General features: G+C 46.6%; 1 protein-coding gene and 2 long non-coding RNA genes across 3 annotated transcripts; 1 reads left to right on the top strand and 2 right to left on the bottom strand.

The window, feature by feature from the left end:
- Window positions 1-28,267: 28,267 nt before the first annotated feature.
- LOC146179797 (uncharacterized) lies at window positions 28,268-28,909 on the bottom strand. The gene is made up of 3 exons (XR_014700945.1): window positions 28,805-28,909; window positions 28,552-28,737; window positions 28,268-28,318 (listed from the first exon to the last, which is right to left on the bottom strand). It is a non-coding gene; the product is annotated as an uncharacterized LOC146179797 (long non-coding RNA).
- Window positions 28,910-31,933: 3,024 nt separating this feature from the next.
- LOC146179796 (uncharacterized) lies at window positions 31,934-36,316 on the top strand. Its single transcript, XR_014700775.1, has 2 exons — window positions 31,934-32,264; window positions 36,023-36,316. It is a non-coding gene; the product is annotated as an uncharacterized LOC146179796 (long non-coding RNA).
- Window positions 36,317-42,730: 6,414 nt separating this feature from the next.
- On the bottom strand, window positions 42,731-91,805 carry LOC146179795 (nischarin-like). Its single transcript, XM_084579355.1, has 12 exons — window positions 91,510-91,805; window positions 82,717-82,800; window positions 78,009-78,191; window positions 75,262-75,406; window positions 74,031-74,194; window positions 69,196-69,405; window positions 66,017-66,212; window positions 64,132-64,319; window positions 62,306-62,416; window positions 54,439-54,475; window positions 49,688-49,824; window positions 42,731-44,156 (listed from the first exon to the last, which is right to left on the bottom strand). Exons 1-12 carry the CDS (start codon window positions 91,594-91,596, stop codon window positions 43,278-43,280), a joined length of 2,421 nt encoding a protein of 806 aa, XP_084435481.1. The 5' UTR covers window positions 91,597-91,805; the 3' UTR covers window positions 42,731-43,277.
- Window positions 91,806-134,415: the final 42,610 nt, after the last annotated feature.

Genomic DNA, 134,415 nt, shown 5'->3' with positions numbered 1-134,415 from the left:
GTATACGTAAATCAGAGTATTTATTTCGATTGTTTCTTCACTCGTGTTAGTGCCATTTAGAATGTTAACTGCTGTCTTCTAAATGTTTTATGTATTCCTCGTTCTGAGTCTATAAACGTCTTCTTATTGTTGTTTCAAACCGACAAGTCTTCGTCTCATTCTCCACGTTTGCTTACCAGCTACGCCGGGCATCGAACGACCAGCCCCCCTTTTTGTTATGGAGCGAGCGCTTGCTAGACAGGCAGCGGAGGAAGAGCCTTCGGCAAAGGAAGCTGACAAACGTCAGATTGAGATTATGCACTTGGCTTGGGAAGCTAGGCTTGTGTGTGTGGCCGTTTTAGGGGTTTGGTATGCACTACAGTGTTGACAATACAGTGGTCATTCCCTAATGCGTCATTCATGTTGGTCCATTTAGCGTGCTGTATATGTTTAGTCATGGTCAAGTCGTTTCCCTTGTGACTGAGTTTCTGATGTGGGTGGGGTATTCCAGGTCTGTATGTAAGATAATGCCTAGGGATGACATAAGTTCTGCTAACTTGCGTCCCCTGGCCTCCTATCTCTTGTATCCCCATAACCTGCGTGGGCATTGAAGTCGGGGACGATCGCAAGCGGACTATGTCCGGCCATTTTCAATGCCCTACTGAAGATGTCCCCGAAAGTAAAATTGCGTGTTTGTTTTTTTGTTTTGTTTTCTTTTTCGGGGGGGGGGAGTAAATGTTAAGCACGTATACCAATGGGTCTGTCCTGCGTATAAGGAGTATGGAAGTGTATAATAATAATAATAATGGTTTTATTTGCGCCAAATGAATACATGGCGCGGGAGACCCGCAGTAAAAGCTGTCACAAGCGACAGCTTGACAAAGCCGGAGGCCCCCCTATACACTTGACAGCATCAAAGGCGCAATGAAACGGCAGGTCTCATCCAAAAAGAAAATAGAAACAAAACATGAAAACATCTGCAATTACAATCACTCATAAAAACTACATAAAATTATACAGAAAATGTGTTAGAATGAAGCTAGAAAGCACTTACAAAAGCAATGGAACATTCATGTGCGATGGCAATGAGTTTAGCGAAAGTAACAGATAAATTAAGCACATTTTTGCTTCAAATAAAATTCAAATCAAAGTGAATAAAGACAAGCGGTACAGTCAGAGTAAACAACAATGTGACAGAGTAAACAGGAATGGCAAGCGAAGTGTCCTAGTACATGTTGAAATACCGGCGGAGTGTTTTGAACGTCACCTTTTCAAGTTGGATATGTTTATGATTTAAATCATTTAGTAGTAGCTATGTTCAGGTCAAGGTCAACCTCCTACGCCATGTACAATTTGTACCAACAGACAGGTGGGTCTCGTTGAAAAGTGTTATAGCCCGTAATTTTGGCTTGGGCGCCGGATTCCTTCAACACAACCACAGCGACAAGGCATTCTAGATTTTCAAGGTAGAGGCACAAGTGGGCTCGATTGTGCCTGTCCCTAAAGCCTCTACAATTCCACTGTATTATAGAGATTGTTTCGGTCTTTTTAGACTTTCTTTGCCCGTCTCTAGCAATTAATAATATGTTTTTGAGCTGTGTGCTTGCTTCAGGAGGACTCACTAAGGGAACCGTGCTGGCACTCTGCAGGGTATCAAAAGAGTCTGCAAACTCTTATAAGATCTCACGGGGGAGTTGGACAGTGACAAGTGCAAGACCATACAAAACAACCTACAAAGCAAGGACTACAGTGATCGGAGGCAGATATATATTAAAGACATCCTGGCCGAACGCAAAGTATGTTCGCTATCCTTTGTTGTGCAGGAGAATTCCATAGGATGCCCAATTTCGTGCATGGGTCCGGAGCGGCGACAGAGGTGCGGGTTAGTCTGTATCCATGCCTTAATATTCTGGGTTACCTGGTGGGTAGCCGTGGCAATGATATGCTGTATTTGCAGTTGCAAAGCACTGTACCGCCTGGTTGATAAAGTTTGGTAACTGCGTCAACTACTCGGCAAATGTCGACAGCGGTTGCTCCAAATTTGAGCGTCGAGCTTCTACGTTACTTTGAAACAAGAGGCGGGATGACGTTAGCGTGCTGCCCGATCACAGGGATGCCTAATCCTCACCATGATCCATGGGTCCGCCTAGTACAGGCGTATCTGCCCTAGTTTTTCGAGTGTGCTAATTTTGAGTGCAAGCTGTCTGTTTTCGTTCCTGAGTTTTATTGCGAAAGCAATACTACTACCATTTTCAGCCCTTCGCGTTGCCACGGTCGGTAGGCACGTTTGACCTTTAATGACCCCAGATGGCTGTGACGTCATACCAGCTGCGAGAGATGGGCTACCAAGTCGAGTCGTCGGGTGGCAGCGGTCGGTAGGCACGGCGCGCTGCAGCTGGAGCCGCGCTGCTACCGAGTGGAGGTGCAGCTGTCACCTCTTTCGCAGTTGAGAGGAAGAGGAGGAAAATTATGGGTAAATAAATACTAGCGCTGGCTCAGTTTTAGGCACTCGCTATGCATCCTAATAAACAGAAAGAAACGTTACGCCGTCTCGATGAAGCCAGGAAACGACAGCGGGCTACAGAGACAGATGAAGAACGGGTACAGCATATCGCTCGATGGCGCGCTCAAGATGTAGCTAGACGAGCGCGTCGCGCTTCTCTTGAATCGTCCTCAATCGGTGACGACTCCAAATGGAATGTAATGGACGCTTTGAACAGTGAAGATTCTTTGTCGACGTGTTCACTCAGCAGTCAAGAACGTAGGAATGCAACTAGGTGGCAACGACGCGTTCAGAAAACAGAAGAACGGCGACTGCTTTGTGACATGTCATTTCCATTACTGTTAAGGGTAACAGACAACCCATATCAGAAGTCCAGACACTGAGGGTGTTGGGTCTCTTCATCCAGAGTAATGACAAGAATGCAGAGACAATTAACAGACTTTCGGCCACTACCCATCAGACAATCTGTCTGATTAAATGAATTGCCAACAGGAGAAGGGGCATGAGAGAGAAAGGCCTGTGCACATTAGTCAGCCATGGGCAGTATCAGATACATGCATCTTCGATACTATATATAGATACATTTTGTGTATCGGTATTGGGTATCGTGTGCGGAAAATTAAAGTATCGGAGTATCGGTATCGAAAATACATTTTTAAAGTATTGTGTATTTTGAAGATACTCGATACTAAAGAAAACTTCAAACAATGAAACTGCTGTGAGACATTGGGTTGACGGTAGTACAGACGGTAGTACAGGACCGGAGACAGTTCGGCTTGTAATCTGCCTGAGTTCCGTACAAATGCTCCGGCCTCTCAGCGTCAACCATATTTCCAGATTCCCTCTCTTTAAAACTGAAGGAGGCAATGGTAAGTAGGTACTCACGAGGTTGTAACGCGAAGCTGCTAAGCCTGTTATAGACACACAGAGAGATATGAACAAAGAGGAAAGGCAAGGCAAACACGCAGTAGGGATCACGCACACTCTGTAACCGCTCCTCTCATTATCCCCCCCCCCCCCCCGCCTCTCGTCTCTTACGTAAGCCGACCGTTTTATGTCGTGACCGATCACCACGCTTTGTGCTGGCTGGCCTCTCCGAAAACCCCTCCGGCCGCCTTGCTCGTTGTGCTCTCCGTCTCCAAGAGTATGACATTCATGTCATTTATCGATCAGGCCTGAAGCATACGGACGCAGACGCTCTTTCCCGTTCGCCATTGTCTATAGTGGTTCCTCGTCTGACCACGTCTATGCTTACGATTTCTCAACCCTTGCCACTGTTGACATGGCCACTAAGCAGCGGAATCACCCGTGGATCAGTGCACTTTTAGACTTTCTTTCGGTTTGGTTTGGTTTGTGGGGCTTAACGTCCCAAAGCGACTCAGGCTATGAGAGACGCCGTAGTGGAGGACTCCGGAAATTTCGACCACCTGTGGTTCTTTAACGTGCACTGACATCGCACAGCACACGGGCGCCTGGCTTTTCGCCTCCATCGAAAAGCGGCCGCCGAGGCCGGGATTCGATCCCGCGTCCTTGGGAACAGTAGTCGAGCGCCCTAACCACTGCGCCACCCCGGCGGGGCAGACTTTCTTTCAAATCCTACTCCCGGTCATTCATCCAGAGCACTCATCCGGCAAGCCCACCACATTTCCATTCGCGATGGTCTGCTCTATCGCCGTAATCATTTGCTTGACGGACGGAAATGGCTTCTAGTCATCCCACGTCATCTCCGTGACGACATTTACTCTGCGTTCCATTGTGATCCACAATGTGCCCACGGTGGCGTATTGAAAACCTACACGCGCCTCCGCCTGCGATTTTACTGGCGTGGAATGTACCGCTTTGTACGGCACTTAGTGCGTGCTTGCGAGTCTTGTCAACGCCGAAAAACTCCTCAGAAGTGCGCTGTTTCGTTGCAATCGTTACCCTGTCCAGCTCATCCGTTTGACCGCGTCGGTATAGATCTCTATGGCCCTCTTCCTATTACTCCCGCTGGGAACCGGTGGATTATCGTGGCAGTAGACTATTTTACTCGCTACGCTGAAACATAACCGTTACCCTCTGCCTCCGCAAGAGACGTCGCTATGTTTCTTCTCAAGAACATAATTCTTCGCCATGGAACTACCAAGGAACTACTCAGCGACAGTGGACGCGTTTTCTTGCCCGACGCTCTTTAGGCCCTCCTGAAAGAATGCCGCATCATTCACCGCACCACTACTTCTTACCACCCTCAGACAAATGGCCTGACAGAACGCTTCAACCGTACTCTGAGTGACATGCTGGCCATGTACGTGAACGGCGCTCATTCCAACTGGGACCAGTTTCTTCCCTTCGCAACCTACGCGTACAACACTGCGACACAGACCACCACTGGATTCTCTCCCTTCTTTCTTCTTTACGGGCGCGAGCCAACCTGCACAATGGACACGCTTCCCCTACCGCCCTGATGTTTCTGAATCGACGCCACTCTCAGACGCTACCCAGTACGCAGAAGAATGCCGTGAGCTCGCTCGTGCATTTACAAAGGAAAAGCAGTGGCAACAAAAACACCACCGGGACACCGGCGAGGCTCCTTCATATGCACCCAACTCCCTGGTGTGGCTCTGGGTCCCTGCCACAACCACCGGCCTTTCAAAGAAACTTTTTGCTCGGTGTCATGGTCCACACCGGGTCTTTCAAGAAACATCTCCTGTCAACTACGTAGTTGAGCCCTTTACGCCCTCTGCGGACTTGCATCGCCATGGCCGCTAAACAGTACATGTGGACCGAATCAAGCCCTACTACGATCCGTCTGTCCTTTCGGCTCCATGAGTCGCCAGGATGGCTCCTTTTCTGTCCGGGGGAAACTGTAGTGTGGTAATCTTCATCGTTATAGCCACTTACATGTGTTGCGTGCTGGCATGCTCAAAAACGAAGAAGTTGGTCATTGTCTTTGTGATTCGCTACGCCTGACGCCCCGCTGCGAGTTCATCCCGAGCAGCTGGATCCATCTGCGTCGACTGAATAAACACACCCCCTACAATAGAAACTATGAAAAGGGGGAAATCAGCTGGAGAGTATCAGATAACTATAGATTTGTTGAAGGATGGGGGGTGAAAGGGGGGGGGGGACATCTTGCTAGAAAAACTAGCCACCCTGTACACGCAGTGCCTGGTGTCATCGACGCTACCAGAACGATGGAAGAACCCAAACATTATCCTCATTCATAAGAAAGGAGACTAAAGACCTTAAAAATTGCAGACCAATAAGCTTACTGTCTCTTACGTATAAGATATTTACTAAGGTAATCGCTTATAGAATCAGCGCAACCTTAGACTGCAATCGAGCAAAGGATCAAGCAGATTTTCGGAAACGGTACTCTACTATCGATCATATCCATATCATCCACCAGGTGATAGAAAAATGCTCGGAGTATAACCAGCCCTTATGCATAGCATTCATTGATTCCGAAAAAGCATTTGACTCAGTTGAAACCTCGGCGGTGATGCAGGCATATATATATATATATATATATATATATATATATATATATATATATATATATATATATATATATATAGCAACCATTGTTCTGCATAAAGAAAGTAACAAAATTCCCATTAAGCAAGGTGTTAGGCGATGAGACACAATCTTCCCAGTGCTATTCACCGCTTGCTTAGAGGAAGTATTCAGAGATTTGGAATGGGAGCAATTAGGGATAAGGGTAGCTGGAGAATACCTCAGTAATCTTCGATTTGAAGAAGTATTCAGAGACTTGGAATGGGAGAAATTAGGGATAAGGGTAGCTGGAGAATACCTCAGTAACCTTCGATTTGCTGATGACACTGCCTTGCTAAGTAACTCGGAGGATGAACTGCAAATAATGATTGATGACCTAGACAGGAAAAGTAGAAAGGTAGGCTTGAAAATCAATAAATAGAAGACTAAGGTAATGTTCAACAGCCCCTGGAAAGAACAGCAGTTTAGTTTAGGTAGCGAAGCACTGGATGTAGTAGACGAATATGTCTACTTAGGACAGGTAGTAACGCAGATCCGGACCATGAAAAGGAAATAACAAGAAGGATAAGACTGGTATGGAGCGCATTTGGCAAGCACTCGCCGATTATGACTAGCAGCTTACCGGTATCACTCAAGAGAAAAGTATACAACAGTTTCATCTTGCCTGTACTCACCTATAGGGCTGAGACGTGGAGGCTAATTAAGAGGGTTCTACTTAAGCCGAGGACAACACAGAGGGTTATGGAACAAAAATGGTAGAGGTAACATTAAAAGATAGGAAGCGTGCAGAGTGGGTTAGAGAAATAACTCGTTACTGACATTCTAGTGGAAATCAAGAAGAGGAAATGGACATGGGTAGGACATGTATTGCGAAGAGATAATAACCGATGGTCGCTTAGGGTAACAAACTTTATTCTAAGGGAAGGAAAGCGAAGCAGGGGGTGGCAGGAAGTTAGGTTGGCGGATGCGCATGAGGTTAAGAAGTTCTCAGGGGTCAAGTTGATGAACTACCACAGAACCGGGTTAATTGGAGAAATATGGCAGAGGCCTTCGCTCTGCAGTGGGTATAGTCAGGCTGATGATGATGAGGAGGAATAAAACTTGTAATGCTTTATCTAGCTTAAAAAAGAACAAAAACATATTTTTAATTATGCGAATTATATACCATATTACCCCACTTTCTGTTACAAAAAGATACTTCTATCTTTTATCTACAGCCAGCCGTAGTTCTCTAGCGAAGCTAGTGAACCTCAAGTTTCCTAACTATACCTCCAGGATGCGTGAGTCAACGCGGCTATGGTTCACACTTACACGCTGATGAAAGGTACCTTCATCTAATACAACACTGCAGCGTGCTCGTGTGCGTATGTAGAGAGGCTTTTCTCGTTTGCGTCGCTTTTAGCACGCCCACGTCGCTTTCTTTCCGGACTAACTAACATTCAGTCATTTTAGATGCCTAGTTTTCCATCTAGCATTTAACAATATGCAGAGCTTCAACAGTTTGTTATCGCACTAATGGCAATATAACTGCTCAGTTCTCCAAACGCACGCAGGTTGCACCTTTGTATTTGTATGTATAGCCAAGTGCTCACAGGTCAATTCGCAAGAAGAGCATTAGTTTAAAGAAATATTTCGCTAGGCTGCTTGTGGAAGCAATCGCTTAGCTGTAACCATGACTTCAATTCAATGTTAAGTTCTGACAAGAACAGCTTCTCAAGCAATAAATCCGCGCTGGCGTATTCTTTAAGCCCTTTCAGAAAAACTACGCTATAGGAATGCTCTAAACGTCCAGAAAGCACAGTAAAATTTCCTAATGCCGCTTATCGTATTGCCATCTTCATTATGTTAGGATTTCAGTGATGTATCGAAGTATCAACGATACAGTACCGAATATCTGTATCGAAACTCGATTTCGTTCCTCTATCTTGTATCGGCATCGGAAATACAATTTTTCAGGGTACAGAGTATCGCTATCGAAGATACTTTTTCTAAGTATCTTGTCCAGCCCTGATATTAGTGCAGGCATTTGTTCTTAGCCGCTTCACATACTCAGTGCCCTACCTTCAGCTCTATGCCGCAGAGATGACTAAGCTGGAGTGCCTCATCAGAGAAGCATTCAAAGCGGCACTAGGGCTTCCTCACTACACCATTTACAGAAAAATTTCTTCAACTCGGCATTCACAACACACTTGAGGAACTTTGCGCGGCCCACATCACCACACAGATGGCGCGGCTGACAAAAACTAAAACAGGCAGAATCATCCTCAGCGCACTGGACCCAAAATTAGAGCCAGAAATAGATGAACCTAGAGATCTATCTACACGAATCAGGAAGCGGCTCACCGTTAGGCCTCTTCCCAAAAACATGCATCCTATTCACATCGAGGGTAGGAGGATCGTCAGGGCCCTGGCTCTTCATAAGACTCATAAGCACCAACCGGGTGTTATCTACGTTGATGTGGTTGAGTATGCAGTTCCAAAAAGAGCATTTGCAGTGGCAGGGGTTACGGGAACACATGCCACAGCCCTCTCGGGCTCCATTCATGTACGCACATCGGCAATGACTGAGGAGGCAGTCTTCGCTTTAGCCATTACAAATTCATAGGCAGAGGTTGTCATCAGCGACTAAAAGACTGCCATACACAATTTCGCCAGATGTAGAATACCACAATCGACTCTAAATATTTTTAATAAGACTCATTTCCCAGATAGGGACATTGAATTGATTTGGGTACCGGCACATTCTGGCAACCCTGGAAACGAGGCGGCTCAGCAGACAGCCCGAGGTTTAATCGGCCGGAGGGTGACCACCTCCGCTCTGGGGACAGCCAAGGAAAACCTGATATCACTTCACGACTTAACCCACCACTTCCGCCTTGAACGAAGGAAGTCTCCGCCCCCGCACTAAGGGCTTAGTAAAGAACACGAAATTACCTGGAGGAGACTCTAAATAAACTCTTTTCCAAACCCGGTAGTTCTCTCACATATTTTTCCCAGCTAATTTTTTCCTGACTGCGCACTGGGCGATGAGAGAGCTACCCTCAACCATATACTCTGGTGATACAAGGAAGACCCCCCACCTCCAGAATTAGGAGAAATTCTGCATCCAGATGACTGAGAGACCTTGCTGCGCAGATCGGATCCGGGCATACAAGAACGGATCCTCAAGCGCGCCTATGAGGTCGCCAACAGGCTTGACCTGCTGGCCATCTAGTAGGGCAAGTAACTCGGCCCTATATAACTATCCGGCTAAATAAAAGTTTCTTCTCTCCCTCTATCTCACCACCTGAGCGGTGGCGGGTGCAATGACGGCCTAAAACAAATAAAATTCAGTAACAGGCTAGTCCCCACCGCAAGCGGCGTTGACCTACCAGTCCCATCCCCGTAGGGCAAGGAACAGCCACCCTTCACCACCTCCACGCCCGAACCCCGCGTGTGCAACGCGATGTCAGTTGTTGTAGTCTTGGGACTGTAGGAAGAAGGAAAAGAAATGCACGGACTTGCTACTGTCTCTGTAGATGAGCCACCATCCCTACAGTGGCTAGCCACTGTACCCTCACTGCCTCGTGCGGAGTGGAGAGAAAACATAGAAGAACGAAAAAAGAGAGTGAGAGAGAAACAACTTTATTTGCTCGAGCTAAATACGACGTCTGCTTAGACGCCGTCGATGGGAGTGGCTCCCTCTTGACGTGACCCATATGCATCCCTGGCCGCCTGGCCCCTGGAGATCAGGACGAGCTGGTTTTCTACGGCGGGGCTGGTTAGCAAGGTCTCCCATCGCTCGGTAAGGGAGAAAAGAGGAGGGAGGAAAGGGCGCGCTTCTCAACAGCCGTCATCCACCACCGAAGCGGTGGCGGGTGCAATGACTGCCATCATCATCATCATCATCCTCAGCCTGACTATACCCACTGCAGGGCGAAGGCCTCTCCCATATTTCTCCAATTAACCCGGTCCTGTGCGAGCTGCATCCACATGACCCCTGCGAACTTCTTGACCTCATTCGCCCACCTAACTTTCTGCCGCCCCCTGCTACGCTTTCCTTCCCTCGGAATCCAGTTTGTGCTCTAAGCGACCATCGGTTATCCTTTCTTCGCGCTACATGTCCTGCCCATGCCCATTTCTTCTTGATTTCCACTAGAATGTCAGTGGCTTGAGTTACTTCTCTGGCCCACTCTGCACGTTTTCTATCTCCTAACGTTATCCCTACCATTTTTCGGTGGTGGACGACGGCTGTTGTTGCGGCGCGCGTCTTTCTTTCCCTCTTCCTTTTCTTTCTTCTCTATTTTCTCTTCTCTCTGCACGAGGCAGCAGAGCTGGCTCAGCCAGAGCCAGTAGCAGGCCCGTGCATTCTCTTTTCCTTCTTCCTACAGCCGCAACAACAACAACGTAGGGCCAGGAGCAGCCACCCCTCTCTCGCCTCCCCAACTAGTCGAAATTACTACGTAGCCCTTCCTACGCACATTAAAGATTTATTATTATTATTATTATTATTATTATTATTATTATTATTATTATTATTATTATTATTATTATTATTATTATTATTATTATTATTATTATTATTATTATTATTATTATTATTATTTTTTATATATATATATATATATTTTTTTTTCCAAGATGGCGCCCAGTAAGGACGCATGTGCGCTGTGCTCCCGCCCGTTTTTTGGCAAGCAGCAGTTTTTACGATGTGCCGACTGTGCGAAACGTGTTCACACGAAGTGCGTCACCTGGGCGGATGACGAGCTGCAACTTCTGAAGTCCGGCTCTCGGCCATTCTTGTGTAATTTGTGTGCGTCGTCGTCGTCTGACGGTGTTAGTCTTAGCGACGGTGGTGCTAGAGTCCCTGGTGCCCCGCTCCTGCCCAGCCACCCGACCGGTTTTCCCCCTTCAGCCGCGACCGGCGAACATGGCAGTGAGTTTGCCTCGCTACGGGCTCTCCTCCTCGACGCGCTTGAGGGAATCTCTTTTCTGAGCGATGAGGTTGCCCAGCTACGGGAAGAGAACGAGCGCCTTCGTGTAGAGAACTCGCGGGCTTTCGTACAACAAGCCGAGGTTATCGCCTCTTTACGTGCCGATGTTCGCGGCCTACGCCAGGAGCTTGTGCGGTGCGCTGCTTCGCAGTGTGAGCGTCCTCTCGTCGAGCGTCCTCTCGTTGTCTCCGTGGGCAATCCTACCCGTGAGGAGCAGCCATCTGTGGACTACTCCGCCGCTCTTCATCGAGGGATGACTCCTGGAGATATTCCCTGTTCATCTTCTGCCTCTGCTCCTCGCCGTGCGGTTGATTTACCCAGTGAGATGAAGAAGCACCGAAGTCGAGCCATTACTGGCGCAATGAGCTCATCTGTCCTGAACGTTGCCATTTACCAAAAGAAGCGTCCGAAGACTATTTTCGTCTCTAAACTCAGTCCCGATACTACATCGGTAGACCTTACCAACCATCTAAAATCAGTGAATATTACTCCCATTTCCTGCCGGCAGCTGAAAACAAGGTACGACTCCTACTCGTCCTTCCATATTGAAGTTGATGAAGAATCCTACAGTAAGCTTGTTGAGCCTTCGATGTGGCCGATGGGTTGCATATACAAGGACTTTCGTGGGAAGCTTTACGACGATATGCTTCATCCCTCTGAACTGACGCAAAATTGCAGTGGCCCCTAATTTGGATATCTATTATCAAAACGCCCGAGGTCTTCGGACTAAGGGATCAGAATTTTTTTCTAGCGTCTTGTCCTCTTGTTATACCGCTGTTGTGGTTACCGAAACCTGGCTGTCAAGTGATATTCCTTCCAATGATTTCTTTCCAAATAATTACTCTGTTTTTCGTAGCGACCGCCCTGAAACAGGTCCCAAATCAAGAGGAGGTGGAGTGCTCATTGCTATTGACAGTTTTGTGAAGTGTGTTCGACGTTCCGATCTGGAAACTGTTGAAGAATGTGTGTGGCTCGAGCTCACTTTAAATCGACATGAAAAACTTTTACTTGCAGCTTTCTACATTCCTCCGAATCTACCTCCTTCAGCCTATGATGATGTTCTGCTCTCAATCGAACATGTTATAACCCGTCATAGCAAACACAAACTTCTTATTTTAGGTGATTTTAATACTCCTGGTATCAACTGGAACTCACTTATTTCTTCTCACAACAATCATTACATATTAAGTAAGTGTAACGCTCTACTTGATTTCATAGCCTTTAACTCTTTGCAGCAACACAATTTCATTGAAAACTGTTGCGGTAATATTCTTGACATCTGTCTATCGAATTTTGAAAGTGTTCGAGTCTCGAGTTCGGACATACCGCTGACTCGCTGTGACAAATTTCACCCTCCGCTTCTAGTTACTACTGCTGTCTCTGCCTCACCTTCTACTAACTCAGATCGGGTGGGGAATTCGCCCCGTTTCGCGTATGCACGTGGTGATTATGTCGGTCTTTTCAATTTCTTCTCTTCCGTCGACTGGTCCCTTTTAAATGACATTAATGATTCAGATGGACAAGTCAGTCGCTTTACAGAAATAGTTCTTGATGGTATGCGTCGGTACATACCTTTGCATACTCCTACGCGTAGGAAGTTCCCTTCCTGGTTTTCAAGGGAACTAATAACGGCGTTAAAGCTCAAGGAACGGGCCCATCGTAAAGCGAAACGCCCTGGGTTTCACAATTGGGCAGATGAGTTTCGCCGTGTGCGTTCTCTTTGCAAACGCTTATACAAGCGGGACTACGACTCCTATCTTGAGTCTTTAGAGAGGTATGCCTCAAATCGTCCTAGTCAGTTCTGGCGTTACGTTCGCAAGCGTTCCATTAAATCAGATTTAAGTATCAGCTTAGTTGACTCTCAGGGTTCGGAAATTCGGGATGTTGCCGACAGTTTTGCACAACATTTTTCCTCCGTTTACAAACATCCACATCCGTTTGCCTCCCATCTGGTGCACTATCTAATTCCATTCTCTTTGACGAGGAGTTGATAACTGAGAGTCTTAAGCGTCTGAGACCATCTTTGTCTCCTGGACCTGATGGCATTCCAGCTGCCATAATAAAAGCCTTCAGTTATATCTTCGTACCAGTACTGACTGCCATATTTAATAACTGTTTAAAAAATGCTGCCTTTCCTCGCGTGTGGAAAATGGCACGCGTGTTTCCTGTCTTCAAGTCTGGAAACAAAACTGATGTTTCCAATTATCGTCCGATTTCTCTTCTATGTGCAACCTCTAAGCTTTTCGAATTAGCTTTGCACAGCGTACTTTCCTTCCATCTCAAACATATCATAGTACCGAATCAACATGGCTTCATGTCGGGTCGCTCTACTTCCACCAACCTAGTCACGTTTATGACGTATGCCTCTGCAGCAGTCCTTCAGAGGGGTCAGGTTGACACTGTGTACTGTGATATGAGCAAAGCTTTCGACGTTGTTACTCACTCACTACTTCTTGAAAAACTTCTACTCTCTGGCGTTGAAGTCTCTCTCGTAGCCCTCCTACGCAACTATCTCCTTGATCGCTTCTGCTTTGTCAGTGTCAATGGACAGACTTCTTTCGTTTACCCTGCAACGAGTGGAGTTCCTCAAGGTTCAGTACTAGGCCCGCTTCTCTTCTCCGTTTTTATTAATGATGTTTCCTCGGCGATAAAGAACTCCTCGTTTCTTCTTTATGCTGATGATATAAAAATATTCAAGGTAATACATTCTTTTCAAGATTGCGTGTTGTTGCAATCGGACATATCTGCTTTTTCTGATTGGTGTGCGATGAATCGACTTACCCTCAATTCTTCCAAAACTAGGGTTGTGTCCTTTACTCGTAAAACACATAGCTTTCTCTACCATTATTCTGTCAATTCTGTGCTGTTGGATAGGGTTGATGAAATTAATGACCTTGGTGTACTTTTTGACCGCACCCTGAGCTTCTCCTCTCACACTAAACGCATTGCTCAGCGGGCTATGCGCACACTCGGATTCGTTTGCAGACTTTCGAGAGAGTTCCATACTCCACTTCCGTTCCTAAAACTGTACCTGTCCATATGCCTCCCGGTCTTGGAGTATGCGTCGGTTGTTTGGAATGGCACTTGCAAATCGAACTTGGACAAGGTTGACAGAGTACAAAAAAAAATTTTACGGATATTTCATTATCGCTTTCCTTTCTCAACTTCCCCCTCTCGCTCCACCAGGAGCGCCCAACTGAATCTTCCTTCCCTTCACTGCCGTCGTATCAGACTTGATATCATATTTCTGTACAAACTCCTTCATGGCCACATTATGTGCCCTCAGCTCTTAGGGTACATCCTACTGCGCGTTCCGCGAAAGAGCATGAGGGAATTCAGACCATTTCAGGTTTCTCCTCTTCATTCCCACTCCCCTCTGGACAGGATGCAGTGGTTATTTAACTCTTTTTGTCCTCACCTTGACATCTTCCAAAACTCGCTCTGTTCATTTACATTGGATGTTCGTAGCGTTGTATTCTAAATAGTACTTTATCACATATAACTCCCACTTTCTAGCCTTAAATTGTATTTACTTCACTTTTTGCTTTTTCTCCTGTTCAATGCTGTCTGTATCTTGAACTACTTTTTATCCGTTTCTTGCTTATATTTCAACTTTAAACTTTATATTCGAATCTTACTGTCCCTTGTTCAATTTTACTTCTTTATTGTATTATTCTGTATTTCTAGCCTGTGTTTTAAGTACCATGCACTTGTTGCGCCTGGAATGGTTGTTTATTTTATGTATATTTCTATATTACTATAATCAATGTCAGTCATCTGTTCTTTTTTTTTTCTCTTCTACCTACCGTTCTTTTTTTTTTCTTTATTTCCTGGTGTGCTAAAAAATTCTCTCACTGTGTATATAAGTGATGATACTCATTGTTTGCTTAATTTCCGTGATACTTTTCGTCTCAGTTTCATTTCATGTATTATTTATTTCTTTTTTTTGTGTTCTCTCTGTGTGTGTAAACATGTTTGTGCTTTTTCATTTTATTTTTTTTTTGTGCTGCAGCACAAAGACCACATGGTTGTTCCTGCGCACATTAAATAAAGATTGATTGATTGATTGATTGATTATTATTATTATTATTATTATTATTATTATTATTATTATTATTATTATTATTATTATTATTATTATTATTATCATTATTATTATTATTATTATTATTATTATTATTATTATTATTATTATTATTATTATTATTATTATTATTATTATTATTATTATTATTATTATTATTATTATTATTATTATTATTATTATTATTATTATTATTATTGACTGCAGAAGCCAGCTAGTGCGAAAGCAAGTGCGGAACCTCGCAGCTATTGCCGCAGCTAGTCACACAGGGAGTAAAGATGACATGTATGAATGAAGGAGAAAGAAGTATTCGGCGACATGGCGAAACGTGATTGCTGAAATGGAGAAGACGATGACGACAAGGATAACGTGCATCGACAGTTCAGTTCAGTCGTTCAGTCGTGTCCGATTCTTCGTGACCCTATGGACCATATCATGCCAAAAAAACTGACTATCAGTTCAGTTCAATCGTTCAGTCATGTTCGACTCTTCGTGACCCTATGGACCATATCACGCCACGCTTTGCGGTATCTCACTATCTTCCTCACATCACATAACTTCATCTGCAGTGCCTCGAGGATGCCATCTAACCATCGCGTTCGCTGCCTACCCCTTCTCCGGTGACCCTCAACCTTTCCCAACATCAAATCTTTCTCCAGCGACTCCTCTCTTCTCATCAGATGACCAAAGTAGCTGAGCTTTAACTTTAGAATTTGACCCTCCAATGAGCAGTCAGGGCTTATGGTCGACAATATAGACTGATTTGATCATCTGGCAGTCCAAGGCCCTCTCAAGAGTCTCCGCCAGCACCACTATTCAAAGGCATATTCTTCGGCGGTCAGGCTTCTTCACAGTCCAACTCTTGCATCCATACATCACAATTGGAAAGACCATAGCACGAGTTATACGTATCTTGGTTGGCAGACTAATGTCTCTGCTCTTTACTAGGCGGTCAAGGCTAGCCATGGCTCTCTTTCCCAGAAGCAGGTATCTCCTAATTTCATGGCTGCAGTCTCCTTCCGCGGTAATTTTAGAGCCCAAGAAGAGAAAATCTTTCACAGCTTCCACCTCTTGTCCCTTGATGCTCCAGGACTTGATAGCGCAAGACGCCATGATCTTTGTCTTTTTAATGTTCAGTTTAAGCCCAAACTTCTCACTCTTCTTGTACGTGCATCAGAAGTCTCTTGAGTTCCACTTCACTCTCTGCCATTAAAGCGGTATCATCCGTATATCTAAGGTTGTTGATACGTTTTCCAGCAATCTTCACTCCAGCTGAAGACTCGTCCAGACCGGCCTTCGTCATGATGCACTCAGCATATAGGTTAAATAGGTAGGGCAACAGTACGCAGCCTTGTCTCACTGCTTTCTCAATCGGAAATCAATCAATAAGACCATGCCTAGTCATGTGGCCTCTTGTCCTTCATACAGGTTTCTGAGGAGACAGATGAGGTGAATTGGAGCGTATGGTTATTTGGTATGGGGAACAATGACCTACACAAACCTGTCCAAAATCTATCGACTACAGAAAAAAGCAGTAAGAATCATTTCTAATGAACCTTATGACGCACACACAGAACCTATATTTCATGACCTTAGATTAGAACCATTACTGAACCTGTTCAACGCAGTTCTGCTAAAACGTTATCATACTTATCGCATAAATAGTGACCCGTTCCTTGAAACACTTGCAACGCTGACTCCAGTTGAAAAAACGTATGGCACACGAAGCAGTGAGGTTTGAAAGATTCCCCATACCCGTACCAACTATGGCCGCCAAATGTTGATGTACATGCTACCACAAGCTCTTAATTCCTCTGTTAACAAGTCCAGCTAATCTATACAACAGTATATGTCCCCAAATCAAAATATTGTTAACACATGCAGTTCTGTACCACCCAATATTAGTCCTATCCTCTAAATGTACTTTGTAATATATAAAGCCGTCGTTATGTTTATAAGGGCTTTTTCTTGTTTTGTTGTGTTTTGTCCGCTGCTGTATTGCACTGTAAGCGGGGTGCTAGCCTTTGTCAAGCCATCGCAGGCTTTTTGCTAGCACCCTGCATCATCACGAATACTGTATAAACAGTGTTGAGGCTAAATAAAATTATTTGTATTTGTATTTGTATCTCTTGGAGAGCTTGCCACAATCTGCTGTGATCTACGATGTCAAACGCTTTCGCATAATCAATAAAGCATAAGTAGATGGATTTCTAACTCTCTTGCTTTTTTCATGATCCAGCGAAGGTTGGCAATCTGGTCTCTAGTTCCTCTGTCCTTGCGAAACCCAGCTTGCACGTCCGGAAGCTTCCGATTCACATACTGCTGCAGCCTACCTTGGAGGATTTTCAACGTCACCTTGCTAGCATACGAAACAAGCGCGATCGTGCGGTAGTTGCAACAATCTTTGGCACTGCCTTTCTTTGGAATGGGGATGTAAACTGACCTCCAATCCTGTGGCCACTGCAGGGTTGTCCAAATTTGCTGACATAATGCATACAGAACGTTAACAGCGTCTGTATACATTGTCAGCAAATTTGGACAACCATGCAGTGCATCGACATCGAGTTATAAAAGTGCGCGTTATGACGCGGCACGGAGGAGAGAGGGAAGGAGGGTGGCTGCTCCTGGCCCTACAGGGCTGGAAATGGCAGGCCCACCTGCCGCTGGAGGCTGCACCTGCTGTAGGCCGTCATTGCACCCGCACCGCTGCGTTGACGGACGACGGATGCTGCAAAACTCGTTTTTCTCTCTCCCTCTTCTTTTTCTTTCTTATCTATTATCATCTATTATCTCCTATGTTAACCCCGCCGGCGTGGTGCAGGGGTAAGACGCCCGACTACTGTGCCGGAGTACCTGGGTTCGAACCCAACCTCGGTGGCTGCGTTTCGATGGAGGCGAAACGAAGAGGCGTCCGTGTGCTGTGTGATGTCAGCGCACGTTAAAGATCCACAGGTGGTCGAAATTACTCCGTAGCCCTCCACTACGGCTCCTCCTTCTTACTTTCCTCTTTCACTCCAACTTACTCCCTTCCCTTACGGTGCGGTTGAGGTGTCCAAGTGAGACAGTTACCGCGCCTTTCCCTTCCTATGAATCAATCTTTTAAATCTAGCGCTTTAGGCAGAATGTGCCTGGTGCTTTTAGCATTCCTTTTGTTTTGCTTTGTTGTGTATTCAGAGTGTATGCTGTGTGCTTAAAAAAATTTGTAGTAAAGAAAAAAAATTCAGTGGCGCAATGGATTGACACTACTTACCTCAGCATTAAACGAATAAAGCATCTATTCGAATCCTGTAGGAACAATTTTTTTTGTTAACTTCAACAAAGTAAGCTACGAAGATCATTCCTGGGAAGTGTAGTCCTTTAGGTTGCAATATGTAGTGTTTTTATTTCTTAATAGCCGCAAAACCAGCCGTGAACAGAGCCACGAGGTGATAGCACGACAATGGTAACACTAATCAGTTACCTTCACCGTAATCATTTCCTGCCTTCAGTGAGTGTATGTTACCTTTAGGTTGCGTTCAGAGACACCTTTCGGTAACTATCGCCTTTTAACCCTCTAAGAGGCAACCAGTGAGGAGAAAGAAGTTGCGGGACCCTACCGTTGAGGAGACGGAACTACGCCTGCACGAGACAGAGGAGGTGACTAAGCTACAGAGCCAGTAGCAGGCCCGTGCATTTTCTTTAACTTCTTGCTTCAGTCGCAACAACAAGCAGCGGAGGTGGCTCAGCTACAGAGCCAGTAGCAGGCCCGTGCATTTTCTTTAACTTCTTCCTTCAGTCGCAACAAGCAGCGGAGGTGGTTCAGCTACAGAGCCAGTAGCAGGGCCGTGCACCTTCTTTTCCGTCCTCCTACAGTCACAAGAGCGGAAGTGGAGCGAGAGAAGCGGAGGCTATGGGAGGTCAAGGACGCCTCTGCTAGCAAAGAACAACGCCGGCTGCCGCTACGATCGTCTCGTGTTCTACGGCACTGCACCGTAGATTATCTGCGATTCCTGAGCCTGTTCCGGTGATCCAGCGACCGACGTGGTTACCACCTGCCAATGCATCACCCAAGTAGTACCCTTAACGCCACCATGAACTCAGCATCGCGTCCGCCAGAGCTCAACGTACCGGGAGATCATCCGACGCCACCAGTGAGGCCAATATCGTCGAAAGCCATCTCAACGCCCACGCACCGAGTCATCTGCACCAAACTGTGAGCGTAATCTTCAAGCGCTTGTAGCCTATATTAATGCGTGAGTAGGCATGTCGGCAGGTTCGTGTCATCACGAGTTTCTCCGCACGATTACGTTCGAGTGAAACGAATTATAAGAATAAGAATGGTTACATTAGATGAAAAAAACAATCTCGCTGGGGAAAATTTCATGCATATTGATTAATAGCCAATTAAGTCATTTGGGGGTCGAAATAGCCAATTGGAGTAATGACGACGTCTAAAGTGATGACGTAATACCTCACTTCCGGTCAGGTAATACCTCACTTCCGTAATACCTCATCTCCTGTCACGTGGCCTGTGCGGACGTCGAAATAGTGACGTAGTTATGTTGACGTCGGTATTTGACGCAATTGGGTGACGTCCTAAAACAGGAAGTTGATGTGTTCGATATGAATTATCTGGATAAACAATGAAAGTGATCAGAAATTGTGTAAAGCACTGTTCAGGAGTCATACCAGCTAACAAGTGAACATGAACTCATTATTGCATTTTATCCTCATACGTTAAATTATAAATCTTCGAAATTTCAGCTCATTCCGTGATGTATATAGTTTTAAAATTAATTTTTATTATTAATGTCGAAATCAGTTTTCTGGTCTGGCACCATTAGCCGCTGACGTCACAACGAGATATTTCCATGCCGTTGCTATCCGCGGTCACTGTTCTCTCGCATGCAGGCTGTGGATAGTGGTCAGTGAATTCGTTTTTACTTCTGAAAAAATATTTTATTCACATATTCTCTTTCCTTTGAGAAGTCTTCACTATAATATGCGACCTTAGCGAATCCTCGGTCTTGTTTTGGGCTTCGTCTAGAGATTTCCGAGGAGGCCGAAATTGACAGGCTCGTGCTGTATAATTTAGGCATCATCAGAACCATATTATTCTTCCGTTATGAGAGTTAGGTTGTTTTAACAACAAGAGCTCCCGCATATAAAAAGGCACTTGCCCGACGTTTCCTTCGGCCGCGTACATGCGCCGCGATAGTGGGGAGGGGTTAGCGTTATGTTCCTGATTTTTGAGCTATTGCCGTCGCTCTTTCGGTCCAAAAGCTAAGAGAATATCTCAAACAAATATACCTTGAGGCGAGAGCATACCTTGAGACATTAGAGGAGCAGACAGAATGTTTGAACCTCTTGACTTGCTGTTATATGCGCGTGTTAGTCAGACAATTATTTTCGGCTGGAAAAGCATTTTTGCAAAACTATGTTCAGTCTGGCCACGGCCCTCGTACGAAAGAATGTGTCGTCACCGCCGCCGCTTCAGTCGCGTCATCGCAAAACTCCACGTGCTTCATTGCTCTTCACTGCGTGCCCGCACCGAACAAGAGCCTCCCAGTCGCCGCCGTCTCAGTCTCACCTCCTCTGCAGCCGCGTGCGCGACTGCGACCGATACCCGAGCCTCGCTTGCGTTTTTCTAGTGTTTCTCCAGCAAACGACTTGTGAGTGCTTCAACGTAAGCATACACCAATCAGTATTTGTGTGTGAACCCTAAACTCCCGCAGGAATTCGCCGATTCGAGGATTAAGACTGCGCTCCCAGCGTGTGTGTTTACATACACCTTTTGCAATGACTTGATGCATGCTGCTCGTCGCACGGCATAAAATGCAAGCTGAGCTAGCAATACCAAAACTATCCACTTCTTTTCACACTGGTTTCCCCTTTATTTGTTCACAAACTACAAGTGCGCTGCAAGAAGCTCCGTGGAGGCTACGTCCCTTGCTTGCGCCGGGTACACACAAGCGGCGCCGACAGCTGCCGGCTGCTCTCGTTAGACGGGGTCACATGCCGACGCTTCCAGCTCAATGTGCACTCGCTTTGTGATGTAAGCAGTCGTCTACTTGAGGTCGCTACTGCCAGAACTGCACTTGATGACCCAACGCAACCGCTAAGGCTTCGGAATGTACCCTCCGTAATCGGCGAAACTCTAGACCCGAAACCGGCATACTCGCGCTAGACCTACTCGTCGATGAACGAGCCGGCTGTTCGGCGCCGACAACATTTCTGGCCGAGGTCATTGCTGATGACAAGAGGGAACATATATAGTAAATTCTTGTTTTCCTTTTTCTAACACGGTTAAGCTACAGACAATTGCGCAGCTGTTCAGGCCGTTCACTCATCGAGTGCCAATCTCGCTCAGCCTCCGATTCGACCGAAACAGATCGGACGACCGCGCGCTGATCAGTTCCGTCAGAGTCGCGGAGCCGAAAACCTCACACTACGGTGATAGCTAGACTGCCGTTGGCCATGCTGGCATTGTCGCTAGCGTATTCGCGTTACAATGCGAAAGATCAGTGAATCGATAAGCTAAGGAACCTATAACCGTGAAGCCCACTGACTTGTGAGCGTTCCTTATGCTGAAGGAAGATGCCTTACTCTATATCACTTTCGTGCGGTAGCATCTTCATCAAGCACTTCTGCATGAGGGACGACCACTGTTTCAATTGTCAAAGTGTACCTTGATATTGCAGCCTGTATTGCATACGACGCTCCACCGCCTATCTTCTGTGGCGTCACACGAGCTTTTCAAAATGGCAGTCGCTTTCGGTGGGAGGAGCAACCCGATTACGACTTTTATCACGATTTTTTTCTGTAATTTACGCCGCACGCTAAGCACTAAAACTTTGCGAGTAGAATGACAGACCTGTATATTGTTCATACAAGTATAAAAGGGCAATACATCGCAGGCCCTGTGATCGCCCCGTTAATCGAAGGCAAGAGAAAAAAAAATTTCGATACATAATAATTGGTTCAGAGGAAGGGAAAGGCGAAGTATCTGTCACACTTGTTGCTGTGAACACCTGAACCGCATGGTAGGGGAAGGAAGTGGGAGTGAAAGTGGAAAGAGAGAAAAAAAATTACCGACGATTACGTTACTTCCTAATGCGAAATTTTAGCGTAGCAAATAAGCTGTTTCACCTTTTCGATAGATTGAGGCAAAGAAATCGAGCAACACATGTATGCGCTATCACAGATTTTTTTTTTATTTTTCACACGTATTCCTTTAACAAAGACTCCACTGACAGTTCTTGACAGAGGACTTCCACCGGTCGTCTCGCTCATGGCTCAGAAAGAACTGGCAGATAATTTCGCAGTGGCGAACGGCAGCGGCAATTTCGGCTCGGGCGCTGCACATATACAGATCCGCCGCCACCGATCTGGCTCTCTGATAGCCACCGCACAGGGGTTGCATTGGAGGAGGAGCGAAGAAAGGAATTAAGTTCGAGCTGGCGCTTTGACAACCGGAGACTCGCAGGAAGAGGGGGGAGGGGGGCGGCGTGTACACCCAGCGGCAAACGATGGGGGCAGAAGCACGCGCAGCAAGCGGACAACGCGATAAAGGGAGGAAAGAAGAGATAGCAGCGACTGACTGATGCTGCTGACGCCGATAGTGAGTCAACCCCAGCTGCGGAGTTGGTTTCAGGGACAACGCGGCCGATGCCGACGCAAACAATATGATACCCTCGCTTCCGCAGCGCCAAGAACCAGGTCTAGCCGTGGGAAGGTGGTCACGTATTCGTCGACGTGCCGGGGCCTACGTGAAATAACCGGCGCGTCGGCAACTGAAGAGCACCCTATCCGCCACACAGGAATAGCGGGGGGGGGGGGGGGACCCTCCCCTTCTCTTTCTGCATGGCGGCGACGGTGTTCTATGCAGTCACGTTATCTTGACTCTCTAGCGGCGTCAGCGGCATCCAGCGGTATCAGTCGGTCGCTGCTAGCGCTGGGGGGATGAAAGGGGGGCGGAGCTGGTTACGAGGCCGACGCCGACGCGAAACCCAGGAACGGACGCCAAAGAGCTGCGCTCTAAAAGGAGCCGTAGTGGAGGGCTACGGAGTAATTTCGATCACCTGAGGATTTTTAACGTGAGCTGACATCGCACAGCACACGGACGCCTCTTCGTTTCGCCTCCATCGAAACGCAGCCGCCGAGGTCGGGATCGAACCCGGGTACACCGCACAGTAGTCGGGCGTCTTACCAATGCCCCACCCAGGCGGGGCTCGATACATTGCAGAATCTACATTTGAGAAATGTGTAAGGCTGAGCGTTGCTGTGTTGTTCGCAGTTGTTCGCGAGAAGACAGCGACATTCTGCTAGTGCCAGATACAGCGCCTTTCCTTTCCTCTAAACCAGTTATAGAATGCCGATGCAATTTGACGCGTTCAAAGGAACGCTGGTTGCGTTCGACAAGGGGAGCGCGATGTGCCGTGTGCAGCAGCAACGCTCAGGCTTTCGCAATTCTCCTTTGCGGATTCTGCAGTGGTCTCATAATTTTTCAGGCTGCAGTTAGTTGATTACCTCTCTTTACACACTTTCTAACCATTCCCACCCATTTGGACACGGAAATCGCGCCCTTTCCCGCTCGTTCACGTTCAAACATTTCAAATTTTCCACCACCAGAAGTTAGGGCCACGTCACAGAAAGTTTAGTGCCAAGTGGCCCTATTTGGACCTCGCCATTACTTATCTCGCCTATTTCGACGTCTGGTTCACTTTGGTTTCTTCGATTTGGCTGCACTAGCTAGTTCAAGTAGTGCAGCACAGCCGTCCTCGTTTTGCCGGTGCCGCACGCGCCGTCTGCACTTCTCTCCTCGTTTTCTCAAGGTGCAGGGCTAGTTCTGCAAGAGTTCTCGCCCATCCTGCACTCGCTCCAGAGGAGGTGCAGAACAAAGTGCAGCATGGCGTACGCGCCGCTCGGCCGAACGTTAGTAACGTTGGCTCGGCCAAGAGCAGGCGACGCTGCGTGTCGTTCTGCAGAGCTTTAAAGTACGTCTCCTTCAGAACCCGGACGGTTCGCTGCTAATGGTTGCGTATACAGGGTAGTCGGGCTGCATGCTGGTGATTAGCATTTTGTTGATGGAGGAGCGGTATCATATATGTAGTTGTGGCCATATATGTAGTGGTACGTGGCCGCGATACGGTCCTATGTAGTTTTTTTTTTTTTTATCGTGTTTTGACCTAAGAAGACGGGCAGCTGCGAACAGAAATCAGTTGAAATTGATCGAATTTCTGTCGTGCCAATTGTGTGTGCCACACGATAGCATGCGCAGCGACTCTGCGACATCAAATTTGTCGCCCACGGAGTACATCGACGTCTGAGAGCGCGCAATGAGATACGTGCGTCCATTCAGCAGCTAGCGCTTTTAGACAGAAGTCCGCGGAAACCAATCAAGCGTCTCTTTAGGCAGTCTTACTTAAACTAATACTCGTGGCAACTGCTTACAACGGTAATTCTCTCGTACCCAGGCGCATGAATGGCATCTTCGCAGACCGGCCGATATTACGATCGTGCTGTCGCGCGTACGTTGGTAATTGGTCGCAGTCAACGTCACTGTTAGTCGTCATTTTCCGATCGAGTGCTGTAGGCCTATGGCAGCTAGCTTCGAAATTGGACGTGATCATATGTTTCAGCACGCGATACATGATGCGCGCACGCGTCCGCTAGGTTGCAGAGTCCTACACTTGCGTACTCGTTTTGACAGCTGCCGCCGCACGCCAGTGTCGGAACTGGCACTGCACGCTCACGTGACAACCTGGCACCACTGCAGCACTTTCAGAACTAGTGCAGCCAACAAGGTAGACGCCTTGCAGCCAATGCAAGCCAAATCGAAGAATCTGAACGAGCCGCAAAGCATGCTGGGTATATCCGACTTCCGGGTCTTTCTGCAAGACGGGCGTCTGCTGCGCTGTGCTTGAAACTCGGCACCGACAAGCTTAGATTCGACTCTTCAGGTGTTTATAAGCACGTGTGAAGTCGTAGATAAGGTCATAGTTATCTGCACACATGTTATGACCCTATTTAACGTTTCATATATGAAGAAAGCAGGTGAAAAATCATTGCAAGTGCAATCATTACAACGTGCGTCGTCTCTTCGCGCTGAAATTTAACATGCATCGTTCATTCGGCCAAAGTTCGTTTTTCGTTGACGTTATCATGCAGTCGCTACATATAACTCTAAAATATACTAGGGGAAGCATTCTTCATAGGTATTTTGAGCTAGTAGAAGCCGGATAAGTAGATTACCAGCACTCGCTATTTAGCGCGTAGGAGCGGACTGTCGCGCAAGTTGTAGCTACGACTGTTAAGATCTGAAAGCATGCAAATACCGGGAGGACATTGCACACTTTTTTTGCAGCCTTTGCAAAGCTTTATCGGTTTATGCTGCACTACCTGAGAGAGTCAGAGCAGCTATGGTATCTTGTCTTTCGGTGTACTACAGCTGCCTGCAAGCACGGCCGGTACAACGCGTTATATAGTTGCTCAGCTTAACTTGTAACATGCGATTCTAACAGTGTGTTGTGCTATTCCTTTAAAAGATCTAGATATACTTACCAGTGCTTTGAAACCTTAGAAGTGTGCACAATCTTCGCTATTTTAAGCTACATATGCTCTTGACAGCTCAACTGATTTTGTTCACATATGTGCCGCTTTTTTGTTTTTTTTTTTTCTGGAAACTGTAGGAGGTAGAATGCCAAAAATCTGTATCATGGTTAACATCATACTGTCAGTCAATGAAAACACTAGGAGGTTCACGAAATAAAAAAAATCTCTCTCAAGCATTTGATTTTTACTTTATTTGTATTACGAAAATGCAAATGCATGATGTATTAGTTACATTTTTAGAAGTGCCGTATTCATTCTGCATGCATCATAACCCAAAGTGTATGTAGCCAAGACTATGTGGCCAAAAACCTCTACTAATGCTTGTTGTGGCATACGCCAGCCAAACATTGACAAAAGCAGAGTCCAATTATTCAGTCACAGAAAGGGAATGTTTAGCCATTATTTGGGCCATCGGAAAATTTCGTCCCTATGTGTATGGCCGACCGTTTTATGTTGTGACCGATCACCACGCTTTGTGCTGGCTGGCCTCTATGAAAGACCCATCCGGTCGCCTTGCTCGCTGGGCTCTCCGTCTCCAGGAGTATGACATCCATCTCATTTATCGATCAGGCCTGAAGCATACGGACGCGGATGCTCTTTCCCGCTCGCCATTGCCTAGTGATACCTCGTGTGAGCACGTCTGTGCTTACGATTTGTCGACTCTTTCCACTGTCGACATGGTTACCGAGCAGCGGAGTGATCCGTGGATCAGTGTACTTTTGCATCTTCTTTCAAGTCCTACTCCCGGTCATTCATCCAAAGCGCTTGTCCGGCAAGCCCACTACTTCTCCATTCGTGACGGTCTTCTCTATCGCCGCAATTATTTGCTTGATGGACGGAAGTCGCTTCTAGTCATCCCGCGTCATCTCCGCGCCAACATTTGTGCTGCGTACCATGGGGACCCACAGTGTGCCCACGGTGGCGTATTGAAAACCTACACGCGCCTACGTCTGCGATTTTATTGGCGTGGAATGTACCGCTTCGTACGACATTTTTTGCGCGCTTGCGAATCTTGTCAACGCCGAAAAACTCCACAGAAGTCCCCTGTTTCGTTGCAGCCGTTACCCTGCCCTGCTCGTCCGTTTGACCGCGTTGGCACAGATCTCTAAGGCCCTCTTCCTACTACTTCCGCTGGAAACCGGTGGATTATCGTGGCAGTAGACCATCTTACTCGCTACACTGAAACATCACCGTTACCCTCTGCCTCCGCAAGAGACGTTGCTTTGTTCCTTCTCAACAACTTGATTCTTCGCCACGGGACTCCGAAGGAACTGCTCAGTGACCGCGGACGCGTTTTCTTGTCCGAAGCTATTGAGGCCCTACTGAAAGAATGCCGCGTCATTCACCGCACCGCAACTTCTTACCACCCTCAGACGAATGGCCTGACCGAGCGCTTCAACCGTACTCTGAGTGACATGCTGGCCATGTATGTCAACGACGCTCATTCCAACTGGGACCAAGTTCTTCCCTTCGTAACCTACGCGTACAATACTGCGATACAGACCACCACTAGGTTATCTCCCTTCTTTCTTAACCTCAGGTGGTCGAAATTACCGGAGTACTCCACTACGGCGTCTCTCATAGCCTGAGTCGCTTTGGGACGTTAAACCCCACAAACCAACCATCTTTACGGGCGTGAGCCAACCTGTACAATGGACGCTCTCTTTCCCTACCGCCCTGAATCGACGCCACTGAATCTGAATCGACGCCACTCTCGGACGCCGCCCAGTACGCAGAAGAATGCCGTCAGCTCACCCGTTCGCTTACAACGGAAAACCAGTGGCAACAAAAACACCATCGCGACACCGGCGAGCCTTCTACATATGCACCTAACTGCCTGGTATGGCTCTGGGTCCCTGCCACAACCACCGGCCATTCAAAGAAGCTTCTTGCTCGATACCATGGTCCATACCGAGTCCTCCAACAAACATCTCCTGTAAACTACGTAGTTGAGCCTGTTACGCCCTCTTCGGACTTGCGTCGCCGTGGACGCGAAACAGTTCATGTGAACCGAATCAAGCCATACTACGATCCGTCTGTTCTGTCGGTTCCATAAGTCGCCAGGATGGCTCCTTCTTTACCCGGGGGAAAAATGTAGTGTGGTAAACTTCGTCTTCATAGCCACTGCCATGCATCGCGTGCTGGCGCGCTCGAGGACGAAGAAGTTGGTCGCTGCCTTGCTGTTTCGCCACGCCGGACGCTCCGCTGCGAGTTCCTGCTGAGCGGCTATATCCACCTGAATAAACACACCGTATATATATACGAATCAAAGAAGCCAACAGCCTGACACTCGGCGAGCCGAAAGAGAGCCTCGGGGATACTTATACACATTCCTTTTTGTTATTGAATTCAGTTAATACTCTAATCATTTTAGGGATAAAGATAATCGATAATAAAGTAGAACTTATAAGCAAAGCTGTGGTGGTGGGAACCTAGCCCACGACCTCCAGACGCCATATTCGGAGGTCGATAGTTCGGTGAGGAAAGGAAGGGAATGCATCATCTAGAGTGTATACCAAGGCAATCATTCCCCTAGGGTGACAGCTCTGCTAGCTTAGGGATTACTGCGTGAGGCGTAACTGTTTTCAAATAATTTTTTTCTTTATTATCGTACATAGCACTTGCACCACTGGATCAATTCCTCGCGCACTCCAATGGACTGCGTCTGCGCGCCGGTCTGCGCCGATCCTCCTGGAAAAACCGACACGACGCTGTTACATGTGCTGCCGGTTTCTCGAAACATGTCGAACCAATCGCCCAACAACACGTTCTATATTCCGTTACGGGCCTCTCATAGAAGCAATATTTCACACGCCTCTTGCCGCGGACCAGGAGTCTATGGATTTGTGCAGTCATGTTATCTACGCAGGAAAGAAGCCCACCACCATTAACTTTTGCTGAATTAAACAATGTCACGAGCTTACCTTCATTTCGTGCCGCGATCCACGCGTTCACTTTATTAAATATGCGCTAATGAACGCTGTTTCTGGCTGTGCGGGCGACCGGCGGCAGTGTAAGTATAATACAACTGCCGCACTGCGCTCGCGCAGCCAATCCACGATCGCTGCCACGGTGGCGACAAGTCTTTCAGCATCGCTCATGGTCCGCGCCTGCAAGTAAATAAACACAGATATAAAAACCCATGTGCAAATGTTAGTCATCCACAAAAGCGTATACCTGGTAAGGTCGTTAGTCCCGACCAGGACAACGACCGGGGGCTTCACTGTGGCCACCCTGCGCAGCCGATTGAGGATCTCCTCTGCGCCCGGAACAAGAGTAGCGCTTTCTGTGCGGTGAAGACAATGCAGGTTCGGTACGTAGATAATAACCATAATTTCCACTTCTGCACATGGAAGAAGTAGACAGAAAGCATTCTTACCGATGTTTCTGCGCCTCAGGCCAGAAACCCGCTCCGCTAGACGCATCAGCATGCTATCACCAATCGGTAATGGTGTAGCGAAGCGGGATTGTTTTGTTTTGAAACATCATCAGAAAATTAAAAAAAAAGACAGAATTTGCAGCTTAGTTTACTTATTACCGCGAGCGCCATGGTGCAGAGTGAAGTTCCTCTGCCGCTCACTGGTATTTGTACTAGTTGGCACTGCCCAAAAAATTTGAGGAAGGGAGATCGCGGAGATGTTTAATGGGGCAGGGAAGCACTGAACACACTTTTTTTTTTTTTTTCAAATTCCACCGTTCCAAGACAAGTTCAAACTGCTCCCTTCTAGACATTTTTCCTTCCCATTCAACTACAACAAAAGGAAGGGCGAAAACGCAGAGGAAAAGAGTACAAGGCAAGTGAAACGTTTCCCGCTCAAAACTCGCTCTTCCTCTCGAATAACCAACTTGGTCTGCCATATGTCAAATTCACGAAACAAGGCTGCAGTCCGAAGCACCAGAGCTTCCTGGGCCCGGCATAGTTTTGCACCTCTCGATAGCATGGTGGAAGCTGCAGCGGATCCCGTTTCGAACTGTCCAGAGAATTAATTTCGACTACTAACGGACATTTTTCCAGTAGCGCTCCTGTCTTGCGGCGGCCAAGAAAAGTATGTTTGACAGGACGGGTTACGGAGAAAATGCGCACAAGAAGTAGTAGTTGAGTGCAGGAATGCAGACGCAGCAGGCCTAACGAAACACAGCACATTTTCTGTAACTATTTTTCTCCATGTATAATTGCGAGATTAAGCTTGTTTAGGAAAATTTTAACAGTAATTAGCCACGGCTCTCACGCCGCTATCAAGCGCGCTGTGCGGTCCAATTAGGAGCATGGGGCCGTTCCGTATATGTTCACAGAAAAAGCAATGTCATGTGTTAAAAAAAAAAACCTAACAAAAAAAAAAACAGTTGTACTCACGTAGTGTGCCCAGGAAATCGGTCGCCGCTGCGTCGCCGTTTTGTGCATTGTGAATACACAGTAGGCTTCAACTGCACGAGTGCGAAGCTAGACTCCGTCACAAGCAGCAAAAATATTGACTAACATACCAGGCGTATATACACCTCACAAAACCTGCAAGGTCAACTGTCACGTGAAGATGGGCTTCATATCGGTCTCTATCTAAGGCCATCGGCATCAACAAAGTGATGGAACGGAAGCTGTAAGATTATGGGGGTTACAAAGGAAAACATATTTTCCCCCATAATCTGGTTGTTCTACCATTTTTGACACATCACTATATAGTAGCGGTTCGAATATGTTTTTAGTTCCGCACATTGAGATGGCACGGTTCAAATTTTTTCATGAACACGCAGGCGTAAACGCTAAGGCAATATGCACTGAAATATCAAGGAAGCCGCAAAATATGCGATAGGACGCTTATGCGCATCCTGTGAAAGTGTCGCGTGCACATTTATCGAAGCAACCTGTGACGAAGCCTCTTTTATCAAATGCTTTTTTTTTTCTGATATTGGAACGAAAAAAAAAAAAACGTAACGGCAGGTGCTGCCATAACTGGCCGATATCGCAAATAAAATTCTTGCGTAGCAAGGCATAAATTTTTCAGCCGCGAGAGCAGGCTATACGCAACATTGCCATTCAATAAAAACCATATGCAAACGATTCTTTTTAATAAGGATGTCTGAAGTTTACAGAGATGTCCGGGAGTGTTTTCAACGGGGCTGGGCAAGATACTTCGAAAAAGTATCCTCGATACGATACTCGATACCCTGAAAAATTGTATTTCCCATGGCGATACAAGATACAGGATCTAAATCGAGTTTCGATACAGATACTCGGTACTGTTTTGTCGATACTTCGATACATCACTGAAATCCTAGCATAATGAAGGTGGTAATACGATTAGCGACATTAGAAAATTGTACCGTGCTTTCTGGAATCTTTAGAGCATTTCTGAAAGAGCTTAACGAATACGCCAGCACGGAGTTTTTGTTTGGGCAGCTGTCCTTGTCAGAAATTCACACTGAATTGAATTGGTCATGGTTAAAGCTAATCGATTGCTTCCACAAGCAGCCTAGCGAAATATTTCTTAAAACTAATGCTCTTCATGCGAACCGACCTGTGAGCATTTGGCTATACATACAAATACAAAGGTGCAAGCTGCGTGCGTTTGGAGAACTGAGCAGTTATAATGCCACTAGAGTGATAAACGTTTTAAGCTAAAAGAAAAACAAGAAAAATAAGATGGATGAACGCTATTTAGTCCGGAAAGAGCGCGATGCGGGCGTACTGAAAGCGGCGCAAATGAGAAAAGCCTCTCTACATACGCACACGAGCAGACCGCAGTGTTTCAATAGATGATGATGCCTTTTATCAACGTGTAAGAGTGAACCATAGCCGCGCTGACTTGGTCACTGCGACTCTATTACGCCGACAGCTTTCCTACCAATGGAGCTGTATAAGCTATTGCTGAAAATGTAATGCGACTGGTAAGATTGAATCGCAGCATGCGGCAGTGCCCGTCATTGCTCGCGCATGTATATGAGCGCGGACATTAAAATCACATGCACGAAAGTGACTGTTCTGCCCAAAGTGAATAATTATCGCAGACGTCCATTTTTTCTAAGCAGCAATCGTCCTTACTATCACGGGACACAAGTCCATAAACTAAAAAAAGCGCTGATAATGACGCGTCCAAGCGTGAGCTATGCTTCTGCGCAATTCGGAAGCACAATGGAACGCGGCGATTCTGTAGCAGACGACGCTGTCGACTGCAGCATCGCAGTGGCGGGAACGGCCGGCGGTTGGCCGGCTGCCTGCTACGCCTAAAGAGCGCGCCGGGGAGGTACGGAACTGAAAATATATATAAACTGCTTAGACATTGCTAAATAACTTTTTTGACAGCTCCTAGATAACGCTATAACCTATAAACAACCTGGAAGTTTATGTTAGGCGTTTATACTAGACAGATATAATAGACGAGCTCTGGTGTCAGCACAAACAAAAATAAGCCGTTTTATTTTTAAATGTGATATTATAAACTTTTAGGCAACTGCAGATTATCTTGAACTTTTTAATAAACGTCATAAGACAGCAAGCTTTTATTATTACGATACTAGCGTCATAACATGCAGAGGTAAATTGGTTACGTCTAGCGCTGGTTCACTCTTTGCAGACTTCCCAGCAACCCCCGGTCTCTTTTGCCGGGCTTTCGTGAGGAGTGAGGCCGCATCGTTTCGAGCGGTGAGTATATCCATCTCGATCACAGGTATTGCGTTCAGTTACCCGGGTTTAATTTTCAAAAAGAAGCAGCGACCGTAATTTATAACTAAGCCATCTATGTCTTTTAAGGAAATGATCATACTTTGTTTAGTGGTATTGAAATCTGTTTGGCATGCAGCGTAGCCACTACACCAGCCTTGTAGAGAATTTGTATTTGCATAACGTTATATCCGACTGCTAAGCGCTTAAGTCTGTTTTATGAGAACAGCTTTCCTTTTACATTTTGCCTTTAAATAGTGTACTGAGAGGCATTGGTTGCTAGCAGTGTTTAAGGTTGAACGCAGTGCACTGACAACCTTGTTACCACGCGATTTGGTATGGTGGCTGCTCGCAATTTGGATACGCGGTGATTAAGACAGTATATGTCTGTAGGAGTTGCCTTTCACTATGAAAAGGCCTGCGGTGCATCCGTCAAATGCGAGTTTAAGAAACGGTCGACACTTAAGTTGAAGTCTACGCGGCTCGGTGCCAAGCGGACTGGTGCATTATTGTGTGCATTCGAAATGCGCAATTAATGTCAACGTGGGTGCATAGCATGCGCAGTGAGAAGTGTCTCGGGCAGGACAACTGCCCGAAAAAGTGCCTTTGCTTGTGGGTTTGGCGGTAACCACCGAATAGCCATGAGGCGGGCACGCTTGGCGACCGGGAAATTTCCACACCTGGCCCTATCGCATGCTCTCAGAGCGTTTACCCTCACCTAATATTCCGCGCCTCGCGGACTCGTTCAGTTCATTTCACAACACTCGTAGTATTCGTGCAGTGCGTCGCTCGTGTTCGTGGGCATACCTTTAAATGCGGCTACTTAAGCCCCCGCATCCCAGCGAGTGTCTTAAATCTCATGTCTAATACACAACTAATTTTTTTTATCGATTTTGCTCATGCGTCATAGCCCTAACATCGCTGCACGTGCACACCCGATTTCCACGATGAATGGGTGAATCATTAGATGCCAGCTTGCCTCGCTTAGCCTAAATTTCTTCCTCCCACCGTCTTTAAACACCCCCTTTTCTTTGGCGGTCGTTTTCATATTTTCACCTCGCCATCAACTTACTCCACCTTACAAGGTGCATTGCCGTTCTTAACATCTCTACTTTGGTAGCTTACTGCAGTCTCAATTTGCTTATCACCTGATTCTTTCATCTGTTTTGTCCCACTCATCCATGTTATGACCTATATACCTTGCAACATTGCATTCCCGTATACCATTTGTCCCAGCTGAAACGTAATCAAGCTTGAGGCCATGCTATTCCAACGATTTAAGCTGAGGGGTGTTGACAGTTGCCTGACCAAGTTGCAATTTTGTTAACTAAAGTTAGAAAGTATTGGCAGCAATTTAAGTGTCTGTACCTCGAGGGCAATATCACTTTCAAAAACAGCTGTGTGCAGTGTGCATGAGGGCTTAATTTACATAGCTTTATTTGCTGGTCTTCAGAGAAAGTTGCTGCATGGCCAATTCTTACAACTAGCTAATTAGTCATTTGGTTAAGTTTGTATAGAGCACAAAAGAAAAAAACTGGTATTAGGCCGGGCAACCTTAAGATCCTCAGTTAATTTCACAGAGCTTGAAGACATCCTTTTTGAAACCTTGTTTACATTTTAAGGCACAGACCTTTAATGGCTCATATTGTCAGCATTCGTCCGGTCACACTATAGCTATCAATCATATTATGAGGGTGGTATCATCAGAAAAATCAATGTTGTTTGCACCAGGAATTGAACCTCCATCCCTCAGATCCTCGGCCGAGCCCTTTAACCAACTGCGCCATGCCTGGGATTGTGAAGCTCACATAATTCACCTTGTCTACTATGAGAATGATAGTAGCAATGAAATAACGCTGCAATTGGGGATAACCATGGCTGCGTTTGGTTGATTGTAAGAGCATATTTATGCATCCTGTGTGGCACCAATGCTTGGGCTTTGCATTTTTGCAGTGTAGGTTCAACAGGGCTCTCGGAATTTTTGCACGTGACAGCTGGTATATGAAACTAGGTAGACAACACGGTGATGTGGTATGCCTGCATGTTCAGTCACCATTGCTGATACTAAGAGTGATCTTTGAGCGAAATAGTAATGTTCAGTCTACTTAGTTACAAATACAAATAATTTTATTTAGCATCAACACTGATAACACAGTACTCGTGATGCTGCAGGGTGCTATTAAAAAGGCTGCGATGGATTGACAAAGGCTAGCACCCTGCTTGCAGAGCAATACAGCAGCGTACAAAAATGCAGCAAAACAAGGAAAAGCCATTATAAACATACCGATGGCTTTATATATTACAAAAGTACATTTAGATGATATGACTAATATTGGATGGTACAGAATTGCACGTGTGAACTGCATTTTGAGGACGTATGCTGCTGTATAGATTGGCTGGACGTGTTAAGAGGGATCAAGAGCTTGTAGCATGCACATCAACATTTGGCGGCCATAGTTGGTACGGGTGTGGGGAATCTTCCAAGCCTGACTGCTTCGTGTGCCATGCGTTTTTTCAACTGGTCTTTCAGATATGATGTTTCAATACTTAATGTCCAGCTGCTTTTCATTATGAATTGCTTAAGTGGTCGTGCACCATGTTTTAAGCGTGCTATTGTACTTTGCACCTGTTTTGACATTATTGCAGTTCTGTTTAACGGCAGCATAAAAGCAACATTGCAAAGAATGTTTTTTTTTTTTTTTTTTTTTTCCTTTGATATTACTTCTCTACTTCATTATAATTGGCAAGAATTTGCTCAGCTGCTGAAAGGACAAAGTACTGGTGCAGTCGAAAGTTTCCGTTCTAAAGTGGTCAGTTTCAGGGCTTGGTTTTATTAGATTAGGGAATATTTCAATGAGCCTGTTTGATGTGGCCCTGTGTTGGAAATTAAGGCAAGTGCACCGGCAAGAGTGGTAACTAGAACCGAATATAAATCTCAGCTGCCAGACGGTAAATGGACATCTTTAATCATGAGCAGCATGTTTCAGTTTCCACACTCTGGAGTTGCAAAACACAAACGTGTTTGTCGACAGAAGTTTTATTAGTAGACTCTGGTGCCATCTAGAGACAGCTGGAAGTGCAAAGGTAGCTAAAGGTATAGACCACAATGAGCACTCCTGAAAGTATACTGCAAGTTAGACCGTTGTTTGCTTTGTGCTTTTCTGCTTTACAAACTTTGTTATCTCACTATATGACGTAAGACAGCAAAATCCCAACGGTCCTGTTAGTGCATTGCATGGCTATTTAGAGGTACTGACTGACTGTCAGCTGTGCTTAATGCAGTGTCTTTGGGGAAATACAGCTACTTTTCATTGGCATCGACAGAAGTTTTATTAGTGGACTCTGGTGCCATCTAGAGACAGCTGGAAGTGCAAAGGTAGCTAAAGGTATAGACCACAATGAGCACTCCTGAAAGTATACTGCAAGTTAGACCTTTGTTTGCTTTGTGCTTTTCTGCTTTACAAACTTGTTCATAACAGCCAGTCACTCACTATATGACGTAAGACAGCAAAATCCCAACGGTCCTGTTAGTGCATTGCATGGCTATTTAGAGGTACTGACTGACTTAGTCAGCTGTGCTTAATGCAGTGTCTTTGGGGAAATACAGCTACTTTTCATTGGCATGTATTCCTCACCAGTGCTGGAAGGGGAAACTTGGGTTGTGAATTTGATGGCTCTGCTGCATGTCATATTTTTGTGGTGTGTAGACCTGTGATAAGCACTGTGGACCCTTTTTGCAGGTACCTGCCAGCATGAGAGCCAAGTGGCGCAAGAAGCGGATGCGCAGGTTGAAGCGCAAGCGCAGGAAGATGCGTGAGAGGTCCAAGTAAGAATGGACCCTGCCGGGCAGCAGCACCCAAAGTCTGGAAGGAGGTTCCTGGCTGCTGCTACCAAGACTCGGTCCGCATGGCTTGGCCACATCGGATGGATCCCTTGGAGCGTACATGACAGACCCAAGCTCTCGATCTGCGCAAGGGAAGCCTCCGCTACTGGATCATCCCCTGGAGCATCCATTAAAGACGCCCATCCTCATCCTTGCTTGTGTCATGTGTTTGATGAGCAGTCAAGTGAGGCACCCTCGGGGAGGGAAGGTGCCTCCATAGCTCCTTGTCTGTGTGCCTTGCAGGGGGATGCCGAACACAGGCAATAGATCATGCGCCAGCCTTCCGTTGTCTACGCTTGTTTGGGCTGGACGTTTATACAGCGCTGAAGTTGTGTGTAAAGTAATTCCCCATAAAGAACGGTGTTAGGCAAGGCGACATGATCTGCTCAGTATTATTCGCAGCTTGCATAGTGTGTTCAGAGACTTGAAAGAGGAGTTAGGGATAAGGGTTTATGGGAAATACCTCAATCTAATTCGCTCACGTTGCCTTAAGTAACTTGGGGGTTGATTTGCAAAGAATGTGTGGTGTAGCAGAAAAAGCCTAAAAATCTTATGCAGAAAGGTATAACAGCTACTGCAAGGAACAGCAAGCAGTAGATGAAGCACTGCAAATGGTAGGAAATTGTGTCCACTTGGGAGAGGTAACAATCGCGCATCCTTAGCATGTGAAAGGGAAATAAACGTGATTGTGGTTGTGCGCGTTTGGCAACCAGCAGGTTATGGGTGTGTGAGGTTGAAAGATGAACGTGCATTGGCTTGTGATGTTAGTGTGTGTACCAGTATATAGGAGGAAATGAGTGAAAAAGGAAAGCGTAGCAGGGGGCGGCAGAAAGTTAGGTGGGCGGATGAGATTAAGAAGTTCGCAGGGGTCAAGTGGATGCAGCTAGCACAGAACCGGGTTAAGTGGAGAAATATGGGAGGGGCCTTCGCCCTGCAGTGGGTAGAGTCAGGCTGATGATGAGTGATTTGTGGTGTTTAGCATACCAAAAACGACTGGTTATAAAGAGGCCGTAGTGAGGATTTCAACCACCTAGGGTTGGTTCATAACGTGTACCGCCTCCCTCGAAAAGCGGCTGGGGTTCAAGAGGGAGAAGTTGAAAAGGTGCACAAACAGATCGTGGACTAGCAGCTTACGAATGTCGCTCAAGAGGAAATAAGCTTCAGCTTGCTTGTACTCGCCTTATCGGCCAGAAACTTGGTTGAGGTCAGTTGCTTACAGTCTGGTGGAAATTAGGAGCTTGCGTGAAGAGAGTAGAAAATTGGAAATGAAAGGAAGGAAAGTGTAGGTTATATGAGCGGTTTGATTGAATCTGATGATTCTGCTTTGAGTGGTGTGTAGGGCCAAGTGGATGCAGCTAGCACAGGACTGGGTTTACTGAAGGAATAGAGAGGCCTTCACCCTGCAATGATGAAAGGTGCAGGAAGGGTTGGGGTAAAGGTTTGGTTTTGTTGATGGCGGTTAACATCACAGAGATCCATGCTACGAGAGTGGACATAATTTGACTACACTGGTACATTTGAGGTAGCAGTTGGCTCTACATCTAAGTGGGGATTTCACTTGCCAAAGCAAGGTGCGCCTGCACTTCACTGTTTTTGGAAGCGGCCAGGTTGAATCTATACCTGAACTCTGGAACTGGCATTGCTTATGTCGAGTGAATGCCCCTAAAGGAACTTCCCTGCTTGGCCTCGTTTGCTCATCTCTTCCTTTTGAAGCCAAGTAGTGCAGGCAAAGTCTCAGCATGGCACAGAACTGGCTAACTTATGACCACAGGTCTAATGCTGTTGTACAGTTGATTCTTTGCATGCTTTTCCATCTTGTGCAAAATACGGTAGTGGAAGAGCCGCTTCAAACTGCTTTCACTGCTACAAACTGGCTGCCTCAAATGTTTGCCTTCAAAATTTAGTGGAACACAGTTCTGCCAAAAACTGCATATTGTGTTGAGCCTAAAGCATGTAAAACTTTCATAAACTAGAAAAGTGTAGAGCATAATATTTGCAAGTCAATTTTAAATGAGCCACAAGCCTTCTAAGTGAATTTACTGCAAAAATGCTCTGTGTGGCTGAAAAGAACAGCAAGAGCTCTTGTGGGTCTGCTGTGAAAACAAGCAGGTACTTCACCATTGAGGCCATCATGCCGATGCAGGACTAAAGCATACTTGAAGGTTCATGGGGGTGGCACCAAATGGGTACCTATCGCTGAGTGTTTTCAAGTGTGTTGAAATGAAGGAAGGCATCATGGCATAATTCAAGCGATAATGAGGGCAGTTGCTGGCAGTAGGCTATGAAGTAAAAAATCTGGGGGAAAAAAGCTATCCTTTAGTGCCATCTATCCTCCCTGAAGGCACTGTGCTGACCTGTGCCCAGACATTTATCAGCAGAGGCATATGATGAAGGATATGCACAAGACGGCAGAAATGTGCTGCTCACTGAAGTGAACTCCAGTGGTGCTGCTTGAGTGCATCAAAGTGGTAGGTTTCACTAGTTTCACGTTTAATATATCAAGTCAAAATAGTGAAAAGCTTTTAGTTACTGTTAATGTTCAGTTATGAAATTTGTGGCTGGTCTGTTTCAAATTGTTAAAGGCAGTCATGTTATTAAATAACTACCTGTGTAGTTATTTAATAACATGTTTCGCCTATTTGTTGTTGTCATAGATGTGCACATTGTAAGTAAGCATTGAAAATTGAATAAAAAGTAGTCAAATTTGATATTTTTGCAAGGCAGGAAGTGTAAATTTGCCAGTATTAAAAGCATTTCAGACCAGAAACATGTTCCAGACTTTAATTGAATTTCCCCAAAGCTCTAGTTTTATTGCTCCAAAGCTGCTTCAAAATTGCTTCAGGTGGTCGAAATTGCTCCATAGCCCTCCACCCATGGCACCTCTTTCTCTCTCTCCACTTTTGCTCCCACCTTCCTCCCTTCCCTTAGGGCGTGGTTCAGGTGTCCACAGAAAAAGTGTGGCAGATGCTGTGCCTTCCTTTCCTGTAACCCAATTATTATTATTACTGCTTCCCATGTTGCTTCAAAATGCTTGATCTGGAAATGGTTCAAATACAAAAAGGATAAAGGACATAACGGTAGGAATATGGAAAAGCTGGTGGTGGCAAAACTTGCACATGAAAAGGTCTTGGCCCAGGAATTAAAATTAAGAGGTGTATCTAAAATTTGAAAGGGGAGGAGGGGGATGGCATGAACCACAAAGAGAAGGTGTGGCCACATTTAATTCTTGTGAAACTCTTACTACTACTGCAAGCACACTGCTCTATGCTGCTGTGAGGCAGCATGCCATGGTCTACCATTGGGTATCACAACATAGCGTCACCATCTTGCTGCATACTTCTTTGCTTGTGCTCTGACATTTGAAGCCAGGGCGGTTGTCGTGTTTGCCATATTTTTGTGTGGAAGCTGGTTCTTCCACACAAGCCAGCTATGGAAGATGTTCCCCTTCGCGTACTGCCAGTCTTCCGGTGCTGTTGAACAAAATTCTCCATAGTGTGCAAAAAAATATGTAGTTGTTACGAACTAAAGGGAGATCACTTGGTCTTGCTTTTTCTAGGAATTGCTCTACTGCATTACTCAATCCCTGAAGCTGTAGCACAGCGAAAAGCACAGTTAAGCTGGCCTAATCAGGGTAATACACACTAAAGGCTCTGTGCATGGTGCAGTATCTTGCATCTTTTGGATTTGGCCTGCTACAAAGTGCATAAATAGTGGCAAAATTTAATGAGAAAACATTGCTTTTGGAACTTTCCCACCAACGCCTTTAGGACAACCTTAATGAAGGCCGCGACATTGAAAAGCAAGGTGCTCGTGTGCTATGCGATGTCAGTGCACATTAAAGAACTCCAGGTGGTCGAAATTTCCAGAGCCCCCCACTATGGCACCTCTCATAGACCGAGTCACTTCGGGACGTAAAACCCTGTCTAGCACCAAAAATAATATACAAGTATGAACTTCCCGTTATGAAAGGGTAACACATCTTACATGTTGCATGTATTTTAGCATAGGTTGCATCTGTTCCAATTTTTGGCACACACATACATTCAGAAGCTGTTACTTTTAACACTTATTTGTAGCTTTTAGAAAGGTTAGAAAACTACAAACGTTACACAAGTGACTTAGCTAAGGAAGCGTTTTACTAGGGCATTCATTCCAAGCAGCTACAGGAAAAAGTAGCGTCTGGGACCAGCACCTACAGTAAATAGCCAACCATTTGAACTGGGTACAGTTAGAATCCCATTTGAGTGTTTTTACCTGTGTTCACAATCAGTTCTAGGGTGTACATAGATTTTCTTTGCAGTGTGAAATCATCATAGCTATGCTTGGGAAGTCATAAAAATGGTTTTAGAATGTGTGTTTACATATAAGTGAATTTAGAATGCTTCATCCCACAAATGTGGTGCTTTGTAATGAGACAGCTTCAGTACCCCCATGCCGAAAAAAGTTGTTCATCGGCATTGTTGACCATTTGAAGCCTGGCAGCACGAAAAATCGTAAGCATGCCCCTGGCAGGCTTTAGACGTGAACTACTTTACTGCAAATGCAGCTGCGAGACATATTTCTGTTTTACAATTCTAAGCCAAATATGTTACACGCAACCAATAGCTTGCATGGATCTTCTCGCCTGACTTAATTACTAAAACACAACAGAGGTAGACCATGTAAAGTATAAAAGAAAATGGGGGGGGAGGGAAATTTAAACTGCAACTTTCCATCACATTAATTGGTCTACAGCTGCTTCTGATGGTGGAATCGAGCACACTTCCTTCCACTGTTACATAGTGTTACCTAGCATTGAGTTAGGTAAAGCTTATGACTGCCATCATCCATCCATTCATTGCCGACGTTCTCAGGAGAACAAAATTGCATGATGGCACACATGCAATACTTCTCACTGCACCACTTTCCACTGTGCTCACTTTGTTATAATGGATATGTACAGGGCCAACTGTACTGTTACACTCCGAATGACTATCACAAAAAAAGTTTGCTCTGAAAAACGGGGGTAGTCTTGCAAAACATAGGAGGTTAGTACTATAAGTACTGCATTTGAAAGGAATGGTACATGCGACTATAAGCACAGATCTGCTTTTTGGCTTTGTCACACTTCCCCGAGGTGCGCGCATCTTCTCCAACTAAAATTAAACTTTAACAAACCTAGTTCACACTTCAATTGTTCTGAAGTTCCAGAATGCCGAATGCTAGTTATGTGACGAATGTCAGAGAAGTGTGACTGTGGAAGCAAATATCTTGACTTCCAAACATTTCCCAGTTCTACATGCCAAATGTGAGAATGAATGAAACAATAAATGTAACAATGGAGGCCGCCGAATAAATATGGACTGTTCGAAATTCTCTGCTGTGCTACAAAATATATGTACAGAATGTGCTTTAGTTTTATTGAAACCTAGCCATGATAGCAAGTTCCTAAAGTCATATTATTCCATGTCTGAGCATTCAATTCCATTGGTCTTCCCTACCTGAAAGAACTATTTTAGAACATGCTGCAGAAGCTGTGAAATTTATGCAATACAGCCAACTCAAACTTTCAGGTATGTGCATCACCAAATCTTCACATACCTCTACAACAACATATCAAATGATACACAAGCATGATGGCTAGAGTCAAACATTTATGAAGACAAGACTAGAAATAGAATTCCCTTCTGTGTCATGCTATCCACACCTGCAGCTGAAAAATCTGCAATTCTATTGTCAAGCTGCATGTGTATGCAGTTCAGCTGTATATGGCTGCAATGCATCTCCATGTAGCAAATTCCCTAATAGAATTACGAATTTTCTCAATTCCCTATCGCCACCTCCATTTAGGAGCATATATTTGAGAACTAAACAACAGTGTTGCAGCAGTTGACCTTGATATAACCAACTCACTATGCAGAGACTTATTTTCTTTTCTAGTTCAGAGTTACTTGAAATTTGGCGAACCACACAACATCTTAATGACAACATAAATTGGCATGAAAAGAAAGCCTACAATTGCAACGAACGACCGCTGCCGACACATCATGTCGTGCTCAAACACTGTCGGCGCATCCATATGACTAACGAGTCATATAGAGAGCCATAACGAGTCTCTAGCCCAGCCATAGAGTTTTCCACTCCTCACCTCCCTTACTCTCGCAGCCTTACTCAATCTGTAAACGAGGGGATAGGTTTCACGCTAATAAAATGACCACAGTGGCAACCAGCACTGCCGTGGCTGTGCTATGCAAGCCTTTTCTCAAAAAGTCTATCCAGTTAACAAATTCCAGTAAAGGGGGTTTGCAGTAAACATTTTCAAAATAATGTCGTTTACATTTCTTATTTTGCATTCCTTTTTGCATTGTCCTTTCGGGTCCGCATAAAAATGGCACGCAATGAAAATCTGAATGTTACGAAAAATCGCGAACATTTATCTGAATCATTATAATAACTGGCTTTTCACTGCTATATGACAATAACCAAACAACATTCAGTAATATGAACTCCTTTAATGAGCTTTTCAAGTGCCACCGGCAATGTCTATACCGAAAACAAATGGCATGACAACACTAATGTACTACTGTTCAAACATGCCTTATCCAATACACAACTGTTGTCTGGCTGTGCTGACTTGTGGCACAACTTGCTCTGACTAACTAGTTTTCATGCTTCCAGAGCAACTTTATGCATGCTGCTTGATCCACACAGCTTCAGTGACCAGTCTTCACAGTCCAGTGACTCGCGATTCATGTAAAAATATTCACCTAGGTAATAACAAAGAACAACAGTCTGCGCAGGTGCTTGGATGGAACACTGTACACTTCTGGAACAAACTACGTAATATGGCGCTCATCAAAAATTGAGCTCGGTATCAAAAGCAGTTCCACATTTCAGGTACCGACAACACAAATACTAAATGCGTCTCCTTTTGTGGCTTGTCAAAGGAGTCATCACAGCAGCTCATCAAAAGCATGTCACAAATTTTCTCGCAACAGCACTGTCCACACATGTATTGCTGCGCAAGACACCACTTCCATTCACTATCCTACCCTGACCCAGGAACAAAAACTGCAGCGCACCAATTGTGAACAACACGTCCGACCTTGGCATGCCTTGACGGTAGAGAACTGTCAAGAGTTCCTCGCAGCTAGAAAGGCCTCTAGGAATTGGCTGCGTGAATCCCTCGCCTGAAACCTAGCCACAAACTGCTCTCCTCCTTCGAAGCTGATTGCCACGCCAAAGCCACACTTCTTAAACTCGTCCACAGAGTCCACTGCAGGCGGCCAGTGTTCTGGAAGCTGCACATCCACCACGGGCAGTGCAACGTCCCACGTCCGCATCACTTCAAATGGCCGCAGTGGGCTGAACACGTTCTCTGTCACAATCATTATCTCCTTACGGGCCACAAGTGTGTAGTGGATGATGCCCAAACCCACGTCATTCAAGAGGACACGACCACAGAACCGCACAGCAGACAACTCTCCCACAGCCACACACTCCACATGCTGTGGTGCAAACTTGTCCTCACACTCGAGGCCAAACGAAGCAGTGAACCGACGTGCTAGGCCGTCCGTGTCTTCGGCCGATGCGGGCAATAAGAGGAAAGTACTGCTGCGTGGAGAGCCTGTCCGCAGTTCCAGGTAGCACCGATGTGGACCCCTAAGCAGCTGGACCATATCACGTGGTGCAATGGTAATGCAGCGGCCAAACTGCGGAACGACTGCTCCGTTAGTGGCCAGTGCGTGCTCCAGTTCGAGCAGACTGAGCCCCGCATCATTGGCAACGGCACAGACAATGCTGGTGGCTTGCTCCTCGATGCAGACGCACCAGGCGACCCACTCGGGGGCATGGCCTTTGGCTTGAGCCTGCAGCTGGTCCTGGAAGCTGGGCTGTTGGAGGCCCACACGCAGGAGCCAGTCAGGAAGGGCAGCTTCGCTAAAGCCAGCAGCAGCAGCAGCTGGTGACTCCACTTTGTCCACAGGGTGACTGGGAGGGGCTTCGTCTGAAAGCTATACAGGAAACCAATGAGACATGATTGAAAGAAAAAAAAAACACTGCATATTGTTTATTTATTTTTTTTTTCTAGTGCTGCCTCAGAATTTGAGGCAGCACCAGAAGACCTCAAAAGAGGGCAGTCAAAGTGGGGAGAGTTTTCAGTGCCACTCCAGTGCTTGGGAGGCAGCCATGATATAAAAACTGTGTGAAAATGTAATAATCATATTTGGCTGAATATATAAACACATTTCTATTCAATCCGATTCCGGATGTTTGGTTTTCGAAATCTCAAACTGCCCAACTCAAGCAAATAACGTTTGCGGAATGCCCACTTTGCTTGGTTGCAGCTTACCAAGGCCTCCTTCTGGATGGCACTGTGGCACGTGTTTCACCAAAGCCCCCACTCCAAGAACACTTCCTAGGCATACGAGCGTATGCCACAGTTGGTCAGCATATGCATGTAGAAGCAGGTGCCTCGATCTCTGCCAGTCAGGTGTCTGCGCTAGGGGCTAGTCTGGACTGGGACATCAGCTGCTTCACCGGGCTGGGCCAGAGCCTAAAGTTGCGGGCCAGGCTAAGGCTTGAAGCCGCAGGCACCCTCTATGTATGAGAGGGCCCTCTATGTGCCTGCACATAGAGGGCCAATGTCCAGCTTTTGGTTCATTATTGTACAATGAAGTGTGCTTGGAGCTTTACTGCACTGACACGGTTATTTATTTATGTTTTGGTTGAGGCACTTGACTGCTGAGCTGGGGTACCAGAGTTCGGTATGGGCCGCATTTCGAGTGAGGCGAACCCCCCCCCCCCCCCCCCCCCGCCCCCTTCGTGCACCCGTGCACTGTCAGTGCACATTAAAAAAAACCCGAGGTGGCCAAAATGGTACAAAGCCTTTCACTGCGCCACCCCTTATAGCATGGGTTGGCTTGTAATGGTACAGCTGCCAACACATGCCTGATCGCATGGCCTCGACAGATATTAGAGCTGCTCAACACTTGCAACTAGGTCAGAGACAATGCTGCATGATAGGTTAGGGGCCAGTGATGATAATGGGTGCCTTTTAGCTACCTTAGTGAGATGTCAAATCCATCAGCCAGCAGTGGGCAACGCTAATATTTGTTGAGGCCGAATGCCCGAGTGTTCGTGTTAAGCGTGCTGGCGACAGAACGCAAGCCTTTGTGCTTTTCATTTCTACTAACAATAAGGCAGCCAGTTCGGCCATGCATTCAGCCCACAAATTGCGTTCAGTAAACAAAAATGTCATTGCACTCATCGCAAGAATATACATTATTATTCAGACATCATCGCAGGCCTTAAAATATGCAATTAAAAGTCTTGAGGAAATGAAAAGTATAGCTTGTTACACGTGTATGCAACCCTTTTTATTTGGCCCTTAGAACTTCTGAGTAGCTCTGTGTTGTCTCAGTGCACCTGCAGGATCATCATTCAAAAAGCCGACCAGGTGAACATGCTTCATTACCACTTCCTTTTGAGCTGGAAAAAAAAAAAAAAAGCTGTAGTTTAGCCTGTGGTTAAACCTGGAGTTACGCAAAAGCAATCTGCATGGCTCTGCTAAGGTTTGGTCTCAAAGTAAAGACATGGCTTCTGCACATTCTAGTTTACTCCATGGTTTCAGCTTTATTTATGCCATAGAGGAATCACTTCCCGTATGAACACCCCTTGCCTCCCGTGACTGACCATTCTTCTTCGGGTGCAGAAGACTTCTAGTGGTATGAAATCGTCTCTATGTCGAACTCAGGGGCACCCCGCCATCACAACATTCGAACGAACCTTCTGTCCCAGAAACTCGCTGTTGTCGTTCGCCTCACCAACTACCATGTTATCTGTTTTTTTATTTTTCTTCTCCTTTTCCTTCTTTTACTTCTTATTCTTTTACTTCTTTCTCTTCTTCTTTTCGTTCTTAATTTTCTTTTTCTTTTTAGTCTTTTTGTTCTTCTTTTCCTTCTTCATCTTCCACGGTACTACGCAGACGGCTTGAAGACCTACCGCAGCGTAGCTTTTGCTGCAAAATTCATTCAAGCAGTGCTTAGATTTAAGCTTCTTTGTCAGGCAGTTCTTTATTTGTGTAGTTGAGTCTACTTTCTAGCTTGAAACAATTTACCTCTTGGGTTGCTCTGTTTCACTGAGTTTTGCTGGCCATGCTGAGCTTAGCAGAGCGATAATTTAGCAGGCCCAGGCCAGGCCCGTGCTTGAAGGTGCGTGCTTCGGGCTAGGGCCTCAGTCTGAGGCCCATGCAGTGCTCTAGTCTCCATCAGTGTTAGTCAAGCTGGAATCAGCATGGCGGTGCGTGTCAACTGTGGTCTCCTTTGACTTCCAAGGGAGGAGCTCAGTAGAATGCCGCAGCCACTGTTCTCCACAAGATGCCCAGCACGAGGGAGCGAGCAGGAAAGGGAGATAGCATGAGGCATGTGTATGGGTGTCCACTAACAATGCCTAATGTAAGGTAACACTGACCATGCACGAGTGGTGCACATACTCCTAGAAAATGTTAGCGAAGTCTCCGCTTAAGGCACCAACCACGAAACAGTGCAAATGCGATTCAAGCTAGCAGCTAGAGGTCCCACAAACAGGTCCTACGTCCTACAAAAATGTTGGCCCCATGTGTACATTGTCTTGTTCAATTGCCAATAGCCATTTCTGCAGAGACTTGGGACAACTTCAACGAGTGCGAAAAGACTTCAATACGCCCTTTGTGTGCGAGGGCCTTGAGAGTTAAAAAAATGCATAGTTTTGGAAATGTTTATCGTTCCGACCAGATTTTTTATGCAAAAAAAAAAAAATGAAATGTTTGATTTTAAATTATATTCAGAAAGAGTTACTGTATGCTTAAAACCAGTATTTACAGAGGATTAATAAATACCATTTCACGCTCTATATGCAAGAGAAACTCACTGTCGTCACTATGTACATCTGCTTCACACAATGCACACAATTTCTTCACGGTCAGGTCCACTTGGTCTTTACTTCTTTGCGTGCTGCTTCAACATGCACCTCAACACACCTTAACATGCATCTTTAATTTCGACATCCATCGAAATAAATCTTCACACCTAAACAGAGTTTTCTGAGCTCGTCTCGCCACATATGCAAGATATGAGGTTGTTCATGCATGCACACATGCTGCAGAAAAGACAGCTCTCACTGATGCAGTAACACAATAGGTAGTACAACATTATGTACTAGACCTTTTTCAAGCACTGCAGTCCCATCAGTGGCATTGAAGGGCTTTCGAGAAGTGCATGTATCCACCAGCAGCCCCTGATCTGTGACCTGCCAAGCACAGCCCAGCTAAGTCGATCAACCAATTGACAGCAAATTTATTTGCAGTAGAGAGTTTCTTATATTTTTGCTCTCTCCAGAGCTAAACATTTTTGCCACCAAGCAGCGGTGTATGAATGCTCCTTGGCTCGGTGTGGTTTGTATTTGTAGCAGAGAAAAAGACCATGTTGCCACAAAGGCTGCCTGCTTCATTCGAGCCAAGACAAAACATCCCTGCACGATTGCCAACCTCCCCGCAATAGTGCAACCTGTGCACATGCAAGCAAAGTGCACTGTACCCTCGCTGCCTGATCGTTGCTAAGCGTTGCAGCCACAACGAACAGTTTCAAAACTCCTAAATATTACTAGGAAAGTAAACAAAGCCTGCCTGCTGTGACTGCAGCACAACGACACATGCTTGCACAAGAGCCGAGCTTTCGGTAATGGCGCCGCCCATTCTGGGCAATGAAACGCACTACAGTAAAAGCTCGTTAATTCGAACTTCATAGGACAGAGGAAAAATTCGAATTATCAGATGTTCTAATTATCGAATGACCTAAAAAAGCTGACAAGAACCACTTCCACTGCAGTAAATTTATGGTGTTTACTCCGGTAATGAACCCACTCACCCCCAATTTTTGCCTAAGAATTAAAAAAAAGAATGCGTCAGTCCTTAGCATGTCCCTCCATTGTGCGCAGTCATTGTCCACAACGCATTTCTTGGCAGTGCGGCAAGATGCTGCGCAGCAATAACATCACGCGATGTGTTTACCTTTTCACGTTGGCTCTAGCAGGGGGGAGGGGGGAGAGTGATCTTGGTAGAGTGCCAACCCTTGCTCGGATGTGCAAGCCTCATTTTCTGTGCGTTTGCTTTATCATGCCATGAGCGATTGGAGCGGGCGCCGTCAACGCCGTTTGAAGCAAACTATGCTAAAAGCCGGCATCATGATCGCAGCTAACCGCGTGCTCTGGTTGATGACCAATGGGTGGAAGAATGAACGACTCTAGCAAGAAAAAAAAATCCCACGTAATCTGTAGCGCTCGTCCGAAGGCCATAGCCTTTCATGTGCGTTGGCTGAGACCGTGCAGATAGTGCTTATCCGTATTTCCGAATTAACAGGGCTCGATTAACGAGTATTTAGTTTCGGAGGTTGCGCAGAAGAGAGAGCAGGCAGCCGCGGCCGCCAACCCCTAGCTACCCTCTGGTGTCACCGCGCTTGTCATGTCGCCATTTAGGCTTCACTCGCTCTTCCATGCTTTTACCTGGTTTTACCTTCTGCCCCCGTTTTGGACATGCGCAGCCTCTATCTATGCCGCTCTTTTGACGAGGTTCTTTTGTTTTTTTGCTGTTTTTTTTTTAGCCACGTGATGAGCGCCAAGCTGCCCTTACGTGGTGGCTTGTAGTTCAAATTATTCGTTGCGGAACCAACTCACATTCGAATTAACGGGCCTTTTTGTACACAGATCTCTATGGAGCTTGGCCGGACCAAGTAATGTAGCTCTAATTATCCGGAAATTCTAAAGGTTTCCATTAACGAGCTTTCACTGTACTCTCGTGCTGCCCTGGTTGTCGATAGGCCTGTAGCCTCCTCCAACTAGAATTTGCAATGGACAGTAGTTCAGAACCAGCCAATATCATTATAAATGCACTACTGTTGTCACCACTTTGCTGTTAACTCTATCTCGTAACAATATAAGGATATGACCAACTTACATGATGTCTTCAGTAGTGGAGTAGTTGCAGGCTGAAATTTCCTAGCACTTCAGTTCCCACTTCTACATCCAATACAGAATTGCTCAACGATCCTCAAAAATTTATATTTTTGATGCTCCTCTACCCCCTTGCTTACTAGTTTCACAAATGAAAAATTTCAGTGCACTTTTGCAATGCCGACAGCAGGGATCCATGTTGGTAACGCTTGGATATCTTGGTCGCTAACAATATAGGTACTTCCTCGGCCTCGAGTAGAGCAAAAGGCCTTCCCACGCACGCCACTTGCTTCACAGGCTTGTAACTCAACCGCACACTGTTTTCCCAAGTTGCACTGCATGCTCTTGAGGTGAACTGGGATGGATTGACACATTTGCCCACGAATCAGACGCCAGAGAAGACGGCTGCTTAATCTCTCATGTTCTGACAGCCATGCAGTGGTTTCAGAGGCACAGCAGAGAGCAGGGTGCTTCAGTGTGAGAGGAAAAATTGCATTGCGCAAGGGTTAATGTGCCCTGGTTAAACATGGCCGATGACTGAACATGCAATAGCACCCACCTGGTGCCGGTGCATGCGGTTGAGCAGGCACAGCCAGTCGTTGCCACCGAGACTGCGCAAAGCAGCCACCCGCTCTCGGAACTGGTCGGCCGGCGGCTCGGCCGTGGTGCCAGCCATCAGCTCCGTGCCAGCGGTACCTGGAGGGAATGAAGACGTGCACCCCAGATAATTAGACGTCCTACCACTCTGAACAGAGCAGGCCTCCCATGCCATTTTAAGGCATTTTGAAAGGCTAGTTGTCACCGGCTTCCTATATCCATCCCAACATGGCACACGAGGCATCAGCTTCGTAAACTTACGATTACTATTACATTTAATCCACTTCACTTAACAGGGACACAGACAGAAGGAACATGGCACAAGAGAAGGCAAATGGAAGCTTTGGTGTCAGTGTACGGTAAGCCCTTTTCCCCGTTCTGACAGCGCACTACATTCTTCTTCAATGCAAGTCACAGCTTCTCAGAGTGGGTTCCTCAGAGTGCTTTCTGGTGTTGCTCAAGCACTGAAGTCCACGCATGCCCCAACCTCAGCCTCTCCTTCACCTTCTCAGTCACCATAAACCAGTGCCTGCGGCGACATGCAATAAGCCGTTGACGTGCGACCTCTGTTACCATAATGTGCTCCGCACATCCCTCACCTCACTTCGTGATGTGTCGCACACGCATTAACACTTTGGTTGGTCGTGCGATATGCGAACGCCCTTCGCTTCGCTGCGAATGTGAGTAGATCTTTCCTGAACCCTGCAACACTGCTCTCGGGTGCAGCAACAGGGCTATGGGTTCATACTGAGGTATGGGGTACATTAGTGCAGTGTTGTATAAAGCAGCTTTCTGTGCAATATGCACCTGTGCACCTTCCTACCTGCGCCTTCCTTCCTTCAGAGCCAGAACACAAGCACGCAGTGAATGCTGGCTGTGTCCCTCAGCTTGCTCTGGCCATGGTATGTGGGTCAAGTGCCACTATTTAACAGCACACCATTCAAAGGTAACCCCACAACATCAGGAAGGGAGGAATTGAACCCTAGAAGCGTAGGATATACCTTGGCACTTTTTGAGTCACCGAGGTTCCACTGAGGCTAACTACTCTGAATCCCCAAGGTAAGATAAAAAATAAGGCACCGGAATTGTCAGCCCAGCTACATATGGCAAAAGGGAGGAAGTCAATGTGACTATAGAGACCACTGACAATTCCAGCAGGCATCCTGCAGGAATTCACACAGTGAGAAGTCAGTTTACAAACACAACCACAAGCTGGTTTTTGAAAACGCTTAATAAAGTTAATGAAGTGTTATGGTGCAGGCCAAATGAGACAATGAATGACTGATGCAGCATTGGCTGTGTTAGCACAATGCACAGAGAGTGAACAAAGGCAACTGTGTAGTGATGCTTGCTTTGACAAAGGCTGCCATGTTATGTACAAAAGAAAAAAAAAAACTGAAACACAAATATTTCATGTGCCTAGAGAAATGGAACAAGGTCAGTCTGGGAACCAGGCTCAAGATTCTGCAACCCTATGTCTTCGGTCCAATAGGTAAGCACAGCATCCACCTTGCCATCTTGTCAAACGTCCACACTGCTCAACTGGAAGTGGCAGGTCACAAAACCAGTTCAAAGCAGAGAACTCAAGGGCAAGCAGCAGACCGCAACCGTGGGCTTGGAACTAGTAAGTTCTCTGATAACCGTGTTCACACGTCCCTGGCCACAGATGGGAATGAAGTTTGCCCATGTTGCTAATGAGCAAAGAAGCCAGCAGTCAATGCTGCTGCCAACAAGAAATGGGAATGTCTTTGACTTCCCATGCCCAAGAATGGATGCACTGCTGCTTCACGGGTGCCAGGTTTCATGTGAATGCTCTCCTCTTATGTGTAGCCCTTTATACACAAACCTGACAGAGTCAAGTGGAGTAAGCCTGTCGAGCAAAAGAACCAGTTGTGGTGTTCATGTATACGCAGATGGGTCAAGTAAAGTAGGTGGCGGAGCGGGTCAAGTTAATTCGCTTCAACCACTTGTCTAAAAGCATGTAAACGCTGTCCAGTCAGGGAGTTGAGTTGTGGGGAACTCTTGGGATCAAAAAACTTCCAGCTTTCATCAACAATAAAAGCAAAAATAGAAGCTGCTAAAAGACAACGAAATCAAACATGAGCAGAAAGCTTGCACAACTAACTGCGAATCTGAATGCTGGGCACCACTGCTGTACTTACTCGCTAGAAGAGAGTTCGTGTAGACACTGAGTGGGTCGAGTAAGGGTGGCCTCACTTATTTGACACTGACTCAACCCGATGGTGTCGTATCCATGTATAGAGGGCTTGTGTCTGTGGAGCGGCAAAGTGATTAGCTGTGGTTAATTGAGGTGTTCCACTTGCCTCCAGCTGCATGAACCCAAGCAGCTGCTTCCCACTAGCATGAATGCAACTGGGGCATGCCCCTCTTTGTGTATGCCACTCTCTCAAGCAGGTGACCAAGAGCACATAATCCGCTGGATGGCAAAAAGTTGTTCAAAGCACATCATGTGCTTTCTGAGAGTCTTTAATGTGTCAATCATAGACACCCCTTGAACAACAATTATTGTAGCCGGCAAGCAGCAGTCTACCCCCTGAAGGGACCTCTTGGAATAGAAACTCTCCTAAGAAACCCTCAGGCTGCAACAGCCTTTGATAGTCATGCACACGATACAAGGGGGCACTTCGAAATCCCCTGCTCTGTTTGCACTGGGGCACAGACTAAATAACTGCTATGTGTCAAGAGCTAACTCATGTCACACCCACTTGATGGTCCTGCCTTTGCTACGCGTGCTGCTGAAGTGGCGCAAGCCTTCCCCTCACAGGAGCCCCTTGTTGGGAGAGAGAGTGCTGCAATGCAGGGGGCCCTCTTCTATGTACCAGTCATACATGGTTTAGTGACAACTTCAAGGCAAAGTTAGGCCATGCTAACCAGTAAGCCCATCATGGTGTCTCTTGTAGAGGGCAGCTATGAGCCTCCTAACCGTATGTTAAGTGTTGTGTGCCTCAAAGGTAGAATGGAAAGAACGAAACAAGAGGGGGGGGGGGGGGGGGGGAGGGGGTTAATGTGCACAGCAAGAGACAAAGGCTGTCACTAGAAAATGTTACCCTCTCAAAGCCCGTTTATGGTTAGTTTCACCTGCCAGCATGCAACTAGTACTATACTACCTTGGTCAGTTGCCGTGTGCAGCACCAAAATGCAGAACAAAGATCAGGTCAAAACACTCTTATTGGCCCTCTGCGGACGCTTGATTGTTAAAGCACTCGACTAACCAAGCCAAGTGACCCGGGTTCGACCCTGGCCATGGTGGCTGCTGTTTGGTCGAGGTGAAAGGCAGGGCACCCGTCGTACTGTGCGATTTCAGTGTATATTAAAAAAAACTGGGTGCTCAAAGTTATCCGCAGACCTCTGCTACGGCATCTTTCATAGCCCGAGCTGCTTTGGCAGGTTACATTAAATCAAAATGATGAAATAAATGCCGCTTTCTCGCACCTCCTATGCCGTGCTTAGGGACTGGACCACTTAGCACATTAAGATTTAAGCTGCCACTCCCATACAACATGGAAGTCTGTTGCACACGTGACAAGCTTACAGCTTGCCATCTTTCCTTAAAATCATATAATTGACTCAGCTCTTAGCTTGAATGCACTTAGCTCTTTAAAAATTCATTCCATTCAGCTGATTTGCAGTTACCGAGATGCTCAGCTATCTGGGTGAAGCTTTTGCTACATGCTAGTCCCTCTGTTTCATCCACCCCTGCTGCCTCGCTGCGAACAGCCTAGCCAAGAGCAAATTTCTGTAGAGAGCTTGTCTCGCGCATTTCTCTACGGAGTACCACTGATGATGTGCCGAGGCAAGATTAAAGCACGGCTGATGCCATGCAGAACACTTCTAAAATTTACCACTCCCTCCCTGCTTTACTCTAGTCAAAAATTGTTGCAATTATGTGTTGCATGTATACCTGGCACAACCAATGCCTCAGCCCTCGAAGTCAACTTGTATCTCCCCTTTCTTCGGGCTCCCAATTACAACTGCCAAAACGGTGTGAGCTTTGTACAACCATATCTTGAGCATAATGCTTGTTGTGCTCAAAGAAGCAATTTGTATGCAAATAGCTGAAATCTGCTGCAGCCTGGGAGTCCCGCTTCTCCATATCAAAACTGTGCCAAGAGGGGGCTGCCCAATGAAAAGCTTGCTGACAAACCAGAGAGTTGACCTGCTCATCCTTTCTCCTAGTAGTGGTAACCATTCCTGAACAGAGGGACTCACCACAGTATGGACTGAACGTAACAGATGCAGTTTTCCCCATCAGAAGCACTAACTATATGGTGCCCTTCTCAAATTGCACTTTTTGACCTCAAGAATTGGACAGGTAAAGTGTGGATGCAAAATTATGACCAAGAAGGCTTTGGAAATTTTCAAGGCGTCAACAGAATCACATAAATCCTTGTATTAGAGCACCATCGGAACGTGCGCAACTGACCGGACAAACACAAAAGCAGCCCGTGCTGCACAACTTACAATCGGAATAGCACTTGCCATCTTGCCTGCACCCTACTCTCGGCTGCTAGTGTGTAGTCTGGTGGAAGAGAGATGCATGTACATCTCTCCTACTGCAGGCCAATGCGACAGAGTGGGTTGTGTCTCTTTCACTCACAGCTTTCCTTTCAAGGCCAAAGGGGAGACAGGGAAAGCCCCCCCATGTCACAGCATCAGCTGGACTGACCCCAGCGAATGCAGGTGGGAGAGTACCTTGGCCTGGGGGTTGAGCAGTGCCGCCGACGCAACCCTTGGCAACGAGGGGGAGGCAAGCAGGAAGAGAAGCAACATGGCCAAATCAGACACACGGCTTGTCAAGGAGGTCAGCGGAAGTCTTTGCACACCATCAAAGGATTTATGCACACTAAGCAGTTGCTCACCAAAGCACAAAAAGCACCAAAGCACCTTCAAAAGGTAGGCCACCCTAACACAACCAAGCATAGCTGAAGCACCCATGAAAAGAAACAGACAAAAATACTCGCACATATGGGAAACAACTGCCACAGTTCGTTTCTTCTGAATGAATTTGCCAGCTTCGTGACAGTGAATCAATATATGTTTATCAATGCCGGCATCAATAGCCCATCAATATGCATCACGAAATACCCATTAGCCACATAAACAGGAAAGGTTGAAAAATTAGCTGCTGACACAATTTTGCGGATGCTATGATGCATTTCTTCCTCTAGAATGCACAATCACTGAGGATTCTGTAGAGGTGGACTGTTGTGAATTTACAAGCACTACAAGTCAACGAAAATCTCAACAAGTTGCAACTAGCACATCGTCAGCAGCCACTTGGGATGCATCTGCACCACTACGAAAATAAATGTCCGGGAGATAACTGCTATTGGAGATAGCCTGTAAACCAGTTATCTAGAACTAGCACAAGTTTACCCTTTTTCTAGTTAACGGGAAGCTTTTGATGCCTTTTTACATTTTCTTAAAGGGGAGAAGAGTACCTTACACTGATAATAGCCATTAATGAAGAAGGTAACATATATACCTTTATGTAATCGTGATTCATAAGATATTTAAGTAGATATTTTAGAAAGCATTCCCACTTTCGCAGTAGGAGCTTCAATGCCCATAACTCAGGATAACTATTCTTACCACAGCATTCCGTGATGCACCGCATGCATTTTGTCAAAAATCCTTAAAATCTCCCAGTAAAGACATTACATGTCATGTTACACAAGTGTATAAGACTTTATGTACCGCATGAAATTAAATATGGAATCTGCACACGAAAATATGTTCCCCGTATATGTCACAATTGTGACTCCATTAATAAAAATTTCGGTCAGACTCTCTAACCATAGTTAGTTCGCGACTGGAAGTGCAAAAACAAGAAGACCAGGGCAAAGAATCACAAAGCTCCATTCCTGCGTTGGTGTTTTTTTGTGCTGTTCTCTTCTGCCCTACCAAGTCCCTTGGTTTCCTTGAAGTCTGCACAGCATTAATCCCAAACTTGCAAAAAATTAGGGACGGCACACAGCCTATTACTGCATTAGACTGTCCACAGTTCTGCTCAACAAAAGTATGAGACTAGTATCAGCACTTTATTCCTTAATTGGTACTAAGCAAACAATAATAGAGATTAGCAAATGTCACTGCATGGTCTAATTTACATTTTCATGGACAAGGGTACTGAACGAGGCATCAAAGCGCAATTTGACAGTTTGAACCTTACCACCATTCACTTCCAAGCATATCTTCATATGGTCATGCTTTTCGAAGCTTGAAAAACATGAACAAGACATTTTCACACAGGAAGGAGCCTGCTGACAACAGTTCATTGCAGCAAGAAAGCCGGCAAAGAAGCAGTTAAAACTTGAAGCATGCAGCTGAAAAATGGCAACAACAATAATAAAAACGTTCTCTATTTGTTTTCACCTCACATACGAGGTGTTGAGTAAATTTGCAATTCTGTGAGCGTGGAGAAAGCCTGACTCAGGTTACTGGCACATGATTTTGTGATACGACATGCATAAGCTATTCATCAGTGTTCTTCGCACTTTCAATTACATGAACATGCCCAGGTTTACATTCGAACTCGTATTCATGTTGCTGGCTAGTCAGTGACTGACTGAACAGGATGGTGCGCACATGAGCCATGCATGCCGCAAAAAGGGCGCCAACATGCACCATAACATAGCCACAAATTGCGCACCGATGACAAATGCGTCGGATGCCGAGCGGCTACTCTGAGCAACAGCAATGGTATCTGCGTGGAATGCCCATGAGCTTTGCACAGCCACCTGCAGCGTTCCAACACGTAGGCTCAATGCAGAAGCTGGTGACTGGCAGGAATGTGCTTTACAGCTGGGTGCCCTACGTGACGCCTTGACAACATGGCTCCATTATTTACCTAGACTAAGCTGGAGCAGCTCTGAGCATTGTTCATTGCTTTTGTTACATTACATAGCTATAATCAATTTTGTAGGCTCAGTGGGCCTGCCTTAGATTCATGCCCATGATTAACATCTACAGCCGCCCCGCTGTGGGGGTGCAGTGGTTAGGCCGCTTGACTGCTGTGCCCAAGGACGCAGTATTAAACCCCAACTGCAGAGGCCGCTTTTCGATGAAGGCAAAAAGCAAAGCGCCTGTGTGCTGTGCAATGTCGGAGCACATTAATGAATCTGATGACTTCTAGCACTGCATTGTCGATCACATACACACATACACAAGTTCTACTAAACATTACAGAATACCCGGTGGTAGAAAATTTCCAGAGCCCTCCCCTACAGCATCTTTCATAGCCTGAGTGCTTTGGGACGTTAAACCCCATAAACCAAACCAAACCAGCCTAGAGCCAGTGCTTACCCTTTCGTTTCCTTGACGGTGCCCTATGACCATTAGAGAACAAGCTCCCTGAAGGCATGCCATGATGCCCGAACTCACTTCAACATACCATAGGCACAGTAACAGCACACCTGCTCCAGAGCTTCCATGTTATGTTTGCATGCTTATTTGTTTAGATACACTGACAGCTCACATAGCGCCTAGGCAGATTTGGTGTTCCCCTTAAACTTCCATTACAGCAAACACAGCCATCCATGTTTACGTCAGATAGTCGGACAAGTTAGTACACATTCGCTCGTTAAAATACAGAAAGAGGCAGGACTGAAACAAACATATGGATGTGCAGACAGTTTTTCCAAAATTGTAAGCGGGTAGTCCGATTTTTAAGAGAAAAATACAATAAACAGAAAAGGAGCATTTATCTGCATACCTGCCAACCCAGCGAGATCAAAAATAGGGAGGTTGTTTTTATTCGTACCATTCAGGGGGAGGGGGGGCGTGTCCAATGAGTCCTTTTGCATAGATCTTGCAGTAACAGACTTTGAGCACTGCAAATTACTTAAATTTTTGAAGCTAACAAGGCATGGTCCAGACTGATGACCCTTCACCAGGAGCAGATATTGGAAGGCTCTCTGGCACACTGATGTGTGGAAGTTGTAGTTTTGAAGTGATGAAGTTGTAGTTTTAGTGTTAAATCACATTTGCGGCCGTGAGACACGCTCACAACGCATCTGAATCGTGCAAAATGTTCCCCTTTGCTCAATGTTGAAAAGCACGAAAATTCAGCATGATAAAACTATAAGAACTTCTGCAAATATCTCATCTCGAGCTCTGATAGCGTCACGACTTTGCATATGAGAATTCTAACTTTGCAAAGTGCACGGCACACAGGCTGCCTAGCCCTAAACACACACAAGAGGCTGCAACGACTAACATGAAGCACAATGAGCCACATCTCAGTCAGTCAGTTCAGTCGTTCAGTCGTGTCCAACTCTTCGTGACCCTATTGACCATGTCACGCCACGCTTTCCGGTCTCTCACTATTTTCCTAACATCACATAACTTCATCTGCAGTGCCTTGAGGGTGCCATCTAACCATAGCGTTCGCTGCCTACCCCTTCTCCGGCGACCCTCAACCTTTCCCAACATCAAATCTTTCTCCAGCGACTCCTCTCTTCTCATCAGATGACCAAAGTAGCTGAGCTTTAACTTTAGAATTTGACCCACATCTGAGCCACATCTACTTTGGCTTAATTTGACTTTTACCGGCTGCTTAGCTGATGCCGATAGTGGTAGTGTGGACGTTAATGGTGATACTGTCGATTAAGAACCAGCTACAGATTCCGCAGTGCTGGTTTCACGAAAGCCATTATTGCTCAGGCAGAGGCAACTTATCAGGAGATACAGGGCAGTGGTCGTACAATCAGAAAGTGCAATAAAAAATCTGAAGCCTTTCGGGCAAATTGGGATGGTTGACAGGTACGGATGTACATCTGCGCATCTGTGCCTGCCTTATTTCTGTCTCTGCATATTTTAGTGGACCAGGGTAAGCTCTGCATTTTGAGTCATATTCATAACCCACTCCTTTTGCACCTTTTGGCCTGACAATATGATGATGCAGTAAAACCTAAAACTTTGAGCTTCAAGGAGCCAAAAGGAACATTCCAATCATCGAATGGACCCAAAACGTTTGCTTAAAACTGCTTCCTTTATACAGTCAAACCCGAATATAACGAACTCGGATAGAGCAAATTATGTTTTATATCGAACACTCGAATTTCCGCTAGCATTATGCATATAAAATGCATTTTTTATAACGAACTACACATTGGATATAGCGAACTCAGCGCGCGTGATCGGTCACCAAACGCCCGCCAACGGGCGGGCCTTTGTGCCGGCTCCAAGTACTCTCCGGACAGCCCATGCTGCCGGACCGCAATACTTCTAGCACATGCCGCTGTCAATGGGAGGGGGATTGGCGACGGCTCCGTTCCCCAAGGTCTCACACAGCGCATACAACGTCACGCGCCCGCTAGGGTGTTTCTGCGCCGATTCCGCGTTGTCTCCAGATGGCCTCGGCCCGTGCCGCACTTCCGTAAAACGCAGGAGGGGCTCTCTACAGCAGCTTCCACGAGGGACCCTCCTGTACGCATGCGCGGCCGTCGCCCGGAGTAGCGTGAGTAGCCTTTAAAATCCGCGCCATCGGCCAGCCTCTCTTTGCAGCGTTCCTATTCTGCAGCTGCCTACCATGTGATCAAAAGACGTGCGAGCAGCTCTGGACCTATTGCGCTTCGAGAAAGAAGAAACACCGGCCAGAACTGGTTTCAAGTTTGGACGAAGGGAAGGGGAGAATCTTCGAAGGGAAGGCAGCCTCCGAACAACAAACGCGTCAGTAGCGCACTTTCCGGCATCCTCGGAGCTTTCTTTGTTTGCGTTTGCAAGTCGTGCTGCTGCTATCCTCACGATTCCGGACGTGCCTACGTTGCTGCTGACACAATCCACAATCCGCAACTGCTTCCACCATGCTGGACTATGTCGAGAGGATGCAGAAGCTGCTAGTGAAGCGTGCACTGTGCAAGATGACAGCGATGTTGCCACGCTGTGGGAAGAACTCGCTGATGTTCCGGACGCTGTGCCCGAAGAAGTTGCCCTGGAGGATTTTCTCACTGTTGACGACAATGTAGCCGTGACAGCGAGCCCGTTGGACTCGGAAATTGTTGCCGACATGCTGGCATCTGGTGCGAATGAGGAGACCGAGGAGCCGCCGCCGAAAGACGATCGCCCTCGCCCAACGTTGCACGAAGCCCTCGCAGCTACCGATCTGCCACGCCGATACTGCTCCGGAATACAGGGAAGCGGACCGGAGTTTGTGGAAATGATGTCGCGTGTGCAAAGTGCGATTCTCGCTGATGGAGTGTTCAGTGTTCAGGCGAAGATCACTGCCTACTGCAAATAAGTGAGCATTTATCTGCAATAAATTTCTTTTGTATATTTATGGTGAGCGGCACGGTTTTTCTTTAGTTAGTGCGTTTTCGCTGCGCTGTTCTGGACATCGTGTATAACGAATTTGGTACTGAAGTTCGTTATAAACGGGTTCGGTTATAGCGAAATACTTTATATAGCAAACAAATTGCGTTGAACTATGCAGTTCGTTATAACCGGGTTTGACTGTAGCAAAGTCATTCAGCAAGAAATCGGCTACTAGCTAGTCTCTAAAGCTTGATGGGAAACTGTAAGGCAACAGCTGTTTCCAAGTCTATCAAATGCTTTACAGCAAGCTCAACGTTGGGTACAGTGAAGAAAACCACTATAAAAGTGAAAGGGCCAACGTGGCCTTAATTCTTGATATTTTGATGTAATCAGATGTCCCCTTCAGGCACGAATTATTGATCAATAGGAGAAAAAATAAGAAGCTTTTCAAATTTCGCTTAGGAGAATATCAGAACTGCACTACATAAACAGTTTAAAACATTTCAGATTAGAAATTATGCAGTCTTTGTAGCGACCCAATTTTTCCTCACTGTGACTCCAGACTGGCTTCAGGGTCTAAAGTCGAGCAACTTTTGACTTATTCCTATCCCAAAACTTGTCAAATAAACAAATCAGCACATTTTAAGCAGAGGGTGTGCTAATAGAAATTTTAAGTAGTTGTTGAACAGCACTTGCTATTCAATTCACACCGCGCTTTAGCCATTTGAACCATTTAACCATTCAGAAAGTATGAGTTTCTATTTCATCTGAACTACTAGCAATGAAACATCATGACATCTGCAAATGCCAGCATCATGCACAAGCACATATGAGCGCACTTTTCCTCACAGAAGCAACTGCCAGCACACTTCAAAAGCCCATGCATGGAAATGCGCCATCAAAGAGCGCTGCTCACGGCACGTCACTGTGCCGTGTGGTGCAAGTCAGCCTGACTAGTAGCGATCCTCTCCTATCAAAGCACCACACACACACACACAGACAGACAGACAGACAGAAGTGAGGAGCAAAGTCAAGGCCCACGTGCGAAACCAAAAAGGACTGTGGCTCGATTCCCACTTGACCACTTCTTTTTGCAAAAGAGTGTTTTCCTTTTTCAGGGGACACTTTGCAGTGATGGATTACGTCACGACCTGCGACGTCATTACTGTGCTGATTAAGCAGAGAATTACACTGCAACGACCCCAGGCCTTTCAATAAACGTATGCTCTAATGCTGCCGCATTAAAACTGCTGAATTCCAGAACTGCTTCTCTTGCTTGTCTTCACAGCTGAGGTGTTACTTTTGCTTTCACTACCCTTCCAGCCGAACGATACTGATAGGCTCATACTTGCCTCCTTAACATGTAGGAGCATACAATCTTTACAGTCTACCGCCACATGGTTAATGTTCCCTACACTGCTCCCATATGCCACATGCGTATCTTCCTTTTCATACATACTTCTGTACTGCCTGGTTCTTATTATGACAAGTTTCCTACGAGACTTTGCTCTTATGCACTCTGTATTCTCACAGCATATTCTCCGAGTATTTTCTGTATTCTCCGGGAACAAAATGATTTGTTTCTTCCCATTTTTCTGGATTAACTTAGCTGCCTCTGTTCCATCAGACCTTTTTTTAGGCTCCTGACAACTTCTTTTCCTTGTTCTTGCCTGCACGGTCTGTCGCAAGCCTTCTAACCATTTTGCCCGATCACATGTTTGCATTTTTACTTTACAAATACTATACCTGAACACTTTGCTACCCACCTTTCTTATCACAATATTTTGCTCTGTACACTGCGTGCCTCAAAGGATAACTAGGTAATCCATATCCCTCAATGCAGCTTCACTTACAGCCTTACGAAGGGGCACTAAACATAATCTGCTCACCATTCTTTTATCAGTCTAGTCTTTACACTACATAATATTTTAAATAAATTCATAAATGGATATCAAGAGTGTCCCCTTGAAATACGAGGCAGGTGCCACCGTGCTATGAGACTTGATGTTATTAATGTTTTTAGATACATACTCAACTGACTCTTATGTCTGCCATTTCTTACCTTGAACTTGTGTCCTCAATCTTCACGCAAGTTGTACTTCATCATTTCTTATAGCCACGATTAGCAGGTTGCACACCTTTTGCACCACCTCTCCTCAATGCGTGCTAACTTCTAGATTAGGTTCTGCAATATGCATTTGTGGCAAATTTTTCTTTAAAAAAAATGTACAATGAGCCGATCGGCAAAGTCAGAAGGCGGAATGCCTGAGAAAACAAAATCATGCGCAAGGCTAATGCTACTCACCCGTGCAGACGGTTCAATGGTGGAGCGCCTGTCCTTGGCGACGCGCAGGGCCCGCAGCACATTCACCGTGTCCAGCTCCTTTTGGGTCGCCTTCTGGCCATCCAACACCACCTGAATTGGTGCAGCCCAGTCACCCACTGACAGCAGAACCACTGAACACCCTGACAGGCCCGGTGGCCCATGAACTGGCTATTTTCCATGAAATGTAGTGCCCTCCAGGAATACAGTAGAACCACAAATTCTTGCGAGGCAAATATTTGTTAAAAAGAAAAAGAAAGTAATACCAGAGTCCTGGACTTTGAAGGACTCTGGTAATACTAACACCAAATGTCTTCCTTTTTTTTTTTTTTTTTTTACAGCTTTACCACCAGGCTCAGTAGCACTATGGAAAAGCTAATTTTACATACACCTCGAAGCCGTGAGGAAGGGCATCCAGTGCGTAGGGGAAAAAAGTGTAAACCTGGTTACAAACATGGAAAGAAGGCAGCAAGGTCAGTTTAAAAAGCAAGAGTAAAAATGCAGTGAGTAAAAGAGAAGGAAAGAAAATTCCGTGAGAGCTGCAGAATCTGCAGTGGAGAAATGCGAAAGCCTGAGCGTTGCTGCTGGACATGGTGCACTGAGTGCCCCTTGTCGAACACAACCAGCGTTCCATCGAATGCATCACAGTTCACCGGCGTTCTATGACTGGTTTGCAGGAGAGGAAAGGCGCAGTATCTGTCACTCACGAAATCTAGCTGACACATATCTTAGACAACACAGCAACTCTCAGGCTTTCGCATTCCTCCAGTGCAGATTCTGCAGTGCTCTCGGAACTTTTTCTCTTTTACACCCTAATTATATTTTTTCTTAATTATTGGACACTCTTTACACACTTCTGATCACTATCATGCATTTATTTGGCTCATTAGGTCAGAAACACATCTACTCATGCTAAGGGTACTTCCACAAGAAGTAAATAAAAAGGAAAATCTGATAACAAAAAAAAAAAAAAAAGGATATGGCCCAAAGAGACTATAAGAGAGATGGAAGATACTTTAGAGTGATTTTTTTTTTAGCAACAATATTTATTGCAAGTCGGCGGTGTGCTTTGTGGTTCATTATGCGAGTAAATACCATATCATTTGCCATGATCGCAAGAGATGTCAAGCCGATTTCTGCATATCGAACTATGGATATGTATCAATCTATTTTGAGATCCCCTTCGAGCTTGATATATCCAGGTCTGACTGTATTACAGTGTTGTGCTCATAGCCTGGCATGGTGTTGCCGATTTACTGCGCTTAGCCACAAGCTGGAATGTATCGCTGTGCTTCGTGCCGTCACGTACAGCTAGCCACAGCGCTGGAAGTGTGTCCCTTGCACTGCAATTAAGGTGTGCATGTCCAGTACAGCTTCCATTAACGTCTCATTAAAATCGGGGCACAGAGAAGTGGACCACACAACTGTTCTGTAAGCTTTCAGCAGGCCTGCTGCCCACCATTCATTACTCAATGAATGTAACTTTAGGGGAAAGTTGGATAAGTGCAAACCGTAGTGCTAAACTTGTGCATGTGATTTTTGAGGGGCTGCTGTGATTGTCTGTTATGCACAATGGTTCACCAAACCTAGTGATGCAAAACAAACCTCATTTTGTGTCCAATAAATCAGTTTGCTTTATGCTTGTCTGTCAATGTAACTTAATGACCCCTGCTAGACATGGGTAAGAGCTTATTAAATTAACTGCCCTAGGGTGCTCAAGGAAGAGTTCTATCTGAGACAGAGGACGGCATGAAACCGCTTGCGTAAATTTCCCCCTGTACCATTACAACTGTCCGGGAGAGGCCCACCTCAGAGGCTCTCTGTCCGAAGAGAAGCAGCGCATGCGGCCGATAGTCGAGCAGCTGTGTGACGGGGTTGCCGCGCAGGTCCACACTTTCCAGGCAGGGCAGAGCGCCCACGTGGCCCACCTCCGACACCAGCGAGACCTGGTTGCGCGACACGTCCAGCTCCACCAGGGAGTAGAGTCGCGACAGCCCTGCACAGCATCATTCAACGGCATCGACAGGCTGTCAAAATCTTCAAGCACGTTACAATTGTCCCATGTATTGCCACTCCGAGGCTATCAAAGTGCAGACTGCATCTTTTCCAACCATTTTTGCTGTGGAAAGGCCCAGAAGACTTGGCGGTCATTAGAAAATATTGTCAACGATTACGTTACTTCTTAATGTGAAATTTGAGCGCAGCTCATCAACTGTTTCAGGTTTTCGATAGATTGATGCAAAGAATTTGAGCAAGACATGTATGTACAATTACAGAGAACTTTTAAACAGGCGGTTCGCAGTGGAGAACAGTAGCGGCTATGAGTTTCGGCTCTGGCGGTGCACATATCCAGATCCATCACCACCGATCCGGCGCTCTGATTACCGCCACGCAGGGGTGGCATTGGAAGAGGAGCGAAAAGAGCAATTAACTTATCGGGAGGTCACCTGAGGCAGCGCGTGGGCCCATAGGAATGTTGCATGGCGAGGATGCCGCTGATGCCGCTAGCTAGTCAAGTCAACATGGCTCTGCGCTTTGGCTTGGAATGCACGCACCACGATCCGCTGACGCAAAGCCGGCGCCACTTCGGCAACCGGAGAACACTGTCGCCGCCACACAGGAAGAGGGGAGCGTACACGCAGTGGCGAACGGTAGCAGCAGGGGCAGGCGCAGCAACCGGAGAAACCGGGTGGCAGCAGAAGTGCGCGCTGCCCCTGCTGCGGAGCTGGTTATGAGGGACAAAGCTGACAGCGACGACGACGCGAAACGCAGGAACGGGTGCCAAAGAGCTGTGCTCTAAAACTGCAATGCTCCTGGAAGTGCTTGCCAGGGTGCAGTGCCAGTGATCCACCCCTGAGCTGCTGTCGAAGGTACAGCTGTGCACGCATCCCAGTCGAGTGCACACTGTCAATGTAGGATGACTATCCCGAGCAAGATTTCTCAAACTCTGGATCCCCAGGAATAAATCTTCAGCATCAGAAGCTGCTTATGCCAGTTCCGTGTCATTATTTCACGGCTGTTCATGACAGTTCAACAGTACAAACAAATAGGAAAGAGTAGAAGAGGGAATGACAGAACAGCATCATCAGAACGGCGGACCCTAAAAGCGTTTTAACACAACCTGAGTTCCCCCGAGCCATCTACCTGGTTTCCACAAAGATGTCTAGAGGTGGCGGCAAGGACACAATGAAGACAGATAAGAACATACCTGTATAATTTCTCTGTTTTTGTTATAGGGTTTAACGTCTCAAAGCGACTCTGGCTATGAGAGACGCCGTAGTGGAGGACTCCAGAAATTAACTGCATAACACAAGGGTAGCTTGGTTTTCAGCTTCATTGAAAAGTGGCCGCCGCGGCCGAGATTCCGTCCCGCATCCTTGGGCACAGAAGTCAGGCGCCCTAACCATTGTGCCACCACGGCGGGGCATGAACATATATTTCCCTTCAGCTAATGGACAAAGTTTATTACTGCAAAAGGAGCCACCGTTTAAAAACATCCGAAAAATGGGCCAAGAATGTTAGGAACTGAAGCATGCCGCACGCTTCCAGGCTCAAAGAATTATCTTTATTATTATTTTTTTAACAGATACACTCTTATGCCTCAAAATGTTTATCTTAACACTCAAAGTAAGAAAAGATCATCTACAGTGTTCTCTTTAGCAGTGCATTCCACGGAGATGAAGGGAGACTGACCGGCCAGGGAGTCAATCTGGTTGCCAGCCAGCATCAGGCAGCGCACGTTGCCCAACCGCGTGTGCAAGGCGGGCAGCTGGCGCAGTCTGTTATCGGACAGGTCAAGCACCGAGAGGTGCGATAGGCACTCGAGGTTCTCCACCTGCGACAGCTCGTTGCCCGCCAGCTCCAGATGCTCCACCGACACCAGCAGACGCTGCACAGTCACGTCCCATTTCAACAGCGCTTTCACTCAAGGCAGAGCTTCTACGCTCTACAAAGGACTGTCGTGATGAAACCGAGGCGGTTTTCTAGAGGGCAGGTCCACAAGCCTATGTTATAGTACTGCCACCTATATAACAGATGGCACTAACACAATCATCATCATCATTTGTTGGCCCTTAACCTCTGGAAGGGGGTGTTAAATAAGGGAAGAACATCAGAATAACGCAAGCTGTCATTAACATACAATCAGTATCAGCTATATCAGAGCAGGATACAAGAGAAAAAAAGCACAGAAACCCTGCAGGTGGGCGTTTACATTCACAAAATGACAGCAAAAAGGTAATGCGCGAACTTTAAAGCAATTAACTTCAGGTTTTCAGGTATGATGTCAGCAACTGCCAGAACTTATATGGATCGCATTCTACCTGGTGTCCAAGCTAACTTTGACCAAGAGTTCAAAAGCAAAACGTTTGAGATATGAGAGAGAAACCACTTGCATACAGTTGCTAGCCATTAGCTGCAGCCATGACAAGACAGCCCAGACCCAGCAGTAGGCCGATATGTTGGCGATGGCTGCAGCCAGCGCGGTGAGCTCGCTGCGGCTTGCACTGCCATGTGCGCAAACTGCCTGAGGCGGATGAAGAAGCCACCGCAGGCATATTGGCCTGCCACTGCAACGGGGTCGTGAAGCCAAGGTCGCAGCTCATTTCGTTCACTCAAATTCAGCTTGAGCGAAGCACAATCGTGGCACACAAATGCATCAGTTACGTGATATTTTTTTGTATTTCGTGGGCTTTCTTTAGAACTTGGAAAAACAATATATGTGAGGCTTTCTTTATCAGAAATAAATAGAATGAGGGTTTTAGAAAGTGCTCTTCAACTTTGCTAATCCATTTATTGTCTAAGGGCAATAGTTAGTAAATTTGAAAAAAATATTAATTACTATTAGTTAGCTAATCGCAAAATAAAAGCTTGCCTGTGCTGCACCAGATGTCTGGCAGCTGTATACAAGTGGTTTCTCTGGCATACCTCAAATGCTTCATTTTTTAACCCCTGGCTAAAGTTAGCTTGGACACCCTGTATAACAATGCATTCTGGTAATGAATTGCATTCTTCAATGGTGACAGGTAAATATGACTTGTTGAATGAGTTAGAGGACCCATGCAGGCGGAGAATGCTCATGGAGTTGAAAAGACGGCGCGAAGTTCGGAGGGGTGGAAGCAGAAGGGAGTCCTGAAGTGAAGGAAAACAGTATTACAGTTTATGAAAAAGAGACAAACAGGTGACTTTCCGCCTGTGTACCAGAGGCTTGATGTCGAGATATAATTTTATGCCGCTAATGCTGGAGTGGGTGTCGTAGTCGGATGAAATACAACAGACTGTACAGTTTTGGACGCCTTCTAGATTATCAATTAAGTAAATTTGATGTAGGTTCCAAATTTGAGAGGCTAGTGTAGTTCAGACAAAGGTTTTGTAGGCTGAGTTGCGGATGAAAGGAGGGGAGAGAGTGAGGTCCCGTCTAATAAACCCAAGTGATTTTAATGCCTCGGCAGCAAGCTTTGTGATGTGTTCGGACCACAAGAGTTTGCTGGTGATAAGAACTCCAAGATACCTGTATAATTCCACTTGGTCGAGTACAATGAATACCTGTAGTTGAGGGTAGTGTGCTTGCACGTTACTTGCATGTATTTACATTTTCATATGTTAAGCTTCGTTAGCCATGTGGAACACCACTCTTCAATTTCGAGGTCATTTTGAAGTAACAGCTCATTATTGTAGGTGGTTATGCAGCGGTGCAAGATGCAGTCATCTGCAAAAAGACGAATGGACGATGAAATGCTGGCAGAAAGATCGTTTATGAAGATCAAAAACAGTGGGGCAGAGAGAACTTCTGTTGTTCAGCTGTGAACACTGCAGTTCAACGCACTATCTATGGTCGGTTCCCTACATTCTGCCTGGAAGCATCCTTCTCTGCACCTGTTCTCTCTGACACACCCTCCCATGAGCAGTTCACTTCACGTATTGCCCACTGTCGTGAACTTGCCAGACTGAGCACAGAAGCCACCCAGACTGCACAAAAAAGTGGCTACGACTCTTCTCACCGTGATGCGTCATTCAATCCCAGTGACAAAGCCTTGCTTTGGATGCTTACACGCACACCAGGCTTGTCTAACAAACTTCTAAGCCGCTTCATTAGCCCATACATGGTGCTCAAAAAACTTCACCAGTGAGCTATCACGTTGCCCCTGCATCTCTGTCAATGACCGTCGCTGTCGTGGCACTGAGATTGTGCATATGACTTGACTCAGGCCATTTGCCCGCCGTCTATCTTCCCTTTAATTGCTGCGACCAGGATGGCCGCTTTCGTCGGGGAGGGGTAGGGGGGATTGTGCGCACTTACCGTGAACTTCATCCACATCTGTGATTACTCATCATTACCCTTCGCTTCATGTAAACTTCATCCTTATTTGCGAATTATCATCATCAAGGTTCTGTGTTCGTTCCTCGACGCCACAGTTGACTGTGCCATTAAAGCTCGGTCACCCAGCTCACAATATTCATGTTGGAAATTCCGCATAACCACAGACCCCTAGTGCACTGTATTGCTGCTCTTAGCTTCATTACGCGCGTCAGCTGCTCCGGCATTAGCCTGATGCAACCAGCTTCTTTTTGAGGCTTGGTTTGGTTTGGTTTGGTTTGTAGGGTGTAACGTGCCAAAGCAACTTAGGCTATGAGAGACGTCATAGTGGAGGTCTCCAGAAATTTCAACCACTTGGGGGCTCTTTAACGTGCACTGACATTGCACAGCACGCAATGATGATGACCAAGACTCATCTGACAAGCTCTGCCTCGGATATAGCTGGGAACATTGTAATTGCAGTGTCACAACTGCACCTTATTCACATTACCACTTGGCCCAATCCTTGTTCAAAATAATTCAGGAACAGCTCAGCTCTTGTCCGTGCCGCACTCACCATGCTCAGGTCGACTGTCTTGAGGCCGTTGTGGGCAAAGCGCGCCCTCCGCACGTGGTGCCAGGTGGCCGCCTGCCACACGTCCCCTGCCACCAGCATGCACGACACATCTGCCAGAGGCGGCAGAGCATTCTCCACCACCAGCTCACGCAGCCGCGGCCGCAGCACCTCCAGCCCAGACAACTGGCCATGCACCTCACATCCGCGCAGCTGTACCACAACGCAGTGCATCAACACATGTAAGGAGCCAACAGTCAGTGAGGCCAAGGAAAACACTGGGGATTTTTATTTTAGCTGCTGACGTTATTATGTTCTACAAAACTTTTTATGGATTCAAAATAATTAACTAGAAAGTAGAAGAAAAATTGTGCATGCTTAATTAATGTGGCTAAACCTACTATAATGCTTGAAAGCACTAGCTTAATGAAATTTATCTTAGCAGATGATGTCACTGTTTTTCCACCCACAGTTGTTCACACTGCTTGGCATGTCAGCCTCTGACAACTGCCGCGAAATCGATTTTAAAGTGGTCTAAATTCACCCAAGTCAATTCACCCAAGTCAACAATTCACCCAGTCAACCCAAGTCATCGTTCATATAAACAGGTTGTATATAAACGATGTGATGGACATGTCACTGGTGAAAGTCACAGAAGGATGTTTAATGCAAACAAACACAAAGACATGCAATTCTGAGACAGGTGGCGTCACAGAAACCGTCAACCTACCGGCGCCTGGCCGAGTCACCTGCAAGAGAAAGGATTGAGAGAAGGACCCTGATGTATGCTGTCAAAGCTGCCAGGAAAGAGAAATCAAGCCCTGCTTTAACCAAGCCATATGTACATGCCCGCATGGCCTAGGAGCAGCGTGCTCAACTTGGGATCCAGGGCTTCTGGAAGGCTATGCTCCTGGGCAACTTTTTCTGGCTATGCTCACTGCGCAGCAGAATGTAGTCCCTTCATGAATTTCGCGGATCGTGCTCTGGAGTACTATATTATTACAAAAATATTGACGTTAATTTATACGATTTTACTACAAGCCAAGCGCGTACAATGTTAGTGTAGTGCATTTTCAAATCAGTACAGTAAGCAGAGGAAACAGGATGGCTGCACACCGAAGAGTGCGTCGGCCGCTTCTGCTGCATCTGCCCGCCAGTTTCTGTACGCATTTTCAGGGGGCTTGTTTCGGCAACCTACGCAGCGCATGATATTCCTTAACTGCAAATTTATGTTCGTTTATGCCTTAAGCAATTTAAAGAAAGTCATTTCTGCACCATTGGCAGCTCGAAAACTATAATTCAATTTTATGTAAATATAGAACTGAAACCGAAACCTTAGCTGATATGCCAGAACTACATGGTGTAGTAACACCATGACGGAAGTTCCGCCCCCGCAGCCTTGGCTGCATACGCAGAAAAAGTTGTCCTATAGATCCGGATGTCAGCCTCCCATCTCAATAGCAAAGCGAGAGTTGACAGTGCCCACAAATCTGGCCGTGACATCTGATCTTTCGACATCGTAGAATTTTGAAATTTGCACAGAATACAGCCACGTCAAGACCAGAAATAAAAAATAAATAAAAAAAAAAGCCTGTGCTTTCCTTGGCCTTGCTGACTGTTAGCTTCTTTCATAGGTGTATCAAATGAGCCCTTCATTTCCCATACATATGTCTGCTTTTTGCCCCAGCCATGATCATTTTGTCCACAGCTTGGTGCAAAAACTGATTGCAAAGCTGATTGATATGAAGATATGTCAGGTATGGGCCTGGATGGTAAACCACATCTGGCAAAAAGCACGCAGAAAGACAGGGAAAGATGAAGACGACTGCTACTTCTCGCTGAAGTTCATTTGAAACATCACAGGAAATGTAGAGGATACACTAAGAAAAAAATGAAACTAAAAAGGCAGGCTTACAAATTAAAGCCAATGGCATCCAAGGTTGTGCTATTACATGACCAGGGCAGAGACAGTGAATCCCTTTCTGCAAAACAGCAACTGACTGCACACTTACGCAGTCGCTGCCTGTTACATTTACATATCTCCAGTGCCTCTAGTACTTCATGCGTCATTTGCAGGGGTGGCTGTCCTGCAAGTCTCTCGCATTCAGGGTCACCACTGCCTTTCAGGTCGCAGTCAAGGTACAAAGGTTTCACATATTTGACGTGCATTGTTAGTATACAGTGCAGTCCACTTATAATGAGATTGAGAAAACCTGAAAATCTGATCGTTATAACCGATTATCGTTATATCTGGACCGGCGAAATAAAAAGAAAAATGAAAAACAAAAAAAAAGCACACCCACGTATTTTCCCATGCATGTAGGCTTGCGATGAGTAGCGATGAGTAAATCGGGTTGAACAACGCTAATCATCGTACAGAGAACTAAACACTTTATTACAATATACATCAATAGCCATAAAGTAACTTAAGCATACTTAAAGAAGTCGGAAATTCGCGCCCGCTTGAGCAGCAGCTGAAGCTTGGCAATCGCTGTGAGCATCGCTTCCAGTAGCCTGTACGCCGGCGGCAGACCTTTTTGTGTGCACGAAACCAATTAGCGGCTGGATTAACTGAAGGTCATCCCCAGCCTTGATGATCGTTAAAATCGTAGAGTGCGAACGTCCATATTTTTTTACGAGGCTTCCAACCTTGAAATCGTGCCAAAAACCCAGATGATTCTGCCGTTTTATCTCGTGAGCTATCGCGCCGTCCATCAATGTGGTCGCTGCCATCTTCCACGAACCGTTACGGACGCAGAATCGGTGATGGCTATGACGATACGGCCGCAGCAGCACCCTTTGCAGGGCTGCGATTGCGATGATGATAGTGCTCATTTTCTTCAGTTTTTGCCGCATATGCCGAGTTTTCACGTCACTGTCTTCTTAATATTTTATCTTTTATTGAATATTCAGTCAAATTTTCGTGGTAAACACCTACCGGGCAGCGATAAAGCTATCGTATGCAATGTACCGCCAATAATCGATCGTTATATCTGGTTTATTTTTACATGGGGGCAATGAGAAAAATGATAAATCTCAAGAATTGATCGTTATAAGCGATATATCGCTATATCTGGTATCGCTATAAGTGGACTGCACTGTACTCGTGCTGACGACCACTGAAACCATGCACTTTACCAACACAGAAGCAACCCCATGACAGAAATAATTTCCGCACAATCCACACACCCGTTGCCGTGCCATACCGGAGAGCCCACGTTTCCATACCCCAATGGGTTTGCCAGCCTACAAAGGACACTGCAGTAGGTGGCTGGAGGGAGGCAGCCCCATGACTGCAAAAGTACAGCCAGTTCAGCCGCGATGAGCAAGGAAGATGCAGCAGCTAGATGAGGCAAGAAGAAGATGGTTGGTTTATGGAGTTTAATGTCCTAAAGGTACCTACTTACTGTATTTACTCGAACCTAGGCAGACACTTTTTTAAAAATTTGTTAACGAAAGTCGGGGGTCAATTTAAAATTGAGGATGTGGTTCGCCCAAAACCGCTAGACATATAACGCAGTCTCACGGCTTCACTAGCAACATGCTTGCAGCTGCTTGCAGGTTTGCACACTCCATTCTGCTTTTCCAAATGCTGTGACAACGTTGGCGGTGAACTAAGTCTCATCATCATCGCCGTCCCGTGCTTGCTTCAAGAAGCGCCCATGTTTGCGGACTAATGACACAAACTAAGCAAGGTCACTGCATCGCGGCCTTCCAGCGGAAGGTAGTTTTGAAGGCAGAGAGAACTTCCAACCTGCAAGCCCAGCTGTTGAAGATGATGAGTGAACACTGGACGTGACCATCGCAAGTATAATAAAATGGATGTTCTAGAGTCATCAATGCCTTTCTTCATTTGGCTTACGTTTGAGTAAACTTTTTTTTTTCTGACCTTCTGATTTCTGGGGGCTGGCCTGGAATCAAGGACAGCCTAGATTCGAGTAAATACGGTAGGCTATGAGAGATGTCATAGTGGAGGACTTTGAAAACTTTGACTATCTCAGGTTCTTTAACTTGCATTGACATCGCACAGCACATTGGCGCCTTGCTTTTCCCCGCCATCGAAGAGCAGCTGCCGCAGCCGGGATCCGATCCCGCATCCTTGAGTGCAGTAGTCGAGCGCCCTAACCACTTCACCACAACAGCGGGGCGCGACAAAAAAAAGCTATGCTAAAAATGACATTACCTCCAAGGTAAAAGGGCAGTTTTCGTTTTTGTCCTTTTAAATTTCTCTTCGGTAACCTTCTAGCTAGCTGCTCCTTTAGCTTCTGAGAATGCCCTCAGTCAAGGTAGAAACCAGATGGGTGGGAGAGCTGCTTGATGCTAGCAGGTTATTCTGTCTTGATAAACTGCTAAAAGCTAGTTTATTAGAATGCTGGAAGGACTGCTGACAAGGCCTCATGCACAATGTTATCAAAGGACAGGCACAAAGAGTAATTCTAACTCAAGAATGAGCATTAGCTAGCAGCCTCGAGAGCTTCATTATTGTTGGCGCCATTTTATTCTTATCCTACTGCATTCATTCAAATGCCAGCATGATTTTCTTCCTGTTACAAAGGCAAGTTTGCACAATGACCTCTATTATAAGTTTGGTTAGTTTGTATGACAGGGCTGTTAAATGGTATGTTGCTACTCTGGAGATGGCACAAAAAAACAAGAATGAAAAGGCTCCATTCATATATAAAATGTGCTGTTTTAGTGTATCCAGGGATGGTGCCAATTGGCAATTCAATTCTGCCTACATCATCAGCTCGTGTGCTGATGAGGTAGTGTCTGCAAACTACTTTTGACACGCAATCGAGCCCGCAGGTCGGCCGAGTGAACAGGAACAGCACACTCACGCTGAGCGTCTGCAAGCAGCGAAAAGGTGCCAGGTCAAAGGGCAGGCCACTGGGGTAGAGGTCACTCATGGCCAGGCAGCCCGGCTCGGCCACCACCTCCAGGTGGTGCAGCTGAGAGACAAAGTCCAGCACATGGCCCAGGTCACGCCGCTTGTCACCCGAGCCTGCAGGAGGAAGAAGAAACACCCTGGCATGGAGTGCACAAAGGCTGCCTTATCAGTGGGACATGCCTGTTCTGAGGCTAATTCTATGCAGCAATTTTCGGCTAACTTGCGTTGGGCTCGACGCTGCCTCACAGCAACCAACTAAACTGTCTTTCTACATCAGTAAAAACAGTCACACAGCAAGCAGTGCATATGAATCATTGTGCCATCTTCTATAAATAAGGCACCAAGTGGCAAGACATCTGTATGAGGTTGCATTACGAATACACCCATTCAGAGCCAGATATTGAAGACATTTTTTAAGACGAAAGTCTTGCCTTGGCTCATGGTGAAAAATCTCTTATGGGGGAGCGAGATCTGTCCACAAAATGCCTCCGCGAGATATCGGCGGGGTTCTGTCTGAGCCTAATCTTTAAGAAACAAATATCAACCTCCACTGGGAATCGAACTCCTACCCCTCTGATCGTCAGCTGCGCATGTGAGAAACATATCTTAGATATCCTTGTCTATCGTTCCTGCCGTCTCCATGGCAACGTAGGGGTGTGATGACGATGCCTTCACCCCGATCTCCAGAAAGGAGCGTGACACATGCCATCGCCGCCAAGTGGAGCTACTGACCTCGAATCCGGCATGGAAGAAGCACTGTGTCATTGGCGCAGTTCTGTTAAATAAAGACTACAGTAAAACCCACCTAAAACGGTTTCATCTTATTGCCCTTAAGGTGTTTTAAGTGACCCAAGAATTTTGCGTAAAGGTGAGAGCGGCACGAAAGAAGCTGCTGTCTTGCATTGTGTGATCAGTGGGGTTCTGTCAAGTAAACAACACTACAGCTGAACCAGCCCCAAAGGCTTTTGTCTTATTGCTCTTGGGTGTTTTAAGTACCTCAAGAATTTTGTGTCAAGGTGAGAGCTAACAGGCCGACTGCCACCGCTGTCTTTGTGGCACACAAGGCGACACAGTTACAGTGGCTTTAGTCTCTTCACAACCTCCTTACTCATAATCATGCGAACAGCTGTGAACACTCGTGATGCTATTCACCCTCCCACGCAGATGCTGGGCACACTCACTGCAGGTGGGTTCAGCCAGCTTCAGCCGCTGGGTAAGGCAGTGCAACTCCAGGGGAGACGTGCAGAAGCGTGACCCACTAGCCAGGATTTGCTCGCCTGTCTCAAAGAGGCGCTCCGCCAGGTCAGCCACCACTGTGCGAACCTCCTGCACCGTACCAGGACCAGCCAAGTTTGACGGTTGCTACAAGTAGCTATGCAAAGTAGCAAAATTCAATCACGGCTGGAAAAAAAAGCTACAACATTTTGCCTTTCCGCATGGTGATTCATATACAGGAATGTCTTAAGCATCAGATTAAACATGAACTCAAAAATGAAGTGTCTATACTCCGTTAAGGGTATTTAGGTACGAGCACTGCGTCTAGATCTCTACATGCCAGATATCAGCGACACTGGTTTCCAAAAACCAGAGGGCCACGTGGCTTAATCCGAGAGTTCCTGAGCAATGTGTAAAGCCATTGTTTTTTCCTGGCATGAAAATTTCTGCTCAGGCATGGCTGCACAGCCAGAGTCAGGCACTGCAGGCTCCTTTTCAATGCCTCACACAGAGTGGCACACGTACACTTGAAGGGGAGTAGCCCTAAAACAGGACAGCACACAGAAAGATAAGACAGGACAAGCGCACTGCTCGGCTCGATGCTGAGGATGCGTTTGCCTTGTCTATCTCTCTACATAATGTCTCTTTTAGCGTTACTTCTTGTCAAGTAAACGATCAACTAGCCCCCAGCAAGTACGGCACATGTGCCTTTTAAGTGTCACCGAGACAAGCACAAAATCCAGTGCAAATAAATAATAAAAACTTTTTTTTGGTTCCTGCTATCCTCCAAATCATACTTTGCACTCTGCCCAGGTCTGTACTAATACACGAGGTTTTTTTTGGTATGTACACGCACAATATTTGAACAAACAGCTGAGAGACGGCAGTGGCACAATCTACCCTTGCATGCTGTGTGTTCCATGATAAGCCAACTAGCCCCGAAGTACACTGCTAGAATAGTATACATTGCTTATTTCTCCAATTTAGGCTTACCGACCAACATGCAGGTAAGCAAGGGATATCCTTTCTTGGCGAGTGTCTGCATTTGCGAGCCTTAGCAATGAATAGGATGAACTGAGGGTATGCCAGAAGGCACCAAAAGCACCAGCAGTTCCTGGTTTGGTTGCGTTTGTGGGGTTTAACATAACAAACCGACTTGGGCTATGAGAAACTCTGTAGTGGAGGGCTGCGGAGTAATTTCGACCGCCTGGGGTTCTTTAACATGCACTGGCATTGCACAGCACACAGGTGCCTTGCTTTCCGCCTCCATCGAAAAGTGGCTGCTGCGGCCAGGATTTTATCTCGCATCCCTAGGCACAGTAGTCGAGTGCCCTGAGCACTGCACCACCATGGTGGATGGAAAAACACTTGGTCAAAAGAGACACCATTATGCACTGATGAGAGGTGGTCAGAGGTGATGCCAGTAGCAAGCCACACAAGCACCAAAGTCACAACGAGAACTGTGTACTGAAGGATGTCGTGCCTGTGGCAGTAAAAGTTATCATCTGTGACCACTCACAGCTCACCTAGAGAAACTCTTCACCGTCCAGGGCCTGTTCAAATATGCTGGTGTACACTCTTACCCTTCCAAATTAATGGATGTGTTTTCGCTCGCTGAAATATTATGCACAACTGGGCTAGGTAGTCAGTTAAAAAAAAAAAAAAAAAAAAAAAAAAAAAAAAAAAAAAAAAAAAAACGAAGTTCCACTTCAGCACGACCAAAGTGATGGCATTGCCCTCCCTGTAGAGGTTTGCTTCTTCCCTCCTCAAACACACCATTTCGGGGATGTCACCATTTTGGCAATGCCAAGCCCCTTTGTTTACAGCCGAGCTGTCGCTAAAACTTCTTCGTTCACCAAAAAGACACCTCATGCTGAGTGCAGTAAGGTTGCCTGTTTCATACCTACTGAAGAACTTTTGTCAAAATATATTTCAGAAGTATGACATGCTTTCTTTAAAACTGGTACAGAGAATCAATTCTTGCTTTATTTTACTCTCCCCTCAACTATTCTCGCACACTAAACAGTTTACGGGGAAAAAAGTGAAGATCTGAAATGAGCACTCAAAACAACACAACTTTAAAAAAAACGTGACAGTAATACAAAATTTTCTAAAGTCAAGATATTCTATAAAATTAGGTTCAACCCTGAATGCTGATTTCCCCCAGGCCAGTTTGAACCAAATGACATTAATAGTGATTAATGCCATTAAAGACAAATATAGATTATTTTGCATGACACTGCATCTTCCAATTTCATGGGGGCATTATTTGATTGCTTGCAGACATTCTTCCCTTTCGCGTTACTTGTAACATTTTCCTTACACCCTGCACAGTTGCTATCATACTGAAACCTCTGTTCTCCACCACAGTAGTTAAGATGTGTTAAACACAACCACCAGCGGCTGCATTTCGATGGAAGCGAAACACAGAGGCGTCAGTTTGGTCTGCGATGTCATGTCAGTGCACGTAAAAGGTCCGGAGGTGGTCAAAATTACTCCTTAGCCGCATCTCTCTTTCCCGCTTTCTCTCCCACCTTCCTCCCTTCCCGTGTGGCATGGTTCAGGTATTAACGGAAGTAGTGTGACAGATACTGCGCCTTTCCTTTCCTGTAAACCAATATTAGGTATTTTTTGTTATTATTACTTCCGCTTTCTCGGTATCCCTATCTCCACCCTTATAGAGTTGCTCTAGCCCAATTCCTTGGCCACTCACGAATCGGTCGAAGTGCAGGAAGCGGGCCAGAGGTAGGGGCAGGGCATCGGCAAACTGGTGCACCAGGGTGACAAGGTAGTGCTCCAGCTCGGCCTGGCGCTGCTGCACAAAGCTGGTTGCCTGCCGCCCAAACAGCTTGCCGGGGGGCAGCAGCCGAGGGTCCACGTGGAAGCCCCGACGCAGCTGGCCAGCCATGCAAGTGAGACACCACAGTTCAGTTGGGGAGAGAATTGCAGACCTCTCTTCTAACGTCTGATGGATATAGAGCTACTATTCTGCTTGCATGTTTTTACTTGTTTACTTGTTCTGTTAGCCAACTGAATAAGCTTGCATGTAATTGGTTGCCCTGATAGAACGGCATGCAGCCAGCGAAAATAATGTGGCTCCTAGGAGAGACGTGACCGAAACACCAGCTTAACAGGACAGCACGGATCATAAAGGTGGTGCATGCTAGGACTCGCACTGAGCTCGGGAATGCACTAAAGCACAATAGTAATTCAAAATAGTACACAGGCCTAGCGACAACAGAAGCTGCAAATGCTGACCGCATGAAGCAACCATTAACAGAGATGCTTTCATGCAAAGAGCACCAAGCTGCTCAGTCGCCACCATTCAGTTCTGGGTTTATAGAAAATTTCACCCATTAGCCGGCAGTGGTTAGCGAGATAAGTAAATTTCAGAAGGCACTGCAGTTTCTGCTGCTTTCAATCTGTTTTTAGTGCGCATACCTCTGGCAGGTGGCATGACAGCACAGGCAGGGTTGTGTGGTGCCAAGAGGCAACATGACATGACCGAGATGCCAGTGGCTGCTTTGAGATGAAAGAGCGAGATGAGACTCAAGCCCTCTACGACATTTGGACAGGCAGGCATGTTTGTATGGCTTAGTTAAGGCAGGGCTTTAGATTTATTGGTCGGGTGGTTTTTCACATAATCTGGCGGCTTACAACTGTACGCTAATAAGTATTCGCGACATAATAAAGGAACTAGTGAATAAGCGAGTAGCAAGTCCACATATGCGAATGAAAATTCCCCGAGGATAGCCACAGAAAGCAGTCATTAATGGTTTTCATCATGACCTTCAAGGCATAGCTTAAGTGTGCCCTAAATTGTGTGCACTTTTTGTTGTTTCAAAAATAATGATTTCCCACAGGTTGGAAATGATTGCAGACATGTGAAAATACAACAGGAAAAAGTGTCAAGGTTCACAACTTCCTTTCTGAGCTGGCACAGTACCACCTTAAAAATGACTATACACATCAAAATTTTGATGTGCGCTTTCTTTCAAAGGGTGTGGTCAACATCAGCATAAATGCGTCACCTGATAGAAATCCTCCGAGAGCACTGAAAAATCAATTTTCTTCCTGACGCTGCAATTTTTTAGTTCAACAATCAAGCTGGGCCTGTAAAGTCAAAAGTGACCTTAAACTATGCGAGACATGAAAAAAAAAAAGATTGCAATACAGCCAAACTCAATTATAACAATGCCGCTTAAAACAATATCTCTCATAACAATGAACTGCTGTGTGCTGTCAGCTTTTTTAGGTTTTCTATGGCAAAATAAACAGGTTATAACAATTGAACCAGCCATAAGAGAGAAAAACATATGTAAATGCTGCAACCATGCCAGCCTAACCACACACATAATGCTTTCCTTTTCACCATCACTGTTTTCTCAGTCCTGCATCATGAATTTCTTCTGGAAAGTGGGCTTCATTCGGAATGCCAGTGATGTGAAGGTTCGCAAGGTTCCAACTGTGTAATGATAACGGTGACGTGTCGAGACTTGAATTCTTGTACGTTCACTATCCATAAGGGATGGTGATCAGCAGGCTGCAAAAAAGATGCTGGACAAATGATAGAGTCCCTCCGGGACTTCATTTTTGCTAAAAGTTTGCCACTTGAACATGTGCAGGCACCCAAAAAGGAGATGTGAACTAAATATGCCATGAAAGAATTAAAGCTGACTGATAGGTTTTTCTTACTAAGAAATCAACGCTGTAAGCTACTTTCTTGTCCTTAAATTCTTTAAAGCGTGTAATTTCATTTTTTCTTTTGGCACAACCAAATTTTAACAATTATTGGTTATAACAGTCATATTTTGTTGGCACTTCAGCCTTGCTATAAGTAGGTTTGACTGTATAATCGCTGATACATCATCTGTTGACATTCCAGCCCTTGAAGCAGGGTTGCTAAGATGTGAATTGAAACTACATAGCGATCATGCTTCTTTTATTTTTTTCAAGCCTGATGTGTCCTAAAGCCATCTTTGGTGCTACAGCCATCATCTGGCTTGTGAAATCGACAGTGTAAGAAAATTCAATTATAAATATAACTATATAGACATACGCAAATACCACATGTTGATCCATGCGTTCTGATGACTCATGCATTATTACAGACAAAAACAATGCAACTAAAAATAGATGCCTGTACTTGGTCAATAATGGTAAAGGTACTAAGTCAGGTTCAGACTAGGATGAGTTTTTCTTCAACTATAAAGTTTCTGGAAAAGCTGTACAGCTTTCCTTTTATGATTGTGGTTACAGTCGTGCCCCGTTTAATATGACCCCCATTAATATGGATGACCCGAATTATGGACAGTTTTTCTGGGGACGAAATGTTTTCAGTGTACTTATGCCTCGTTAATATGGAAACTCGCTGTCTGGACAATGGACAGTTGAAGAATGCACACAGCCCACATGGGCCCATGTATTTTTGTCTCGTTAATATGGACAGGGTTTGAAAAAAGCTGGAGTCTGAACGCAAGTAAAAGAAGGGCGCGCAGGCGCGAACCTACGCGACAGCCGACACGGACGGATGCCTGAACAGACAGATGCCTGAACGAGTCCTGTGGGGTTGGAAAGAACTATACGGTGAAATAATGAAAAAACCAAAGCGGGCGTATCATCATTTTAGGAGGGGGGAGGGGGGGGGCAGCGCAAGAGTGGAAAGGAACGTACACAGCGAACCGAGGGTCAGCTAAATAAGAAAGACCCCGAAAGGAGGGAACCAGGAGATTTCTGGGTGCAGCGGAAGCGCCGCAATGAGAGGCTGCAGTCGGGAAAACAGCAACATGTGGTTGCAATAAATTTTGCTGAACATGAACAGAGAGGCCGGTAAACGCGTAAGAAAGAAATAACAGAAAAAAAGACAAGCGCCTAATGTGGCGGTGAGAACTGAAGTTTTTCTTTCCCAGATCACAATGTGTGTTCCATGAAACCGTCAACGCTTTCTGTTTAGAGTTAAGACATATCCACGAAGTAGAGCGACAACGGGACCGGGCGTCTCGTCCTGAACGCCCTGCCCTTCATTCTCATGCTTCTGGTTTTCATCACTGTTGCGCTGCCGAACTGCCACATTTAGCACCCAAGGGGTCCGCATGTCGGCTTCGCTTTGAGTCAACGATGCGGCCTTGACAAGGTCTCAGCTCTTCATAGTCTGCTAGCCGTCGTTCTAAACTGTACTTCAGCTTGCAATGCTTGTTTCATAGGAGCACATACAAATGGCGCCAGGAAGTTCTATAGCCCTCTGCATAGCAGCCTGCCAACTTGACTCCCTCGCTTCCTTACAGAAACAGTACAAAGCAAAAAAGAATGAGAATGGCAGAAAGGCTAAGCAAAAAAAGTGCAAAGAATCAGGGGCCTGTAATCCTCAACTTTAGTCTGACTTTTGGCATGGTGGGGGTTAAACGCAAAAGAACGGAGCTGAACGCAGGCGCGAAGCGGGAAATCTGTGAATACAAGCGGCAAAAGCCATCTCAGTTAATCCAAGCCGTGAGGAACTGGGCCAAAGTTACTAGGCCTCAGCCTCGCCAGGTCGACAGTAGCATCAATACTACAGGACTCCAATCAATGACTCAACGTCAGCATCGCAGCGTCAGCCACAGTCCGGCAGCGCCCAACACAGCTCGAAGAAATGGAGTCAGCCTTGTTAATGTGGTTCGGGAATGTGCGCGCGAATGGTGCTGTCGTGAGCAACGAAATATTTCAAGAGAAGGCTCGCTGCCTCGGCAACATTATGGGCACGTACCGTTCCTTCTTCTCTGTCTTGATGGGTTTTAGCTGTGATGACTTATGGAATGTTTTGTTCAGTAAAACAGGGTGATGATTACTTAGAAAAATTATTCTATACGCTCTGTCTAGGCATTATTGACTTCAGCTACTCAAGAGGAGGGCTGACAAGGTGTGAGAACAGACATGGCATTTCGAGTCGACGGATTCATCGAGAAAGGGGATTCATCGGCAGCTTTGCTGTTTTTAATTACAAATTTAATTGCAAAATCAGTCATTAATTACAAATTCTTATTCTCAATAAAATACTTTTCGTTTTTATTCATGACTCATTATTAAGGATGACTCGCTTTATGGACAGTTTTGGTCGGAAACCGAAGTGTCCATATTAAGGAGGCACGACTGTATTTTCCTTCTAGCCAACCTAGAAGGGTTACCCTAAAGATTGGACTAAGTCAGGTGGGATTCTAAGGCACACAAGGGATGCAAAAATGCAATACTGTGCCTACATGCCTTTCTAGCACTAACGCCTTGGTCTTGCCCGCAATAGAGAAGTGGTGCTTTGTGATGCCGTAGTGCTCTTTGTTTTTAGACTTCAAGAGCCCTAAGGATACGTGCCATCTCAGAAGGTGACACGAACATGCTCCAACAAAAGACTGAAAAAAAAACCAGGCAGGCTATCCTGGGATAGTGCCTACCTGAGCATGGAGCTCCTTGAAGTCGCTGTACCTGTGTTTGACCACCCAGCAGCAGGGAGACACCGCCACCTGGATCCGGTACAACTGCACCACCGAGAGGCAACCAAAAATCTTTCTGTGCCAACCTCAGCTACAACGCATGCACCAGTAGTGAAGGGTTCAGTTTCAACCACTTAGCAGCAAAATCAACACACTCAGTGTTTCTTATATGCTTCCTTTCACTTAAATATCAGTACCGTCCCTCCAACTTGCAACTGCCGCACTGCAATCAGTGCAGGTCACTTTACTGTCATAGCATCAAAGGCCCCTCTAATCCTGAAAATTTGGCATCTGCATTGTTGGCGTTATGACGAAAAATCGCGGGCACTGTCTTTGCATGTAGTAGTTGGCAGGTGAAATGGCTGTACATTACATGGTCATGTGCTGGCATGAGACCACATGACGTAGCCAAGTTGGCAGGTGTTGACAAGTCGGGCTTTTGCTTTGAGATTGGAATACAGCCTTCCATGACCTTTGAATCCTGAGTCAGAAGCACTGGGCATAGGCCACACAGGCGTATTTATACACCTTGGTTAAAGTGGCAGTTTATATCAATATCAAGTGGTTTTCGAAATGTGGTATCTAATGACTATAATGATTATTAAGCTAACGAGAATGTGAGAGATAACAGAGGCACAAATTAAAAGGTGGACGCTGTTGAACAAGGATCCACAGAGAAGGCAGACTGTCAAAACATCTTAAGGGCAGACCTTAAATGTACCCCAACCCCCATTTTTTCTCACTGTTGCCACATACCATCGAGCAACAACTTCTTGAAACGTGATTCCACCTGGCACATTAATGAAAAGAATTTGAGGGTTGGTGAGCAGGCTTAGGTTATCAGGTGTTCCTCGTTTGTCGTCTCTTTTCAATGTTTTACACAGACCTAGGAACTAAATATGAGTTTCACAACCTTCAGGATAAAGACACTGCACTGAAGTCAGCTTTTGCTACGCACATTGCACTGAATCATTAGCTTAAAAAGAAATGGATGTCTAAAATCTAAGATCACCACAATGCTTTATTCTACCTCCAGACAGTCTATACAGAATGCACTCACTAAACAATGTGTAGCCATTACATAGACCCCTTCTTTTAAGGTGCCAAAAAGTGAACAGAACTGGACCCAGCTTCATATTTATTCCCGCAGTTTGCAAGAAACAATTCGCACAACCATACTGAATTGTGAACACCACGCAGTGCACATACAGACTTCTATAAGTCTTTACTCTCATCCCAATGGATTTGAATTGTCTATCAGCACCACGTCAACTTCTCAAAGAGTAACACTCATTTGCTTGGTATATTCAAAGTTTTCCATTATGCTTTCAAGTACGATTTCTTTACACTATCAGTTGCCTTGACTGCATGGATCTAGCTGCAGCCTGTATCACACACAGGTGTCCAGAAATGTTTTGGACTCCAAACGTTCAGGGGTGGAAGCAGACTCTAGCATTTTGGAGCAGCTCATGGAGGAGTAATAATGCCATGTTGAAGCATCGAATTATGTCTTAGAGCATGTTTCTAATGTCAAGCCCCTTGATAATTTACAATTTTATATTCCCGACATAAAAAAAAAAAAGAAAAAAAAGACAAGAAAATAAAATAAAAACCATGATTCTTTTTTATTCAATGTTCAATGCTTTGCTGACTATGCACGCATCTCTGACAACACAAATCGCCAAAACATATGTAAAAGTCTCAAATAACAGCTGACCTGAGCAACAATTCCAAACAGACTAGAAGCAAGCACAATGATTGCTTGTCCACTTCATAATTGAATACAAAATTTGACTGAAAAAAAACTTTTTTTTTTCCCTTGGCTTGTTAAGTTAAATGATGGAGTCTGCCACTTTGATGTGCCAAGCACTGCCACTAGTCTGGAATCCACATTAACGAGCAGCACGTTTCAGTTCTGCTTATAAATTCCTGGACACTGGTCGGCAGAGTCTCCAAGGAGGATAGACTGCACTCAAGGATAGTCTTTTCCTCCTTCAGCCAGTGGCTCTTGATGGTTTTCCTTGAAAGACACTGGCACTTCCTCAGTTTCAGCATGTTGGCAGCAAAACTCTGTATGGCTTCCCAACCCTCTTGAGGTTTATAAAGATTGCCACCTTTGGTGTGTCACACCTAAAATGCTTCAAGTACACTTTTGTTTGATGTACACTTTGCACAGTTGTTATTGACAAACAGGCTCAACAGTGGAGTACCTTCCTGCTTTCACAGCAGAAGCATAAGAGCGCAAAGCTTTATGCAGCTGCGCAAGTTTTCCAACGGCTTGTGGTAATTTGCAGCAACTGCATCACTTCTCTCTCCACAGGTGATTGGAAAGGCTGGGAGGAGGCGCTCTGCCACATGAACAGCATTTTTCCGCTGTTAATTCCCTCCATTTGCTTGAGCCTCGTTTTAAATTTTCTTGAAAAAAATTTTTTTACTATTGCTTCAAATATGCTTCTCTACATAATAAAATTTTTATTTCTATTGGGCACAGCATAAGGTGTGTTATACCTCTGCCGCCAGTGCGCTGTCACTGCAGCAAAAGCAAAAACCAGCTTCCAGATAAATTTGATCGCAATACACTTAGGTAGCTGGTTTGGAGCAGTTTTGGAGCAATAGTGTGCTTTGGAGCAGGATGGCGCAGGAAAAGCAGTTTAGAACAGAATGGAGCAAATGGAGCAGTGCTTCCACCCCAGAAGATTTGAAAAAAAAAAAAGCACATTTCTCGGCAACTTAAGCCTGCAGACACAAGCTGGTGGTAGTGATTTGCTCTTTCATATTTGACCATTTTGATTTGACCATCCATCTATCAACATCTGGCAGCAACTCAAGGCAGTATGCAAACGAGGATCCACAAAGGGCGCTGCAAAGGAAGCCATAATGCTCTTGAGTCATACATTTAATGACAGATCATAATTCTTCCCAAAATTTTAACACCACAGTGTTAAAAATCCCGTTATGCAGAAAATTCACTGCTGTTGACATTGGGAGGGGAAAATCGAGAGCCCAGCTTTGGTAAAGTAGAAGTCTGGGCCAGTTAGTAAAACACAATTTAGAGGTGTGCTTAACGCTTATACGCCACCTTTAGGGAAAGCTCCTTTGCCATACCATTCCTCACATTCAAAACTTGCTAAGCATAGTATCGCTTATCTGTCCTCATTTAGATCCATGCTTTCAAAGTCCTGCTCTCGTAAAGTGGCATCCAGTTTTAGATTTCAGGTTGAATGCCTCGAGAATGCTTATTATCCTAATTCGGTGCTCACTGCTGTCACCAAAGGTTTGTGTAAGCAGTACATAAGAAAGAAAATAGGGAATCTGCTTCTAGCAGAGCCAGTGAAGACTAGCAGAAAGAAATATGAGGCAGTGCCTTGTGTTACGCACATGTCCCATAATTTGAAAAGATTCCCAAATAAGTTTGGTGTGGATGTTGCTTTCAATGTACTTCGATAACTGCTGAGCCTTTGTGCACATTCGAGCAGAAGCCAAAACATACTGTACAAGCATGCTATCAAGTTCATTAAGAGAAAAATCTGTGCTGTCTACGAAGTCTCTTGAGCTGTGGTCACGTCAGGCGGACCAGTCATTGCCTCAGTAAACATTTAAGAAAACATGCTGTCTCTTTTAAATAAGCTACATCTAACAAACTGCCTAAGGATTGTTTAAGCTGCCACAGTCATCCTCATTTTGAAAAAACTGAAGCCATTGGCCCCATTAAAGGACTGCTGGCAAGGAAGCTTCTTGAGGCTCCATTTATTTATGATTTTGGAAGCTATATACGTGTCTGACATGTAGGTTGTTTTTTTTTACAAGAATCTAGGTTATTAAATGGTGTGTAATCCCTCCAGTGTTGCTGTCTGAAGGTAGGGGAGGTGCAGCAGTTTTTTTCCAACCTCGTTTTTTAGCTACTCAATTACCTTAGTTCAGTTTATATTGTATTCCAGAAGCCTCCTCAAGCCAGTGGATATCTAGGCATGTGCGTTTCTTACCTTCAGCACATTCTGTTTCCAATTCTTTCAATTGCAAGTTTTCCGCTCATCATGGATCTTTCTTTATGTCCTTGTTTCTTTCACTCTAAGCCCTTCTCCAAATCATGGCCCTGGAAGGTAGAAACTGGCAGATGATATGGCCAGGCATTGAATTGGTCGGCAGATTGTGCGGCATCACGAGACTACATAACATGGCAGTAGCTATCAAATCTGGTTGCTCACCTGAGAGAGGAATAGGAACCATTGGAAACCTATACTCTGGGACAATTTTTCTTGGCAATGGAGCCAAAGCTACGGAGCCGAAACGCATACCTTCCTGCGCAGCTGAATATAGTCCATAGTTACATGAGTAATTTCTCCAAAAAGAAATTGAAATCATAGCGCTAGTTATTTGCGGTATATTTTTTTACCACGGAACCAATTTTCCAAAATGAAGCTGTTATGCCTAAAACACTTTCCTTGGTTGCACCGGGTTTTCTCGTCCGATTTTTGTTCCGGGTTTTCGAGACTCCCCGATTTTGCAGACAAGATGGCGACAGCCACCTGTTCGGGTCATTACGGTTGCTCTGGTTGTTCACTCCGCAAGGGTTGGAAGTGTTTCCACCAGACAAGGTTCGAGTCAAGTTCAAGAGACGCTGGCTGTCGAAGCAAACGAAGAAAATGATTTGCAACGTCCATACAGACCGAAAGCCGCGCGATCAAGTGCATGGCGGAGTGAGACGTTTAAAGACGCCCTGCCTCCCTACTTTTGCACCCATTGCCAAGAAAGAGTGCCCCCAGTATAGGATACCACGCAGCACAAACAAATGCCCAATATTGGCACTTTGGTGACAATGTACGGCCCAACATTGGACCAGTATAACTGCCAAAAAAGTGCCAATATTGAGCCGATGCTTTGCGCTGCCTGTGATCCAGAGCTAGACATGCTACTCCCAAGGACACGCACACCCATTTGCATGGCTTGTTTAAAGAGGGGCTTATACTATCTCGGGTGGTCCCTTAAATAATTTCGTAGCTTATGATTGTATCCTAGTGAGGTATGCGTGATATCAGCACCACCAATTGAGGGACAATGATTAAGCAATTTGTAAAGTGCACATACGTAAACAAGGATCCTCAAAGGGAGCAACAGGCAGAAGCCATTAATGCTATCACATCACGCCTTCATTTTTATCTCATACTTTCAAGCATTTCCCATTTCCACCAAGTGCATGTGGATGTCGCATGCTTTACTGGAGTAGAGTAGATAGAAGTAATAAATATGGGCTTCCAAGTTATTCAATTATAGAAAAAAGAGATTGCTTATAATACGAGACTAAGACATTGCCACAAAAGCTAGCAATGAAAGAAACACACATTGTACGTAAATATATAGCACCTCCATCTTGTAATTTATAATGCCCTAACACTCACTGGGCCTCACATAGTAAGGGAGAGGAAATTAAGTAAAACAGGTACAATTCATACAATGAACTGCCAAGTTCAGGGGTAGAAGTTGACTGCCTGACTGGATCCTTACATTGTAAGGGAGCTGCTGATACTGTTATGAAACACTGTACTGTGCAATACTCTCTACAAGTTCAAGTGCTCTTCTCATCACAGTTCTGGCACTTTTTAAAAAGGCACACTTCATTATAATGGTTGATCTGGGTAGATATTCTCTTACTGGCCGGTTGAAGTCTACCTGTGAGAGACATGGTGGGACACACTGCTGAAACCATAACATGTTGTAGAAAATCAAAGAGCAGTAGCATAAGCTACCTGCAAACAAGACATTTAACGAGACGAGAGCCCCTTCCATGCTCCTTAGGTAAATCTAATGGCATGGCTACAAATGCAAAGTGAGCCCCCAAATGCAGCATTCTTAACAAGCTCTTTGCCCTGCTGCAGTGGCGAAGTGGTTAAGATGGTTGAATACTACACCGGAGTACCTGAATTCGAGCCCAACTGTCAGTTTCTGCATTTCGACAGAGGCAAAACAGAAAGGCATCCATGTGTTGTGCATGTTAAAGGTTCCTAGGTGGCTGAAATTAATCTGAAGCACTTCGCTATGGCTCTTCTTTTTCATCAGTTTCATTCCGATCACCTCCCCATTCCCATATGCCGCCGTTCAGGCGTCCATGGAGAAAGTTCTGACAGATGCTGTGCCCTTCCTTTCTTTCATATATACTAGTTTGCCAAATTATTTACGAGCTCAACAAAAGCAGTTGCTGGTCGAGTTGGTATTTTCGATGGTCCATAACTACAGCGCAAAAGACTGGACAGAGATGAAGGAGGAGTGTGTGGTGTCCCTCCTTCATCTCTGTCCAGTCTTTTGCACTGTAGTTATGGATCATGTTTACGAGCTGTAGCCCCCTTAACTGCTGTGTATTGGTTTCCCAACAGTGCGAACCCTAGCCGCAATGAGCCCACAAAATGCTACTACATTTCAATTAAACATCAGCGCAGCAACTTTCAGCAGCAGTATATTCCTTCTCAGCTATTCAAGAGTACCTCAATGATTTGTGCTCTAAAATTTCAGTTTTTTAAAATTATGTGCACATGTTTTTGCACTGCTTTAATGCTTCACAAGAGTTATGGCCATATGCAATACCATTACGCATGCTTTCAGGAAAGCAACAGACAGCTCCAGTTTGAGGACCTGTTGAAAAATAATCTAAACACGCCGTTTGCTTACAGGGGAGTGATGCACTACTTAGTAACTACCAGATGTCTTCAGGCTTTCACAACACATTTTAAGCAGAGGGCTGACAAAGATTGGTAAAGCACTTTCTTTCTACCTTTCCATTGAAGACATTCTTTGTTCACAAATGCCCTTCCTATAGAACCAATGCTGCAAGACAAGCACATCACAGATTGAACCAAAAAGCAACCAGCCTTTACCTGTTTCCACTTCTGCATGATATATGAGATTGACGCAACCCAACAGAAGCCTTTTCGTAGAAATTCTGACACCGCATTAGGACGGCATATGCCACACCGAACGCGCATGAAAGCCACACATTACTAGTTATGCCCATGTAAAAAAAAAAAAAAAAAAAGCTTTTGAATGGAGTTGTTTACTAATATGCACCAGCCCAAGATTACTGAGCAGTGTGTCAACCAGTATATAATACTCACTGAAAGGACAAGAAAATGATAGCTTAAACTGGCAGTATGCCATGTCGCCTCATATATGTTGGAAGCAAAAAGATCTCATGCAAATGTGAGCATTCTGCTCTAGACATTCATGGTACAACCAAAATTCACAGCACATTATTATATTTATTTTGGGTTACCCTTTTCCCCGCTATGGCCGCTTTCTTCACAGTATCCCTGACAATACCTCGATTTTCCCGAGTCAACGAAATTTCTTGACAATTAACTTTTCCAGGTCCCTGACATCCTGTCAGGCTAGGGGGTCTCTTGCAGATTACAAAACAAAACAAAAGGACTGAGGAATGCACACACACTAACACAAGACATCAGAACCTATTGCGACACAGCAGAGGGCCCAAATTTGGGTGAGCCACCCTGAAGACAAAAATAATATTTGTTTCCTTCACCATTAAATGCACATGGGAGCTAAGAGGGAATGCAAACAGGATGACCGAACACAGACCTAATTATGTGCTGCATACACACACACAGACTGCATTTGCCTACTTGACGTCATCCTCTGTGCCCTGCATTCCTTCTACATTGCTGCAGAAAGAAACAGATCTCCAAATGTATGAAATAAGCCAGATTTCATACTGCCTGGCAAGTAAACAATTCCAGGATGCAAAGAATATTTGCATGCCTTCTCGTCAAACACAACAGAATTTGTTACAGATATCACTGCAAGAGTGACCGCACCTACCATTTTGCTAGCGAAACCCTCAACGACAACCTTGCTCTCATTTTGGCAATCAAAACAGAATCCAATTTAGCATATCAGACCACTTGGAAGAACTTCATAAAAAAACCACACATCTGAGACGAGAAAAATAGTGGCTAAAGTAAAGGGGGGGGGGGGGGGGGGGGAAGCTGCAGGCATTGTACTCGCAACCAGGTGTCTTTTTTTATACGGAAAAGGCAAGCAGTGTTATTACAGAACGTTAGCTTAGTACTGCGGAAAACTTCCACCTGTTCACGAGTAGCCATCTTTATTCGCAAATAAGATGACGCCCAATAAGATGAGCAGAGTGCACCGAAGCGTTCTGCACTGGTCCCACGTTCGGACAGCGCAATCTGTGTTTACACAATTCTTGCCCACGCTGCAAACTTCACAAACGGCACAAGACAAGAAACAAGCACGCATGCAGCGAAAGGGGGTGGGGGTGGAGGAAGACCTTACAAAGGTAAGCTCAAAAGTAACTACAAAGGTAACTGTAGCCACTTGAATGTCATGCTAGAGAAACGACAATACGTATGTACTATTTGAACTTCCTCAAACAATCATGTCCGAGAGCTGCCCGCCCCGCTCTCCGGGCCACAAACAAAATAAAACGATAAGTGAAAACTAAACCACCGTCTGGGAACATCAAAAATTCGAGCCTTGCTCTAAATATGAGCGCACTGCATTGCACCGGCACTCCTTTTACTGGCAGCCTGGCTGCGCATAAGCAGAATAATTTCTTCCTGCATAGGAAAGGCGGGCGCTCCACTCGTTAACAGAACTCAGTCGGTGGAGAGTGTAGGAGACGGACCACTGCCAGGCTCGGCCGCCAACTGACAGGAAGGGGTTAAAGCACTGGGCAGGTAAAAATGTGCTCCCAGCGCTGAAGGCGGGCCTCTGGTGACGACTCACCGTGAAGCCATCGCCTTGCTCGGTGCCAATGATCTTGACGGTCTCGGAAGCCTTCATCCACGACTGGACGGGCACGTATAGCGCCATGGCGACACACACTGCGCGATGGCAGTCTTAACAGTCGGTGCTCCGAGTGTAGTGTAGCGGACGGCGCGTAAGCCCAACGACCCTACAGTCACTTCAAACGAGTGCTTGCTCATCTGTTAACATAACAGGCGCATCTGAGCAAAAAAAAGTTGCACCGCCAAACCCATCCGAGCAGCACTAATGGCTTTGACCATGACTGAGCTTGGATTGAATTCGTTACATCGGTCAGCTTCGGTTCTCGTTTGCACCAGTAGCGCCGTTAGGAAAGCCACCTGCAATAAAATTACGAAATTTCACTTTTGTTAAGATGCCTAACGTTGCTTTGGTCGGGTCATGAAAGTAATCGTGATATGGCTGAAAGTTGTTAGTGCGCTCCTACTGCTGTTACAAGCGTTTATAATACTCTGTAGCAGACGACGTGTTCGCCTGTAGCATGATGATGATGTTTCACCGTTGCACGAAAGTAGCTCTTTTATTAGGGCCTACACCAGCTACACCAGTGCGGCAAAAATCTATTGTAGGTATAGGACATTTGCTACACTTGTGTAGCTGGTGTAGGTTAAACAAATGGTCTATTGTTAAGTAAAACAAAACAAAAAATTCTAGAGGGCACTTTGGACCACTGAAGTGCGATGAGGCGAAATCCATTACAGTGCGGTGGATCGTAGCCCTCCACTACGGCATCTCTAACTCCCTTTCTTCTTTCACTCCCACCTTCCTCCCTTCCTTTATGGTTGTGTTGTTGTGGCTGTAGGAAGAAGGAAAAGAAAATGCTCACACCTGCTACTGGCCCTGTAGCTGAGCCACCTCCGCTGCCTGATTGACTGGGGGCGGTAGCTGTCTCACTTGTTTTCTTTGGACCCCTCAACCGCGCCGTAACGGGAAGGGAGGAAGGCGGGAGTGAAAGTGGAAAGGGAGAAAGAGGAGTCGTAGTGGAGGGCTACGGAATAATTTCGACCACCTGGGGATCTTTAACGTGCGCTGACATCGCACAGCACACGGACGCCTCTTCGTTTCGCCTCCATCGAAACGCAGCCGCCGAGGTCGGGTTCGAACCCGGGTACTCCGGCACAGTAGTCGGGCGTCTTACCACTGCACCACACCGGCGGGGTGCCCCTCCGCTGCCTCATGCAGACAGAAGAGAAAATAGAGAAGAAATAAAATTAGCTGTGGCTTAGCTCTGTTAAGCCTGAGTGATTGCGAAAGCAATACCTCCCTGGCTGCGCTTGGCTCTACAGGTGGTTTGGCATGGCTTCGCCCTAAAGGATTTACTCTGTACACAACATGGTTTCTATTGTTTGTTTATTCCAATGAACACGCTCTTCTACACGGCGCTTTCTTCTGTGGTAATTATATCGCTCTGCACTACTCATAGACTATTCCTCGGCATTGCAGCGAGTCCATGAAACTACTCTCGCTCACTGAACTTGTAGAACGCCACCGGGCTCGCCATTCTGCGGCATAGGCGCGTTGCTTAGCCAACCGCTCTTGCCTTTCTTCATCTGTCTCCTCGGCACGGTACCGGCGTTTGCAGCGCAGCACGTCGCTCCAGCGACGCCTTACACAACTCCTCAAACATGACTAAGCGGAGTGTGTGCCCCGCCGGGGTGGTGCAGTGGTAAGACGCCCGACTACTGTGCCGGAGTTCCCGGGTTCGAACCCAACCGCGGCGGCTGCGCTTCGATGGAGGCGAAACGAAGTGGCGTCCGTGTGCTGTGCGATGTCAGCGCACGTTAAAGATCCCCAGGTGGTCGAAATTACTCCGCAGCCCTCCACTACGGCCCCTCTTTCTCTCTTTGCACTTTAATTCCCACCCTCCTCCCTTCTCTTACGGCGCGGTTCGGGTGTCCACAGAGCAAGTGTGACAGTTACGGCGCCTTTCCCTTCCTGTGAACCAATTATTATTATTAGCGGAGTGTGCCTGCGGCGCCCCGTTTTATCCTCTCCTAGCGAGCGCCCTCACGCGGCGGGCCGAGGAGGCCGTCACGTGGTAGCCGCCGCGCCGAGCGAAGGAACGACTGCGGCCGAAGTATAGTGAACTAGAATACTTTCTAGTGGCGCGAACGACGGCGCTTGGGCACGCCGCTTTTCATTGACACCGCCAGATGGCACCACTGCAACATCTTCTAGTCGACTTTTCAATGCTTTCTTGCAATAGTGCGACATAGTACCAATGCCTTTGTGCGCCTATTCAGAAAAAGTGGTGATTTTTTGCCCTATGCCGACGTATGTGGACCTCCACCCATAATAGAAGGAGTTTCATTCGACATTAATCGGGTTTTCGCCGTTGCACTAGGGTGAAAGCGCTCTTATTTCGCTAGCGTCTGCTACAGCTCATGCGGGACGAGTTATCACGCACTGTATCATTACAGCACATTAATTTCTACGGGACAGGTATTTTTCTGAGCCCTGCAGAGCCCGCTTTATTACAGAGCCAACTCAGCTGTCAGCAGCAGACCGATAGCAGAGTGGCCAGGCATCGTGCGCACGCACGGGTTCTCGCATCTCTCCAACCACGCCGCAGTAACTTTCATTTAGCCAATAATGATGATTATATTACACTGCACTATTTGCTATCCACTGGTAACCAGGAATGCTCATTTTAGCGTGATATCTGCGTAGCGTTAGGAAATTTGCCAACTGGTAAAGTGAGGAGCAGCTTCAGGCTGTTACATTTGTTGTTGTTTTCTTTTTTTTTTTTGACAAAGTGGTCATGAAAAAAAAATCCTACGCTTTGAAACTAATCAGCCGGCGATATTCTGTGGCGTCACCATTATTCTCTGTTCACAGCAACAATATCTGTTATAAATCACCGCTGTAAGCCAGTGTTAAAATCCTTTCATCATCTCATTGCATAAACGTATATGCCAAAAATACATGAGGAGGGCAGAGCAGTTTTGTTTAGGTACTTCACAAGGCTTCTCCACTGCTGTTTTATTTTATTTCAGTGCATGGAACAAAAGCCATCAACAATGAGTTGTTTTGTGAAATTATTGACTACACAAACAGTCATCCATCTGCTCATCTTCAGGTGCTTTGAAACATATTGCGCTGGTTAATGCATTTTGTGAAAAAGTGCATGCGGGTAGTTAAACAGTGATTTCAGCTGCACCAATTTGACAGTGGTCAGAGCACCCAAGTTAGCAGGTTTGCTTGGCCAGTAGCATACTGAGAATACAAGCTGTCTGCTTGAATTTAGACTGAAGCAGGTTGTAAACACATTCTCAAGGTCAGCCACAAACTGATATCACTTGAAGGGTACAAAAGGCCTCTGTTGTCCTTAAAATTAGTAAAATTAGTCAATTTTTATACATGTGACTTATCTTTTTCTTTAAAAAAAAACATTAAAGCCTTTCTCACAGTTAGTTTGAGGTAGGATTTGAGGTAGGATAGAGAGACACCCCAGGCAATTTTTTTATTTTGAAGTTAAGTAATAAGTAATTATTTTTAATTACGAACTATTGCCTTTAGACAATAACTGGGTTTGCAGAATTTGAGAGCGCCTTCTAAAACCTCCATTTGATTTATTTCCGATAAAGAAAGCCTCATCGTTTTTCCAAGCTCTAAAGAATGCCCGCGAAATACAAATTATCAGCCTGTGCTGTTGAGTCACGGCCGCCACTAATTTCTGTCACTCAAACCATGCACGGTTGAGAGCACCACAATATCGTAGCGCATGAATGCGTCAGTCACGTGATATTTTTTTATTATTTCGCGGGCTTTCTAAAGAGGTGGGAAAAACTATGCACGTGAGGTTTTCTTTATCGGGAATAAATGAAATGAGGGTTTCAGAAGGGCCTCCCCAACTTTGCAAATCACATTAATTTGAAAGAAATACTTAGTAAATTAGAATTGCAAAATGAAAAATTGCCTGCACCATTTTTTTTATCGATATTTATTGTCTTAGGGCATCAGTAGGGTATGATATATGAAGAATGAACAAATGATTAAATAAATGTACCAGCCAAGGACATACTATGACTACGCGGAATTGAATTTGATTTAATCTCAGCTGTCTGCTTTATTGAGCCAGTAGTAGTATTCGAGATCACGCAAACAGTCGAAGCTTTCTTCCCCGAAGTCTTCCTTTTGTTCAGACCTGGTGCGCCAGGTGGCTGTCAGCAAGTGGTTTCTTTGGCCCATCTCAAATGGTTTATTTTTAACCTTTGGCTGAAGTTAGCTTGGACACGCGGTATAAAATATGTCGGCTATCGTTTGGTGCCACAGGCTTAATAGCAAGAATCTGCACTGAGCACAACTCTCTGCAACATCAATATTGCCCACATCCAGCCTTGGCTTTACGGGTTTGACGGTAATATATGCCGGACAACCCGGCAAGAGTGTATAGGCACCACATCAGGTGCCAGTGATGGCTTTTCGCGCGGTATATCCTCACTTTTGCCGTTGATCATATATGTGCGTGGTCACGCAGCAGGATGACATGCGGCTCGAAATGATGCTCTCACACTGCCGATGTTTCTGTGAGAGGCTTTTCCTGCCTTCACAAGCTTCTTTTCCACTTTCTGCGATGTTTGTTGTCCCTCGGAGGAGCAAACAAAGGTGACTGCACCCGGATAGCCGAGCTTCGGCACCTCGGAGCAAAACAGTGCGAGTTGGTCTTTTTCCTGGCCATTTCAAACTGCACATGGTGCTTTTGAAGAGCTGAGATGTCTTAGTTGCTGTGATGAAAGGCAGAACTGAAAGTTCGAGGGCAAAATTGCAAGAATGTGCAGACTGCACGGCGCGCCAAGCCTTGACTTCCCTTTGCGGACGCGCACGCGGTACTAGTAAACGTAACTGCAGCGCCACCAGCGGCGGTCAGTGGCGACCGGCGTGCAAGAGGCGCCCATTTTCCTTCCGTTCGCGCCACTAGAAAGTATTCTAGTTCACTATAGGCCGAAGAGACGAGTTGGGGCGCCTGCTCCCTCTGGTCGTGACGACGTAACGCTGTCACGTGGTCGTGCTCCACAGCGTGACGTCACGAAGCGAAGGAACGACCTCCACCGACGGCAGAAAAGTGCTAGCAGTATTGCTTTCGCAAAAGAAGAGAGAGAGAAAGACGCGCACCGCAACAGCCATAGTCCAGGGACTTTACTTCCGTCCCGTCTAATTCTCCCAAGCGGGGGCGAAAGGAGGAAAGAAAAAGCTGGGAGGAGGACTTCTCCCTCGCGCCTAAATTTTCCCCTCGCACTGACGGCGCCGCCGACTGCGCTGCGTGGCTTGCTCCGTCCTCGCGTGAACCGCTGTAGCCGTTACGACTCCGCACGTTTTGAATTAGAACAGTCGTCTGCGTCGGTCGTCGGCGTAGCCTAGCGCTGTGAATTCTCTGCGTGTTGGCTTATCGGCCAAAGTCGCGATTTTTCGTCGCGGTTCTTTTACTCTGTGCATCTCATTCCTGCTGGCTCTTCGCCCCTACGTGAGACGAGAGATTTGTCTGCGTCCACCTCCAGTTCCGTGGACCCATCTCGTCTGCTGATTGTGCTGGCCATTACAGTCGGCGATACCCGCTGTGTTTCGTGTTGTTGAACTTGTTAGTTACCTTCATGTACTGTGGAGAGACGTGCGTTTCGAAGAAGACGGTTCTTCCAGGAAGGGTAGTGTAAGTTCTTAATCATGCATTTTGGTTATGTATAGCACAGTGACATGTGATTACTTGCATCAAATACCAAACTAGGTAACTAGAACGCAGGTATTTACTCATGTTTCTACATTGCTTTGATGGTATGGAATGCGTAGGATGAATATGTGCATCATTTATTTAATTTCATATTAACTGTACACATGCTGACAGAAGCAGTGCCGGCAAACTGGGTCCTTTTGTAGTGATAAAGCAAGCATGCAAGATTACAATGTTAGCGCAGAACACATAACACTACTGTGAACTGTTAGCTATGTAAAGTGCGTGTGTGTGAGGGATACCTTGTCGCATCTTTTCATTTTCTGTTTCACGTGCACTTAATAAAATGGGAAACGATATCTGCTGTTCTCTGTGCTATTTTTATACTGCGGTCGGGTACGCTTGCTCGCGAGCGCCTGCGCCCTCGAGAGCGCTATGCTTGTGGTTTTTCTTTCCATCACACTGTTCCTGCCGCGAGCCGGTCGCGCCGCGGCAGAACGATGATGCGGTAGAAAATCCACGGGCAGAGCGTTTTCCCGGGCACGGGCGCACGCGAGCGCGCGACGCGCGCTGCTTGAAGCAACCTACCGACACCCCCTTCAGCGCACCGTTTTTTTTGGACCAGTCCGCTATACGGCCTCCCCCGTGAAGTCCATTTTTTACGCGCCCCCTCCCGCTATAATCCTATAATGGGGAGTTTGGCGCTAGCGTCTGTAATTCGTGGCCGCTGGGAGGTATAGGGAGTTTCACACCCCTGGTCCACCACTTAAGCGGTGGCGGGTGCAATGACGGCCTACAACAGATAAAAATTCGGTGGCTGGCTAGCCCCGCCGCAAGCGGCGTTGATCTACCGTCCCAGCCCCGTAGGGCCAGGACGAGCCACCCTTCACCACCTCCTCCCTTCCTTTACGGCGTGATGTGTGTTGGATGTGGAATTGTGACAGATACTGCGCCTTTTCCATCCTGTAAATGAATTTGTTGTTGTTGTTGTTGTGACTGTAGTGGCACGGGCTGAGGCTCATTATTTTTCTTTCCTTTTGCATACCTCAGCATAATATATGTAGTAAGAAGGAAGCCCGTTATACCTAGTGGCACGGGCAGAGGCATATCATTTTATATATTTTTTTTTTGGTAGCCTCACCATAATATATGTAGTAAGAAGGAAAAGAAAAATTTGAGGACGCTTAGCTTCGCCTTTAAAGAATGGAACGCGATAGCACAAGAGACACCGTAGTGCGCCCGGCACTGGTAGACGCAACCGCTTTCATTACACGTCTCTCAAGGGCGGCGGTGGCTGTGGTCGTCAACGGCCGCGGCGTGCCCGCCGCCGCCGCGTCCGTTAGAAGCCGAAATGTAGACACGGCTGAAGAAGTTGCAATAGCGCTCGCTTGCGTTGGAACGGAAGCCAGCATAGTTATTAGTGACAGCAAAACAGCTGTCTGGAACTTTGGAAAAGGGAGGGTCTCGACGGAGGCAGCCAAAATTTTAGAGAAAAGAAAACTTGAAAGAAAGATTCGAATTATTTGGACCCCCGCGCACGAGTCCGTCCCCGGCAACGAGGCGGCGCACGAGCTAGCCCGAGCTCTCTACTTCCGGGCAGCCGTAGAGCCGCCTGATTGCGATGGGATGGACGAGAGGCTGCAAACTTATAAGGAAATTTTAGAACACTACAGACTTAGCAGAAGGTCCCTGCCACCACCGGACCGAACGCTAACTAACAAGGAGGCCGTCGCTTGGCGGCGCCTGCAAGCTGGGAATTTCCCAAGTCCCGTCTGGCTTTTCCACACGCAAGTGGAGGAAAAGGCGGACGATAGATGCGAAACCTGCGGAGAAAGGGGTACTCTTGATCACATAATCTGGCAATGCCTTGATTCCCCTGGCGCCAAGGAAAACATAAACAGTAGAGAAGCCTGGGAACTGCTACTGCGGAGCGAGTCCCCCGCCAACCAGCAGCAAGCTGTCCGCCTGGCGGCTGAAGCCGCGAAGAAACACTGTCACTTCGCCTGTCTTTAGTCGCGGAGGCCCCGGCCTCCGTCCCATAGGCCTGCGTGCCGGGGGCGGGGAGTAGGGGGCCTCCTACATCGGTGGAAAAATAAAGTTCGTAACAACAACAACATACACGTCTCTCAAGAGCGAGCTCATGTTCCGACGCTTCATCGCTTCATGCCCTAGCGGTGACGTCATCGCTTCCCCTAGCGACCTCTGCGAGAGAACCTTTCGGCTCCAGTTTGCGCGTACAAGCGGTCCTTCGCTTACAATGCGGCTGAGGCGTGCACTGAGAAGGGGGGCTCTGTTTCGAATCCCTACATAGAGCAACTTGCTATACTCATTTTTATTTATTAATCCTTCCGGGACGTAGAAGCGCTGCCAGCCACCTTGCCGAAACACACGGGCCTCAAGTTGCAGTCGTAGTTCGTCGGCCCGATCCGAGCCGGCGCGATGAAGATCTCGGAGGCCATGCCCTGTCTATCTTATTCCGTGCGCCACACGCATGATGGCGCTGTTAGGAGAATAAAATGAGGCTTGCGCTCACGCACGAGAGGTAGCGGCACCAGCGACGCACACAGTAACGGCCGCGTCGGTTAGATGGCGTGAGAAGCGGCGGGCGGGTAAAGTCCCCTGATAATTTGAAAGTAGCGACACTCTCCTCCGCGCCGCGCTTTCCTCCTCGATTCTCCTCGCGCGGCGGCGGCGAGCGCTGCGCACGACACGCTTTTTCCCCCTGACGCCTGCCGGCCGGCCGCAGCAGTGCGTGAAGCGCGAGCTTTTGGGCCAGGTCTGCGCTCCAGGAGTGCACAAAATTTTTGAAAAATTGCGAGAAAAGCATTGAGAATGCCGATAGTAAAGTTCATGAATTGATTGGTTTCTTCTTAGAACTGTTTGAATGGGGAATACTGATAAACAAAGCTTTCAGGCGAGTTCTGTGCTACAGACACTTTTTAAGTCTCATGATATGGTTTTACTTTGTGCACTTAATCTAGTACTGCCTCTGACTTTGTGTTTGTTTGTTTTTTGGAGCGTGAAATCTGTCACCGTGGTAAAACTTCAGAAAACGATCCAGGCTGGTGCTTTGAACTTCAAGATTAGAGAAGGTTAAAGCAGGACTTAGTCTATTTCGCTACTGTCAAGCTATCTCTCTAAGCATAGTATATGTCACGTGATCAACCATGAGATTGGATTATTGGTTAATTGCACATGTATTTCAATCAATTACTGGGCCAAATTAATTGATACTTAGTAAATTGCAATTAAAATCTAAATTTTAGCTGCAACACCGAACCGTATACCGTTGGAAAGCTTAGGCCAAGTGTAATGGCACTGTGCTAGTTAGCGATCCGCGATAATCTGCGTTCATTAGTTAATTTTGTATAAAATCAAATTTTGAGCTGTTCCTTGCTGCTTCGAGGCAAGGAACAGGTTTGCCACGGCAGTCTTGATATGATGCTGATGGAGGAATTAAATAATTTTATGAGTACGTGGCCCCTCACTGACTTCGCGTGTGGTTAAAAGACAGCAGGGTACACTGGGAGAAGTGGTGGGCCCTATTGCCGATACACTGAAGTTCTGGGGCAAGCATGCTGTGGTCTCATGCGCTGTGTAAAAGAGCTTGATTTCATTGAACGCAACAATCAAATAAAAAAATTACAAGGTGCACATAGGTCTTCAACGTGCGGAAATGAGAAAGCATATAACTGCCAATTCATTAACTATCGCTATCCTATCTATCACTATATCTACTAATGCCAGAGACCTATCGTAACTGTCACTATCCGCAACGAACACTATCACCTCACTATCCGGGCCTATTAGTATAATTTACTATTATTATCCGTAACAGTCACCATCATTACCTATCACTATTCATAACCATCACTATTTAATCTGATGCAGTCCCATGACCCATTGATATACTTCAATTTTCATTGACTTACGTTGTCAGTCATATCTCTATTATCTCATAATATCTGACGAGACAACTATATATTGACTTTTAATTCTTATACTTTCTTGTTTTCTCATAAATGGAGGTGGGAAAAGAGCAAGCCACAGAAATAACTAACTACTATCAGCGCGAGGTTCATGTCCCTGTCGAGGAGGCTTCCTTTACTTCAGGAGAGGTCGGTGAGAGGAAATTGATGGAACTGCGTTTGGTCTGTTTTTTTTTCGAGTTCGTGTAATATTGGCGGCTCAAACTGGTCTTCAGTGAAATGTAGCTAGAACATAGAGCGATGAGATAATTACTCAGGCTAGGTGAAAAAAAAAAAAAATCTTGCATACAATTGAAATGAGTAATATGTTACAGTGTTAAGAATTGTTGCTCGCAAAATGTTCCCCTATTTTTACATAATAACTATAATAATTATTGATTGTTTAAGTTTCGTAAATACAGAAAATTGATGCAATGATTCCGGCTGATTTGACATCGATGGGATAACTTTTCTCGCAATAAATCAATACGCGGAATCGCGCTTTTAGAGCTCCAGCTTTCAAAGCGAAGGTAACATGCCAATGCCTAGTAGTCATGGTCAAAGTGAAGCGTGTGTGATCATATGAACACCTCCTGCACATTGGCCGTATCCCTGATAAAACGAACGCATATTTTTTAGCCCACGCGTGCGTCGAAGCATGGCAAGACACATTCAAGAATTGAAAAAAAAAAAAATGCCATACAACCTATCTAGTGCAGATTACCCGCAATACCTCGGGTTTACTTGCCAGAGTTTTTCAGGGCCAGCATTCATTGCTCCCGAGTAACCGACGCACACTACAAGTAAAAGCTGGAAAGGCTAGCTCCTCTACAAGCCCGAATTTTGATTTTTAGTGAAGGAGGCCAGGGATCCTAGCATAATCGCGACAAGTGCAATCGAGAGACTGTAATTTTCAGTTATTTCTGACAGCAAAAAGCAGATTATAGCTCCCTATTTCTGACTGTACAGAAGTCGAAGCGTATTAAATGATGGAGCCCTGGAGCCTCGCAGAATATTCAGCATGCTGCAGAGGACAACCTTATTTTTATACAATGAACATGCTGCCGCCGCAAAAATATTGAGCAGCAAGCAGGAATAAAAAACGCAGCGTCAGGTGACGCGTTATTACGGGGAGTGAGAAAGGCACTCGACGTCGCAAACAACTCTGTTGTTTCTAGGAATAAACGTCTTTCGACTAATCTTGTGAATTCATTGACTCGTGCGCAAGCCGTCACGCTTGCCTTGAGATATCATGAATACCGCATAACCATCTTCAGGTCGCTTGCTGCAGTTGTACGCGCAACAGCACGGTATAGAGCTTGCACGCTGCAATAAAAGCACAGCGCGCAATATTCGCTCGCCGAGACTAGGAGAAAAATGGCGCGAAGGAAAAAGAAAACACAAGGAAAACGCCGGACGCGCATCGGCTTCCAATGGCAACGGCAGGGAGACCAATCGTCGCTCAGGAAATCGGGCGGAGAGCCGGCCTTCAGCGAAGGGGCGCGCAAGGGGCGAGGAGGAGGCGAGGAGGTAGCGCGGCGGCGGCAAAGTTCAATCGTTGGCGTAACTTTCAAAGTATCAAGGGGTTTTACGGGCGGGGAGAGCACGCAGAAAGGGGGCTTAACCAGAACCACCTGGCTTAACTACATCTCCCCCATCCTCTTATCCCTGGGGACAATGCCTCCAGGGTCGGCGAAGCCCCCTTAAAAAGAGGACCAATCGTCCCGTCCAGACAGAGCTGAGCAGCTTTCTCTCAGGAAGAAGTCGAGGCACGACCCGCCAGACTATCCGAACGAGAGCCGGCCCCGCCCAGCTAGTCGTAGTCGTACGCGTCGCCGCCGCCACCGCATGCGATGAGCGCGTAGTCGATGTCCATGACTTTGACGATTTTGACTTTGTGACTTCTCTGTCGGACGAACCGCGGGAGACTTGTCGAGGCACGACCCGCCAGGCACTGCTCCCCGGTCCGAAAGACCGAGTTAAACACAACACGGACGAACGCGAAATCAAAGTCGTAACTAGTGGTGGAGGTGCTAAATTCCCCGCTATGGACAAACAAGAAAAAATAGGGAAGTCAACCACTCGCCGAGACCGCCGAAACGCAGTTGCGGAAAAATTAGGATTCGAATACAGGACACGATTCGAAGGGGAAGAAAAAAAACGCAACCTGAACGAGCGTTTCAACGACTTATTCGCTCTTTGTGAGGAGGCTATCGCGGCCGCAAGGAAATAAGCCGCTGATGCACACAGAGGAAAGAGTTTTGAGGAACCGCGTCATTCCCGCCAGCGACCGAACAGCAATGAGCGAGCAACAAAACATGCCGTCAATGAGGGCGTTCGCGCCGCCTCCCGTGTTTAAAGGGACAGCCGATGAAGACCTGGAAGATTGGCTCCATATATATGAGAGGTACGGCAGATCCCTCGCGTGGACGGACGAACAAAAAGCGGACAACTTGGTGTTTGCTCTCGCGGACGTCGCCCGGGCCTGGTACGTGACAGCACTCCGGGAAAAAACGCCGGAAACATGGCTAGACTGGCAAAGGGCACTACGTGCCACCTTTGCAGGTGCGCACGTACAAGAGTGGGCGTACATTCGCCTACAGGAACGCAAGCAGCAGCTAGGGGAGACCCCACAGCAGTACGTGGCTGTGGTGCTACAGCTATGTGGACGGGCCAACGCGGCAATGACAGATGCCGAGAAGCTTCGGTACTTACTGCGGGGCTTGCGACCCGAAATGATGGAACGCGTGGCCATTTCTAACCCCAGCTCCACGCAGGAGTTCCTAGAACACCTGCAGCGCCTGACACACGTAGGGGCCATGGCACGCCACGCTCTTATGACCATGCCGACACACCCGCTGCCAGGTATCCCAACCGGGCACCCGGTAATGTCCTTCAGCCAAGACCTGACAACATCCCTTCATGCTGCAGGCACCCCACCACAGGTTCTCTACGCACCTGGCCGCCATGAAAACCCTCAAAACAAGGGCACAGATGCTGTGTTAGAGGCCATGCAAGAGACCCTGCGCGCCTTAACTGCAGCTGTGGATCGCCTCGGAAGACGTGACCGCCGACCGTTCCCGCCACGTGGCTCAAGAACACAGGGAGGACAAGTAGTTTGCTTCCGGTGCAACCGAGCCGGGCACATCATGCGTCAATGCCCAGAGAACCAGGCACCTCCGGCCCCGCACCAGTCGGGAAACCGGTAGAGCCGGGTCCTGCAGTCCGACCCGGTGGAAAGCATAAGGACTCGGTTTTCGCAACATTCCACCATACACAACTCATCACGGTTCCTGCCACGGTGGAAGACCTGGACGTCCAGATAATTATAGACACCGGAGCCGTTGTGAATGTAATTTCGGCAGCCCTAGCTACTCGACTGAGGAAGCCTGTTCGACCATCTGGCACTTTCGTGCGTGCAGTAAATGGAGAGATAGTGCAATCATGCGGAGAGATAGACATGGAAGTTATGATCGGAGCGGAGGTTAGCACGAAGGCAACGTTTGTAGTGCTCCCAAGTTTTCCACATGATGTGCTGTGCGGACTGCCATTCTGTCAGGCAACCCAAATGGTGCTTGATTTCCCACAGAAGAAGATTACCCTGCAGGGACGGCAGTTAGCGTTACACCTCGAGCAAGACGATACTTGCGCCTCACCTGACACGGTACGTGTACAGTGCCTAGAAGAATTGAATCTGCCGCCCCGAACCGAGGCCATTATTGCAATACGGATCGCAGCTCAAGGGCCGTACTTGGTCGAACCACTCACTCAGTCGAGAGAGACGTTAGGACCTAGTGTTGCCCGGACCCTGACGGTCGTTAATGACGAGATAGGTTACGTCCGCATTGCCAACCCAGACACTACCTCTCTCACAGTACCAAAGGGTACAACTATCGGACGAGCTACCACCATCAGCAAGACAGCTCTAAGCATTTCTCTGCCCAGGGATCAAGAGGGTACGAGTCAAAATATTCGGCTAGGCGAAGAACTACCGTCTGAAGCCAGGCAGAAGTTCCAGGACTTGGTACACGAATATAGCCACATCTTTTCTACAAAACAGGGTCCCTTTGGGCGCACGAACATCGCGGAACATGAGATCAACACCGACACAGCCCGCCCAATCCACCAGAATCCCTGCCGATACTCTGCATACGAGCGTAAAGTTATTGATGATCAGGTCGCCGAGATGCTGGAAAAGGGAGTTATTCGGGCTTCATCGAGTGCATGGTCTTCACCGGTAGTGATGGTACGCAAGCGCGATGGATCATGGCGGTTTTGCGTTGACTTCCGCAAAGTTAACACCGTTACGAAGAAAGATGTACACCCGCTGCCTCGCATGGACGACATTATGGACAAGCTACAGGGAGCGAAATTCTTCTCCACACTCGACCTAGCATCCGGTTACTGGCAGGTTCCAATTAAGGAACAGGACAAAGAGAAGACTGCGTTTGCTACAGGAACCGGACTCTACGAGTTCAATGTGGTACCATTCGGTTTGTGCAACGCCCCCGCTACATTCCAGCGCACGATAAATAAGGTTCTGTCACACCAGCTATGGAAGATCTGCCTGGCATACCTAGACGACATTGTTGTATTCTCCAGAACATTAGAAGGACATTTGCAAGACCTGCGTGAAATTTTCCAATGCTTAGACGAAGCAGGGCTCCGGCTTCAACCAAGCAAATGCAACATAGCTTTCAACAGCATCCGGTATCTTGGCCACATCATCAACGGACATACCATTCGTCCGGACCCGGATAAAATTCGCGCCATCTCTGAAACGAAAGCTCCTACAAGCCGAAAACAAGTTCGAAGTTTCCTGGGCATGTGCGGTTACTACCGGAGGTTCGTCAAAAATTTTGCACGTCTTGCACGACCGCTGAACGAACTCACCAAGATGGACACAAAGTTCACATGGACTCATGAGTGTCAGGAATCTTTCGACACATTGAAGGCCCGACTAACCAACGACCCAGTCCTCCGACTATTCGATCCCGCACTACCCATCGAGCTCCATACTGACGCCTGCGGCTACGGGATCGGCGCGGTGCTGGTGCAGAAAGACCACAGGGAAGAGTTCGTTATCGGATATGCTAGTCGTCACTTAAACAAAGCAGAGGCGAACTACAGCACGACAGAACAAGAATGCTTGGCTGTTGTATATGCCACAAAGCAGTTCCGACCGTACATATTCGGGTCCCCGGTTACAGTTGTCACGGATCAAGCTAGCCTCACATGGCTAATGTCAGTAAAGAACCCAAATGGACGCCTCATCCGATGGAGCCTGATGCTGCAGGAGTTCAACCTCACGTTAAGACACCGACCAGGAACAAAGAATATGAACGCTGACGCATTGTCTAGATTGCCTTACGATCCCGCTCCCGAGGACGAAGAGGAGTTCCCGCTTTTCATGGTGTCTCAAGAGGACATTGGGAAGCTTCAGCTTCAAGACCCGTCCCTACGGCCAATCATCAAGTACCTCCGCGAGCCAGATCAACCTGTGGGGAAGAGGGTGAAGAAAATCGCAAGGCCTTTTTCCCTCCTGAACGACACATTATATCGAAGGGTCAAGGGGTTTACTGAGGAAAGACTGGCACTTGCTGTGCCAAGAAGCCTACGACGAGAAATCCTAGCCGCGTGCCACGATGACGTCATGGCCGGTCACCTAGGGGTAAAACGGACACTGAAGAAAATCCGCCAGCGATATTTTTGGCCAAAAATGTTCACCCAGATTGTACACTACGTCCAATCCTGCGCTGACTGTCAAACAAGAAACACGACCAATATTAAACCAGCGGGCGAACTACAACCCCTTCCCCCGACTATGTACCCGTTTCAGCAGGTTGGAATGGATTTTGTGGGCCCGCTAACAGAATCCCGAGACGGCAACAAATACATAGTCGTTATGATAGACTATTATAAGAAGTGGGTAGAAGCAGTGGCCACACCTGTGCAGCATATGCAGCAAAGGGCTTCATGGACTCGGTGGTCTTAAGGCATGGCGCACCAGAACGTGTTATCACCGGTCGGGGCCGCCACTTTACTGCTGAAATGATGGAAGAACTCTTCCGGCTGACGAGTACTAACCACGCCCGCACCACAGCGTACCATCCCCAAACCAACGGCCTTTGCGAGAGATTCAACCGAACAATGGCAGTAATGATCAGCAAGTACATCTCTGCCAATCATCGAGATTGGGACCAGTTTCTACAGTACGTCATCTTTGCGTACAACTCTTTAGTACACGAAACGACTGGATACTCCCCGTTCTTCCTTCTCCACGGCAGAGAACCAACCTTGCCCATTGACGCTGCACTAGGGCTCCCGCAAGAGACCAGAAGCAACTTGGGCGATATCGCTGCGCGCTGGAAAGAGGCCAGAGAACTTGTGCGGAACCGTGAGCTTAAGAGCAAAAAAAACAGCAAGGAACGTTTCGACGCAGGACGACGAACCCAGAGCTTCGGCCCAGGTGATCTAGTTCACATTCGAATGCCAACCTCAAGACGTGGGCGGACAACGAAGTTTCTTCACCCTTATAACGGGCCATTTCGAATAGTGAGACAGACCGCAGAGAATGACTGGGAGGTAGAATCGAAACGAGGTAAACGGGACATCGTAAACGTGGAACGGCTTAAACCGTACGTTACTCGAAATTTCACTGAGGATGAAGTTTCAAGCAAGCAAGCAAGCAAGCAAGCAAGCAAGCAAGCAAGCAAGCAAGCAAGCAAGCAAGCAAGCAAGCAAGCAAGCAAGCAAGCAAGCAAGCAAGCAAGCAAGCAAGCAAGCAAGCAAGCAAGCAAGCAAGCAAGCAAGCAAGCAAGCAAGCAAGCAAGCAAGCAAGCAAGCAAGCAAGCAAGCAAGCAAGCAAGCAAGCAAGCAAGCAAGCAAGCAAGCAAGCAAGCAAGCAAGCAAGCAAGCAAGCAAGCAAGCAAGCAAGCAAGCAAGCAAGCAAGCAAGCAAGCAAGCAAGCAAGCAAGCAAGCAAGCAAGCAAGCAAGCAAGCAAGCAAGCAAGCAAGCAAGCAAGCAAGCAAGCAAGCAAGCAAGCAAGCAAGCAAGCAAGCAAGCAAGCAAGCAAGCAAGCAAGCAAGCAAGCAAGCAAGCAAGCAAGCAAGCAAGCAAGCAAGCAAGCAAGCAAGCAAGCAAGCAAGCAAGCAAGCAAGCAAGCAAGCAAGCAAGCAAGCAAGCAAGCAAGCAAGCAAGCAAGCAAGCAAGCAAGCAAGCAAGCAAGCAAGCAAGCAAGCAAGCAAGCAAGCAAGCAAGCAAGCAAGCAAGCAAGCAAGCAAGCAAGCAAGCAAGCAAGCAAGCAAGCAAGCAAGCAAGCAAGCAAGCAAGCAAGCAAGCAAGCAAGCAAGCAAGCAAGCAAGCAAGCAAGCAAGCAAGCAAGCAAGCAAGCAAGCAAGCAAGCAAGCAAGCAAGCAAGCAAGCAAGCAAGCAAGCAAGCAAGCAAGCAAGCAAGCAAGCAAGCAAGCAAGCAAGCAAGCAAGCAAGCAAGCAAGCAAGCAAGCAAGCAAGCAAGCAAGCAAGCAAGCAAGCAAGCAAGCAAGCAAGCAAGCAAGCAAGCAAGCAAGCAAGCAAGCAAGCAAGCAAGCAAGCAAGCAAGCAAGCAAGCAAGCAAGCAAGCAAGCAAGCAAGCAAGCAAGCAAGCAAGCAAGCAAGCAAGCAAGCAAGCAAGCAAGCAAGCAAGCAAGCAAGCAAGCAAGCAAGCAAGCAAGCAAGCAAGCAAGCAAGCAAGCAAGCAAGCAAGCAAGCAAGCAAGCAAGCAAGCAAGCAAGCAAGCAAGCAAGCAAGCAAGCAAGCAAGCAAGCAAGCAAGCAAGCAAGCAAGCAAGCAAGCAAGCAAGCAAGCAAGCAAGCAAGCAAGCAAGCAAGCAAGCAAGCAAGCAAGCAAGCAAGCAAGCAAGCAAGCAAGCAAGCAAGCAAGCAAGCAAGCAAGCAAGCAAGCAAGCAAGCAAGCAAGCAAGCAAGCAAGCAAGCAAGCAAGCAAGCAAGCAAGCAAGCAAGCAAGCAAGCAAGCAAGCAAGCAAGCAAGCAAGCAAGCAAGCAAGCAAGCAAGCAAGCAAGCAAGCAAGCAAGCAAGCAAGCAAGCAAGCAAGCAAGCAAGCAAGCAAGCAAGCAAGCAAGCAAGCAAGCAAGCAAGCAAGCAAGCAAGCAAGCAAGCAAGCAAGCAAGCAAGCAAGCAAGCAAGCAAGCAAGCAAGCAAGCAAGCAAGCAAGCAAGCAAGCAAGCAAGCAAGCAAGCAAGCAAGCAAGCAAGCAAGCAAGCAAGCAAGCAAGCAAGCAAGCAAGCAAGCAAGCAAGCAAGCAAGCAAGCAAGCAAGCAAGCAAGCAAGCAAGCAAGCAAGCAAGCAAGCAAGCAAGCAAGCAAGCAAGCAAGCAAGCAAGCAAGCAAGCAAGCAAGCAAGCAAGCAAGCAAGCAAGCAAGCAAGCAAGCAAGCAAGCAAGCAAGCAAGCAAGCAAGCAAGCAAGCAAGCAAGCAAGCAAGCAAGCAAGCAAGCAAGCAAGCAAGCAAGCAAGCAAGCAAGCAAGCAAGCAAGCAAGCAAGCAAGCAAGCAAGCAAGCAAGCAAGCAAGCAAGCAAGCAAGCAAGCAAGCAAGCAAGCAAGCAAGCAAGCAAGCAAGCAAGCAAGCAAGCAAGCAAGCAAGCAAGCAAGCAAGCAAGCAAGCAAGCAAGCAAGCAAGCAAGCAAGCAAGCAAGCAAGCAAGCAAGCAAGCAAGCAAGCAAGCAAGCAAGCAAGCAAGCAAGCAAGCAAGCAAGCAAGCAAGCAAGCAAGCAAGCAAGCAAGCAAGCAAGCAAGCAAGCAAGCAAGCAAGCAAGCAAGCAAGCAAGCAAGCAAGCAAGCAAGCAAGCAAGCAAGCAAGCAAGCAAGCAAGCAAGCAAGCAAGCAAGCAAGCAAGCAAGCAAGCAAGCAAGCAAGCAAGCAAGCAAGCAAGCAAGCAAGCAAGCAAGCAAGCAAGCAAGCAAGCAAGCAAGCAAGCAAGCAAGCAAGCAAGCAAGCAAGCAAGCAAGCAAGCAAGCAAGCAAGCAAGCAAGCAAGCAAGCAAGCAAGCAAGCAAGCAAGCAAGCAAGCAAGCAAGCAAGCAAGCAAGCAAGCAAGCAAGCAAGCAAGCAAGCAAGCAAGCAAGCAAGCAAGCAAGCAAGCAAGCAAGCAAGCAAGCAAGCAAGCAAGCAAGCAAGCAAGCAAGCAAGCAAGCAAGCAAGCAAGCAAGCAAGCAAGCAAGCAAGCAAGCAAGCAAGCAAGCAAGCAAGCAAGCAAGCAAGCAAGCAAGCAAGCAAGCAAGCAAGCAAGCAAGCAAGCAAGCAAGCAAGCAAGCAAGCAAGCAAGCAAGCAAGCAAGCAAGCAAGCAAGCAAGCAAGCAAGCAAGCAAGCAAGCAAGCAAGCAAGCAAGCAAGCAAGCAAGCAAGCAAGCAAGCAAGCAAGCAAGCAAGCAAGCAAGCAAGCAAGCAAGCAAGCAAGCAAGCAAGCAAGCAAGCAAGCAAGCAAGCAAGCAAGCAAGCAAGCAAGCAAGCAAGCAAGCAAGCAAGCAAGCAAGCAAGCAAGCAAGCAAGCAAGCAAGCAAGCAAGCAAGCAAGCAAGCAAGCAAGCAAGCAAGCAAGCAAGCAAGCAAGCAAGCAAGCAAGCAAGCAAGCAAGCAAGCAAGCAAGCAAGCAAGCAAGCAAGCAAGCAAGCAAGCAAGCAAGCAAGCAAGCAAGCAAGCAAGCAAGCAAGCAAGCAAGCAAGCAAGCAAGCAAGCAAGCAAGCAAGCAAGCAAGCAAGCAAGCAAGCAAGCAAGCAAGCAAGCAAGCAAGCAAGCAAGCAAGCAAGCAAGCAAGCAAGCAAGCAAGCAAGCAAGCAAGCAAGCAAGCAAGCAAGCAAGCAAGCAAGCAAGCAAGCAAGCAAGCAAGCAAGCAAGCAAGCAAGCAAGCAAGCAAGCAAGCAAGCAAGCAAGCAGCAGCAAGCAGCAGCAGCACTACGCTCAATGATGAGCCCACGGCCAAACCCGTACAAAAGACCGCGCCAGTAACGAAGATGGAGGCACCTATACGGGCAAGGCCAGCGGATGGGGCTAAAGGCCCCAATATAGTCCGACGTAACGCGCGCGCGCGTGCACGTCGGCCTCCGCGACGTTACGTCGGCGAAAAACCGAGGTCTATAGTCCAACGTCACGGCGTGATGGACGTAGCGAGCGCGAGCCGACGCGGGCCAACGTCGCCGACGTGGCCGACGCGCAAATAGAATCTCGCCTATTTCTCGCCGACCGCGTCAGCCGCGTCGGCCACGCATCCCAGCATTCCTCACGCGCAGTGAAGATGGCGGCTTGCATGTAGACAGCGACCGCGCGCGCGCATTTCAGACACTGTTGCGGAAAAGCTGCTAGAAGGCATTCGAGGGCAGCCTTGCGTCTGTGATACCTAGCGGATTGACTACAGAGACGTTCAGAGGAAAGAAAAATGCCTGGGATGCAAACTGTCAGTAGAGCGGCCGGGCACAGCTGTGAGTTCTTCGCTGCGGTGCGTGTGCCATACACGTTTTAATGCATTGTTCTAGGAGGTGTAACGATGGTGTTGTTTCACTTATCTGCAGTACATTCAGTGGAATAATACCAAAATCTGCGGAAGCGGCTTCGCATAGAGTTGTACACGCCGGAATCGAAGGCCGTACTCGATTTGGCTATAATTTGGCCACACGGAACGTCAGCGGCTCAACAACCAGGGAATTCGCGAAATTTATGGAATTCTGCAGGAACTGCGGCCGGCCGAGAAAGTGATCCTCATTACTGTGTAATCTATAACTCTTCTGTATTCGTACATATTCTTGAATTATGATCAGTTTTCAGTAAAACACGCACGTACACTATCATCGTCCCGTCTGTAGCCGCGTCGTCGACGCGGGCTCAGACCGTTGCTGGGCTGGACGTCTCCACGGCTGGCTGTACATGCTTTGTGCCATTTGAACATTCACAGTAAACACATCGCATCATTGCCTTGATCACAACAATAATTAGTGCCTCGATAGGCAGCCAGTTCGTCCCTGTAGGTGACCTGTCGTCTGCTCGAAAATGCACACCGAAAACGTACCAGCCCTCGAGGGCGTCTTGTGCGCATGCGCGACGCGGCACCGGGCACGCCAGCCGCGCCAGACTGTAGAAGCGGCAGTTTTTTGACGCGACCGTCGTAGCCGACGGGCCGACGTGCCGTGGCCGACGTCGCCGACTCAGCAAGTCGCGTCGAAAACGTCGGACTATATTGGGGCCTTAATAAGCGCCTACAGCAGGAAAGGCAATATGAGTGATAGTGACAGTGATTGTGATCGTGAAAAACACGGCCATGGACCGGCGGCGAAAGGAACAGTGACAGCAGAATCAGCGGATGGTACCAATCAACTACAGCAAAGAAACAGTGCTAGTGATTGTGATGGTGATAGTGGTGGTGCTCGTAAAAAACACAAACTCGGACCGGCGACGGGAAGTGAAGTGCAAACGCGGGTAGCAAACAGTGCACACGATAACGATTGTGACAGCTGTGAAAGTGAAAGTGGCGACGAAGAATTCTTCGACGCAGAAGATTTTCCACTACCCGCCAGGACTCCACCGAAAACAACCTCGACTAACGCGTGGGACTCCAGACCTCGCAGGCTGCTTGTGAAGCCTCAAAAGGACGACTTTACTACTAACACAGTGCTCAAAAAATAGATGGACACAATGTGTGATATGGTGATATTGTGATGTGACTTTATCCCAGACTGAGCGTGAACACTTTTGGTGTGCATTTTTCTTTTGCATTCTTTGTGATGGAGTGTGAGCGAGGACGCTCAGCTTTTTTTGATGAGATTGCGATGTTAGGGGAATAAAATGAGGCTTGCGCTCATGCACGAGAGGTGGCGGCACCAGCGACGCACACAGTAACGGCCGCGTCGGTTAGATGGCGCGAGAAGCGGCGGGCGGGGAGAGCACGCAGAAAGGGGGCTTAACCAGAACCACCTGGCTTAACTACATCTCCCCCTTCCTCTTATCCCTGGGGACAATGCCTCCAGGGTCGGCGAAGCCCCCTTAAAAAGAGGACCAATCGTCCCGTCCAGGCAGAGTTGAGCAGCTTTCTCTCAGGAAGAAGTCGAGGCACGACCCGCCAGACTATCCGAACGAGAGCCGGCCCCGCCCAGCTAGTCGTAGTCGTACGCGTCGCCGCCGCCACCGCATGCGATGAGCGCGTAGTCGATGTCCATGACTTTGACGATTTTGACTTTGTGACTTCTCTGTCGGATGAACCGCGGGAGACTTTTCGAGGCACGACCCGCCAGGCACTGCTCCCCGGTCCGAAAGACCGAGTCAAACACAACACGGACGAACGCGAAATCAAAGTCGTAACAGCGCTACGTGCACGTCAAGCGAAGAGGAAGTACAGCGGAAAAGTAATTTGCCACTCGCTTAACTGCGTGTTCTGCAATTCTGTAATTTATATGCTCATAATTATTATTATACGCCACAATACACTTCTCTAAGGAACATTTCTGAGACAACACCGCAATCAATAGACGCCCCTTTGTCTTTCAAACCATCTAGCTGGGTGGTGGAGTCAATAAAAAAAAAGCTGGCGTGCTGGAGTGGTTAGCGTGCTCGTCTCGCACCCCGGAGGCCCACGTTCGATTCCTCAGATCGGCGCTTTTTCCTACTCGTTTTTATTTATTAATACTTCTGGGATTTTTCGCTCACGGCCAACGCTGACGACACCGACTTTTCTGCGACACGGGGCCCTTAACGCTACCACGTTAAAATGCACTGGCCTGCTACTGTCTCTGTAGCTTAGCCACCTAAATTAAATTGGTTCACAGGAAGGGAAAGGCGCAGTAACTGTCACACTTGCTCTGTGGACACCCGAACCGCGCCGTAGGGGAAGGGAGGAGGGTGGGAATGAAAGTGTAAAGAGAGAAAGAGGAGCCGTAGTGGAGGGCTACGGAGTAATTTCGACCACCTGGGGATCTTTAACGTGCGCTGACATCGCACAGCACACGACGCCTCTTCGTTTCGCCTCCATCGAAACGCAGCCGCCGCGGTCGGGTTCGAACCCGGGAACTCCGGCACAGTAGTCGGGCGTCTTACCACTGCACCACCCCGGCGGGGCAGCTTAGCCACCTCCGCTGCCTCGTGCGGACAGAAAGGGGGGTGGTTGTTCCCTGCCCTACGGGGCTGGGACGGTAAGTCTACGCCGCTTGCGGCGGGGGCTAGCCAGCCACTGATTTTTACCTGTTGTAGGCCGTCATTACACCCGCCACTGCTTCAGTTGCGGACGACGGCTGTTGTTGCGGCGCGCGTCTTTCTCTCCCTCTTCTTTTAATTTCTTCTCTATTCTCTCTCTTCTGTTCGCACGAGGCAGCGGTCCGGCACAGTAGTTGATAGGACGCCCGACTACTGTGCCGGAGTACCCGGGTTCGAACCCGACCACGGCGGCTGCGTTTCGATGGAGGCGAAACGAAGAGGCGTCCTTGTGCTGTGTGATGTCAGCGCACGTTAAAGATCCCCAGGTGGTCGAAATTACTCCGCAGCCCTCGAATACGGCTCTTCTTTCTCTCTTTCCACTTTCTCTCCCACTTTCCTCCCTTCCCTTACGGCGCGGCTGAGGTGTCCATAGAAAAACAAGTGAGACAGTTACCGCGCCTTTCCCTTCCTATAAATCAATCAATCAGGTAGCTCAGCTACAGAGCCAGCAGCAGGCCCGTGCATTTTCTTTTCCTTCTTAGTACAGCCACAATAACAACAGAAAGGGAAATAGAAAAGAAAAAGAAGATGGAGAGAAAGACGCACGTCGCAATAGCCGTCGTCCACCACCGAAGCTGTGGCGAGTGCCATGAAGGCCTACAAAACAGATACAAAACTGGTGGCAGGCTAGCCCCCGGCGCAATCGCGGCGATGTTGTTGTGGCTGTAGGAAGAAGGAAAAGAAAATGCACGGGCCTGCTACTGGCACTGTAGCTGAGCCACCTCCGCTGCCTCGTCCAGACAGAAGAGAAAATAGAGAAGAAAGAACCTACCAGACGCAGCCCCAGAGGCCTGGAGCAGCTACCTCCTTCCCCTCCCAATCAATTTCAAGAGCCGCTAATGCTTGCTGTACTATAACGCCTAGCTCCTAGACATCTGATGCATTTATAGGAAGAGAAAAGCGCGCTAACTCTCAAATTTGTTTTCTGTGGACACCTCAACCACGCCGTAGGGAAGGGAGGAAGGTGGGAGTGAAAGTGGAAAGAGAAAGAGGAGCCGTAGTGGAGGACTACGGAGTAATTTCGACCACATGGAGATCTTTTAACGCGCACTGACATGAGGTCTCCCCTGATGGGGCTGGGACAGGTGGGTCACCGCTGCTTGCGGCGCGGGCTGGCCTGCCACCGAATTTTTATCTGTTGTAGGCCGTCATCGCACCCGCCACCGGTTCGATGGTGGTGGACGACGGCAGTTGTTGCGGCGCGCGTCTTCCTCTCCCTCTTCCGTTTCTTTGTCTCTATTTTCTCTTCTGTCCGCACGAGGCAGCGGAGGTGGCTCAGCTACAGAGCCAGTAGCAGGCCCGTGCATTTTTTTTCCTTCTTTCTACAGCAACAACAACAACGCGCTGACATCGTACAGCACACGAATGCAACTCCGTTTCGCCCCCATCGAAGCGCAACCACCGGCGGTCGCGGGTTCGAGCCCGGGTACTCTAGTTCAGTAGTAGGTCCTCGCAACCACTAATTACATGAGTAGTGATAATGATACAGCAAAATGTATTAGTGATAAAGAAGTCAGTAATGAAGAAATTAAAGATAAAGAAATTAATGACGAAATAGTGATAAAGATGCTTTGGCATTTTCACAATGCAGGTTGCAGTGATATCAATTTCTTTTTTTAAATAGAGGTGTCACAAAGAGTGGTGGGGCCTGTGCCAGTCGCTCAAAGCCGAAAATGCGCGGAAAAGGCAGTGTGAAAGGCGCTATCGCGTCTGCTCTTCAGGCGAAAGTTAAGCGTCCTAGTTTTGTGCTATATGGCTCCTCTTTCTCTCTTTCCACTTTCACTCCCACCTTCCTCCCTCCCTCTACGACGTAGTTCAGGTGTCTATATAAAAAGTGTGACAGATAAATTTTCTTTCCTGTGAACCAATTATTGTTACATACTACTCTACTGCACAATCAAAAATTGTAAAATTACTGATCTATAACAAACGAAACATGCAGTATTTGTCACACTTCTCGATGGACACCAGTACCGCACCGTAAAGGAAGGGAGAACTTGTGGGAGTGAAAGGAGAGAGAAAGGTTCCGTAGATGAAGGCTGCAGTATAGTTTCGACTACTTGAGGGTATTTAACGTATATGGCCATAAAGGAGGCTATGATATGGCTTGAGGTGGCTGTACATGGGAAGGTTACTATGTGAACAACTTACCAAACTTGTTGTGACTGAAGGAAAAGACAATGCTACTGGCTCTGAAGCTGAGCCACCTCCGCTACCTTGAAGGTGGCTGCTAGGTCAACACTGCTTCCGGCGGGGGATACCGAATTTTTATCTGCTATAGGCCGTCATTGCACCCGCCGGAAGCCCCGAAAGTGGTGGACGACGGCTGTTGTTGCGGCGCGCGTCTTTCTCTCCCTCTTCCTTTTCTTTCTACCCTATGTTCTCTTCTCTCCGCACGAAGCAGCGGAGGTAGCTCATCTACAGAGCCAGTAGCAGGCCCGTGCATTTTCTTTTCCTTTTCATACAGCCACAACCGGCAGCGGAGGTGGCTCAGCTACAGAGCCAGTAGCAGGCCCGTGCATTTTTTTCCTTTTCCTACAGCCACAACAGGCAGCGGAGGTGGCTCAGCTACAGAGCCAGTAACAGGCCCGTGCATTTTTTTCCCTTTTCCTACAGCCACAACAGGCAGCGGAGGTGGCTCAGCTACAGAGCCAGTAGCAGGCCCATGCATTTTTTCTCTTTCCTACAGCCACAACCGGCAGCGGAGGTGGCTCAGCTACAGAGCCAGTAGCAGGCCCGTGCATTTTCTTTTCCTTCTTCCTACAGCCACAACCGGCTGCGGAGGTGGCTCAGCTACAGAGCCAGTAGCAGGCCCGTGCATTTTCTTTTCCTTCTTACTACAGCCACAACAACAACCTCCGCTACCTCGTGCGGAGAGAAGAGGAAATAAAGAAAGAAAAAGAAAAGAGGGAAAAAGACGTACATCGAAACAGCCGTGGTCCACCACCGAAATGGTAGCGGGTACAATGACGGCCTGCAACAGCATGTTCTTGCCTTGTTATATATTGTGGCGCTACTTGTGGTCTTAACCGTTCTGGGAGATTTGAAAAACAACGCGGGAATATAGAACTACACCTCGCTCTTTTTTTGCAGCTGTGCATAAGTAAGAAAAACGCGACTGCCGTCAACTACGGAATAACCGCCGGCCACATCGAACACGACGACGCCAAAGGGCGCTGCGGAAAAGGCCAGTTCCCGGTACTCCACACGATCAAGAAGGCCATTGAGTTCTTCAGGGACAGCTACAAGTCTCAGGCGGACAATGAAAAATGCCTATCGGCCACAAAGTCCTCATCTCTCTTTAAGCGAACAATCTCTCTTTAAGCGAATTATTTAAAAGGTATTTTGAATTTGAAGAAAAATATGAAAGATTCACTGCTCGTCGTGAGGCACTTTATTGATTCCATTTTAACCACGCTGTGGCTTGCCCGCGAGGAGCGACATAAAGACAGACGGGGACAGACTAGTAAACAAGACATGAGACTCGAAGCTGATTGACATTCGAAGAGAGTACAGTGGGAAGTGATTGCTGGTCTTCACAGTCTCAGGCCATTAATCGATGGAGCTTGGCGGGCATGCTCGTTCTGTTCGACTATTATCGGCCCTCAAGTCTGTTCTCTTACAAAAAAATGTTCCGCTGCAAAACAAAAACATAATTTAAACTGCATGGCTATATGCTTACACAGACCAATTTCCTATATCGTTGATGTTCCTGAGTGAGCAATTGTTATTAAGGCCCTTAACAGGCTATGTTGTGTCGCCAAAGACAGGCAATACGCCTACGAAATGTTATACCAAAATGTGCCGGTGGTAGTGGTTGTCATTGGATAAGTAATGAAAATGGAAACACAATTAGGTACTGGTAACGAATTAGCAAAATGAATCAATTATAAAGAGCATATAGTGATGAGACAATTATAACGATATCAGTAATAAGTTATTGATAAAGAACCTAAGACTTTTGCCTGTGCTGGTTGGTTCCCGGCGAAAGAACAGCGCAAAATAAACGAGAACGAAGAACCACGCAAACACAGCGCCCGCCTGTTTCACGCTGTTGTTTCGTCATATAGAACAGATTAGTTATAAGAAAAACAGCAATAAAGAAATTAGTGATAAGGAAAATACTGGTAAGGAAATTAACGATAATAAAATTAGTGACAATGAAATCAGTGATAAGAAAGTAATAAAGAAATTAGTGGTGAGAAAAAATAATATGGAGATTAAGAGAATTCGAGATAAGGAAAAGTGAGACGAAAATTAGTGACAACAAAATTAGTGAAAAGAAAATTGATAACAAAATTGGTGATAATGATTTTTTCGCACTTCTCCAATGCAGGTTACTGCAGTGATCTCAATGTTTTTTTTTTGTTTTTTTTTTTAATGAATATGTCACGAAGGCCCATTAATCGGACAGGAGGAGTAAGGGACAGGAAAGTCCCCTTTTGGACCGCGTCAGTGACTGCTTTACGTGCTAACTGCCAGATAGATAGCAGCGTGGGTCGGGCCTGAAAGTCGTCGTTGCTCGTTGTGGTCCAAACACTGAATGTGGCGACATTTCTTGGCAGCTATTGCTTTTGATGTGGTAATTACCTGGGCAGTTCCACAACGTATGTTGTGCCATTGGGCGGACGTCTATGGTGCGTTTTCTGCAAGTAACTGGCCGCATGTTCGTAGTCATTCTTTCCGACTGTCTGACTCGGCTGCGAGAGGGTCATTGTGCCTGGATTTCGTATTCGACAGCCATTTGTCGATTACATCTGCGGATAGCACATAGCCCGCGCGAGCCCTATGTATGAGAACTTGTGCATCTCTGGGAGCCCGGATTGTAGGCGGTTGGAATTAACAGCACTCTGCACCTCGAGGGCGTACCGTCTTTCTTGTCTGACCGCGCTGACACACGTGATCGGGTCGGGGTCATTCGGTGAGGGCCGGACCGAGTGTGCCGAGATGGAGCGGTCGCCGTTTATGATCTCTCTCATTAACTTGTGTGCGGCCTCGTTTACGACGCCTCCCGCGTGTCCAGTGCGCAGTACACTTTCACAAGAAAGCAAAGCTCTAATAAGCGGCAAAGGACGAAATGAGGTCAGGACAGGCGCTATCAGGACGCGCCTGTCCGCACTTTGCAACCACCTTAATCCCCTGGGACACACGGGGTGCACTTTCGACCACCGTCGCCCTCCTTGCCACTTCCTGGACACTGGTGAGAAGTCCCGCGGCGCGTTTCCTGGGTTGTACGGCGAACTTGGTACCGAGCGCCAGTCCTGGAAACATTATCCGGGATGTCGACGTCACCGATAGTGTGAATCGCCTGACCACTTATCGATACCTTGCGATGCACCAGAAGACGAAGACCCTCCAAAACACGCAGCCAGAAGGTCTCCGTGGACAGGTCGAGCAACCTTTCCAGCGGGCTCATCCGAGAGAGAGAGAGAGAAAACTTTATTGTTGGGAGTAGGCTTAGTGGAAGAGCCAAGTGGCCGTTAGCTGGTGGCTTGCGGCGACTTCTTCAGTGCGGTTCACTGTAGACTCTCGAAAACAAGCATTCACGGTAGAACCGAGCCTGCTTCTGCCGCTATGTGTGACGATGAACCAACAAGCCCAAACAATTTCCCTTCTGATATACACTCTCACTTCCAAGTCATGGCCTCGATAGAGTATTATGTGGATCCATGTTTTGATTTGTTGCGACTGTAGGAAGAAGAAAAACTGATTGATTTATAGGAAGGGAAAAGCGCGGTAACTGTCTCACTTGTTTTCTCTGGACACCGCAACCGCACCGTAAGGGAAGGGAGGAATGTGGGAATGAAAGTGGAAAGAGAGAAAGAGGAGCCGTAGTGGAGGCCTGCGGAGTAATTTCGACCACCTGTGGATCTTTAACGTGCGGTGACATCGCACAGCACGTGGACGCTTCTCCGTTTCGCCTCCATCGAAACGCAGCCGCCGAGGTCGGGCTGGAACCCGGGTACTCCGGCACATTAGTCGGGCGTCTTACCACTGCACCACCCCGGCGGGGCGAAGAAGGAAAAGAAAATGCACGGGCCTGCTACTGGCTCTGTAGCTGAGCCACCTCCGCTGCCTCGTGCAGACAGAAGAGAAAATAGAGAAGAAAGAACCTACCAGACGCAGCCCCGTAGGGCCTGGAGCAGCCACCTCCGCCCCCTAATTTCAAACGCCGCTAATGCTTGCTGTACTAACGCCTAGCTCCTAACTGATTTAATGATTTATTTATAGGAAGGGAAAAGCGCGGTAACTGTCTCACTTGTTTTCTCTGGACACTGCAACCGCGCCGTAAGAGAAGGGAGGAAGAAGGGAGTGAAAGTGGAAAGAGAGGAGTAATTTCGACCACCTGGGGATCTTTAACGTGCGCTGACTTCGCACAGCACACGAACGCCTCTTCGTTTCGCCTCCATCGAAACGCAGCCGCCGAGGTCGGGTTCGAACTAGGGTACTCCGGCACAGTAGTCGGACGTCTTACCACTGCACCTTCTAGACATCTGGGTCCGCTTCTGTTGCACGGTGTAAGATTACTAGCGGTAAATGAAAGGCGCCGCACGGACGCCTGGATCGGACGCCCGGCTGGATCAGCTTCGTATATGCATGAATCGCCTGGTGACGATTCGATTCATGCATATCGCCTGGTGACGTCAAGACCTGTCGTGACGGTACATCGCGCGCCCCTTGTCGAACACAACCAGGATTTCATTGAACGCATCAAAGTTCACCGCCGTTCAATAATTCGTTTATAAAGGAAAGGACAGGCACGGTAGCTGTCACTCGCGGAATCCAGCTATCATCCTCAAGGTAGACCAGGAGAATTATGAAGAGCGTTTCACGATCCAGGGCGTGGTGCCAAATGGGACACTCCACGCCCCGGATCGTGATACGTAATTATGCTGATGAGCATCCACTGTATATGGCGCTCCAGAATGGCAGGCTATCATGTGACAGGGATGCCAGACCTGCTTGAATCCAAAAAATGGCTGCAGAACCTCCTGATTGGCTCTCAAGGGTAGAGCCTTTGTTGACGCTGAGGGAGTTGTGACTAGGCCAGTCTAACGCTGGCTAGATCATGATTTTCATTCATGTATATTGTCTTGTGTGTATTTTTTATGTTTTAATCGGAGTTTCGTGTTATGTCGTATGCCAAAACCAGGCAATAAAGAAAAAAAAAATATCCGGGGCGTGGCGCAGTTCATAAAGCGCTTGGCTGGGGATCCAAGGGATGGAGGTTCGATTGCCGGTTGAGAAAAGGTTTATTCATTCATCTTAACTAGCACTCTCGATGTCAATTCCAACTGAAACCCATTGCAGAGTCCAATTGGACTGGTCATTTCTAAAAATAATTCCATCATTGAGTCCCGTTGGTACTAACTGACATTCCAATTTGTTTAAATCGTTTTTCTGACTCAGATAAACAATTACTACTGCAGCTAAACTGATGTGCATGTACAAATGGCAGTCTATTAGACTGCACTACTAGCTGCTAGGTTAAACAGTGGCTATCCTAATGGAACCAACTGGGAGTTCACTAGGCAGTCCAACTGGATCAAGAATTCCATTTGGGGCAGCATCACCCTCCAATCACACCACAAAAACTCAAAAACCTCTCAGAAATGAATCGGTTATAGCCGCACTCCTATTGGTCGATTCCGACCTGCGGACCTGTCGACTAAAGGAGCGGGGCTGATCGACAGGTTTGTGAGAGTTCTTGTAATGTCAGAACGTAATTCGGCGCTTGGAATTAATTGGACTACCCACTTCGAAGGGCAAATTCTCATTGGAATGCCCAACTGGAATGTGAATTCCAAATAGAATCCACTGGAGAGCCCAATTCAACTGTTCATTAGGAATGAGAATTTCAATTGGAACCTTTTGAGTTCCATTGAAACCAGTTGGGAATTCAATGAGTTCTAATGGTTTCTTTTTTGACCGGGAATTACCGTTGCCTGATGGCGCAACGATCGACTCACTACCCCTCAGCGCATCAGTTTGGTCGATGACACCAGTCTTAGGCATTTCAATCCAGAAGAGCCGAGCACATGTCAGGGAAATATTGTACCCATTGGAAAACCGCTGTGTATCCGGCGGCACCAGGGATGGGACCTGGTACCACGATATATGCCACGTACTTAGGATTAGAAGAACAGATTATGCATGGATGGCGCAGTCAGCTAGTATGCAGAGCGATTGTTGAATATTAGAACATAGGTAATAAAGTGGGGCTATATGCAGCTAAGCCGCCATATATGGTACTTACTAAAGGGAACTATATAATACATAACTGCTGATTCTGAAGGCACCACCAGCCGAGGGCCGATCAAGGGACAAGACGGCCTGCGCTCACTTGGTATTCGCGGCACATACAGGATGTCCAAGCTAAATTTAGGCAAGAGTTAAAGAATAAAACATTTGAGGTAGGCTACGGAAACCAGATGCATGAGCTTCCAGCTGTCGCGCACCACGGGAAATTTTTTTGTTTCGTATAATATTTTGAATACTTTTTCTAAACTACGAAATATTCACTTTGTACAATAAATGCGATTTGCAAAGTTGGAGAGCATCTTCTTAAACCCCCTTAAGTAACACAATTTTATTGGACCAAGCATAATAAATCATCAATGGCCAATGCGTCCATAATGGCACAATGCTGGCTGGACACCAATCAAAATTTGTGCTTGGATGTGGTGACAAGCCTACCATTGGCCATGCTAAGAAAGGCCAAGCATGGACAATAAATGGAAAGGTCATGAACCATGATAACGCCTACACGTGGACTCCATGCTGAATCCAAGCATTTTCTTTAATTGTATGCCAATCATGTTGGCCAATATGCATTTTAGCCTCTTCCTAGCACCTGTTTTCAGCAAGAACCAGTTGCTTCCACCCTCATGCAACCTTATCTAACATTTTATGCCTGTACTGGTTTGGGGCCACCACTTCTGGATATATCAAATATATCGAGACCTTGCATGAGGTCTGAAAATACACAGTATGGCCACGTGATAAGCTGGTGGGAAAATGCAAAGTAAGCAGTTGATAGCGATGCTGCAAGGTTCCTGCAAAGTGCTAGGTACTCTTGGAACAGGCTTCCAAAGAATTCGTGCAAGTTTTTCATATATGTCATGCAAGGTGACTTGCTACAACTCTACATGAATGTTAGGCCTACTTAATGGCCTTGTGTAGCTTTACATTTTATAAGCTTGATTATTTGAAAATCCAACAGAAATATTGTTTGGTATATATAACAGATGAGTACTGTAAAATACGTCACACTCAGGTAGTACACTAATTTTGTGCACTTTTTTTTATTTCAGCCAAGCTATTCAACCAGCTAGTTGGTTGCATAGTTCATGCGCTTGTTGACGCTGCAATGACATGGCGCATAGCGGTGCGGCCCCCGTCCTGATCTCCTGGAAATATGTCACCTTTTGGTTGCATCTGCGACGTATGCTTGGTTTGGGTTTGTGGGGTTTAACGTCCCAAAGCAACTCAGGCTATGAGAGACGCCGTAGTAGAGGACTCCGGAAATGTCGACCACCTGGGGTTCTGTAACGTGCACTGATATCGCACAGCACACGGGCACCTTGCTTTTCGCCTCCATCGAAAGCGGCCGCCGAGATCGGTATGCCTCCGTCGTATCAAAAAACCTGTGTGTTGCACCTGCAAGACAGAAAACATGCTAAAATGTAAAAAAATGAAGCAATTTGAACACTGAAACCAATAAACAATGACTTTGCATCTTTAAGAAGAAACACAGTGCAAACAAACAAAAATGAGACTAAAGGGAAAAGCTAAGAACGCAAACAGCCGGCGGCGTATTTGGGCACCGCGTGCGCGTAGTTGGGCACCTCTTTCTTTTCTTTATTGCCTGGTCTTGACACATTGCATTTGACGGAAACAAAACCAACAAAAATCACAGAAACGCCATTTACATACGCTATTTACATATTGCACACTAAAATTCACGCATACACAACAAAGGCTCTAGCCTTGAGAGCCACTCCGGAGGTTCTCATGCAGCTTTCTGGATTGCCAAAAACCTGTCCACGCATTCCCGAAAATAAATTCTGGTAGGCCGGGCATCTTTATCACAATGGTAACCCGCCACTCTTGAGCGTCATATACAGTGGAGGCCCATGAGCATAATTAAAACAATGGTACCCCATCCTCACTTTCTACGCGTAAGTACCGGATGCCATGCGGGTCTAGCGGAAATTATTTCATTAGCGTTCTTTGCAATACATCCGACAAATATACCCCTTTTCAACAGTGTAAAAAAAACATATGGTCTATTGTTTCTGCTTTCCTGCATATTAAATAGTGTGATCCCCAGAATATAAATAATCCCTTCCAAAAAATGTTTTTACCGGCAAGGTTCCGGTGAGCAATTAAAAAAGGCACCTCTACGATTAGGCACACACGTAATTTTTTTTGAAGCGAAAAGCTTCACTACGAGGGTCGGAGCCCAGCTTCGAGTGAGTCGGTGCACAGATTTGTCAGTTCTGCGCATGCGCGAAGCTGAGTGACGTGTGCCGTATGCCGCGACCGAGTGGCGTCACAGCCAAGGCCAGCTGCGCAGCCCCCTCGCCAAGCTCTGCCGGCGTTGCCTAGTAACGCTTAAGAGGTGTGCGACTCCTCCTCAGTAACAAAAATCACTCTCCATTCGGGAATCGAACCCCATCCCTTGGATCCCCAGCCGAGCGCTTTACCATTGTGCCACGCCCAGGGCTTTTTTTTTTCAGCATGGTATTTATTACATGCCTTTAAATTCAGGAAAGAGTTATATACAGGCGAAAAGTCCAATTGAAACATACAACAGAACTAGTTGTGTGCCACGCCCAGGGTCGTGAAGCGCTTTTCATAATTCCGCTTGTCACCGTGAGGATGATAGCTGGATTTCGCGAGTGACAGATACTGCGATTTGAAAGTACCAAATAGTAAAATAGTTAACTCACTCATTTAGGGTGACGTCAAGGATATGACGTCACCCATATGCCGTCAGCTATGAGGACCAAACGGAAAAGAGTGCGCTCCAAGGCCGCCGGGCGGCGCTTCTTGCCTTCCTCTAGTGACAGATGCTGCACCTTTCCTTTCCTGTAAACGAATTATAGAACGCCGGTGAACTTAGACGCACTCAATGGAGAATTCTGCCAAGAGGCCGCTCACATCATGAGAAATCGCCACAGTATTCTGTGGATCCCGGTGCACGAAGGCATAGAGGGCAGGGGCGGCTAAGAGGATAGCTCGAGGTCGTACATTCCGAGCCCCAGCACCGTCCACCTCCAAACCATCGTCTCCACTAACATACAGCGAAATAATAAACTACCATCGACTTTATCGTAGAACATACGCAGATCCCCACAAAGACCTCACTCGTCAGGAAGCCACTATATGGCGAAACAAGCAAGCCCGCACACTACCAAATCCAACCCGACACAATAAGATTTGGCCCTCGCAATACCCCACAAATGCATGTCCGGCTTGCTGAGAGGTGTCTGACATCCTCAACATGGTTTGGAACTGCCCGAACAACGTAAATCATACGGGTTACAGAAAATGAGCCATGAGCAGTGGAGGCGAAGCTGGCTCACACACAGCTCCCCTTCAGCGCCCGCTGATCGGCCAGGCCTGGAGGGCCGTATTCGCTAATGGTTTCCTGGACCCGGGTGAACCACCCACGTAATTACTTTGTATAAAGTTTATTCTCTCTCTCTCTCTCTTAGCTGATAGCGAACGGCGCAGAAGACTGGAGAAATTAACTTCTTTACAACTCCATCGTTTAAAGACACTACCTCCATGGTCGTACTGCCAGCTCACGGACAATCGCCCCACTACTTCCCCGTCGGTATCATCGGCACGTCTGCCTGAAGGGTGCATATTATATACCGATGCATCACATACTGCAGAGCGAGGAGTTACTTCTGTGTATAGTCCCTCTCATCCGCATCTCAACACTCACGTGACATATACCGCGGATACGTGCACCCCTCTGGCATTGGAACTTCAAGCCATATACAATGCCATATATTCCCTTCCGCCAGTTCCTACATTCAATGCAGTTCATCTTTACACAGACTTTCTCACTGCCCTTAAACAGCTTAAGGCCGTTCGACGCACATTCCAAATAACACAGTCCATTCATTCGCTCTGTTCAAAGTACCCATGTCCTGTGCGCATACACTGGAACCGGGGCCGTGCTCACGATCCACATAATATTCAAGCGGATGCTATGACGCACATCAACACATCAGGCGATCCACCGCCTTCCCTCTTGCCCGAGATCCGTTCCTGTCCCACGTTTCCGATTCTCAAGTTCTGCGCCAGCGAACACGCGCTCTCATTCCTCCGTGTTCGCACCCTCTCCCCCGTAGTCTTACTCGACAGGAGGAGGTGACAGTGCGCCGGATCCGGGCAGGGGCGGCTCTGACCCCATCTGTACGACATCGATGGCGGGATAAAGATCTGCCAGTGACTGACAGGTGCCCTCACTGTGACACTGCACCTGACATCTGCGATGTGTGTCACTTGTTGTGGACGTGTCCATCAACGACTCACATTGGACAACGGATACTGATGAAGGTGGGCCTGCGGTGGAATAGCGATTGTGTTTATGAGAAGTGGGCAATGGACAATCGCTACACTGCCAACCTCTGCGAATACATAAGCGCAACTGGACTTCACTCCTTCTTTTAACTTTCTATCTCCTGCATCCCATTCCCCCTTTCTCAACTTATGCCTTTTGGCAAACTTTTCGAAAAAAAAAAACTTCTTCTGATCCCGAGGTAGTCACTGCTTTTCGCTACATATATCCAGGCATAGCAGAGCTAAGCCATTTCTCATTTTTGATATTAAATTGCTTTTTTATGAAAACAAATGACGCCAAGCGCCTCTAATCCTTGCCTGTTTTTATGTTTTGTTGTTGGTGATGTTGTTGCGACTGTAGGAAGGAAGAAAAGAAAATGCACGGGCCTGCTACTGGCTCTGTAGCTGAGCCACCTCCGCTACCTCGTGTGGACAGAAGAAAAAAATACAGAAGAGAAAGACGCACGTCGGCAACAGCCGTCGTCCGCCACCGAGGCGGACCGCTTCGACTGAAATGCGGCCATGAGTAAAATTAAGAACGGTGCGCTGTGAGTCACTTATGACTACTTTAACTTTAGAAGTGGAGAGCGCGAGAGCAATAGCTACTTCCTCCGCTGTAGTAATTTGTGAAGTGCGTACGGGGAGGCATGAAGGGTCATGTTCTCATTTGTGGCAACTGCTATTGTAGCAGTCCGAGTAGGATGGTCTGCCGCGTCTGTGTAAAGTACGTCAAGTCAGCCAGCATATCTCTGCTGGAGTGACGCGGCCCGAGCTTCTCTGCAACCTTGATGATGAGTTGGATGCATTTTGCGGGGGAGAGGGAGAGTCTTGATGTTGGCCCCAAGCAGCACGCCGTCAATGGACCGCCAATGGTCCAATATTGGGATATATTGGTCCCAATATTGGTCAATATTGGCGTCTGATTGGGGCGCACAAAGAGCCAAGATATATGCCAACCAATTTTATCGGCTCTCCTATCAAAACCAGTATTGGCATACTACCTTGTTTACTGGCATTCAACGGCACTCAATGACTACTCAATATCTTCCACCCAAGCTCACTCACTGGTTGTTATATCACGGCTATCCCGCCAAGCTCACTGGCCATCCAATATCTTGTATCCATGCTTATTCACTGGATATTCACAACTGGCATCCAGCCAGATTTATCGGCTACCCAATAATTCCAATCCAATCTTGCCCAGTGGTTTTGCATTATTGGCATCCAGCCAGAGCAATTGGCAATCCGGCTAGTTGCTTTTTCGTGCTATGACTAATAGGCACCTGCAAAGCCATCCCCTACTTATGCAGTGCAGATATTTTTCATGCAGCTTTTTATTTAAATAAAGCATGCTGAGGATATCCATGCACAGAAAATAATACAGCTGAAAGGTTCACTGCATGGTGATTTATTAGGTGTCCATGGGTTACAGGGCATGGAAACATTTAGGCAGAACTCTTAGACTTCAGTGCTCCTCCTGTCTTTGCGTCCCTTGGCAAGGTGTTCTCAGGTCCCAGGTTGGAGGAAGGCGCTGCGTTCATCGCAGCTTCTTTTGTGGTCGGTTGTAGGGGCAGCAGCTCCATGCAGCATTTAAAGATATGGACTTGAGCAGCGTGCATAACAATGTATTTCCTTTCGCAGATGGCACCTGGAAATAAAAGCAACATTCATAAATCCCATTAAGACAGAAAACTTTTGGAAAGTGGAAGTGCAGCTAGACCGTGGAGTAAAAATGCAAAATAAAGCACTACCTGTTGGCCCTCAGGCAACTTTCTTGTCTGATTTACTCAGGTTGAAATAAGCTGCATGCTCAGTGAGGCCGGCCATATTAACTTGATTACATTGGTTGCGACATCTGGCAGTGCACGGCTTCCCACGTGGATGTGTTGTTGACGCTGGAAACCGAAAACAAAATGATATTTGCCGTTATCTATTCGTTAAACGGTAGTCAGTGCTTGCCCCCTTATACTTGTAGTGCCTTTGTGATCGAACACCTGTAGAAAAAAGACGCCGTCATAACTGGAAGCTTCAAATCAATAGCTTTCCTTTGAATAGATTGCCGCAAGAACTAAAAAGAAACTACAAAGGAAAAAAACAGACAAAAAATGGTAGTCGCACTCCGACCGCGGCTGCTAAATTTAGTGTGCACCGCATCATTACTGCAAACAGAACGTTTTAAAAGTTGTCAAAGCTGCAGCCAAAACAACGTACGACACAGATGCTTTGGGGTTTGTATGATACACTCGAACTGAAAAAATAAACAAATCCGTAACTTAGCATCACGTTTGTTGTGGGAACAAGTTTGTACGTGTGGTAAAGTATAAGAACTATGGTAGCAACTGTAAATAACCTATTTTAAGCGGCTATTTTATGACACTTCTACTACTCGGAATTAGCGCAAGAGAAAGATCAAACACGTGAATAAGCTACGCGTCGTTTAGACTATTCCAATAGCGCATTCATAACGGCAAATTACAATAATAAATATTCGCTCGCAACTAAAAATCATGTCCCAGAAAGCTAGACTTAACTCCAAGTTTTGAATATAGTTTGTAAAAGAAACTGACCACTTCAGACACACAACACACGCGCGATGAAGTTGTAACCTGAAAATCACACAAAACAGGCGTCATGTTTTACAGGACCACGTTTTTCTTTTGCAATACAAATTGACCACCTCTGCGCCGTAAATTTTGTCATTATGACCAGAGTTTATGCATACAAAATAGTGCGCTGAAAATACAGTTCAGAACTGACTGGCGTGGTGCGGTCGAAATAAATGACTTTCCGTTCTCGCAAGCATATCGGTTATTGACATGATGATCAATGCTGACAACATACTGCACCAAATAATGCAAAAAAAAGTATCTTACCATACGGCTAGCGCAGATTTGCAGACCTCAGTTGCAACAATCCAAAATGAATGCTGCCAAGCAAAGTACATCCCAGGGATCTGATGCTTTATACACCTGGTAAGAAAAAGTAGCGATCTTACAAGGAGACAAAGCAAGAAATAATCTCAGAGAGCTCAGTTATGAACAAACTACTTAAAATGCTGGTGGTACTCACAAATATCCTCTTTCAGGCATGGCCATTAAAACGAATCGGAACTTTCAGAAGGCTTGGTTTTTCGGTTCTGCTGTCCAAAGCTGCGGGAGCTCGAGCAGCTCGAGCCGGTGGGGATTGTGTGGCCGACCAGACGCCTCTGAATCAGCGGCTTGTGTCGAGTTGTGAGGCACGGTTGGAAGGGGGCAGAAGGATGGTTGTGTTTTCTCTCCCTCTTTTTCTTTTTTTGCTTGAGATCTGTCGAAAGAGTAGGCATAAAGCTCGAAAGGGGGTGAGAGAAATGAAAGAGGTCCCGCAGAACCACGTGAGCCCAGAAGGCTGCCGGCCAGGAAAGTTGGCGGGAAGGAAGGGAAGAGTGCGGGGGAGTAGACGGGGGGGGGGGGGGGGGCATTGTGAGCAACGCCTGCCTAGCCGGGAGGAAAGAGAGGGCAGTGAAGGTCGCTGCCCTTCCGCGATGACTGCTTTACGGGGAGAAAAGGCTACAAGACGGGAAGTTGAAAGCGGTTTGGAGAATTGCTTTAGTCAAGGCCCTCGGGCGGAAAGGCGACAAAAGGACGAGAGAATGGAAACCATATGTTCTTTGCGCCAAGCTTGTGAGGAGGAATGCGCAGAGTTTTGCCCTTGGCTTCGCTAAAACAACGAGGAGTGCGTTCGGAGCTTTTTGGTCACCTCGACTGTTGGCTCGGTAACATTTTCAGTGGAATGATAATTTCGTATATTTTTTTTGTTAATGCGAAATACTTTTCACCTCATAGTTTCAAATAATAATCACATACGTAAAACAATCTTCAGTTTTCACGGAATCGTCCTCAGTTCGAACAAATGGACATTTTTTTTTTATTAAAGATGGCACACAGGTCGCTGTTCATGACGGAGTGCTCTTGAAACGTCATCACGCGCAACTGAGCGATGCGACAGCCCGTATACTTGCTGTATTCCTATTAAGGAAAAGAAAAGCGAAAACGACCATAACTACTAGTACTTCAAGGTTAAAAATTCTCATTTTATTCTTTTTATTTTCTTTTTTTCAGATCAGGTGGACATTTAGAGCAAGAAAAAATCCGCGTAGAACTAAGCGTGGGCATATCAAGAAATACAAAATACTCGACGAGCTAGGATCTGAAGAACTAAATTTGCAGTAAAGAAAAAAATAGAAAGAAAGCAAGGGTCAACATTGAAACTATATCTACGAACTTGGGACAAGGTTGTCCTCAGAAAGAAGCGCGGTAGAATCCTCTTTCAGCCCGCGGAAGCAGCGCTTGTGAAAGCGGCAGAATATTTCACAAAGGAACCCTAATTCTCAATCATGTGTTAAATTCTTCGAGAGTGGTGTTATCTAAAAATGCCTCAAAACTGCTGAAGTAACGCACTCGCATTACTTTTAATATATATGAATTGCAATTAGCTGCCTGGTTGACATGATGGGATAGAATTATTTAGTTCTCTGAAGGGAAACGCCTTCGGTGCGGTGATTATATGGTTGGATAATAAGGCAATGAATGTTTGAAGAATAGTTTCTGAACAATGTTTAGGAGAGCGCTGTCAAACGCTGTGGTCAAATGCATCATTATGAGCCATATATTACAGCTTTCGAACAAAAATAACTGCCGTAAAGAACATTGTTATTATGCAATTTCAATTTTGTTACCATATATGCTGGCGACACATGTGCGCGCATTCATTACACTGTAGGTAATTGTTTTAAATTTTTATTTTTTTTTTCGTTTGCCTTGCCCCATGCAGTGCTGTTGATTTTTTTTATTATCTTTTACATGTACACTACTTTTTGGCAGTGCGACGTAAATCGCACATTAGAATACGAACCATTCCAGGACAGTTCAGATTTGTTTTCTTGTCAAGTGAATTAGCTAGACATTACGTAGAATATATGTTGCTTGTATTTTTTCTTTGAGCTGAAATATTTTATGCGCTGCTGCACCGATGGCCAAACTCGTTCAGTCTTTGTCTGTTGCTGAAGCCCACAGCAGAGCGCAAAAGAGTACACTACAAATTTGTGTTTAGTAGATATTAGAACTTGAAGGCCCTGAAAGCAGCCCAACATATCTGTCTATAAGAACAGCTAGTACCGAGGCGTGGTATAGTCGGTGCTTATGCTGAATGCCGGAAACAGCTAGGGTAATGGCGAATCATGCAGTGCGTGTTTGATTGGCTAGCGCGATCGATCTCTCCCACCTCTGCTTAGCTTGAACATGTTGGGTTTCTTTCCATCACGTAAAAAAAAGGCGGAAATAATGATGCTACGCGTGCGTGTTTCCAATCATGGACAAACGTTTACAGGATGTGGATTCACCGTCGATCGTTTCTGCGTTTACAATCAAAACGTGTTTGTTCAAGCGACTCACACGTTCTGTTGCGTTCATTGCATTTGAGTACCTTGCGTTTCTTGACTGTGCAGGATTTTTTTCGCGGACACGCATCAATTAAATATTTGCTTGTCAGATCAGATGTGTGCTCGAGCGTGCGCGTATGCTTGTACTCGTATGCGTATAAATAAGCCCATGGAACGAAATCCCGTGCGCGAGAGTTGTGCGCGAGATGTGTTCGAGATCTGTGCATGGATATATCTGTGCATCGGATCTGTGCATTGATGTGTCAATCACTTTCAATCATCCTGATTTGACGAGATCAGAAAAACAAATCGTCTCCACCGGGAATCGATTTCCTAGCCTAGTTAACGCTTTAACCAAATGCGCTAAACCCTGGATCGCGAAACTAGCACCATATGTAATTCTCATTGTCGACCGTGAGGATAGCGACGAGAATGACGCTGCAATTAGTGATAATGACAATGATGACAGAATCAATGGTAATGACGCTGCGTTTAGTTGATAGCGATAATGATACGTAATGCACCGTATGCAGTAGCATTAATCTCGCCTTCGCTAATTTCTGCAGTGTAGATTCTACGTGCTGTCAGAACTTTTTTCAACACCTGGCTAAAGTTTGGAACGCTATCTGTGTTAGCTACGTCCAAGCGTGATCGACATCCGGGCCTCTAGTCTGCAGGAATTGTCTCGAAGATATTATATGCAGAATTTTACATAACAATTAATCGTGCCTAAAGTCGTAAATAAAAGAGTTCTCTACCAAAATTGTCAAGTATAATCGCAGGTCATCCACAACAATTAGCGAATCACAAAAATGTATTCAGAAAAATATATTCTACATTTTCCGTGATGGGCACTTGTGTTCATTTTGTCAGGTCAGCTCAGTCAAACAATTTTAGGACAATCTATACATTATTCCCAATAAACATTATATATATGGTGGCCCAAATTACGTATGGCATATGAATATCTTCTACAGTTGAACGTAAACTGACGTCCGGGCCAGCGAAACATTTAGTTGCGACGAAATTAGCCCCAACACACTGTCATATTGAGATGCAAGCGTTAGAAATGTCTCTGTCGGTCAGAGCTGCTTCTACTGTTTTTTTAGCGCTGCCGCAGCCTGAAATGTGCAAAGGTGGCCAGCCATCAAAGCTCGTTAGACAATATCGACCACTAGAAACCATGATATATACAATGTTGGGATGCCATCAAAGCTGATGGGACAATATTGACCAATCTATGTCAAGATATATGCAATGTTGACAAGCCAATCATATTGGCAGAACATTTGCCCAACCTATGCCATTAGGGTGCAATGCTGGCTAGCCATCAGAGTCCATCGAACAATATTGAACAATATAATGCATATGTATACATTGTTGGCAGGCCGCCATGACAGGCGGGTCACTATTGACCAATATATGCCATGATTTATTTATTGCTGACAAGACAACCATAATGGCCGGACAATATTAACCTATTTATGCCATTATATGTGCAATGCTGGCCAGCCATCAAACCTCATTAGGCAATATTGACCGCTATAATCCAAGATATATACAATGTTAGGATGCCACCAAAGCTGATGGGGCAATATTGACCAATGTATGCCAAGATATATTCAATGTTGACGAGGCAACCATAATGGCCGGACAATATTAGCCAAGCTATGCCATGATATGTGCAATGCTGGTCAGCCATCAAGGCTCATTAGGCAATATCGACCACTAGAAACCAAGATATTACAATGTTAGGAAGCCGCCAAAGTTGGTTGGACAATATTGACCACTGTATGCCTAGATATACTCAATATTGAGAAGCCGTTGTTATTGACCGGGCAATATTTACCAGGTTATACCATGGTGTGGAAGATATTGGCAAACAATTGCAGCTGGTTGGCCAATAATGACCATGCTGCCTCATTGTGTATACAATAATGACAAACTGTTCAATATGAATGGGCATTATTGACCGCTCTTAGCCGGTTGAATGCCAATAACGGATATG

The sequence above is a fragment of the Amblyomma maculatum genome, chromosome 9 (assembly GCF_055883805.1).
Source record: "Amblyomma maculatum isolate TAMU_Amacu chromosome 9, ASM5588380v1, whole genome shotgun sequence".
In the NCBI taxonomy this organism is placed as follows: Eukaryota; Metazoa; Arthropoda; class Arachnida; order Ixodida; family Ixodidae; genus Amblyomma; species Amblyomma maculatum.
This window is presented reverse-complemented; position numbering and strand designations above follow the sequence as displayed.

Bases quoted from the DNA above. Each gene is read 5' to 3' on its own strand.
- LOC146179795 (XM_084579355.1), bottom strand. From the start codon at position 91,596: ATGGCGCTATACGTGCCCGTCCAGTCGTGGATGAAGGCTTCCGAGACC. The intron at 66,213-69,195 runs GTGAGTGCGGCA...GTGACTGTGCAG, and splicing joins AGACAGTCGACCTGAGCATG to CGTCTGCTGGTGTCGGTGGA. The intron at 44,157-49,687 runs GTGGGTGCTATT...TTTCCTGTATAG, and splicing joins ACCGCATGCACCGGCACCAG to CTTTCAGACGAAGCCCCTCC.